The sequence below is a fragment of the Saccopteryx bilineata genome, chromosome 7 (genome assembly GCF_036850765.1).
Source record: "Saccopteryx bilineata isolate mSacBil1 chromosome 7, mSacBil1_pri_phased_curated, whole genome shotgun sequence".
Taxonomy (NCBI): domain Eukaryota; kingdom Metazoa; phylum Chordata; class Mammalia; order Chiroptera; family Emballonuridae; genus Saccopteryx; species Saccopteryx bilineata.
In genome coordinates this window covers 76,212,101-76,356,279 of record NC_089496.1, presented here as the reverse complement: position 1 = coordinate 76,356,279, position 144,179 = coordinate 76,212,101, and the positions used below count along the sequence as shown (strand labels likewise).

Genomic DNA, 144,179 nt, shown 5'->3' with positions numbered 1-144,179 from the left:
CAACAAAATACTGATGATTGATGCTTCTCATCTCTCTTCGATCCTGTCTGTCTGTCCCTATGACTCTGTCTCTGTAAAATAATAATAATAATAATAATAATAATAATAATGAAAAAGAAAAGAAACCCTTCAAAGCTGCATGAGAGACGAATAGAACCAATGGATGAAGTCTTCTGGGGACAATCTGACACCAGCAGGAAGAGTGAAGAAACCAACTATAGGAGAAGTTTGTACCTGGGTGAAAAGATCCTGGGATAATACCAAGATTGAGATCGTTGTCAAGTCATTTAAGAAGTGTGGCATTTCACATGTCATAGATGAAACTGAGGACGAGGCAATAAATGAAGACAATGATTCGTCATCAGACACAGATGAGGACAAGCTAATGAATGGGAGTTTTGACAGTGATGAGGAGTTGTATGAATTTTATAATGAATAAAACGAGTTCAATAACTTTATTTAATACTTTTTTTCCCAAAATTTTGGGCCCCAAAATTAAGGTGCATCTTATACATGGGAGCATCTTATACGTGGGCAAATACAATACATGATATTTTCGGCATATTAAGTGTTTACAGAGTGTATACTATAGTGCCATTTTTGCACAATTTTTTGGAGTTAACAATTGCCTCCATTTTTTATTTGCTTAGATTTTTCTCAAGCCATTACAAATCCTTTCTCTGATTTAGCTTTGTATTATCAGCCCTGTTCCTCTCCTCTTTTAGTGACTTTTTTTTTTTCTGAAATTCTCTGGAAGAACTCAGAAAAACATAACCAAAATTAAATGATAGGTTTTGGGGGAAATTTATGTCTTTGAGCAATTTCTTCTTGCTGCCCCCTAGACCGGCTGCACTGCAGGCCCGCTGCGCTGCTGTGGTTGATGATCGTCATCATCCTGGGCGCACCCACATCTCCAGTCCCTTCTCCTCTGCTGCCTGCATCCCACCTTGTTCTCTTGCTTTGTGTTCTCCTTCATTTTATTCTATTATTATTTTTTCTTCTCTTCCAAGTGAGAGGAGACACAGACTCCCACATGCACCCCGACCTGGATCCACCCAACAACCCCTGTCTGGGGCCTGGGGCTGATGCTCTCAACTGAACTATGTTCTAGTGCCTGAGGCAGAGGCTCCACAGAGCCATCCTCAGCACCCAGGGCCGATGTGCTCTAACCCAGTGGTCCGCAACCTTTTTTGGGCCACGGACTGGTTTAATGTCAGAAAATATTTTCACGGACTGGCCTTTAGTGTGGGACGGATAAATGTACCAGGTGACTGAGACAAACATCAAGAGTGAGTCTTAGACGGATGTAACAGAGGGAATCTGGTCATTTTTTAAAAATAAAACATCGCCCTGGCCGGTTGGCTCAGCGGTAGAGCGTCGGCCTAGTGTGCGGAGGACCCGGGTTCGATTCCCGGCCAGGGCACACAGGAGAAGCGCCCATTTGCTTCTCCACCCCTCCGCCGCACCTTCCTCTCTGTCTCTCTCTTCCCCTCCCGCAGCCAAGGCTCCATTGGAGCAAAGATGGCCCGGGCGCTGGGGATGGCTCTGTGGCCTCTGCCCCAGGCACTAGAGTGGCTCTGGTCGCAACATGGCGACACCCAGGAGGGTCGCAACATGGCGATGCCCAGGATGGGCAGAGCATCGCCCCCTGGTGGGCAGAGCGTCGCCCCCTGGTGGGCGTGCCGGGTGGATCCCGGTCGGGCGCATGCGGGAGTCTGTCTGACTGTCTCTCCCTGTTTCCAGCTTCAGAAAAATGCAAAAAAAATAAAAAATAAAAAAAAAATAAAACATCGTTCAGACTTAAATATAAATAAAATAGAAATAATGTAAGTTATTTATTCTTTCTCTGCGGACTGGTACCAAATGGCCCACGAACCGGTACTGGTCCGCAGCCCCGGGGGTTGGGGACCACTGCTCTAACCAATTGAGCCATGGCTACAGTATGGGGGGAGAGTGAGAGAGAGAGAGAGAGAGAGAGAGAGAGAGAGAGAGAGAGAGAGAGAGAGAAAGAGAGAAGGAGGAGAGGGAGGGCTAGAAAAGCAAATGGTTGCTTTTTCTGTGGGCCCTAACCATGAATCAAACCTGGGACATCCACACACCGGGCCAATGCTCTACCACTGAGCCAACAAACCAGGCCCATTTCCTTAATTTTAGTGGAGTACATTCTCCAGTAGTTTCTTGAGAGGAAAAAAAAAGGAGTACAAAAAAATAAAATCCTTGAGCCTGATTAGGAGTGGCACAGTGAATAGAGCCTCCACCTGGATGCTGAGGTCCCAGGATCGAAACCCCAAGGTGTCTAGCTAGAGCATAGGGTCCCTGGCTTGAGTGTGGGATCATTGACACAATCTCAGGGTCACTGGAGTGAAGTCTAAGGTTGCTGGCTTGAGCAAGGGGTCACTGGCTGGGCTTGAGACCCAGGTCAAGGCATGTATGAGAAGCAATAAACAACTAAAGTGAAGCAACTATATATTGATGCTTCTCCTCTCTCTCTTCTGTATCTCTCTCTCTTTCATCAAAAAATAAATAAATAATAAAAATAAATAAAATCTAGCCCTGGCTGGTTGGCTCAGTGGATGGAGCGTTGGCCCAGCATGCAGACATTCCAGGTTCTATCCCCAGTCAGGGCACACATGAGAAGTGACCATTGCCTGACCTGTGGTGGTGCAGTGGATAAAGCGTCAACCTGGAAACACTGAGGTTGCCGGTTCAAAACCCTGGCTTGCCTGGTCAAGGCACATATGGGAGTTGATGCTTCCTGCTCCTCCCCCCCCCCTCTCTATCTCTCCCCCTCTTCTCTAAAATGAATTAAAAAATTAAAAAAAAAAAAAAAAAAAAGATGAAAAAAAAAAGAAAAAAAGAAGTGACCATTGGCTTCTCTTCCCCTCCCTCTCCCCTTCTCTCTTTCTTCCCTTCCTGCAGCCAGTGGCTCAATTGGTTCCAGCGTGGGCCCTGGGCACTGAGGATGGCTTGGTTGGTTGAGTGTGGTCCCAGAAGGGGTTGCTGGGTGGGTCCCCATCAGGGTGAATGCGGGAGTCTGTCTCACTATCTCCCCTCCTCTCAATTAAAAAATAAACAAATAGGCCCTGGCCAGTTGGCTCAGTGGTAGAGCGTCGGCCTGGTGTGTGGAAGTCTCTGGTTCGATTCCCAGCCAGGGCACACAGGAGAAGCGCCCATCTGCTTCTCCACCCCTCCCCCTCTCCTTCCTCTCTGTCTCTCTCTTCCCCTCCCGCAGCTGAGGCTCCATTGGAGCAAAGGATGGCCCCAGGCGGGGATGACTCTGTGGCCTCTGCCCCAGGCGCTAGAGTGGCTCTGGTCGCGGCAGAGCGACGCCCCGAATGGGCAGAGCATCGCCCCCTGGTGGGCGTGCCGGGTGGATCCCGGTCGGGCGCATGCGGGAGTCTGTCTGACTGCCTCCCCGTTTCCAGCTTCAGAAAAATACAAATAAATAAATAAATAAAAAATAAACAAATAAATAAGATTCTTGAGACTATTTGTGCACATATTTTTATTTTACCCTCAGACTTGGTTGACAGTTTGGCTGAGAATGGCTGCCATAGGAAACCCTTTTCGCTTAGGTATTTGACTCATCACTTCTTTTTTTTCTCACTTCCAGTGCTGCTGTTGGGAAGGTGGCTCACATTCTGTTTCCCTTTCCTTTGTAGGTATCCTGGGTTTTTAAGAACTGTTATTAATTTTTTACCCCCTACTGCCATTCTCTGCATACTTAGTGTTCTGATACATTACAATGATGTGCCTTGATGTGGGGTTTTTGCTGTTCATTGTGCTGAGCAATGTGTGTGTGTTCAGAAACTGGACACTCCTATCCTTTCGTTCTGGGAAATTGTCCTCTCACTTTGAAATTTTCACTTTTTTTTTTTTTTTTTATAGAGGCAGAGATAGATAGGGACAGACAGATAGGAATAGAGAGAGATGAGAAGCATCAATCATCAGTTTCTTGTTGCGCATTGCAACTTCTTAGTTGTTCATTGATTGCTTTCTCACATGTGCCTTGACCGCGGGCCTTCAGCAGACCGAGTAACCCCCTGCTGGAGCCAGTGACCTTGGGTCCAAGCTGGTGAGCTCTTTCCTCAAGCCAGATGAGCCCGTGCTCAAGCTGATGACCTCGGGGTCTCGAACCTGGGTCCTTCCGCATCCCAGTCCGATGCTCTATCCACTGTGCCACCACCTGGTCAGGCGAAATTTTCACTTTTCTTGTTCTTTCCAGAAATTCTGTGAGCTGATGGGTCTTCTAGATATCTCTTCTAATTTTTTTTAAATTTATTCATTTTAGAGAGGAGAGAGAGAGGGAGAGAGAAAGACAGAGAGAGGAGAGAGAGACAGAAGGAGGGAGGAGCTGGAAGCATCAACTCCCATATGTGCCTTGACCAGGCAAGCCCAGGGTTTCGAACCGGTGACCTCAGCATTTCCAGGTCGACGCTTTATCCACTGTGCCACCACAGGTCAGGCGATATCTCTTCTAATTTAATTATCTTTTCTCTCTTATTTTCTATTGCTTCGTCTTTTTTTGTCCTTCTATTTCCTGATAAATTTTCTTTTAACTTGATCCTCCAACCCTACTGTTGAACTTTTATTTCTGCTATTATTTATTTCTATATTTATTTTGGGGGGTGGGGGTGGAGTGAGAAGCATCAAATCATAGCTGCTTCTCATATGTGCCTTGGTCACATATGAGGATTTTAAACTGGCGACCTCAGCATTCCACTGTGCCACCAGAAGTCAGGTATATTTCTGCTATTATATTTTTAATTTGTAAATGTTCTTTCCTGATTTTTGAGTGTTTCTTTTTTAATAGCATCCTGTACTTATTCCATGGATGTGCTTTAAGTATAGGTTATTTCTGTTTTTACATTTTCTTTTATCCCTTACATTATCTCTGTTTAGTCTGAGTTTTTGGGGGAGCTTTTTGTGGGTTTTTTTAATAGAGACAGGCCCTGGCCGGTTGGCTCAGCGGTAGAGCGTCGGCCTAGCGTGCGGAGGACCCGGGTTCGATTCCCGGCCAGGGCACACAGGAGAAGCGCCCATTTGCTTCTCCACCCCTCCGCCGCGCTTTCCTCTCTGTCTCTCTCTTCCCCTCCCGCAGCCAAGGCTCCATTGGAGCAGAGATGGCCCGGGCGCTGGGGATGGCTCTGTGGCCTCTGCCTCAGGCGCTAGAGTGGCTCTGGTCGCAATATGGCGATGCCCAGGATGGGCAGAGCATCGCCCCCTGGTGGGCAGAGCGTCGCCCCTGGTGGGCGTGCCGGGTGGATCCCGGTCGGGCGCATGCGGGAGTCTGTCTGACTGTCTCTCCCCGTTTCCAGCTTCAGAAAAATGAAAAAATGAAAAGAAAAAAAAAAAAAAGAGACAGAGAGAGAGTCAGAGAGAGGGATAGATAGGGACAGACAGCAGACAGGAAAGGAGAGAGATGAGAAGTATTAATCATTAGTTTTTCATTGTGACACCTTAATTGTTCATTGATTGCTTTCTCATATGTGCCTTGACCATGGGCCTTCAGCAGACTAAGTAACCCCTTGCTTGAGCCAGCGAACTTGAGTCCAAGCTGGTGAGCTTTTGCTCAAACCAGATGAGCCCACACTCAAGCTGGCGACCTTGGGGTCTCGAACCTGGGTCTTCTGCATCCCAGTCTGATGCTCTATCCACTGCACCACCGCCTGGTCAGGCCGAGTTTGTTTTTTTAGTTTGCTCATTTTGGTCTCCATCTAGAAGCTTTCCTCAAATCTCTGGTGATCCTTGACTCTCCATTCATACTGAAGACAGAAACACTAAATATGTATAGATTCCTTATTTCTTTCTTTTTTTTTCATTTATTTGAGAGAGAGCAAGGGAGAGAGAGAGAAGCATCAATTAATTGTTCCACTGAGTTGTGCATTTGTTGATTGCTTCTCATATGTGTCCTGACTGAGGCTCGAACCAGCGACCTTGGATTGAGCCAGTGCCCTCAGGATCAAGCTGGCCTCTGGGGTCAAGCTAGTGACCTTGGTGCTCCAGGACCATGCTCTATCCACTGTGCCACCAGCCAGGGTGATTCCTTGTTGCTGGAAATAAAAATGTTTACACACACACACACACACACACACACACACACACACACACACACACACAAGCAGAGATTGCTAGTTGTCTCCCAATATTCATTCTGCCTTCTCTCAGTTACTAAAAATAACCCTGGCTTTTAGCTGGCCACATCAGGCTTCTTCGTTAACTTTATCAATGGTAGGTCTCATCATTTCAGGTTGGGGTTTTACCCTTCTTACAAGCTAGGACATTAGCCCATCAATGTTTCAAAGATGCTGGCAAGAGGCATGAGGTTCCTGGGTCAGAGACACCAGAACAACAAGCAGCATGAGCACCATTTTTGTATCAATTTCCCTTGCCCAGCAAGTCCCACAGGGATGATACAGATAGTTACCTATACATGCAGTGGGTTCTGTTACAGGAGAGGAAAGAAACTGCTCTTTGTCCCAGAAGAAGGCATTAACTCATCCCTCAAAGTTTCTCATTGCAAACACAACTGTGAGAAATGTCACAGTAAAGAGTAATCATAGGCCCTGGCTGTGGTAGAGTGTTGATCTGGTGTGTGGAAGTCCTGGCTTCAATACCCAGTCAGGGCACACAGGAGAAGCAACCATTTGCTTTTCCTCCCCTCCTCCTCCCCCTTCTTTCTCTTCTCTTCCTACAGCCATAACTCAATTGATTTGTGCATGTTGGCCCTGGGTGCTAAGGATGGCTCTGTGAAACCTCCACCTCAGGTGCTAAAAATAGCTCAGTTGCAAATATTGGCCCCACATGGGCAGAGCATTGGCCCTAGACAGGAGTTGCCAGGTGAATCCCAGTCAGGCACATGTGAGAGTTTGTCTACCTCCCTCCTCTCACTTAAATTTAAAAAAAAAAATGATCATAGCTTTGTATTTGTGGCATAACTAACCAGAATGTCCAAGCATGATCAGGGCCCATAGAGAGTTGCCTCTCCCAACACATCTGAGGGTGCATCCTTTTGAGGGTCCTGGCTTGGATTCCAGGCTTAACTCCCAGGGTCCTGTAAGTCCAGCATCCCCTCCCCTTTACCAAGTGGGCATTAAAAACAGAAACTCTGTCACAGCCAAGAGGAGCCTAAGGTGACGTGATGACTAAATGCAATGTGGGCCTGACCTGTGGTGGCGCAGTGGATAAAGCGCTGACCTGGAAATGCTGAGGTCGCGGGTTCGAAACCCTGGGCTTGCCTGGTCAAGGCACATATGGGAGTTGATGCTTCCAGCTCCTCCCTCTGTCTCTCTCCTCTCTAAAAATGAATAAAGAAAATAAAGAAAAAATTAAATGCAATGTGGTATCCTAGAACAGATAAAGGATAATAGGTAAAAACTGGGAAACCCTAATAAAGTATGAATTTTGGTTAATTAAAATTATTTTTTGATGCTCTTAAATTACTAGGATAAATAACCACACATTTACGATCTGATTTTTAATCACTTGAAGATTTTCTTTTCTTGTGAGTTCAACTATGCATTACATAGTTTTCTAGCATTTCTAAGTGTTTTGCTGTATTCCATTATCTTTGTCTAGAACCTTGTTTGAAATCAGGTGCTTGTTTAAAATTTAAATTTCTGCCCTGGCCGGTTGGCTCAGCGGTAGAGCGTCGGCCTAGTGTGCGGAGGACCCGGGTTCGATTCCGGCCAGGGCACACAGGAGAAGCGCCCATTTGCTTCTCCACCCCTCCGCCGCGCTTTCCTCTCTGTCTCTCTCTTCCCCTTCCGCAGCCAAGGCTCCATTGGAGCAAAGATGGCCGGGGCGCTGGGGATGGCTCTGTGGCCTCTGCCCCAGGCGCTAGAGTGGCTCTGGTCGCAACATGGCGATGCCCAGGATGGGCAGAGCATCGCCCCCTGGTGGGCAGAGCGTCGCCCCTGGTGGGCGTGCCGGGTGGATCCCGGTCAGGCGCATGCGGGAGTCTGTCTGACTGTCTCTCCCTGTTTCCAGCTTCAGAAAAATGAAAAATAAATAAATAAATAAATTCCTGCCCTGGCCGGTTGGCTCAGTGGTAGAGCGTCGGCCTGGCATGCAGGAGTCCCGGGTTCGATTCCCGGCCAGGGCACACAGGAGAAGTGCCCATCTGCTTCTCCACCCCTCCCCCTCTCCTTCCTCTTTGTCTCTCTCTTCCCCTCCTGTAGCCAAGGCTCCATTGGAGCAAAGATGGCCCAGGCGCTGAGGTTGGCTCTGTGGCCTCTGCCTCAGGCGCTAGAATGGCTCTGGTCACAACAGAGTGATGCCCCAGATGGGCAGAGCATCGCCCCCTGGTGGGCATGCTGGGTGGATCCCGGTCGGGCCCATGCAGGAGTCTGTCTGACTGCCTCCCCGTTTCCAGTTTCAGAAAAAAAATACAAAAAAAAAAAAGAAATCTACACTTGAAACCTATATGATCTTATTAATCAGTGTCACCCTAAGAAATTTTATGTTTTAAAAAAGAATGGGATAATTGAATGTGTCAAAGAATTAATATAGCCTGTAATTTTCACATTGAAAGCTTTCAACCTCTCGGTGTAGCAAACACTCCCTCCACTCTTGTACTGCAGAGACCAGAAAGGCACACGCCACACTCCCTGGGCTCTCTCACACATGGGTTGGCAACAGGACCAGTTTAGTTCCTGACACATAAGGGAAAGCCTATTGGAAAGCTTCTAGGAAAAGTGGTTTTCAGATAAAAGGGACACATTCAGCTGCAGTTAGTCCCTTTCTACTTCTTTATACTTTGAGTACAGATGTGATGCCTGGAGCTACGGAGCCATCTTGAAACCATGAGAAGAGAAAGCAAGAAAACAAAGTCAGTATTCAGAAAGACAGACATTGTTGAGTAGCTAAACCAAGACTGCAATTGTATTTCCTCTAGATTTTGGTGAAATAAATTTGTTTAAACCACTGGAAGTCAGTTTTCCATTTTTTTTTAAATGTTTATTTTATTGATTTGAGAAAGAGAGAGAGAGAGGCAGGAGCATCTGCCTGTATGTGCCCTGACTGGGGGTCAAACCACCAAACTCTGAGCTTTGAGATGATCTTCCAACCACCCAAGCTATCCAGCCAGGGCCGGTTTTCCATTTCTTGCAGCCAAAATCATTCTTGATGCACTCAAAGATCCTTTTTTTCTTAAAATAAATAAATGCAGAAACTTTTAATTTTATATAAGTTCAAACGTACAGAAAAGTTGCTCTAAAGAATTCCCATAGCTGCCTGACCAGTGGTGGCACAGTGGATAGACTGCAGACCTGGGTTGCTGAGGTCCCAGGTTTGAAACCCTGAGGTCGCCCGCTTGAGCGCGGGCTCATCCGGTTTGAGACGAGGTCGCCTGCTTGAGTGCGGGATCATCGACATGATCCCATGTTCGTTGGCTTGAGCCCAAAGGTCACTGGCTCGAAGGCCAAAGTCACTGGCTTGAGCCCAAGGTTGCTGGCTTGAGCAAGAGGTAATTGGCTCTGCTGGAGGCCCCTGGTTAAGGCATGTATGAGAAGAAATTAAAGTGCCACAACTATGAGTTGATGCTACTCATCTCCCTTCCTGTTTGTCTTGCTATCTATCTCGCTGATTAAACAAAAATAAAAACAAAAACAAAAATTCCCATAGCCTCTTTACTGGATTCTCCAAATGTTAACATTTTATTGCACTTGCTTTATCATTTCTCTAAATATATATGTTCATTTTTCTAAATTATTTGAGAGTAAGTTGGTACGATGCCCCCTTTATCTCTAAATACCTGTGTTTATTTAATAAAAACAAGGATATCATCTTTTTTATTTAAGTAAGAGGAGGCGAGATAGTGAAACAGACTCTCCTGCCTGACCTGTGGTGGCGCAGTGGATAAAGCGCCGACCTGGAAATGCTGAGGTCGCCGGTTCGAAACCCTGGGCTTGCCTGGTCAAGGCACATATGGGAGTTGATGCTTCCAGCTCCTCACCCCTCCTCTCTCTCTCCCTCTCTATCTCTCTCACTCCCTCTCTCTCTCCTCTCTAAAAATGAATAAATAAAATAAAATAAAATAAAAGTGAAACAGACTCCCACGTGCGCCCTGACCAGGGTCCACCTGGCAACCTTGGTCTAGTTACCTATGATAGAATCACCCGAGCTATGCTCAGGGCACAGGCAACTCTTGAACCACTGGAGCCACTGGCTGGGATGAGAAAAAGAGGGAGAGAAAGTGTGTGTAGGGGAGCAGATAGTTGCTTCTCCTGTGTGCCCTGACTGGAACTCAAACTTGGGACATCTATCCGCCAGGCCAGTGGTCGGCAAACCGCGGCTTATGAGCCACATGCAGCTCTTTGGCCCCTTGAGTGTGGCTCTTCCACAGAATACCATGTGCAGGCTCAAAGGCCAGCTTAGAGTACCCTAATTAAGTTAATAACAATGTACCTACCTATATAGTTTAAGTTTTAAAAATTTGGCTCTCAAAAGAAATTTCAATCATTGTACTGTTGATATTTGGCTCTGTTGACTAATGAGTTTGCTGACTACTGCGCCAGGCCAATGTTCTAACCACTTAGCAAACCAGCCAGGGCCCAAGGATATACTCTTATACAACCACAGTATAATTATCAAAATCAGAAAATTAATGTTGATAAAGTACTATCATCTCACATACAGATGGTATTAACACTTTTTACCAAATGTTTCAATAATATTGCTTATGGCAAAAGGAAATCTAAGATCACTCACTATATTCAGTTGTCATATCTCTTCAGTATCCTTTAATCTGGAAGAGTTCAATTTTTATTTCTCTTTCATGACTGAAAAGTCATTTTGCAAAATGTCCCTTGATTAGGGTTTATCTTGTGTGTTCTCGCGGTTAGTTTCAGATTTTGCATTCTGGGCAGGAATGGCCCAGGAGCAGTACTGGGTTCTTCTCAGTTTATCAGTCAGAAGGCCTGTGATGCCGAGTTGTTTTATTACTGATGTTAAGCTGGACCATTTGGTTATGGTGATGTTGAGAGAGCAGGTTTCTCACTGTAAAGTTTGTACTTTTTTTTCTGTTTCATTTTGCAATCAATAAGAGTCTTCAAGAGAGAGGCTTTGAGACATTATAACTATCTTGTTTCTCAGCAAGCCCCCACTCACTAGTTCCAGCTCCCACTGATGGCTCTGCTTGTCCTTTTCCTACTTGTTTCTATCAGAGTGGGATCACGAATTCTTATTTTATCCAATAGGTTATAATCGGTTACTGTTATTATTTTTCACACTTAAATAATCCCAGATTTGATTTTCAAGCTGGCTTTGTGTCCTTTTAATATCTCCCCATTCATTTTTTGGTAGATAAATAAATATTTTTTACTACTGGACACAAGATGATCTAAGCTCATCTCAGACTTTTCTGCCCAGCCCCAGAACCAGCCTGTTCTCTAAGCACTTCTGGTTTTTAGTGCAAAGGGGTGGTTGAACACTGGTTCTCTTTATACAGTGTGTCCGTAAAGTCATGGTGCACTTTTGACCAGTCACAGGAAAGCAACAAAAGACAATAGAAATGTGAAATCTGCACCAAATAAAAGGAAAACCCTTCCAGTTTCTGTAGGATGATGTGGCAGCATGTGTGCATGTGCAGATGATGACATAATACCGTGTATACAGCGGAGCAGCCCACGGCCATGCCAGTCAAGATGTGGACGGTACAGAGGAAAGTTCAGTGTGTTCTTTGGCTCGCTAAATTCGAATCTGTGACCAAAGTGCAACGTGAATATCAGTGCGTTTATAACGAAGCACCACCACATAGGAATAACATTACTCGGTGGGATAAGCAGTTGAAGGAAACTGGCAGTTTGGTGGAGAAACCCTGTTCTGGTAGGCCATCAGTCAGTAACAAGTCTGTAGAGGCTATACGGGATAGCTACCTAAGGAGCCCTAAAAAATCTGTACATGAGCCCACATCAAACTGCACTGAATAGGTATGAAAGTGGGAGAGTTTTCCTTTTATTTGGTGCAGATTTCACATTTCTATCGTCTTTTGTTGCTTTCAAAAGTGCACCATGACTTTATGGACACACTGTATTTGGAAGCTAGTTCTTTCTGGTTTGGCTTTTTATGAGAAGAGCTACCCTTTAATTCCTATCTCATCTTTTCTGTTTCTTTTCAATGTCTACCTCCAAATCTCTATCCTTTTGTGCCTACAGGAATTCGGGAATGTGTTTCCTCAGATAAAGGCCAGTGGTTATGAGTGAGTATACCAAGTGGACTTTTCTTACATGTCCATGTCAAAATTATTTCCTAGACAATTAAGGGCAAAACAGAGAATAAGTATCTGCATTTTTATTTTTGCTTTTTTCCCCCTAAATAATATTTACTAGTTATGAAAAGCTTGAACTCAAGTTCTAGTCTATGCTCTTTCTTCAACATTTGGGAGCATGCTCCATAGAACATGAGTTTTTCCTGACCAGGCAGTGTCGCAGTGAATAGAGCGTCGGACTAGGATGCAGAGGACCCAGGTTTGAAACCCCGAGGTCACAGGCTTGAGTGCGGGTTCACCAGCTTGAGCGCGGGGTCGTGGGCTTGAGCATGGGATCATAGACATGATCCCATGTTCGCTGTCTTGAACCCAAAGGTCACTGGCCTGAGCCCAAGGTCACTGGCTTGAGCAAGGGGTCACTCGCTCTGCTGTAGTCCCCCAGTCAAGGCATATATGAAAAAGCAATCAATGAACAACTAAGTAGCCAGGACAAAGAATTGATGCTTCTCATTTCTCTCCCTTCCTGTCCCTATATGTCCCTTTCTCTGTTTCTGTCACACACACACACACACACACACACACACAACATGAGTTTCACAGATGCTAACAGGAGCGTCCTAAAAAGTAAGAGGGCTGGTATTGCAGTCAAGTACACTAGGTGAGAGCTAGGTAATGCATAGTTTAGCAGATTTTGTCTGTAGGACTTTGCAAAGCGAATACACTGGTGTGTGTCATGACTTGCAAGTAGAGTGATAGACTACAGCACATCTCAATCCTTCTTGTTCACAGACTTCTTCCAAGGAGCACTCGCTGACCCATTGTTCCACTGTGTTCCACTGTCCCCCCAACACCCAGTAAATCAACTCTATTTCCTAATAAATATCTCTAGCATTTACTCCCTCTTTCTATCCTAACAACTACTATCCAATTCAGGCCACCAAACTCTAACTGAGAACTTAATTGGTCCCCTTGTGAATCCCCAATTCAGGCCACCAAACTCTCACTAACTGAGAACTTAATTGGTCCCCTTAGCAGCAAACAGATAGCACACTCAAACGGGTAATTTGATGAAAGGTTAATAAAGAGACAAGGCAGAGTTGGGAGGGATAATGCAGTACCCCTGGGGCTAAGGAATCGTTAGTACGGGGCCTGGAGGGACTGCTTACTGCCATATGGGGAGGGTGGTTGTTTGGGAAGAGTTGCCCGACTGGAGCTCTGGCCTTTAGTAGAAAGAGGCAGCCAATTCAGTGACCTGGATGAGTAAATCCTACCTCACCTTCTTTCAGAACTTGTCTCCTTGTTGTGCCCATCATTGCCCAAACCCAATCAGATGCTGCAGGATCACAGTGATGCAGTTCATGGGGCCAGCTTCGCGGGGCAAAGAAGAGAGTGGAGGGTGGAGTGGACCTGGAGGGACGAGTAGAGTATATCTAGGACAACCTGCCTTGAGTGTCACCTACTCATCCAGTTCAACCCTCAAATTTCTAAAGCTTAAATCAGGCCATTTCTTGCTCATCTTTTTAAAATCCAACCATTGCTCCCTATTAGTCTTGGAATAAAATAAATTGTTTTGTAATAGCTCATGAGAGCTGATTGTTAGGATCTCTTCTCAACTCTCCATTCAGTGACAAGTGACATCAAGTTTGAAATCAGCTATGGGGAAGTATTTACACTGGAATTGACAAATACTAATTTGGGAATTTTTTTTTCTTTCATAGAGTTGCATATATGAAGAAAAAAGCATTTCATATTTTATTTAAAAACTTGTTTCCAGGCCCTGGCTGGTTGGTTCAGTGGTAGAGTGTTGGCCTGGCATGTAGATGTGCCAGGTTCGATTCCTGGACAGGGCACACAGTAGAAGGGACCATCTGCTTCTCTACCCCTCTCTCTGCTCTCTCTCTCTTCTCCTCCCACAGACATGGCTCGATTGGTTCAAGTGCATTGGCCTTGGGCATTGAGGATGGCTCTGTGTAGCCTCTGCCTCAGGCACTAAAAATAGCTTGGTTATGGCCCTGGCCGGTTGGCTCAGTGGTAGAGCGTCGGCCTGGCGTGCAGAGGTCCCGGGGTCGATTCCCGGCCAGGGCACACAGGAGAAGCGCCCATCTGCTTCTCCACCCCTCCCCCTCTCCTTCCTTTCTGTCTCTCTCTTCCCCTCCCGCAGCGAGGCTCCATTGGAGCAAAGATGGCCCGGGCGCTGGGGATGGCTCCTTGGTCTCTGCCCCAGGCGCTAGAGTGGCTCTGGTCACAACAGAGCGACGCCCCAGAGGGGCAGAGCGTCGCCCCCTGGTGGGCGTGCCGGGTGGATCCCGGTGGTGCGCATGCGGGAGTCTGACTGTCTCTCCCCATTTCCAGCTTCAGAAAAAAAAAAATAGCTTGGTTATGAGCATTGGCTCCAGATGAGTAGAGCATCAGCCCCAGACAGAGGTTGCTGGGTGGATGTTGGTCAAGGCACATGCAGGAGTCTGTCTCTCTATTTCCCCTCCTCTCACTTGGAAAAAAAGAAGAAAACAACAACAACAACAAAAACTTGTTCTCTGATTCCTTTCAGTTCAGAACTCCAGAGAAATGGCTATGGAGTGGGGTCCTGAGGTGAATGTGGACAGCAGTGAGTCAAAACTGAGCAAAAATGAGCTAAAAAGATGCCTGAAAGCTGAGTAAAAAGTGGGGAAAAAAGCCCTGGCCGGTTGGCTCAGCGGTAGAGCGTCGGCCTAGCGTGTGGAGGACCCGGGTTCGATTCCCGGCCAGGGCACACAGGAGAAGCGCCCATTTGCTTCTTCACCCCTCCGCCGCGCTTTCCTCTCTGTCTCTCTCTTCCCCTCCCGCAGCCAAGGCTCCATTGGAGCAAAGATGGCCCGAGCGCTGGGGATGGCTCTGTGGCCTCTGCCTCAGGCGCTAGAGTGGCTCTGGTCGCAACATGGTGACGCCCAGGATGGGCAGAGCATCGCCCCCTGGTGGGCAGAGCGTCGCCCCTGGTGGGCGTGCCGGGTGGATCCCGGTCGGGCGCATGCGGGAGTCTGTCTGACTGTCTCTCCCTGTTTCCAGCTTCAGAAAAATGAAAAGAAAAAAAAAAGTGGGGAAAAAAGCCAAGCAGGAGTTCAGTGAGAAAGAACTAAGCCAGGCCAATGCTGCTGCCACCCAGCACCCCACACTCTGCTGATAAGGCTGTGGTGCCAGGGGGAGCCCTGGACCTGAGCCAACACTGCAGAACCCACGGTCCAGCAGTCCTCCAACTAAAGGTCAATGGGGAAGACCATACCCACCCAAGCTCCCTGCAGACGTCTTGTTCACTCCCTTCATCCAAGAATACAGTCATCTGCATCCTGGGGAACCTGAGTGACATTACCTTAAGGTGGCAGGTCGGATCCATGCCAAGAGTTTCTGGGGGAAAGCTCATCTTCTAGGAGCTTCAAGGAGAGAGGGTCAAGTTGCAAGTTGTGGCTAATTCCAGGAATTATAAATCATAAGAATTTATTTGTATCAATAACAAATTGGAATTCAGGGGAATTTTGGAAAAACCAAGAAGGGTGAGCTGAGTGTCATTCCCTATGAGATCATATAGCTGTCTCCTTTCTTGCAATATTTTGCCTCATCTTCACTTTGGCCTCAAAGACAAGGAAACATATCATCAGAGATACTTGGACTTGATTCTGAATGACCTTGTGAGGCAGAAATTTATCCACTCTAAGATTATTACATATATAAGAAGTTACTTGGACGAGTTGGGATTCCTAGAGATTGAAACTCCCATAAACATTATCCCAGGGGGAGCTGTGGCCAAGCCTTTTACCACCTACCACAATAAGCTGGACATGAGTTTATATATGAGAACTGCTCTAGAACTCTACCATGAGAGATGCTGGTGGTTGGTGGCATTGACCGGGTTCACGTAATTGGAAACCAGTCCTGGAATGAAGGAATTGATTTGACTCACAATCCTGAGTTCATCACCTGTGAGCTTTACACAGCCTACGCAAACCCTCACAATCTCATGGAAATCACAAAGGTGATTTCAGGGATGGTGAAGCACATTAAACGTGGTTACAAGGTCACCTACCATTCAGAGATTGACTTCATCTGACCCTTCTGGAAAATGAACATGGTAGAAGAGTCTGGGAAAGCCCTGCGGGTGAAGCCGCCAGAAACTACTCTTGGAAAATGAAGAAACTCTCAAAATTTTTGATAATATCTGTGTGGCAAAAGCTGTTGAATGCCCTCTACCGCGGACTATGGCCAGGCTCCTTGATAAGCTTGTGGGGAGTTCTTGGAAATGACATGCATCAATTCTACATTCATCTGTGATCATCTGCAGATAATGAGCCCTTTGGCAAAATGGCACCGCTCTGAAGAGGGTATGACTGAGTACTCTGAGCTTTTTGTCATGAAGAAGGAAATGTCTGAATGACTGGGTTGAATGACCCCATGAGGCCATGGTAGCTTTCCAAAGAACAGGCCGAGGCCAAGGCCGCTGGGTGATGATGAGGCCATGTTCACAGACAAAAACTTCTGCATTGCCCTGGCATATGGGGTGCCACCCACCGCTGGCTGGGGGATAGGCACCAACAGTCACCATGTTTCTCACAGACTCTGATAACATAGAGGAGTACTGCAGTTTCCTTCCATGAAACCTGAAGATGAAAAGGAAAATGTAGCAATTGTTGATACACTGGAAAGCCCAACAGCTGGCACTGCCTAGAAAATAATAATTACAAGCCACATAACTCAAGGTATCTTTGTACTTCTGCAAAAGATCAAGGACTGCAAGGCAATCCTTGTAGGTTGCTATCCATTTGACTATCACAGTTCCGTCATCAGAAAGAGAAAAGGAATTAAGAATTCCTCTTTTACCTGTGTTACCAAATAAATCATTTGTCTCTTAAAATAGTAAAAATAAATAAAAAACAAATAAATAAAAATAAAAATGTGTTTTCTTGTGAACTCAGGAAATGTTTTCTTGAAAAAACACAAACAAATAAACAACCATTTCCATTGAAAAGCTTAGAAAACAATGACCAACCTATTCCTGATGAGCACCCCTGGCATCCAAACCATGTTCTCTAAACATCGTTTCCCACTAAAAGTAGTCAGGGCTCCTTGGAGAAATGGTTGATTCTAGGTCTTGAGTGAGAAATGCAACAAGATGAGACTGAAACATCATACACTAAAGAGCAAGGAAGCTACCAAATCTACTAGGGTCATGTCCAATGACTCAACAGTCACTGTGAAAGTACTTCTATTATTCCAAAAGGGAAAATTTGAGCATTAAAACCTAGGAGTCATATGATTTAAAACAACCACCACTTGACCAGGTGGTGGTGCAGTGGATAGAGCACTGGCCTGGGATGCTGAGGTCCCAGATTCGAAACCTCAAGGTCATTGGGTTGAGTGTGGGGTCATAGACAGGACCCCGTGGTTGCTGGCTTGAGCCTAAAGGTCGCTAGCTTGAGCAAGGGGTCACTGGTTCGGCCCCCTCAGTCAAGGTATGTATGAGAAAGCAAACAAGGAACAATTAAGGTGCCGCAACTATGAGTTGATGCTTCTCATCTCTCTCCCTTCCTGTTGGTCTTTCCCTTTCTGTCCCCCTCTATCTGCCTATAAACATCTCATTGGTCACCTTTCAAAGCTGTTAGGGAACCATCTCATTCTGAAAACAGGGAAATAAAGAGAGAGATGCATGCATCTGCCTGTGTGAATATTCTTTAAGGTAACCGAATAGTTGATGACAGGAAATTATTTTTAGAAGAATCTAACTGCTAAATGAAGGAGGAAATGATAAGACTTAGAATATCACCATTTTGTAAACCCTAATGAGATAAGAAATCTAGGCAGTCATCCGAGGCTGAATTCATGTAGTATGTGATGAAAAGCTAATGGGAAACCCAAGGGGCAACAATCAAGCTGGCAACATTTGAAGCCAACCAGTCTGCTTTACTTAATAAAAACATAAGACTAGCCCTGGCTGCAATGGTTCATTGGCTAGAAGTCATCCTGGTACCAGCAAAGTCACAGGTTCAAATTCTGGTCAGGGCACATATGAGAAGCAACCAGAGTGTACAATTAAATGGAACAGCAAGTTGATGTATTTTTCTCTCACCTCCCCCATCCCCCATCTCTCTCTTTCTCGCTCTCAAATCAAAAGGGAATTTTTTTTTAATAATTAAAAAAAAGATAAGGCCCTGATGTGATATAATAGGAATTTTGAAATATTCCTGCCAAAATTTTGGTTGAAACTAAGTCTGATCCACAAAGATGTAATAAAAAAAACCCCAGAATGTAAGTTCTACAGGATCAACATTAAACAAAATGCAAGATGAAAAAAAAGGAGAATTTATAGATTAAGGTATTTAAGAGCTCTACCTACTAAATGTAATGTGTTGACCTTGTTTTGCAACTGACTCAAACACATCATTTAAGCAATTACAAGATGACTGAGGAAATGTATACACTGACTGCATGTACAATATTTTAAAATTATTTTTTAGGTAGGATCATGATTTGAGTTTTTTTTTTTAAAAGTCCTTATCTGTAGCCTGGCCTGTGGTGGCAGAGTGGATAGATCGCTGACCTGGAACACTGAGGTTGCTGGTTCGAAATTCTGGGCTTGCCCAGTCAAGGCACCTACAAGTAATCAATGAACAACTAAAGTGAAACAACTATGAATTGATACTTCTCATTCCCCCTACCTCTTCTCTCTGTAAAAATCAATAAATAAAATCTTTAAAAAAAAAAAGTCCTTATAAGTAAAGAGTGAGATCTCTCACCTGGTACTATTGACAGTTTGACTGGATAATTTTTTTGTTGTGCATTGTAAGATATTTAGCTGTATCTCTGGCCTCTCTATCCACTAGATACCAGTAGCATCTGTTTGAGACAACAAAAAAAATATCTCCAAATCTTGCCAAATGTCTCCTGGGGGCACAACTGCTCCCTACTGAGAAACATACTTAAATATTAATGGTTGAAATACTGTATCTGGGATTTGTCAAATAACCCAAGGGGGGTATGGAGGTGGAAATCAAAGTCTGACCATGTGTGGATATCTGTTGAGACTGGGTGATGAAAACATGGGAGTTCATTATACTACTCCCTATTTATGTTAGAAGTGTTTCATACTAAAAAGTCTAAATTTTGTAGTGCCAAAGGAGCATAAAAATGTTTCTATTTTTCCAAAGCATCCTTAGCATATTGGTTAAATAAATTGTCTCTAATCATTAGGTTATAAGTATAGCCTGGCCTGTGGTGGCGCAATGGATAAAGCGTCAACTTGGAACACTAAGGTCGCAGGTTCAAAGCCCCAGGCTTGCCCCATCAAGGTACATATGAGAAGCAACTACCACTAGCTGATGCTTCCCGCTCCTCCTCCCTTTTTCCCCCTCTTCTAAATATCAATAAAAACTGTAGGAAAAAAAAAGATTATGAGTAGAAATCAATAGTAAATAATGGCTGACTCTCCTAGAACAAAACACTTCCCATTTCCATATGCTTAAATTTGTTATGAGCCCTATCTCATTCTAGCAAGTAGTAACATTTACTCGTAAGGTTTTTTTTTGTTTTTAAGATTTATTTATTGACGCCTGACCTGTGGTGGCACAGTGGGTAAAGTGTCGACCTGGAACACTGAGGTCGCCGGTTCAAAACCCTGGGCTTGCCTAGTCAAAGCACATATGGGAATTGATACTTCCTGCTCCTCCCCCTTTCTCTCTGTCTCCTCTCTCTAAAATGAATAAATGAAATCTAAAAAAAAAAGGCCCTGGCCGGTTGGCTCAGCGGTAGAGCGTGGGCCTGGCGTGTGGGGGACCCGGGTTCGATTCCCGGCAAGGGAATATAGGAGAAGCGCCCATTTGCTTCTCCACCCCCCCTCCTTCCTCTCTCTTCCCCTCCCGTAGCCAAGGCTCCATTGGAGCAAAGATGGCCCGGGCGCTGGGGATGGCTCCTTGGCCTCTGCCCCAGGCGCTAGAGTGGCTCTGGTCGCAACAGAGCGACGCCCCAGAGGGGCAGAGCATCGCCCCCTGGTGGGCAGAGCGTCGCCCCCTGGTGGGCGTGCCGGGTGGATCCCGGTAGGGCGCATGCTGGAGTCTGTCTCTCCCCGTTTCCAGCTTCAGAAAAAAAAAAAAAAAAAAAAAAAAAAAAAAAAAAAAAAATCTAAAAAAAAAAAGTTGATAAAATTAAAAAATATATACTAAGATCTTAAAAAAAAAAAAGATTTATTGACTTAAGAGAGAAAGGGGGAGAAGTGGGAAGCATTAACTTGTAGTAGTTGCTTCTCCTATGTGTCTTGACCGGGCAAGTCTGGGGTTTTGAACCGGTGACCTCAGCATTCCAGGTTGACCCTTCATTGACTGTGCCACCACAGGTCAGGTCAGGCTATCTATAAGTTTCTTTAAGCTTCATTTAAAAAACCCTTATCTCAGTAATTCTCATTTCAAATCTTACTTTTTAGAATTGTCGAGAATATATTTTATTGTCTTGATCAAATACACACTAACAATAATGGAAAATATCTTTCTGGATTGAGTTAAAACAGCCTTATGGGCACAGGAAGTAAAACAAAATTTTGTTGCACATAATTGTGACAGGATGACCAGAAATAAGAGTTATGCTTAAGATATTACATTAAGATAAAAATTCTAGCCTGACCAGGCGGTGGCGCAGTGGATAGAGCGTCAGACTGGGATGCAGAAGACCCAGGTTCAAGACCCCAAGGTCACCAGCTTGAGCGCAGGCTCATCTGGTTTGAGCAAAGTTCACCAGCTTGGACCCAAGGTTGCTGGCTTGAGCAAGGGGTCACTTGGTCTGCTGTAGCCCCATGGTCAAGGCACATATGAGAAATCAATCAATGAACAACTAAAGTGCCACAACGAAAAACTGATGATTGATACTTCTCATCTCTCTGCATTCCTGTCTGTCTATCCCTATCTATCCCTCTCTCTCTCACTCTGTCTCAAAAAAAAAAAAAAAAATTCTAGGGAAGTGGAATAGAAACATTAGTTTTAAGAGAAAAAAGATTCCAACTGATAAAGATCTTTGCTCACGTACCTTTATAAATGGAGGGGGGGGTTCATTGGATTCCTTCAAAAGAGAAGTCATTTTTATCTCGAAATCCACAGTATGTTGGGAAGTACACACTTTATAATTTAAGCATAAGAAGAATTAGATGTCAAAGTTAAAATGGTGGAGGTAGTTCTCCCAAATTCCTTTTGGGCTAACAGGGTGTAGACGTGTGAGCGGCACTGCCGTGGGGGCCCCGCCAAGCAGGGGACTCCCTGGTACTCACTGTCCACTCATCACTCCTCCATCTTCCCTTCCCTTTGTTCTGGTTTCTGTATTTAACATCGTGATGCCTCGATAAGCACCTTTCTTACTTCACTGACTTCTTTCCAGGACAATGTAGAGCACAGGTTGTTAAAATATACTGCTCACAAAAATTGGGATATTTTGGGGAGTTGTAGTTTATTTCAGGTGTAACACAACTACTAGCATCATCCCCATTTCCAAAGGACAAAACAGGCTCAGAGTAGTTAACTTCCACAATGGCCGGTGGCAGGAAAATCATGTTCTTACCGCATAGCTCTTTCTCAGAGGGGTGAGAGGTCATCACCAGCTGTTCACACAGACCATCACCTCCAAGCTTTCACCTAAGTGAACATAGGTGAATTACTCCGTTTCCATTTTTTTTTAATTTATTTATTTTTTAGAGACAGAGAATGAGTCAGAGAGAGGGATATACAGGGACAGACAGACAGGAATGGAGAGATGAGAAGCATCAATCAGTTTTTCCATTGCGCATTGCAACACCTTAGTTGTTCATTGATTGCTTTCTCATATGCGCCTTGACTGTGGGCCTTCAGCAGACCGAGTAACCCCTTGCTGGAGCCAGCAACCTTGGGTTCAAGCTGGCGGGCTTTTGCTCAAACCAGATGAGCCCTGCACTCAAGCCAGTGACATCGGGGTCTTGAACCTGGGTCCTCTGCATCCCAGTCCGATGCTCTATCCACTGCGCCACCGCCTGGTCAGGCCGGTTTCCTTTATTTCATGTTGCCACTTAACATTAAAACACTGCTGCAAGTTTAAACGTTCAGCCACTAGCCAATCAGAACTCAGTAACGCTACGTTTGTTCTCCCCACCCCCTATTACTTTTTATGTTGAGGCTACTCTAAGCCCACAACATTTAAGAAGGCTACTCACATGTTAAAAATTTTTTTGAGATAATTTGGTGATTTGGTGGCTGACTTCAGTTTGTGCCGTCAAAAGACTATAAAGGGTTGGTTTTGATTATTAGGTCTTACTCTAATCAACACTCTTTTAGCAAGAACTACTAATAATGAAACTGAGAAAAATAAACACAAACATGAACAAATGACCTTTTATTTCATACAAAGAGATACAAAGGCAATTGTGTACTGCAACAATCTGATGGGCAGTCCAAATTCTTGGAAGTAAGTTCACGGTAAATGTCATGATGGCTGGTGGAAGAGAAGGTCAAAGAAGGAGAGCGACCAGACAGAGAAGGTTACAGCTAATAAATAAAAGTACTAAGAGCTATGCAGTTCCAATGCCACGTGAGTGTGTCTGGGCCGCCTCAATGTTACTAAAACCATGATTCTATGTTTAGTCACAATCAAAATTCTTGAAGTTCATTTTGTGCTATTTTACATTAAAAGTTGTGTCAAGGGAACTATAATCCTTACAAATAATTGCTAAGTCATGTAATGTTAAAGGGTTTGTAAACTTGGCTCAGCATCTGTCCTGGATACGGCCTTGGGGCCCGACGAGATTTTGGGATGGGAGTACTGGTTGAATGCAAACGGGCTGACACTTGGGTTGGTCCCAGTTTCTGAGGCAATGCTACTTGTAATAGCATCATCTTTTAATCTGAGGAAAAAATTTACTAAAAAATCATCTTGCAAAATACAACAAAAATCAAGGTCAGGGCAGTGCGGACTCCTTCCATGGCACCTCCCACCTTCCCCCTCACCTGCCCGGAGTGTGTAAAGATTCAGATAACTTCTATTTGTGCCCACAGACCCCACTGAGCAAACAGTCTATTATGAACAACATATCTCCAGTACTTACATGTGTAATAGGGACACATCACATAATTTGTTATTAACAAAACAGTTTATTGGCTTTAAATATACATCAGTAGATTTTTAAATGTTAGTTTATCTTAAGTTTTATGTCTTATGATAAAATACTGAACCAAAATATTGGAGAAAATGGAGGCTCAGTAGCATGATTTAATAGATTTTCCTGGGTAAACAAAAAAAGGTGTTTTTTTTTTAAAGTATATGACTTTTTATCTAAGGAAAAAAACTTGCTAAAATTCAATGTTTAGAATTTTTTTTTTTTTTTTACTAAACCCAGAAACTTGAAGTTCATAAAATAAAACATAGTGTGGGCAGCAAAAAAGAAAGAAATGGAAAACAATAGATTTGAATAGCAAGTGTAATCTAAGTTGTCTGGGTTTTGTTTGTTTGAGTTTATTTAAAACAGGATTCTCTTTCTGCAACCCTGCAGATAAATCCTAATGTTTGGCTATAAGAAAGTTTTAAGATTTCAGATATACAGATAAGCCAATTTAAAAAATACCTTTTCTTATAGTACTCTAAAGGCTTTAAAGCATTATATAAATCTTTAAAATTCCTATCACCCACATTTTAAGAAATAAATCTACACTTTCATAAAGCACTCTTGAGACATAAAAGTTTTGAAAAAATTATATCCTATGCTAGGCTAACCCACTTCTTTGCCGCAGGGACCAAAGAGACCGTCTTCCTGAAGGCAGGCAATCACTGTGCATCAACACAGGCAAGCAGGCACCCCTGCCAAGAGGGGCGCCTCAGCCCATTCTAAATTTACTTAAACTGCTGAATTTTATCAACGGGACTCTCCTATCCACTGACAGGAGAGTTATACTAACAGAATTGCAAAACATAATGGTGAAATTTAAAACCATTATTGTCCTTTTCTAAAAAGGCTTCCTTTGAACACAAACAGGGACTTCTCTTAGCTCCTGCCCATAAAGGGAAGCATATTAGAGGAGGACAAATACCTTCCCATATCCTTCATTTTTACTGATGGAATGAAAATATAAAGAAACTTCACTTTTAAATGACAATAAGGGATAGATAGCCTGACCTTTTCATTGTGAGTCTTATATGTCTGTATATTATTGATGCTAACAGCTTCCCCTTTAAATCATAAGAATTCAAACCCCACCATCACTATTGCTGATTAAAACAAACACCGAAGCATACAATATAGTAATGCAACCTCTAAGACTGAAACAAAGAGATTTTTAGTAAAGTCCCCACTGTTTCCTAAGTGATAGAAGGAAATGAAGGAGTAAGAAGGGTCAGACTAAGCCTGAGATACAATTCCACTAGAAAAAAGGGCTACAAATGTCCAGTCAGAGTGAGAGGAGTTACAAAGGCGGCACGGGGAGTCTATCAGATTGAGGCACCACTTTGGGCTGGGTCTTTGCTCCCACTGGGTAAAGAAGGGCCCTGGAAAGGTAGCCATGAGGGATTCTTTCCTCTATCCTCCTGGGCTGGTGGCAAAGGACAAGTTACTTCCCGTAGAACTTCTTGTTGAGAAGGAAGATCAGAAGGTTGACATTTACTTTAGCTCTGTCAAATAGTTTCATGACTGCAACTCCTTCATATTGTAGCTGCAGCAGGTCCTGTTTGGGAAAACATTCTGACAGTTAATCGAGTCCATGGGACAAGTAAAGCAAGGACACAGTGAGGAGAGGGGGCCAGAAGGAATGATGCACCCTCGTGGGCTTGGTGCAAGTAGGCTGAGAAAGAAGTTCTTGACTACGGAACAGCCCACAGCTCAGCCACTGGAGAGTGTGGGCAAAGCTCACACTGGTCAACTGATTTTTTTGGTACATTTAGAGTTAAGAAGTCATGTGGCTTGTTATCACAATACACAAAACATGCAAAGAAAAAGTAGCATGCTCAGTTATCACACACATCCACGCTTTTTACTTTACAACTATATATCTCTAGTTTGTCTAAGTGACGATTCAACCTGGAGAAGGTGAAGGCATTTCAAACCCCAATGAACCAGACTAATCATTGAAAATAAGACAAGGTCAGTAATATTGTGAGACAACATCTACTAGAGTCTTAATTTCTACTTCACAAGAAAAAGCTTTTATATTCAAAGGCACGGGAGAAAGAAAGGAGTAAATGTTTACTAGGTGCCTACCATGTACTCGATATACTGTGTAATAACATTATGAAGTACCTTTTTAGTCGTGACAGAAATCCCAGGAGGGGTGATTATCCCAAGTTGAGAGATTGGGCTCGGGGAGTAAATGAATCGGCTGACACTGTGGACGGGGCTGGCTGGGCAGAACCAGGGTCTGACTGCAAAGCCCTGCATTTTCCACCCCACGCCACTGTCCAGAACAAATTAGGAAATCTGATGGGTCATCTCTTCCTTCAATTTTCAGAGTGGTGATACAAAAACAAAACTCAAAGGGTCTGAAAGGCCCCCAAAAGTTCAACCAATTCCATAAAATCCCAGCAGCTCCACGAAGACCAGGACTCCGGCGCATCACCTGTGCTGAACACAACACCTCATCCCTGGCAGTCAGATCTCCCGAACTGCACAAGGAGGACCACATTACATGAGGCAGCCTGGCCAGCCTGTAAGAATTTGGGGAAACTGAGGGAATAATAAGAGCTTTTTGTATAAGTACTCGAGTTAGTTATGTGCATCACAAAACTTTCTCGCATGTCAGCGAACAGGTTTGGATGGTCTACAAGTCACTGAGAAGGAAACAAAGCAATATTACGTGGTGGTAAGGGCTTTGCAGTGTGGGGGTGAGAGGAGAGTAAGTCAGCACTGTGGTACCAGAGGCTGCTCCTAACGGCTGTGGAGCAAAGAGAGGACCATTTGCGGCTTGGCTGACCCAAGGCTTCAAGGCAGTACCACAATAACAGGGAGAGGAAGGGACAGCTCCTAGTGAGAGAGCACAGCCGTGCACAAGCCCACACGCTCGTTCAGAGAAAGGCACCGGCAGAGGGGAGCAGTGCAGGCAGAGGTGGGAAACGACTCTGAAACGCTACACACATAAAGCTGCACTTTCCCTAGGAATCCTCCTAACATCCTGATAGTTTTTAATGCATAAAATATACAGACATTGCAGAATAAAACTCAGGAGTAATTATGTTAGAAAATGATTCACTGCAGCATCCATTTTTAATTTAAAATGCGATTCAGTTTACAAAGATGCAATTTATGCACATCTTGTCAGAAATGCTCCTTTAAGCACCTATACCAAATCAAAATATTTTAGAAAAAGGATGTCAAGCTACTGAGTAGGCTTATAATTTTATACTGTTGAAGACTCATACTTAAGCATTTAGTTTGAGTCCAACACATTAGCTCAATTTAGTGTCAATACTAAGTGGGAGCTTCAGGCAACTGCTTTCTGAGGATTTCTACATCTCAGAGTAGACAGACCAAATCAGACACACAGAATCCAGATACAGCGCCTTTCTCTGTGGTGTGGAGCCCAGCTCACCACCACACACGGACCACTTCCCCCAAATGGTCTCCGCACTCTCGACTGTCCGACTTGGACAAGAACATGACCACTCCAGACACAGAGCTGCAGTTCTACCTGGTGCAGACCCACCTGATAATGTAACATAAACGTCTCCATCTGAACTCCCATGAATTTGGCTTTCACTTCAAAGTCTCCAACTTCTTCTGTTGGACTGATTTCAAAGATAACATTTTTAAACCTGTTGAAACATAAAATCATAATGGTGTGATTTTTATGTCCTCATATAAAAATAGCCTGTGAAATGCAAAAAGGAGATGAACAATGTCTTCAAAAGTGACAAGGGGTACAAACTGAAGGTCCAAGGACATCTGCAGGTGAAGTGGAATGGAAATTTAAGGACCACCTGCTTGAATGTGGAGAAAATGGCACCCCATTCCTGTAGTACCCACTTTCTACGGAAAGAAGGACTGCTGAAATGTCACCAATGGCCTCTGAAGGGATGATGTCAGAGGAACTCTATTGACCTTGTACCCCTGCTGAAACCAGGATAAAAGGAGAATCCAGAGCAAACTGGGCTGGAAGGAGAAGCTGGCAGGAGTGTGTATTGGAGTACACACATGCTTAAAGACTGGAGAAAGTAAGCAAAAAAATAAAAGGGGGTCAGAATAAAAAGAACTAAGAGAACAGATTTTCTGGAGAGAGTGGGTCTACAGTTATAATGCGCTGAGTGCCACACAGATAAACTGCTATTATTGAATGTATTAATCATTAATTTTCAACATGCTACATGCCTGTAAATTTTATGGTGCCAGAAGTGTGGGAGGGTGAGCACACAATATGTGTTGTAGGATTGTGCACCTGAAACCTGTATAATTTTAACTAGTGTCGCCCAGTAAATGTTTTTTAAAAGAAGTGAAAATATGCTGTTGTCCAAGTGATCATAGTATGTCACCCCAGATTTTTAGAACTATGGAGCAACTTTATCTATTGTGAACAAAGCTGAGAAGCATGAAAGATCAAAAGAAGCACTAAGAATACATGTATTTTACTCAACAGGAAATCCTCATGGGTTATTCCTTAAAGATCTTTATTTTCTGTGATAAATAATTCTATTTTAACTGACTTAGTTTGTTATCTAGTTTCTAAGCCCATAATAGCAAATTAAAGAGAGGCAAATAATGGTAGGCACTTGAATAGTAGTGGAAAATGATGACAAAATAAGAGATAATAAATCTTATGAAACAAATCTGAAAAATATATAAAGTGCGCAACAAAAAAAACTCCAAGCCTGACCAGGAGGTGGCGCAGTGGAAAGCGCATCAACCTGGTACACAGAAGACCCAGGTTTGAAACCCTGAGGTCATCAGCTTGAGCATGGGATTGCTGGCTTGAGTGTGGGATCACAGACATGACCCCATGATCACTGGCTTGAGCCCAAAGGTTGCTGGCTTGATGCTCAAGGTCGCTGGTTTGAACACAAGGTTGCTGACTTGAGCAAGGGGTCACTGGCTCAGCTGGACCCTCCTGGTCAAGGAACATATGGAAAGAAATCAATGAACAACTAAGGTGCTGTAGCTATGAGTTGATGCTTCTCATCTCTCTCCCTTCCTGTCTGACCCTCTCTTTCTCTCTCCTTCGTTAAAAAAAAACCCCAAAAGACAAGATCCCCAAATGAAACAATGACCAGGGAAATTACAGCTAAGCCATATCTTAAACACCCACACCCACTAGAATTAAAATTTAAAATGAGGTACTTTTTTAAACTATTGAACTCAAAAATCAAAATTGTTTTATTCAATAATGGAAAGGAAACAGTGAGATAAAGCACTTTCATACACATTTTAGACACTATTGGAAAATATTTTGTTAATACATATATAAAATTTAAAGTTTTTTTAAAACTAATATGAAAAAAAGTATGGTACTTTCTCAAAAAAATAAAAAATAAAAATAGATCTACCTAATGATTAGCAATCCCATTTCTGGGTATTTATTCAGAAGAACTGAAACCAGGATCTCAAATTGATATTTACACTTCCATGTTCATTGTAGCATTATTCACAAGAGCAAAGAGTTGGATGCAACCCAAATGTCCACTGATGGATGAATGAATAAATAAATAAATAAAATGTGGTTTATACACACAAAGGAACATTATTCAGCCTTAAAAAGGAAATCTGTCACATGTAACAACATGGGTGACCTGTGAGAACACATCATGCTAAATGAAATAAGCCAGTCATAAAAAGACAAATAAGGCAGAATGGCAGCTGTCAGGAGCTGGGAAATGGGAATGAGTGGTTGTTTAATGGACACAGAGGTTCAGTTTTTGTTTTTTTGTGTTTTTTTTACAGGGACAGAGAAAGAGAGTCAGAGAGAGGGATAGATAGGGACAGACAGACAGGTATGGAGAGAGATGAGAAGCATCAATCATCAGTTTTTCTTTTCTTTTTTTTTTTTTTTTTTGTATTTTTCTGAAGCTGGAAATGGGGAGAGACAGCCAGACAGACTCCCGCATGCGCCTGACCGGGATCCACCCGGCATGCCCACCACGGGGCGACGCTCTGCCCACCAGGGGGCCATGCTCTGCCCCTCCGGGGCGTTGCTCTGTCGCGACCAGAGCCACTCTAGCGCCTGGGGCAGAGGCCAAGGAGCCATTCCCAGCGCCCGGGCCATCTTTGCTCCAATGGAGCCTCACTGCGGGAGGGGAAGAGAGAGACAGAGAGGAAGGAGAGGGGGAGGGGTGAAGAAGCAGATGGGCACTTCTCCTGTGTGCCCTGGCCGGGAATCGAACCCAGGACTTCTGCATGCCAGGCCGGGACTCTACCACTGAGCCAACCGGCCAGGGCAATCATCAGTTTTTCATTGACATCTTAGTTGTTCATTGATTGCTTTCTTATATGTGCCTTGACTATGGGCCTTCAGCAGATCGAGTAACCCCTTGCTCGAGCCAGCGACCTTGGGTCCAAGCTGGTGAGCTTTTGCTCAAACCAGATGAGCCCGTGTTCAAGCTGGCGACCTCAGGGTCTCAAACCTGGGTCCTCAGCATCCCAGTCCAACGCTCTATCCACTGTGCCACCACCTGGTCAGGCAGAGCTTCAGTTTTATAAGACCTCTTTGTTTAGAAATAGAAGAAATAGCTTCCTTTTTTTTTTTTTTTGTATTTTTCTGAGTTGGAAATACGGAGGCGTCAGACAGACTCCCATATGCGCCCGACCGGGATCCACCCGGCATGCCTACCAGGGGGCGATGCTCTGCCCATCTGGGGTGTCGCTCTGTTGCAACCAGAGCCATTTTAGCACCTGACGCAGAGGCTACAGAACCATCCTCAGCGCCCGGGCCAACTTTGCTCCAATAGAGCCTTGGCTGCGGGAGGGGAAGAGAGAGACAGAGTGGAAGGAGAGGGGGAGGGGTGGAGAAGCAGATGGGCGCTTCTCCTGTGTGCCCTGGCCAGGAATTGAACCCGGACTCCTGCATGCCAGGCTGACGCTCTACCATTGAGCCAACTGGCCAGGGCCAATAGCTTCCTTCTTTAAAGAGGAAAATTAAGATGGGATCCACACAGCAGGTGTGAAAACATCCTAATACAAATATTCCACAAACAAGGCAAAGAAATACTTCCTGTTAGCAATAAACAATTGCCTCTGAGTATTAGATCTAATTCTGCACATAAATATATATAGATAGAAAAATATAAAAATAATCATCCAGCTAAGAGAAATAAAGGCATTAAGATAAAGATGTGATAAATGCAGGAATAAGTTAAAAAAAAAATCAATGTATAAAACAAAGTAAAAAAAAAAAACAAAAAACCCTGGCTGGTTGGCTCCATGGTCGAGTGTCGGCCTGGCATGTGTATGTCCTGGGTTCGATTCCTAGTCAGGACACACAGGAAAGTGACCATCTGCTTCTTTACCCCTCCTTCTCACTTCTCTCTCTCTTTTCTCCTCCTCTCCTGCAGCCATAGCTCAAGTACAGCTAGTTGGTCCCAGGCACTCAAGATGGCTCCATGGCCTCTGCCTCATGCAGTAAAATGGCTCAGGTATCAACGGAGCAAGGGCCCCAAATGGGCAGAGCATCGCTCCCACGTTGGGCTTTCCAGGTAGATACCAGTCAGTGCGCATGCAGGAGGAGTCTGTCTCTGCCTCCCCTCCTCTCACTAAAAAAAAAAAAGAAGAAGAAGAAAAAAGAAAAAAGGGAAGAAAGGTAAAAAATACTCACTGATTCGCTTGTAGGTCCTCAATTTCCAGAAGAACTCCTTTTTCATGTAGTCTTGCTGCTGTGTATTTCAGAGAAATTTTTTTGCTTTTCTTTCCTTTCATTTCCCTAGGCTTCTTGGAGACCCTATAAAAATGATATTGTCACTTTCTATAAATATCTACTTCAATCCTGTTGATAATTCAAGGATATGAGGTCAGAAAATGAATTTCCCATACACAAGTGTAAGTAACATACCAATTCTAAAATGGCAAATAAATATTAGGACTAGCCTAAGCACAATTATCATTGCAAAACAGGGGAAAGATTAAGTTGATTTTGTCTTTAACTTAAATTACACTTGAGAACACACCATAAATTTGACAGTGTTTTAATCTTTCTATGTCCCTCACAGAACCTCAGAACATACCAGTAAGTGTTAGGGCTCCTAATGCCAGCCTGGCGAAACTGTATTGAAACCCAGGGGAGTCACTATAAGCCCCTCGACTGTGCAGAGACAAAGTATAAACATCTCTGAATAAGGACTTGTTAAGAGTTTAAGCCAGCATAGCTATTACAGAGGAAGAAGAGAAGAGCAAAGAAAAAGAAACAGATGTTAGAAGCTATTGGAACAATTGAGGCAGAAGAGTGGTAAGAAAAGTAAATAAAAGACAAATAGAGATAAATGAAAACCAGGGATTTGGGGCTCTGGCTGGTTAGCTGTTGGTTAGAGTTCTGTCCTAATACAACCAAGGTTGCATATTCAATCCCTGGACAGGGCACAGAGAAGAGTCAACCAATAAAATATAAATAAGTGAAACTACAAATCAATGGTTCTTTCCCTCTCTCTCTCTAGAAGTCAGTAAAAACCAACCAACCAACCCAGGGAATTGGGACTCATAAGGGTGGGTGGTGGTATCTCAAGCAAGGGGTCAGAGATGCTGGCAGCATTCCTATAGAAGGTAACTGAAATAGCTATCAAAATTACAACTGGACAAAACTTTTGACCCAGTAATTCTACTTCTAGGAATTTATATTTAAAAATATGCCCACATTTTTCAAAATGACTTATGTACCAGGTTATCTGCTGCAAAGTTTTTTATAATAAATAACTGGATATAATGTAAATGACCCTCAATGGAGAATTTATTGAATTAGTTGACCTACCTACCTACCTACCTACGTACACAGTGGAACCCTAAGCAGCCATTAAAAAGGAAATGACACCCCAGCTATGTCTTAGCAGGTCTAGAAGCCACGATGCTGCCATGGCAATGTGCACACTTGGCGCCTAAATCTTGGTTTCTAAATATACCATTCTTCATTAAAGGGAAGCAGGGATATTTGGAGAAAAAGCTAACTCTAAGCCTGGGGAGGGGAAAATACAAGTTGAAGCAGACACATCTTGCCCTGTAAAGTCAGGAAGTTCTCAAGAATGATGGGGACATGTCAAAAGGACACAGGAACCAGCCCAGCAAGCTGGGTAAAATGGACCTGATTTTTGAAAGAGAGAGAAAGAGAGAGACAGCTGATGTGGCAAAATGTTAAAAAAACAGGTGAATCTAGGCAAAAGGTATGTAGGTATTTATTTTTCTGTTTTTTAAATGAAAAGTTAGGAGCAAAAACTAAACTAAACTACACATAGAACCTACACTTAGTACCCCGCTCTCTGGGTTTCAGTTTCCCTCCCTATCAAACAGGCAGGCTGCTGGCTGCTGACCTGTGCCAGGGAGGCTGTACCAGACTTTCCTCAGCAGCCAGGAGAGCCGGGGACTGGGACCCTGTCCCCAGGAGGTATAGAGTGAAGCTGGAGAGCCAAAAGGTTTAATATCCCTTAACTGGTTTTGAAGCACAGCCAGGTTTCCAGACAACTAGATAACATCCATCATGACTCTTCCATTTCTAGGGCCAGGAAGATATTTTGGAAAAAGAACTGCATAGAAATAAATACCCTTGAAATCCCCCACACGTGTCCATGTGCACCATACAATAACAAATGGGACCACAAATTTATGCCAATGATTAGAGGCAAAATAAAGACCTAATGTAATAGAGGTCCAGTGTGTTTTAAGTAACTATGCCCCATGTCACTTCAGTTACCTCTAGTTTTTCCCCTGACACAGATTCCTTAGAAGAAGTACTCACTTGCCCTTGCTGGCTAGGTTATCCAGGCAGGTTTTGATGTAGCTTTTGTAGTAATCCACCTGCTCCCCGTAGAAAGTGGCCTTCGAGTTCAGAGCAGCATACGTTTGCTGCAGTTTCACCAGCTCGGCCTTCCTCCTCTGTCGGTATCTCCGCTGATTCCGAATATCCTGGGACACAATTATCAAAATGAGGACAATACTGACAGATGTTATGTGCTTCTTCAATCATTAACACTAGAATCCAGTAGCGCTTCACTCTGCCTTGCCTGACTGCCCATTCTTAACTGGCAGCAACTCATGTTCAATAATTAACAAAGACATTCAGACCCCATCCATTTCCCCCCATTTGTATTTTCTAAAGGTAGGGAAATGTTATTACTTTTAGAGACTTCCACCTTCTTAGAATTTGCTTGCAAAGCTGGTTTAAACCTCTTAAATATGTTCTCAGGAGAGGGAGAAAAATTAAAATTTCATGATCAACTCAATGTGAATTTATACTTCACAGAAATCATTAAAAAAATCTGGAATATTCCAAAGAGGCCAAAGACAAACTGAAACATGGGAAGTTCTAGTTCAGCCCTCTTCCTATAAATTTAGGCTCTGAAATAAGTCATCCAAGGGTGGGCAAGGCCCTCATGTTCAAAGAATTAGACATGATTCTTCAGAGGGAAGAACACTAATTTGCTCGTGAACTAGAGGTAGGTTGTCATTGGATCAGCTACTGTCTCTTTACAAGGTCCTGAGAGAGCTGTACAGACGTGGCCAGGTCGTCACGGACCCCAAAGTACCTTGGCAATGTCATTGATCAGCTCCTGATATCTGTTCTTTGGGTCCACGGTCCCAAGCTCCGTTAGCTTCTTCAAGCCCAACTGGATCTTTTCCTTCTTCTCCTGAAGAGTGAGGTTGCTGTCTTCCTTTACAAATTTTGACTTTTTCATCTTGTCTGGAGTTTTGGCATCACGAATAGCACGTCTCTGCATGGCTCTCTGATGTTCTGCTTCCTACACATAAGAAAAAAAGAAGTTCCAGCCCTGGACAGTGGCACAATGGGTAAAGTGCCTTCCTGGAGCACTGAGGACCCCAGCTGGATACCGACCTCACGGGGCCCAATTCAAGCCTGGTCAGGGCATATGAGAAGCAATTAATGGCATAATCAAGTGGAACAATGAGTTGATGCTTCTTACTCTCTCTCTCCCAAAAAGAAAAGACAAAAGAAGTTCCTGGTAAATTCAGTACACCAATCCAAACCCTGAATTTATGTAGCATAACTGCACCCAAATTTACATAGCTCTCAAACTGCATTCTGGAAACAGAGGGAACAAACTTAGCTGACAGCTGACAAGAGAAAGAAACTGCAGGAAGCAGAGGCAGATCTCTTTCCATCTTTTAATCATCTGGCTTCTCAGGGCTTCTCTGCTGGGCTCTTAGGTACAAGACTGGGCTCTACTGGCTACAAAATCCCTCATTTTCCCCCCTGTCACATTATGGGACACAAAACCTATTTAATTTTATGGGAAACACAGTGTTATCCCAGTGCTCAGTACATTCCTGCTAATTCTTTTTGCCACCTTGTCCAGGCTGAGTCATGTTCTGGCCTTCCCTCTGCTTTTAAACAAGCTGCAAATGCCAGTATCTTGAAAACACACACACTTTCCCTTGAGTCTTCTCTTTCCTAGTCAGTACGCAACGTTTTCCCAGTATGCCCTGGCCCGACATATAACCCAGCACTTTCTTGTTTCTTTATAACTCTCTGCCAGGGGCGTTCTGCATCTACCGCTCTCATCGCCAGTTACCACCCCCCACCCCAAATCCAGTGCCTTTTCTTAGTTGTCACCTTGTTCATCTCTGCATTTTCCTCTTGCCTTGAGTATGGGTTTGGTACCCGCAGTGACCTAGGGTTGGTTTTCTGTAATGTTCACTCTCAATAATTCAGTGGTCACCGCTGTGCTACTAGACCCTGTCACTAAGACTCCAGTGCCATATTTTGAGCTGTTTGTACTGGAGTGGCTTGTAATTCCTCCCAAATTGGAGTGTTTCCCTTCCCCTTATTGTCTTTCCCCCTAATGTCAAGGCTACTCTGCAGCACAGAAAGCAAACAGCATAGACTCTGGAGTCAGACTCTGGACCCCGATCTGGGCTCTGCCACAATGAGCATATGACCTTGAGCAGGTTCTTTAGCCTCTCAAGGTCTTAGTGTCATCCTCTGTATAAGGAAGACAGAAAGACTCACCTCTCACCCAGGGAAAGCCAAGGACTAAATGAAAGAACAGGTGAGTGCACCAAACTAGTATCAGGTTCTCAGTAAAGATGGGCCCTCCTCCCTCACTTCTAACTTCCTTGCAGGTTAAACAAGTTGTAGCTACTGCTTATGTCTCTTTTCTTGCCTCTCATACATTCTATCTATTCAGCAATCATCACAGCTTCTAAAAGCAGAGAAGTCATTTAAAACAGTGGGGGTTTTTTTTGGTATTTTTCTGAAGCTGGAAATGGGGAGGCAGACAGACTCCCACATGCGCCCGACTAGGATCCACCCGGCACGCCCACCAGGGGGCGTCGCTCTGTTGCGACCAGAGCCACTCTAGCGCCTGAGGCAGAGGCCATAGAGCCATCCACAGCGCCCGGGCCATGTTCGCTCCAATGGAGCCTCGGCTGCAGGAGGGGAAGAGAGAGACAAAGAGGAAGGAGAGGGGGATGGGTGGAGAAGCAGATGGGTGCTTCTCCTGTGTGCCCTGGCCGGGAATCGAACCCAGGACTTCTGCACGCCAGGCCGACACTCTACCACTGAACCAACCGGCCAGAGCCTAAAACAGTGGTTTTTAAACAGTCCTCTGTGCAGCCTGGAAAGAATCCCACAGGTACCACAGAGTTTCAGAAAGTGGGTTTTCAAAGGCCCCATGCCTGCTGCTATCAGAGTAACTCCAATTTTACCTACTTTATATATATATTGGGCTTCCAAGTAAATTACCACTTAATAGAAAGTATTTCTATGTTCAAACTCTGCAAATGAATGACTTGACCTACTTTTCTAATTTTATGAGAATGTGAAACAGGAGTCTTCAACATGAGGTGACTCATCCATCCCTTCCCACAAGCAGCCAGGCCTGGGACCTTAGCACACACCTAGGTGACTCAACTACCAAGTGCTCTGATGTCACTGCCAAATTAGTTAGCATTAAACGGTCCCCAAGGTTACAAAGGCTCTTTACCCCATATCTCTCTGGTGCCAAATTCCCATCCAGGTTTTGAGTTCTGCATAATTTGTTCTGGTGTTTTAGCTCTCACTCATCTTCACCCTCCGTCTTCACTCTAAGAAGCAGGTCTGGGCACATCCCACCAGCCCTTTCTGCCTGTTCTCATGCAGCCTCCTGCCTGCACTGGTGCTGCTGTCCCACAGCTTAGCCATTCTTTCTAAGTGTGGCTCAGTCCCACTTTGTTCTGATGCTTTGCTCTTCAATGGACTCCGTCTGGAACTTCTAGCATGTTTACAACCAATACTACAGTTAACTGTTAAAGGTTTCCTAATTGTTTCTGGTGTATATATCACATTTCTCCACCTACATCATGGATTTGTTGAGTTTAAGAGCCACATCCTGTACTTTTATTCTATCTACCAAGGCACTAAACAAAACTCTAACCATATAACATTCAATAAATTACTGGGTAGATGCATTGATTCTGGGTCGGGTTAAATTAAAACTCACACACACACACACACACATGTAAGTGCCAGTGAGCCTTATGCCCTAAGAACATCTGCCTCTGGATTGAGAACTAACGATTTTCTCAACAAGCGATTTTCCCACCACCATCCCCCGATCTCCCCAGGCCACCACCTCTTGCTATCTGTGTCCCCCTATCATGGGAGCATCTCTGTACCTTATTACGGTATATGTTAAATCCCTAAATTTTACCTGTTCACTGGTGGCTGGTGTTTCTAGGATTTCAGTCAAGGTCTCTCCTGGCTGGAACCGGATGACATCCACAATTAAACGTTTTGTGCTAAAGGAAATAAAGGATACATTTACATATTAGCAGATGTTCTACTTCTCAATAGACTTAAGCAGCAGTGGTCCAAACACCATCTCCCAAAGGTGCCACTGGGCAGCTGCTAATACCAGGTACTTAAGGCCTTAGATATTTTTATACAATTACAACAGAGTGGGTACTAAGGCTAAAATTTTCAAGATGTAAATTTCGCCCTGACCCAGTAGCCCAGTTGGTTAAATCACTGTCCCAATACACCAAGGTTGTAGGTTCGATCCCTGATCAGGGCATATATAAGAATCAACCAATGAATGCAAAAGAAGTGGAATAACAAATCATTGTTTCTCTCTCTCTCCCTTCTTCTCTTTGAAATCAATAAATTTAAGAAGAAAAAAAATTTTAAGCTGTAAATTTCACCTTAGCATCTTATTGGCAAATAAGACAGATAAGTCCTACGCCCAGTATAATATATGAAATGACCACAGTTATGACAGGCTTACAAAGGCCAAGATGACCATTTCAGGTATGAACAGTGGATTCATACACCAAGGCCAAGGATGGCTGGGTTACACTGATTTCATGCTTCCCACTTTCAGTACTCACTTCAGTAAGATGGTCCGGGCATCCATTTCAGCATTCTCATCCCCAGGGACATCAAACTTGTTGGTCAGTGTGAGAGACACTTCTGTCTTAGCCAGTGCCTCCTTGTTTGGGTCATTTAAATTGCCAGCACTTTCTCCTAAAGTTTTGGGAGGATAGAAATAGCCAGTATAATAAAGACAAGAGATGCTGGAGAGAAGATAAAAACACAAGTAAAAGATAATGCAAGTCTAAGGAGATAACTTGAATAATCCATCATGAGCACTGGGGCAATGGTACCTCTTACTGAGAAAATAGCCTGACCAGGCAGTGGCACAATGGATAAAGCATTGAGCTGGGATGCTGAGAAACCAGGTTCAAAACTCCAAGGTTGCCGGCTTGAGTGCTGGCTCATCCCGCTTGAGCACTGGGTTGCCGACTTGAACTTGGGATCATAGACATGACCCCATGGTCTCTGGTTTGAGCTCAAAGTCACAGGTTTGAGCAAGGGGTCACTCAGCTGGAGACCTTAGTCAGGGCACACATGAGAAAGCAATCAATGAACAACTAAGGTGCCACAACTGAGTTAATGCTTCTCATCGCTCTCACTTCCTGTCTGTCTATTACTGTCTATCTCTCTGACTAAAAAAAAAAATAAAATAAAAATAAAAAATATATATATGCTAAATGATAAATGCAAAGACTTTATAATAAAATAATTTTATAAAACGTTTGACAATCGTTTTAACACTATTATAATTCTCTTTGCTCATTTCCTTTATAGGACTTACAACTTCTAATTACATTATTATGTATACACGCACATTGAAAATGACCTCCTCCACTGGCCATCAGTTCCTCATGGGCAGGGATCATGTTTATTTTCTTCCCTAATGTATATTCAGAGCATGAACAGTGTAGACATAGAGGAGGTGCCAATTACAACACTTCTCTGTTAAAAGTCCCCCCCTTATTTCTGGGCAGGTACGTCAGAACTTTACCTATCAGGGACTCGATGGTGGGCACCTCGCCAAGGTCATCCAGCAGCTCATGGATCGGATCATTGTGCTCCGGGGCAATGGCATCCTGGTGATCTAGCAGAAGCTGCATTGAACACCGAGAGATCAACTCCATTCACGCACTCAGCCCGTTAGCCCCTATCCCCACCCACACTCCCACACAGAACAACAGGAGGTTAGAAAACAGAGCTCCTTCAAAGAACTGACAAGCCAATCCTCAGCAAACCTACCCAAATCAGCAATACATAAAGCATCACACTTGGCCTCTGAGGGATGACTTATCATGTGTGGAGAGAAAGCACTGGTACTCTCTCAACCTTACGGGCACAGGGGATTTAAATATGTCCTGTGTAAGAGAGAACAAGGAAGCCCACAGACGTCCATATCCAAAGTCATCGATGTGCCCTATGACCAGTTCAAACTGTCATACTTTTCCTTAATGTCTGCAGTATACAACACCTTTAATTCAGAGAAAGTGTACCCTGTCAATGTCATTATCTTGGAGGCACTCAAGCAAAGCCTGTAAGATTCTATTATCTCAAGTGATATACTCAGAAATGACAATACCTGAAATTTCACTTACATTTTATCTATTTTCTCATTTCCTATTCTGTATATCACCAAATGGGAAAGGAATGAATTAAAAGTATTTGCGGGAAGAGGGAGCACCCAATGGAAAAAAGGCGACAGAGAGGAAAAAGTTGACATTCTATTCATGTTATAAAAATAACACAGAGTAAAAAGAAGTACAAGCCAGGGAAAAGGAAGGGACAGAAACAAGTCGTTTATCAAGCCCTTAGGCTAGCGCTCATAACAGCTGCCTGGAGCCCACGTGGGTTTCTGGTTCAGGAGGCCTGTGCTGGGCTCAGCAACTTCATGTTTAACAACCAGCCCAGAGGACTCTGCTGCAGGTGGCCAGAGGGCCACTTTGAGAAACTAGCAGAATTGTTAAGAATAACAAACAGCAAGGCAGATGTGATGTCAGTAAGATCAAAGAAAGGTGAGGTGTAACAGTAAGGAGCAGCCAGGGGAGGCAATCAAGGGCAGAGCAATGAAATTAAGTAACCAAAGAAAAAGACCTACTGTATGGGTGTTGATGATTTCCCCGATGGAAATGTAGATCACTGGCTTGGTGAGGGTCACGAGATCGGAGTACTCATCCACATTAAATTTATCCTGCAGCTCTGGGACATCGCAAGCAGTCTGAAAAAAACGCCTGGAAAGAAACATAAGAGCCAGACCCCAACAAGTGACAGAAGTGTGAGAAGTTGGCGAGAGAACAATGTGTTCAAACAGAAGCCAGTCCAGACAGGTGATTCTAGAGAAAGCTGCATGTTTACCATGCTTGACAGCCTTGAGACACCGGCTTTAAGAACTTTGCTCCCACCGAGTTTTAGTTCAACCCACAACCGCTCAAACACCCGTGTCATTAGGAGAACCAACTCTCTCTCTAACACAACACCCTGAAATTAAACAGAATGTTCAATTTACAGATATTAAAAGAACTCTCTAGCTTTTCTCTGCTTATAAAGTGGCATGTGCCAGTGACAATGCAGAACCATTATTTTTATTTTTTTTTCCTCTGGAGCTGGAGTGTGGACAGTTGTTTTTATTTGTTTTTGTTAAGTACTATCTATTCCACAGATTTTTTTTTTATATATTTTATTTATTCATTTTTTAGAGAGACAGGAGAGAGAGACAGAAAAGGGGGAAGAAGCAGAAAGCATCAACTCCCATATGTGCCCTGACCAGGCAGGCCCAGGGTTTCGAACCAGCAACCTCATCGTTCCAGGCAGATGCCCCATCCACTGTGCCACCACAGGTCAGGCTATTCCACAGATTTTTATAGCTCAAAAACCTTCTCCCGGCCCTGGCTGATGGCTCAGTAAATGGAGTGTTGGCCTGCTGTATGGACATCCCCAGGTTTGATTCCCGGTCAGGGCACACAGGAGAAGCGACCATCTGCTTCTCTCTCCCTCCCTCAACCCCTTCTCTCTCTTTTCCCTTCCCACAGCCAGTGGCTCTATTGGTGGGAAAACAGTCCCAGTCACTAAGGTTAGCTCAGTTGGTCTGAGTGCATCAGCCTCAGGCACTAAAAATAGCTCAATACTTGAGCATCAGCAGCAAATGGGTCGCTAGGTGGATCCCAGTTAGGGTGCATGCAGGGGTCTGTCTCACTGTTTCCCCTCCTCTAACCTAAAAAAACAACAAAAAACCTCTTCCAAGCTGGCTTTAGCTCAGCGGTTCCTTCGAGTCAGGTTCACTTGCAAAAAACCTCTTCCTCCCCTCTGGGAGGTCTGAGCATATCACACATGTGTCCTACACTATAGCAGCCCAGGGAAAGCTAGGTGTGGTTTTCAGTCTTGTCTTGACCCTCAGAGATTGAAACACACCCATAGAGTCTTTCAAGTCCCTTATCATTCCCCCTTACCTGAATTTCTGGTAGGACTGGGAAAGGTACTCGTTAATGATGCTTAAGTGAGCATTATCTCCCAGAAACATCTTATTGGAAGCTGCATGCTGGAGCATCTTGGCAATAGAGCCAAGATTGCGGCGCTGGTCTGTGGTAAGCTGGCCTCCAGCTGACAAGTCAATGATGTCAAAGGCATCAGGAGCAACAATGGCCGGATTCATATACCGATAGTAAAGCAAGTTACCAATAATCTGGGAACAGGTGAAAAAAAAGGTGGGTGTTAAAAGGAATCTACAAATGACTCTGTAGCAAAGAAAATGCAGTTCTGTGAGGAAAAAATAAACACTATAGACTCTCATGCACACACACTTTCTCTCAAGGCCTGAACCTGAAAGGACCCAATGTCCCATGTTTGAATGCAGAAAAAAAGAAAGCAAGGACAGAACTGAAAACCCCTGCAATGAGAATAGGTTCAGAAGGTAAAAAAGACAGACTGAAGATCTGCTACTGGGCATGTGCAGGCATCCTCTGTTCATGTGTCAGGGCAGCAAACAAAGCTTTCACCCACGTGCACTTTCCACTTTCATGTCGGTGGGCTTTCATTCTAAGAAGCTAACAAATATAGTTGAAATAAATCCTTAAACATGCTCTAATTAGCATAGTGTAATCTGCCCAACCCCCATCATCTTGATGCTGCCGACTTCAAAGGTAGACACGTTTGTGACTCTGAAATTAAAGTCACTCCACACACAACTCTTCCACGGAAGAATTCAAGGGCAGTCACAGCATTTTCCCTAGAGTAGCATTCAAAAAAATAAATTCACCTGAATAGAAAGTCTAGAATTGAGGCCTCACTGAAGGAAAGCACAGAACTAGAAGAGAGAAGAAAAAAGCATTCAGATTAAGAAAAAAATTTTTAAAAGGTAAGAGCACAGTCAAGAGTTGAATAAGAGTTACCAGCAACAGCCTTAGCAGAAACAATTGTGCTTGCTCCCATTCACCTGGCCACCAGCAGAGGGAGCAACTTTCCAGGAAAAGATAGGACTCAGAAATTCATCAAGACAGGAAAGATACACCTAACTTGTTTGATGCAGGCCATTCGAACTCTGTAGAAACTCAGAGTTTCCGCTAGTATTTATAATAATTTTCAAAATCTCACAATCAATGGCAAGCTACTGCCAGAACCTATGCTTAGGCACTTACCAAAGGTCCATGAGGAGACCTATATAGTTTTAGAACTTTTTCCTCAAAGGTCTAATGGAAGGGCAAGACGAACAGCTCTTGGAGTCTTACCTTCAGCAGCTCATCCTCACCAGCATCGGGGAACTTCTCATGTAATGAGTCCTTTAGCACTTTCGCAATGAAGCGCATCCCATAGCTGTGAGAAGGACAAAACTCGTGAGAAGGGCCAGGGAGCAGAAGGGTACTACTATGCTGGGCTTGATCTGGGTCACAGCTGACAGTACTCACGGGATTTTGTCCACAGAACTGATGATGGCTGAGAGGAACTTATCTGTCACAGCCCGCATGTTCCGGATGGAGTTGTCCAGCCGTGTCTTGACCTCTTCATGAATGAGAGCCTGCTCAGGAGTCACATCGTAGGGGAGTTTGCTGGGAAAGCAGAAATGACCCCCAGTAACGTTAGACCAAAAGCCAGGGACTACCTGAGGCAGAACCAAGTCTTTCATAAGAGAAAGGCCCAGAGAGATTAGCAACTTGCTCATGTTCACTGAGCTGGCAAATAGTGGGGCCAGATTTTGAACTCGAGTTTTCAATTCTGAATTGGGTGCCTTGAATTATGTGCCAGGCACCATGATAGGTACTTGGGATAAAAGGAATATGAGATGTGACAGTTTCTTGAGTATTATGTCTGGTAAGAGAGACACACAAACATGTTGATTTAAAACATACTGTGCTGTAAGAAGTTGACCACAATGCTGCCAGAAGGAGCTTCAACTCAGATTGGGGGAATCAAGGAAGGCTTCCAGAAGGAAGGCACATTTGAACTCAGGAAAAGGAAGAAGGGTCATCTAGGAAGGAAGATCAAATGCAAAGAGAAGAGGAGAAATGAGGGTGGGAAGGTACATAAGCCCGGTCGCCCAGGGTCCTATATATAACACTAAGAAGTCTGGACTTCCCCGGAGCCAGGGATAGCCATTAAAAGACAGCAGATTTGGGGAAGATTGCTCTGGCTCACTCTGAGGAATGAATTAAAGAAGTCCAGTCACAAAAAGAGACAGGAACTCAAGAAGTGATGAAGCATGAACAAGCATGTAGCAGGGGGAACCAAGTGACAGAATTGAGAGACATGAAGGAGACACAATCAATGGGACTTGTGACCCTCTGTGCATTGATGAGGGAGGTGACAGTTATAAACAGCCGGATGAGCTGACCAGATCCCTCAAGGAGAGGGCACTGAGTGAGAAAAAACTGTCAGTAGACATGCCAGCACCTGGCCTCGGCACCATCAGGAAGGAAACGGGATGGGAGGGAGTGGAAAGTCAAAAGTGAAAGGCGGGGCCAGGTTCTGGTACTTTTAGTGAGGTCAAAAGGTGGCATGATTATCAATGATTTTCTTGGATTATCTGGGTGGTCTAAATTTAATCAGGTGTCCTAACAGAAGAGAGGTAGACACACAGAAGAGGAAATAATGTGATGATGGAGGCAGAGACTGGAGTGATTCAGCCACAAGTCAATGAATTTTCCTCTAGAACCTCTAGAGCAGTGGTCCCCAACCTTTTTTGGGCCACGGACCAGTTTAATGTCAGAAAATATTTTCACGGACCAGCCTGTAGAGTGGGACAGATAAATGTACCACGTGACCGAGGCAAGCGTCAAGAATGAGTCTTAGACAGATGTAACAGAGGGAATCTGGTCATTTTTAAAAAATAAAACATCATTCAGACTTAAATATAAATAAAATGGAAATAATATAATTTATTTATTCTTTCTCTGCGGACCGGTACCAAATGGCCCACGGACCGGTACTGGTCCGCAGTCCGGGGGCTGGGGACCATTGTTCTAGAGGGAGCACAGGCCTGCCTTGGTTTTAGCCCATTGATACCGACTCTGGACTTCTGGTTTCCAGAACTGTGAGAGAATAAATTTCTGTTGTTTTAAGCCCCAAAGTGCACGGTAATTTGTTACAGGAGCAACAGGAAACTGATAAAAACAGAGATACAAGTCCATTCATCACATTGTGGCTGGATTATAAACATAGGTAGACTATGAACACAAGAATTCAGCAAAAATCAACAAAAAACAAAGTCTTGCTATGAAAAAAAAAAAGTGCACTGAACTAATCAACAGTGTGCTTAGTGACATGGACAATTTTCAGTCATTGGTCCATGGACCACACTATGAGCGGCAAGGATATGGAGAGCTACTCCTCTTGAGCTCCAGGGAACTTCACACATGATCTGAGTCCAGAACAAGAAGAAACCTCCACAGACTCAACTGCCTACACAGCCATTCTTCACCCTCTCCGTGTCACCCAAGCTGGATAACACCAGAAATATTCTGGCTCTCTGAACTGTTTTTTCCTACATTCCCCATATTCTACTGACGCACTTTTACTTCACGTGTGTTAATGCTGGTGGCGAACCATAGCCTGGCCCAGAATCTCCTGAATATTGTGAATTTAGTTAATCCAACTCTCAGTATCCCATACCATCTTCTCTCTGCTTTAACAAGACACTGATCACACTCAGACCTGTTTGAGTCTTCCAATCCAATGCATCTCTGGTTCTCAGTGTCCGTTCAGGTCCTCCTAGGCCCTCCTCACCTCCCTCCATCACAGAGCACGCAGGCAGGAAGAGTCTGTACCTCACTCTGAGCAAGGTGGGCCCCATCTTCTCCTGTAGGTCTCAGCTCAATGAAACTTTCCTTCATAACAGGCTCTCTCTAACTAATCTCTGGGTTAGCTCCCTCTCATAGTCTCCACTTTAGTTCCCTGCATGAGCTTCATAAAATGACCCTCAATTTGTAACTATGCTTTGTTTATGTGCACTTTTCCTCACACTTTTTTTTCATTAAATTTTTTAAGTTATTGTGTTAACAGAGATTCAAGTGTCCCACTTAATATAACCCCCTCAATTCCCAACAATGTGTGCACCTGCTTTTTTGTCACTCCCACCCAACCAACTATAAAGAGGGCATGGAGCATGTCTGTTTCATTTATTACTGTTATGTGCATCTAATACAATGCCTGGCACACAGTAAGCACTCAATAAACATTTGCTAAGTGAACACTACCAGGTCAACAATTTAAAAAAGGTTTTTAAGGAAAAACAATATTGAACACTTATTAGTTTGTAAATGAAAGGTCAACTGCTAAAAAAGAAAGAGAAAATAATAAAAACAGGACAGAAAAGGGCATTTCAGTTACCATACCTTGCCTCTCCTGTCTGAGACTCCATCTGATTAACCCACGATTTGTAAATATCCACGGGGTCAGTTTTGATGTTGAGAGACTTGTCATCCATAATCTCCTTCACGACTGGGGCCAAGATCTGTCGCAGGGCATTTTGACCCCGAGCACCACGGTTGAAACTTACAACCATCTTAATAACTGTAGGATTTCCTGTTACAATCTCTTGAATCTGGTCTACTTTTGACCTATAAAACATCAGAAACAAATTCAGTTTAAACTAATCACAGAATCTATGGGCTTACAGATCCTTCCTCCTTAATGATTCCATCTCCTGGACACAGAAATAGCTGCAAGTAAGGATGTACAGTACTTGTTCTTTCTCTAAAGCACTTGCCAACGCTCATCTGAACAGAGAACACTGTTCTGCTGCTGCAAACTCAACCATGAGAGTACGATCAGGTGCTTTATTAGGTCAAAATGTGGAATCTCGGTGTTTGGATCAGCTTCTTAAAAATTATATTTTAAAAGAGAAATTTCCTAAAGTTAATTTAGCAAGTTTATTATTTTATCGCCTCCCCAGAAGCAACACTATGTTAGTAATTTCACAAGTAGATGCTTCTTTCACACAAATCACAGTATTAACTGAGATCATGCGGGAGACAGTAAGCCCCACTCCCCATGCTGAGCGCCTATGATGGCGGGGGGCCTCCATACTTGATCTCCTCCTGCAGTGCTGTCTTAAAGAGCCGCAGCAGCAGGTACTCTTCCCGTTGGTTGGATGCGTAGTTGTAGAGGGTGAAGATCACAGAGTCCATGAACTTGGTGGACTTGTTTTGGGGCATCTGAAAAATCAGCTTGGCCAGGTAGGTGGGGTTGGTCTGAAATAAAAGCAAGGGGTAGCTCATTACTGGAAAATGGAAAGGCTACAGAAAATACTCACTTTTTTAAACTTGAAGGATTAGAATGTATGTAAGTAAATAAATAAAGAAAATGTAAATAAAGAAACAATTTTGCTCAGTGGGGAAATCATAAATAGTTCCACAAAGTTCTATGGGTAAGGTTTTCTTATGAGAAGTAAATTAGCTAAATTTTCAATACCAGGAACCACTCACCTGCAATAAATAAAACAGGTGTTGATAAGCTTCCAACTTCTCTCTCTTCTCCTTGCTCAGAGCCTTGAGACCTCCCTTCTGTTTATTTAGCATCATCATATCAGACAACTGTTCCTTATTTTTTTTGGTAAGTTTTTTACTGTGGGAAACCACATCCTGTAAACAAAAACCAACACATCAATCAAAAGGCTTTTGAAGATGAAAAGCCTGCACATTAGAAAGGCCTCTCACTGTACTGACAGACTCTATCAGGTACGATGCATCACTACACTGTATCCTGTTTTCTGAACACGAACCAAATAGTCCTACTTCCACCTTTCAGTAAAGAACCTGACCCATAAAAATGTCCATAGATTCAGGAAACCAACTCCTAGAAATCTGCTGAAAAACAAACCTTTAAATACAATAAAAGCTACATATACATTAATTGCATTGTTAGTTGTAATAATAAAATAGCCTGACCAGGAGGTAGTGCAGTGGATAGAGTGTCGGCCTGGGACACAAAGGCCCCAGGTTCGAAACCCCAAGGTTGCTGGCTTGAGCGTGGGGTCACCAGCGCACCACAGCACTGCCACCCCATCAAGGCACATCTGAGAAAGCAATCAATGAACAACTAAGGTGCCACAACTATGAGTTGATGCTTTTCATCTCTCTCCCCTCCTGCCTGCCTGTCTCTATCTGTCCCTCCCTGTCTGTCACTAAAAAAAAAAATAAAGAAAAAAAATCTTGTCAAATAGTTCAGAAAAAAAGAGGTAAATTATAGCCTATCTTCTAATGAATTCTAATGCTGCCATGAAAGATATTTATGACTACTTTTCATATATAAAACATTTTATACTCTAACATTAAGTAAAAGTGTAGGATACAAAATGATTGTGGTGTGCTGGAATTATGGGATAATTTTTATCTTCTTTTTTCTATTTTAAATTTTGATATTAAATAACAGTATTTCATTTCATATATAACTTTAGAAATTTATGGCATTTGCTGAAAAGAACGCCAGCCCCCACTCTCCCCACGAATCAGCAAAGGTGAGGCAGGGAACCTAAGCAGGACGATGTGCCCCATGCCTCACACCCACCTGGCTCTGGCACATACCTGCAGTGTAATTTTATTTTTAACTAGCAGTCCAATTTTGATATCCATGAGATTGAGGTCATTCTCCAGCTGCTGGTTGGAACGAATGAGGGTAATGACCTCTTCCCGCATCTTCATAAGATCCAGCTCCTCCTGAAAATCCTGGTCACTCTGGTCGAGCAGGTGGACAAACTTCCGGACCACAATCATCGGAGGATCCTCAGCATTAACTGACATAAAGAAAGCACGTGTCAGACAAAGAGTCAAGTTACCAGGAAAAGTTCTAAGTCTCGAGAAATGTCAGTATTGTCTTGAGGAAACAGCTCTATTCACACGTTTATTTTTGAGACGTGCAAAGACAACCACCAGGCACAGTCTCTCAGTCATGCTAATGCAGTGTTGTGACAAAAGCTAACATGGCAGGAACAGGACACGTAGCAACAGGTTAGCAAAAGGGGTTAAAATCACAAGCAGTGCCCGACCCCCAAGCCTTGCCTGCAGGACAGAAAAGAGATCCGCGGAGAATACCCAGAACCTGATGGCCTCAACTCCTTCTCCGCTGAGCCACATTACTCACTGAGAGTCTTGTAGTCATCACGAGCTTTGTTTGCCCGAATAAAAGCCTGGATTTTGATAATGTCATTTATCTAAGGAACAAAGAAGAAATTCCTTTGGTTATCTGTCCACCAAAAATCTAGCAAATCTGATTCTGCTTCGCCTATGCTACTCAAGGGCACTTACGTGGTCTCGGAAATACTGTAGGCGATCTCTATAGCGCTTTCTAGCTCGATGCATCCTCGCCAGGGACTGAATCTGTGGGAAAAGGACCCCGGAAATTACAAAAGTCCCTCCTCTTTTTTTTTTTTTTTTTTTTTGTATTTTTTTTTTCTGAAGCTGGAAACAGGGAGAGACAGTCAGACAGACTCCCACATGTGCCCCACCGGGATCCACCCGGCACGCCCACCAGGGGCAACGCTCTGCCCACCAGGGGGCGATGCTCTGCCCCTCCAGGGCATCGCTCTCCCCAGCGCCCGGGCCATCTTTGCTCCAATGGAGCCTTGGCTACGGGAGGGGAAGAGAGAGACAGAGAGGAAAGGGGGGGGGGATGGAAAAGCAAATGGGCGCTTCTCCTATGTGCCCTGGCCGGGAATCGAACCTGGGTCCCCCACACGCCAGGCCGACGCTCTACCGCTGAGCCAACCGGCCAGGGCCCAAAAGCCCCTCCTCTTAACACAGGTCAGACTTGCACTCCACACTGCCCCTGCGCGGGCTGCCGTACCTTCACAACTTCATCTTTATGCGAGCGCAGGTACGCTAAACGGTCTTGATAGGCCTTCTTCTGCTTGTATCCTCTCCACTGCGACTGGAACCATCAAACATTACAGTCGATATTATTTCCCAAGGATCAGAGGAAGTTAAAAATAATCTCTTTTTGATTATCCAAGTGCAATCCATGACAAAGCTTTAAAGAAGACCACATCTTCCAGGGACAGAGGGATGTGGTCAGGGGCTGTCCTGCCCCCAGAGAGCACCCTGGCTAAATTCCACTTTCCTGGTGTCAGCCTTTTAAAAGTATCTCCACACAGATTTTTTTTTATTGGTTCCTTACAATAAATCAGGCGAGGAAGATAACCTTGGAGAGGGGTACCACTCACTACCTGACATGGCGGAACTGGAATTCCTCACTCAGATTTCTTCCTGTGACATGTGCTACCCTGTCAGAGAAGCTGCGGCAGGGCTGACAACTCACCACTAAATACCACATGAAGCATACCCTGATTACACTGGCAGCAGAGAGGAAACATTTGTCAGAAGCACAATAAGACTAAAAGGTCAGAAGGAAAAAACCCAGACACTTGATCACAAGAGCTGACTGTTTACTAGCCCTGCTCTAGGCGCCTGCCTGCTGTCTGTGGACTAGGCTCTGCAATACCTGAATGCAGGTGATGGCAGGAATCTGTTTCTTCAGGAAATTCATCCTGGATCGGAATTCCCGCCGGACGAGGTACCCACGGCAGCAAGCCTGCAGCTTGGTGATCAAGCCTTCGTTGGCGAGCCAAAGCTGCTCTCTGTTGTACGCGGCCGTCACCCCAGAGATGGAGCTCTGAAAAAGCATGTGGTCACATGGGAAGACATACATAGGTGAGAAGGGACACAAATTTTAACACAGTACTGGCCACAGTGCACAAGCTAATGCTTCCTGCCTTCTCAGTCCGTACCAGATCTCTGAGCAACGAGAATGATTTCAGAGATGCTCTCATACCCCAAAAAGCCAGAGATAAATACTTGGTCTTCTTTTATCTCAAATGTACCCACTCATCTGCCCAACACTGACTGTGCCAGGAACTGGGCTTGGGTCATTGTTTACAAGAAGAGAGAGTAACAGGTGCCAACAAAGTCTGAGTACCAAGTCCCAGAAACCCTTAGAACAACACAAAGGAAGACATTGCAGGGAAATGGCCAGACTGCATTTGAATGTATGGGTTATATTCTAACACAGTACAGCCTGGACTCTGCAGAATAGTCAGAAAAGAGGTTGAAATGTAAACTGGAAGAGATTACCAACAGTTGCATGCAATAAGTTAAAGCAACTTTTCATTTTTCTTTTCTAGATCACCCAAGTTTTCTTTAATAGGCACACTATTTATCTGACTCAATTCTACAACCCCAGTGTTTCCTAACCTAATTTAAACCTTAGTCACTCTCCCAACCACTAGAAAAATAATTATTCTAAAACAGTTCATTATGTAGCCTTAATTTTAGTCTAGGGCTCTGACCACATGCCCTCACCCTCCTAACTAATATTGGCCCTAACACTTTCTCTCAGCTTCTTACGTGAAGAAACATGACCTACCTGGATCTCCTCCCGGGAAAGCTGCACTGAATTTTGCATAAAGCCTGGGGGTTCATCCCATCCTCCTTTCTGAGTCTCCAAATTGTGGTAATAATAATATCCACCTTTCACCCAGTGCTTCACCCACTTGCTGTTGTTATCTCCTGGCAGACAACAGAGGAGAGATTAGAAAGACCCAGAGCCACACTCTCCACACTCACATGTCTCATAGGACAGGATGATTCTGATCAGGTCAACAATCTAAATAAAGAGATTCCAAAAATCTGTTCAAGAATCAGCCTGGCGTGCAGAAGTCCTGAGTTCGATCCCTGGTCAGGGCACACTTGAGAAGCTACCATCTGCTTCTCTTCCCCTCTCTCTCCTCCTTCTCTCTCTCTTCCCCTACCACAGCCAGTGGCTTGATTGGTTTCAGAATCAGCCCTGGGCACTGAAGATGGCTCAGGTGGTCTGAGCATTGGCATAAGATGGGGGTAGCCAGGTGGATCCCGGTCAGGGTACATGCAGTTGTCTGTCTATCTTCTCCCCTCTCGCTTAAAACAAAATGAAACAAAACACCTACCAAGTGCAACTGTGGGATGAACTTTCATTAGTTTTGTTACTTCCAATTACCCGGTCAAGGCACATATGAGAAGCAACTACTATGAGTTGATGTTTCCTGCTCCTACCTCACCTCTCTCTCTAAAATCAATAGATAAAAATCTTAAAAAAAAAAAAAAGCCATTGAGCCTGACCAGGTGGTGGTGCAGTAGATGGAGTGTCTGACTGGGATGCAGAGGATCCAGGTTAGAAACCCCGAGGTCGCTGGTTTGAGCGCAGGCTCATCTGGTTTGAGCATAGCTTACCAGCTTGAACCCAAGGTTGCTGGCTTGAGCAAGGGGTCACTCGGTCTGCTGTAGCCCCCCAGTCAAGGCACATATGAGAAAGCAATCAATAAACAACTAAGGTGCAAGGTGCTTCAATGAAGAACTGATGCTTCTTATCTCTCTCCCTTCCTGTCTGTCTGTCCCTAGCTGTCCCTCTCTGTTTCTCTGTCACACACACACACACACAGGCCATAGAAAGGTATGAAAATCTTTTATCTTTATTGCCCTCCTTTTGCAGATAAACTACTTTCATTTATGTATAGGATTAGATATTACAGGAGCTATGGACAGCCAATACAAGATGAACAAACACTTTGACTTTCCTGCATTTTTAATATAGTCTCCCACACAAGGAAAAACAATATTTTCAAAAAGAGGGATAGTATTATCTCCTTAGGGCACTTAAAATGAGCCTAAATACTGTACTTTTACATACGTGTCTCTGCCTACAGACTATCCCTTTCCTCTGCCTTCCGTTCCTTCATATATTCAAGTTCTTAGCTTCAGGGCACATATTTACTTCCCTGTAACTCACCTGCTGCCAGCTTTTTCTTCTTGGCTTCAGCAAGGTCACTCTGGTAAGTTTCACAACACTCAGGGATGACTCCATACAAACCCACATCGGGGGAACGAAGGGCACTCAGCGTTTTGCCAACATCGCTACCCTCCACAGCCTCATTAATGGCAAAGATTCCTAAGGCAACTGTTATGGAAGAGAATTGTTACCAGGACAGTTTAGAAAGTAGCTAAATTCATACACTAGTTCACCTTACTATGCCTATTGGCAAACTGTTCCCCCATGTGTGCCACCTTGGTCAAGCTGAAATATGAAGAACATGATATAAAGTATCTCGCCACTCTGCCCAACATCAAAATAGAAATGAAACTGCTGATACATACACTTCTGGGCTTCCTGGGTGTCTTTGTTAGACTGCCAGATTCCACCTTGAATTTCATCCAACCACAACACAGCTGACTCATCCTGGGTTTCCTACACACCATGAAAAGCAAAATAATATTAAGAGCCATTAAATCAGGGCAGATATGATCAAGGTGGCTTCCGAGACTCAATTAGACATGGAGGAAGTTTCAAACACAAGACATACATGGAACAGTCAACTGAAAGAAGCCGTGCATCAAAAACTGGTGAAAGGTTACAAGACAAATGCTTCAGATAAAGTGTTAAATATACAAAGATGAATTTGAGTGGTTCAGGAGGTCAAGAGCAGCTAAAAGGGGCAAAAGGACCAGACTGGGAAGGAACTCAAGGAAATTTCTGCCTAATCACTGGCTGACCACTAGCTAACCAAACAGAGACTTTAGTGCACACACGACAAAGAAAACCGACTTAACAGAAATAAAAGACACTAAACATGTAATGACAATAACAAACAGGGACAACAATACACCTTAAGGGCGGAATACAATCTGATGTTAGTCGCCCTGTTATTTTCATAAAATGTCCAATTTTCAAAAATTACAAGACATGCATAGAAACAAGACAGCATGTTCCAAATAAGGAAAAAAGCAGACAACAGAAATTGTCCAAATTGAATGTGGTAGACACAGACTTACATCAACTATTTTATTTATTTAAAAAAATTTTATTGCCTGACCAGGTGGTGGCGCAGTGGATAGAGTGTTGGAATGGGATGTGGAAGGCCCAGGTATGAAACCCCGAGGTCGCTGGCTTGAATGCAGGCTCATCTGGCTTTATCACGGGCTCACCAGCTTAAGCAAGGGGTCACTGGCTTGAGCACGGGATCATAGACATGACCCCATGGTCACTGGCTTGAACAAGTGGTTACTTGCTCTGCTGTAGCTCTCCCTCCCCCCTGGTCAAGGCACATATGAGAAGCAATCAATGAACTAAGGAGCTGCAACAAAGACTTGATGCTTCTCATCTCTCTCCCTTTCTACCTGTCTGTCCCTATCTGTCCCTCTCTCTGACTCTCTCTGTCAAAAAAAGAAAAAAAATTTTTTTATTGGTTTTAGAGAGAGAGGTAGGGGGAGAGAGAAAGGACGGGGAAAAGAGAGAGACAGAAACATGAATCTTTTCCTGTATGTGCCCTGACTGGGGATTGAACTGTCAACCTCTGTGCTTCAGGACAACACTCTAACCAACTGAGTTATCTGGTTAGCGCATATCACGTATTTTAAATATGTTCAAAGAAATAAAGGAAACCATGTCTAAAGAACTAAAGGATATAAGAGCAAGTTCATATCAAGTAGACAATTATCAGCAAAGAGATAAAAATTATTTTTAAAAAAAAAATAAGAATAAGCCTGACCAGGTGTTGGTGCAGTGGATAGAGCGTTGGACTGGGATGCAGAGGACCAAGGTTCGAGACCCCGAGGTCGCCAGCTTGAGCGCGGGCTCATCAGGTTTGAGCAAGGCTCACCAGCTTGGACCCAAGGTCGCTGGCTTGAGCAAGGGGTCACTCAGTCTGCTGAAGGCCCACAGTCAAGGCACATATGAAAAAGCAATCAATGAACAACTAAGGTGTTGCAACGAAAAAAACTAATGATTGATGCTTCTCATCTCTCTCTGTTCCTGTCTGTCTGTCCCTATCTATCCCTCTCTCTCTGACTCTCTGTCTCTGTTAAAAAAAAAAAAAAAAAAGAATAAGAAATTTGAATGGTAAAGTACAATAACTAAAATTTAAAAAATTCCTAGAGGGATTCAGCAGATTTGAGCCAACTGAAGAAAGAATCAGCAAAACTGAAGATAAGTCAACTGAAATCATCCAGTCTGAGGAACTGTAAGGAAAAAGACTAAAGAAAAATGAGCAAAGCCTCAGAGACCTGAGGACACCACAAATATCATCAATATATGCATAATGGAGTTCCCAGAAGAAGAAAAAGAGGCTGAATGAATACTTCAAGAAAATCTGAATAGACCTGCAACAAATATACGATGGAATAATAAGCATTGCATATCCTATGGAAGGAGAAGTCAGACCCCCTACCCCTCCTCCACTGAGGAGAAAGAAGCAAGGAAGAATGTAGGGGGAAAGGAGCCTGCAGGGGAATAACTGCTTCCGATAATTCTCTGAAAAGGTGCATGGGGCAACTTGCTACACAGAGGAAGCAAGATACAACTTACCTGAAAACCCCTTCCTCCTCTTCTCTTAAAAGTTCTTAAGACCTTAATTTACAAATTCCAACACTTATTCTCTGACCTCCCCTAAACTCACCCTCCCATCCTAGAGTCATGTGAGTGACGTATACCTCTAGACCAGTGGTAGTCAACCTGGTCCCTACGCCCACTAGTGGGCGTTCCAGCTTTCATCGTGGGCGGTAGCGGAGCAACCAAAGTATAAATAAAAAGATAGATTTAACTATAGTAAGTTGTTTTATAAAGATTTACTCTGCCAAACAACGAAAATCCGACATATAGTACTTGGTAAGTAATTATTATTATATGTTTTAACTTGCTGTAACTCTGCTTTATAAATTTTATAAAGTAAAGTTACTTCCTTACTTTATAAATCACCATTACTGTGGAACCAGTGGGTGGCAGGTATAAAAAGGTTGACTAACCCTGCTCTAGACAAAGGGATCACGAGCCCCTTGCATGAAAACCTGTATTCTGTGAAAGGTATATAAGATGTAAGAAATCTAACTTCAGGGAGCATGTGTTTGGTTGCCTCTTTTGGGGTCATGCAGCTCCGCGGGCTAAATAAATCCTACTTCCCCCAGTCAAGTTGTCTGGGTATTTTTGTCCTCCTTTGATTCCTGCAATAATCCTACAAAAAAAGCAAGACTAAAAATACAGAACCACATGGCTTCACTGGTGAATTCTACCAAATGTTTAAAGAAGGATTAATGCCAGTCCTTTACAAACTCTTCTAAAACATAGAAGAGGAAGGAAAACTTCCCAAGTCATTCTGTGAGGCCAGTATTTACCCTGAAACCAAACCAGATGCAAAGATTCCATAGGAGAACTACAGATCAAATTTAAATTAAGATTTTTTGCTTGCTAAATTTGGAACTCAGATGATTATTTTTTCAACCATTTTCAAGATGGCTCAGAGAAACTTAGCAGCTAAGCTGAGGTAAAAAAAGGCAATTGCATCTAATGTGAATAGTCCACCCCGCTGGGGCTGGCAGCCCTAAGCAAATTTTCCTCTAACTCCCCTCACTTCCTCTGCCGTTGATTAATTCTAAAAAGTTATTCCACAGCAAAAGGAAATGCTTCAGACTCTAGTCACATCCTCTAACAGTTTAACTCCCATGACCCAACCAAAGGAGCAGTGAATGAGAGTTGGTACAAGTTATAGCCTCAATCTACTTTCCTTTTTTAGACATGAACCTGGCCTAGTTTATTTTCCCAAAGCCCACTCCTCTGTCAATCAAACATAAGATTCCCGCTGGACTTATATAGCAGCAAAAATAAACATTACCACTGTGGACCTACACAGAATCATACAGCCAGGACCCCAGTTAGAGAGTCTCAATCAACAGAATCAGAGTATAAATCTGAGAAATCTGTATTTTTAAAAGGACTTTTCAAGTGTTCTAATGATCAGCCAAGTTTGGGAAGCATTGATCTAATTGATCCAAAACTGATTATCAGAGACACAGACTTCCACTGGTAGCTTCACATAGCTAACTTCTTCTCACCTGCATAAGGGAAATCAGTTGATTCCTTTGTCTCAATTTCCTGGCTACAGAATAGACGTTGTGATTCAACCCTCACCACAAGATCAAATGACATTTTGCATATTAATGTAGCTCTTATATGAAACCTGATACTTGCTATATTTACATGATCAGAACATGATAATGTCAACTACTCTGATGACAATGGAATCAAAGGAGATTTATTGACATTATAATATTACCCACAACTCCTCCACCCCTAACCGTGGGTATCGGTGTACAATACAAAAGCTCTAATTAATCAACCACCTTAGTCTGTTTTTCTACCTTTGGATTCCCAGAAAGAACCTGACCCCCTGGATTAAGAATTTCTTTCCGTTTTTCCACTTGCTACAAGAACTTCACTATTGGGATCTCCTAAGTCAAAAAAAAAAAGAAAAGAAAGAAAGAAAGAAAGAAAGAAAGAAAGAAAGAAAGAAAGAAAGAAAGAAAGAAAGAAAGAAAAGCAAAGCTGTGGTCCTCCCTATCTAATTGCTGTTAATTGGGAAGAACTTAAAAGGAAATTAATCACAATTAGAAAAACAGAGGTAATTATGCTTTCATCACACAACTAATATCTGAGGTCCTACAACATACAAACTAACTTTCTATTCATCAACAGCAAAAACAGGTATGAATCTTGTCCATTTATTTTCTCAACAAACAAGCTGAGAGGCAAGATAAATTTTTAAAAGACAGGTTTGTGTTACAATTACTGTGGAAAATGTTTATATTCATAGCAGCATTATCCCCATAGCCATAAAGTGGAAACAATCTGTATGTCCATCAACTCATAAACAGAGTAATATTCCACACAATGGAATATTCTTCAACAATAAAAGAACTGAAGCACTAACACACACTACAACTTGAATAAACCAAGCTAAGCTAAGGAAGCCAGTCACAAAGAACCACATACTTTGTTATTCTATTTATATGAAATGTCCAGAACAGGCAAAGAAAGCAGCCTAATGGCTGCCTAGGGCTGGAGAGACTGAGGGAAACGAGAAGTGATGACTATGGGTACCAGTTTCCTTCTGGCGGTAATGATACTGTTCAAAACTGACTGGGTGAAGGTTGCACAATTCTGTGAATACACTAAAAACTACTGAATTGTATATCCTGAAATGGTGAGTTGTGCGGTATGTGAATTATATTTCAATAAACCTGTTATAAAAAAAAATTTGGGCCCTGGCCGGTTGGCTCAGCAGTAGAACGTCAGCCTGGCGTGCGGGGGATCCGGGTTCGATTCCCGGCCAGGGCACATAGGAGAAGCGCCCATTTGCTTCTCCACCCTCCCCCTCCTTCCTCTCTGTCTCTCTCTTCCCCTCCCGCAGCCAAGGCTCCATTGGAGCAAAGATGGCCCGGGTGCTGGGGATGGCTCCTTGGCCTCTGCCCTAGGCACTAGAGTGGCTCTGGTCGCGGCAGAGCGACGCCCCGGAGGGGCAGAGCATCACCCCCTGGTGGGCAGAGCTTCGCCCCTGGTGGGCGTGCAGGGTGGATCCCGGTCGGGCGTATGTGGGAGTCTGTCTGTCTCTCCCCGTTTCCAGCTTTAGAAAAATACAAAAAAAAAAAAAAAAAAAAAAAAAAAAAAAAAAAAATTGGCGTGCTCGCTTTGGCAGCACATATACTAAAAAAAATTTGGCCCTGGCCATACAGCTCAGTTAGAGCATCCTCCTGCAGTGCAGAGGTTGCCAGTTCGATCCACAGTCAGGGCACATTCAGGAACAGATCAATGTTCCTGTCTCTCTCTCTCTCTCTTGCTAAAATCAATAAATAAAAATAAAAAATCATGGGCCCTGGCTGCCGGTTGGCTCAATGGTAGAGTCACAGCCCAGTGTCTGGATGTCCTGGGTTCAATTCTGGTCAGGGCACACAGAAGAAGCAACCATTTGCTTCTCTACCCCGCTTCCTCTCCCTTCTCTTCCCACAGCCCTGGCTCAACTGATTCAAGCACATTGGCTCCAGGTGCTGAGGATGGCTTTGTGGAGCCTCCATCTCAGGTGCTAAAAATAGCTTGGTTGCAAGCATGGTGCCAGATGGGCAGAGCACTGGCCCCAGACAGGGGTTGCTGGGTTGATCCCAGTCAGGCACATGCAGGAATCTATCTCCCCTGCTCTCACTTGAAAAGGAAGAAAAAAGAATTTGTGGCATTATCTACTAGAGCTTATATGTATTACATTATATTACACATCTGTATTCCCTATGACACATAAATTTTCCTTCTAAATAAATGTATATCTATTAGCAATGTATACATACTAACCAAAAGACATGCACTAGAATATTGACAGAAGCACTATCTGCAATAGTCAAAAGACTGGGAAACAACCAACAATTCACCAATAATAGAATATATAATCACACAATGGAATAGTACACAACAATGATAATAAATAAACTATTGGTGCATGCAACCATGTGGACCAATTTCATTAATATTATGCTGGGCAGAAGAAGCCAGACACAGAAGAGGACATAATATACGATCTCACAATTCAAAAAGAGGCAGAATCAGGATCCTGATTACTGACAGATGGTAAAGGGGTTTATAAGGATGGTAGGGGATATGAGGAGGGTTGCTAACACTTTTTATAATCTGTGTACCATTATACAGGTATGCTCATTTTTTAAAATTTATACAACTGTATACTTACATGACATCCATTTTTTAGATCTTGCATTTCAATACAGAATTTACTTAAAGACATAGAGACGTGTCTACAACAGTAACAACAGAAAAACCCCAATGTGTAAAACAACAGAGCTTCCAGAGGCAGAGTCTGTGTCCCTCACACCTTGTATCCCTCCAGAGCCTGAACCTGAGGCTGCCCAGGAAGAGTCACTGAGTGACTCCCTCTATCTTGGGGCTTGGAGAGATGAAGTTCTCTGAACAGAAATGAACTGTTTTGATGCTGCTCACCTGGGCTTTCTCCCTCTTTGCTCGGATCAGCGTGTCTTGGTAATGCTGGGCCACTTCTGCCAGGACGCCCTCCAGTTTGGCTGCAGGAATCTGGAGGGCCTGCAGTGTCTTTTGGGCATCGCCTTCATCCAGGGCTTCATTAATTAAACCGATGGCTAAAATCCCTAAAGGTGAAGAAACAATGGTCATTTCTTTAAGAAACTCTAGAAACAGGTCAATCTTTAAACAGTAGTTACCTAACTCATTATTATTGCAGGAAAAAAGGTGAGGCTTAGGGATCTCTCTTCCAAGATCATACAGCAAACAAATGGCAGACGGAAGATCCAAGCCCAGGGCTCCCTGCTATAATGCAAGGCTCTTCCCACTAAGTCAGCTGAATATCTCTCACAGGAAATACAAATTAAACTAGAAGCATTCACTCCCATGGTATCTTTCTTTTTTATCTGTACTCCTATAATATCTTAGTCAGCTGTGCTACTTTTGTGAGCACTCTGTTATATAATAAAAACTTTGGCTGGTCTTTGTCCCTAGTTCCTGGAAAAGAACCTCTAAATCCTTAGAATTTCCCAAGAGACAGGAATAACTTTGTTATTCATGGTGGTCCCTGGAATCACACCTGAGTTCATGCCAACTAGGTGACTTTGGTGAACCCGCAGGTAATTTCAGGACAGGGGCCATGCTGAAAAGACCAACCATGTGATTAGAAGACTAGGACTCTGAGCCATGTGATATATTAGCCCAGTCTCCCTATCTCCAGGGAGGGGAGGTGGTCTGGAAATTAAGTTCAATTACATGGCCAGTGATATAATCAATCATTGTATGTAATGAAGCCCCAGTAAAAACTCTGGATACCCAAAGCTCAGGTGATCGCCCTATAGCTCTCTGTTTTTTGCTGGTTCCGATTGGAATCCCTTATAATAAAACTATAATCCTAAGTATAGCATTTCTGTTGAGTTTTGTGAGTCAGTCCAAAAAATTACTGAACTTGAGTGGGTAGAGGAAGCACCTGAATTTATACAAAAAATTGTTCAGAAATGTGGTGACCCGAGAACTCCAGACTTATACTGACGTCTGAAGTGGCAAGTCTCGTGGAGGACTGTGCCCTCAACCCAAGCAATGTGACCTAACTCCAGAGAGTTAAGTGTCAGAACTACTGGTTGTAACAGCATTTTAAAATAACAGATTGGCCTGGCCTGTGTATAGAGCATTAACCTGGAATGCTGAGGTCGCTGGTTCAAAACCCTGGTCTTGCCAGGTCAAGGTACATACGACAAGCAACTAGCATGCAGTGAACAACTTAAGTGAAACAACTATACTTTTCTCTCCCCCATCCCTCTCTCCTCTCTCTATAAAATCAATAAATATAGTCTTCAAAAATAACAGATCAGGCCCTGGCCGGTTGGCTCAGTGGTAGAGCGTTGGCCTGGCATGCGGGGGACCCGAGTTCGATTCCCGGCCAGGGCACATAGGAGAAGCGCCCATTTGCTTCTCCACCCCCCCCCTCCTTCCTCTCTGTCTCTCTCTTCCCCTCCCGCAGCCAAGGCTCCATTGGAGCAAAGATGGCCCGGGCGCTGGGGATGGCTCCTTGGCCTCTGCCCCAGGCGCTAGAGTGGCTCTGGTCGCGGCAGAGTGACCCCCCCACCCCGAGGGGCAGATCATCGCCCCTGGTGGGCGTGCCAGGTGGATCCCGGTCAGGCGCATGTGGAAGTCTGTCTGACTGTCTCTCCCCTTTTCCAGCTTCAGAAAAATACAAAAAAAAAAAAGAAAAAAAAACCCCAAACAGATCGTGTTCAATTCATCTCCTGAAAGTTTTAGTCTTTATTACCTACATACCTAATTAGAGCAGTTGCCTGGTGCTTTAAAAATAATATGCAACCTTAGATTTTTTTTTATTAATTTTTTTATTTATTAATTTTTAGAGAGGAGAGAGGGAGCGAGAGAGAGAGAAGGGGGAGGAGCTGGAAGCATCAACTCCCATATGTGCCTTGACCAGGCAAACCCAGGGTTTCGAACCAGCGACCTCAGCATTTCCAGGTCGACGCTTTATCCACTGTGCCACCACAGGTCAGGCCCAACCTTAGATTTTTGAGTCATATGTATATATATTTCAATTTTTAAAAACCTTTCCAGAAACCAAACCAAACCAAACAAAAAAACCCTTCCAGGAGCAGTGTTTAGAACAAGCTCATGGACTAACACCACTTTCACTGTGACACACGGGGGGTGGGGGGTGGGAGGTGGGAGGTGGGAGTGGAATACTTACGCTCGTGTTCCTCCTGCACCACCAGGTTCACGTGGTCCACACAAGCCTGGATGTCATTCCATGTAACGAAGTCATTATTCTCTGAATGTGCCTGAGTTTTCAGCTTCATCAGCTCATCGAGATACCTGTCCCAGTCCCCAGACAAAAAAAGACAATGAAGTGCAACATAAGAAAAGGAACCACCTGACCGAGTGGTGGTGCAGTGGATAGAGCGTCGGACTGGGATGTGGAGGAACCAGGTTCGAGACCCCGAGGTTGCCAGCTTGAGCGCGAATTCATCTGGTTTGAGCAAAGCTCACCAGCTTGGACCCAAGGTCGCTGGCTCAAGCAAGGGATTACTTGGTCTGCTGAAGACCCACAGTCAAGGCACATATGAGAAAGCAATTAATGAACAACTACGGTGTCACGACAAAAAACTAAGGATTGATGCTTCTCATCTCTCTCCGTTCCCGTCTGTCTGTCCCTATCTATCCCTCTCTCTGACTCTGTCTCTGTAGAAAAAAAAAAGAAAAGGAACCTTCAGGGTTATTGTGGGTGACAGGCATGAGAAGACCAGAAGCAAAGTATCCAAAGAACACTGATAGTTAAGGTCCTCTAACAGTTTGATACATTCTAGAGGCCAGCTTTGAGACTGAGGAGTTACCTTAAACAAAATGTGAAAATGTAAGGCTATCTTCTATTCTTAACAGACTCTAAGTTCCGGGCAAGACCAACTCTAGAATCAGAAAGAGGCAGCAGCTCAAGTACTTTCCTCTACAGACAAAATAAAAACAAGGCCATCCACCAGCTAGGAAATGTAGAATGAATGACATCAATAAATCATTCAGCAGCTCTTACTAAAAGTACTGATTTCGGCAAGGATTATCAGTTGGGGTTAAAAATATTAAGTCAATGAATTGTTAATAAGGAACTGGACATTTTGATAGAGCAAAAGGGTACAAAAAGGAAGTACGGTCTGGTGAGGAATAAACACAGATATCCTTTGGAGGGATAAGCTGTCTCCCTAATTCAAGGATTAATCTTAGTATTATTAATGGCAAGATAGTAGATTTCAGGAGTCTTGACGTGAGGAAATATGCAATATACGTCACCAAAAATGTTCAACTGAATCTTGACAGTCCTTTAGACCTAATTCCTAATTTATAGGAATAGGACAAGTATCAGAAATCAAGCAGAACCAGAATGGGACATTTTATAGGACAATTGTCCCCGTCTCTTTAACAAATCAGTATCATGGAAAAAAAGAGACAATTTTGGATTAAGATACCTAAGGGACACACAGGACAGATGTAAGATACGGTTCTAGACTGAATACTGGTTTGAACAAACCCACTGAAGCCAGTCTTGAAACAAGTGAGGAAGTATGAAGATGGATTAGATTTAAAGAATATATTATAAAGAAGTATTACAAGCCCTGGCCGGTTGGCTCAGCGATAGAGTGTCAGCCTGGTGTGTGGAAGTCCCAGGTTAGATTCCTGGTCAGGGCACACAGAAGAAGAGCCCATCTGCTTCTCCACCCCTCCCCCTCTCCTTTCTCTCTGTCTCTCTCTTCCCCTCCTGCAGCCAAGGCTCCATTGGAGCAAAGTTGGCCCAGGCGCTGAGGATGGCTCCATGGCCTCTACCTCAGGCACTATGGCTCTGGCCACAGCGGAGCAATGCTCCATCACCCCCTGGGGGCATGCCGAGTGGATCCCAGCCAGGCACATGTGGGAGTTGTCTGACTGCCTCCCCACTTCTAACTTTGGAAAAATACAAAAGAAAAAAAAAAGTGTTACAGCTTTTGTCAGAGTAAAAGGTATTATTTTGACTATATAACACACATCCTCTTTGTTTTAGATAAGTATACCTATATATTTAGAAGTGAAACATCAGGATATCTGTCAATTTACTATAAATCCTTCAAGATAAAAAAGTATAAAATGAATCAAAATAGAAAAAAAGAATGACCACATAAGTCACAGTGCCTGTGAAGAAAACAGGGATGACACATGAAAGAGGTAACAGCCATCAAAGGAGTCAATGCAGCATGCGGGCACCCACCTCTGACAGTTCTCCTCCTCAATGTTGGTCAGGCCTGTGACTGAACTGCTCAACTGCTTCCACACTGTATTCATGTCTCCCGATTCCAGAGCCCTGTTGATGAGGGCCACGGACGACAACATCTCCACTGCGACAGAGAGCTCAGGATGCGTGAGGCTATGCTGGACAGAGAAGGCGAGGGCGACAGTGAGGAGACACTCGGGAACACCAATGAGATTAGAAATGTAATAAAAACATAAGGAGTCTAAGTTTCTGGTTAAAAACTTGATGCACTCACTACACCACGAAGTGGGTATTAAATTCCCTCCCAGCGCATTCTGCCCAGAAACAGGACATGTCCTGGTTACTTACTTCAGGACTCTGTTGCTGCAGGGTAGCCAGCTCTTTCTGATAAAGATCAGCAGCAAATGGATACACCTGGGGTAGCTGGGCTTCAGGATTCATTAGTTCCAGAACAGTCTTCTCAGCGACACCCTTCTGGATGGCCGCATTGATCGCTGCAACTGCTGCCAGCCCTGGCAGAAAACAGGGTCAGAAACACAGTTGGCTAAGAGAGCCCTGAGGGGAAGAAGATGCCAACTGTCACAGAACAAAGTTACAGTCTGGATGAACTGTGAGCCGTGCCACCTGAAGTGGAACTCTGGTCTTTTTTTTTTTTCTTTTTTTTTTCATTTTTCTGAAGCTGGAAACAGGGAGAGACAGTCAGACAGACTCCCGCATGCGCCCAACCGGGATCCACCCGGCACGTCCACCAGGGGCGATGCTCTGCCCACCAGGGGGCGATGCTCTGCCCATCCTGGGCGTCGCCATGTTGCGACCAGAGCCACTCTAGCGCCTGAGGTAGAGGCCACAGAGCCATCCCCAGCGCCCGGGCCATCTTTGCTCCCATGGAGCCTTGGCTGCGGGAGGGGAAGAGAGAGACAGAGAGGAAAGCGCGGCGGAGGGGTGGAGAAGCAAATGGGCGCTTCTCCTGTGTGCCCTGGCCGGGAATCGAACCCGGGTCCTCCGCACGCTAGGCCGACGCTCTACCGCTGAGCCAACCGGCCAGGGCAGGAACTCTGGTCTTTAGAAAGCTGTCTCCTTTGTGTGAGGGTGGATGGTGCGCCACGCAAACTATATTGCAATAAGGCATCCTCCTGTCTCCTCCCCCATGCTTTCTTTCTACTCCAAATCATCCACAGTCACCATACTATCCCCCTAAATGCCTTGTCCCTTCCCTGTAGCTGGTAAGTAAAGCATCAGCCTCTTCAGCTGTGTTTGGAGCTTTCCACCATCTCCCTGAGCCTTTACCTTCCACAACCCAGCGCAAAGCATCTACAAAAACTTTCCTCTACCCATTGTCCCTTCAATATACCTTTTACCTCAGCTCACACTTCCTTACCCGTTGCCCCCATATTGGGAACATCCTTCCCTCTCCTCTTTCACCGTCCAAATCTTACCTATCAATCCCTGAAGTCTCGCCTGCTCTAGATGTTCCCTAACCAGCTGAAGGGAGCCACACCGACAAAGGAACCCTACCAAAGGCGCTTGGAGACGGATTACAGCTAGGAGGCTCAGGGTGTCATGAGGGGTAACAGGCTCCAACCTCAGATCCCCAGTGACATGGAGCCACTCCCCCAGTATTTCAGGACACTCTGCGGGGGAGGGGGGGGCTCTTACTTCTCTGATACTGCTGGGCAGCACAGTTGGCAGCGTCCACTGCAGCCTGTAGCTCCTCCTTCTGCAGGGGATCCGCCTGACCACCCTGAGAAAAACAAGAACGTTTACGCCAAGATTACAGTACTGCTGCCTCTGCTTCCAGACCTCAGGTTTTCCCACCTCCACAGCAGTCACTAGGGACAGAAAGCTTCAGGGACAAGTGTGGCCAAAGTGGCAGCCCTGGCCTAGTCTGGGGTAGAGTGACTTTCTGGACACCAGTGCATTTAGAGAAGTGTTTTGTGAGAAACATCAAAATGCCCTGGATAAAATGGGTACAGAATCACTAGCACACTTATGCTAATCTGGCCACGGTACGCTGGGAATTCGCAAAACGCATATGTGCCCTTATTTAGACAAAAAAGAAAGCCCCTCATATTTGTTCTGAGAAAGTCCACCAAATTCAATCCCATAGTCTGCTCCTGCTGCACAGTGGGCGCCTCCCCAGTGGTGGCCACAGGACACCAGGGAGGTATGGTTTTTAAAGTGGAAATAACTGAAGTGAGAAAGTAAAAAAACTCAGATTTTCCCCAGTGGCTTTTAGTTGTGGGAGTAAGCGAAAGGCTTTAGAGGAAGGGGGGTTAGATTGGGAGACAGGGTTATTATCATAAAAGAGAATTTACAATTCTAAAACCAAAGAGGGCTGAAGACAATGTGTACTTTACCTGAGGATATTTTAAAAGCCCAACTTATATGCAGAAGGAAAAGTTATACTAGAGAAAAAAGGCCTCGTAAGTCTCTAAAGTGACAGCACGGATTCAGATGGCTGTGCATAAACCTGTGCAGGCTGGCCCCTGAGTCTTTTCACCTGTCTCTTCTGCTGTCGGTCACTCAGAAGCTGCTTGAGGTACCAGTCGCTGTTCTGCTGCTGCAGGCCCCGCAGACCCAGCGCCGGGGACTGCAGAACCCTGAACAAGGCCAGGGCAGCTCCCTGGTCCAAAGCCAGGTCTATGTTTGCTAGCGCCGAAAACGCTGAGGAGGAAGAAGGCAAGCACTGTTAACAGTATAGCACAGGATAGCTTCCCCCCACAAACCAACCTCGTGTCAGATTAGGGAAAGAGCATTCAGGGACCCTTTCTTCTGGACTACCGCAGAGGCATAAGATTTGGGGATTGAAAAAGAACCTTAAAGCCAGTCACCAGGGCTCCATATGCCAGTATGGGTAGCAAAGTAAGAGGTACCAATCTAGATTAATATATGCCTAAATTCCTTCTAAAATGCCAAATTGTCTAAAACTTCCAAACAGGAGAATGTGTCTCCCACAGAAATTTATAACTCTTTGGACAATTCAGTTTCAAAAATATTGTTAGGGAGGATGAGGTGGGGCAACTGAACACATGGTGGGGCAAAAATAGGTTTAGAGTTGAGAGTACATGAAACACAGAGTTTATTCTTGTATTACTACTTATTAATTATTGTATTATTTGGCACATGAACAACCATAAACCTACCTTTGCCCCACCCTGTATACAGTGACGGAAGGACACTAGGTGGTGAGCACACAATGGAATATACAGATGCCATATTATAAAGTTGTACAACTAAAACTTACCTATTGTTATTAACCAATTATTACCCTAATAAATTTATTCATAAAATTTTTAAATTCACCTTAGAGCAGATACTTGAATATATCTAATCCCCATTGCCCTGTGACAATCCACTCCAGACTCCAGACCCTTAGTGCCCTCCATCTTTGTTTTTTCTTCTTTTCCAGCTTAGAAGAGGGGAGATAAAGAGAGAGACTCCTGGAAACCCTCTTCTGGGGCTGATCCTCTGCACATCTGGGGCCTTGCTACCAACCAAGCTATTTTTAGCACCTGAGGTGAAGGCTCCATGGAGCCATCCTCAGTGCCCAGGGCCAATTCGTTCAAACCAATTGAGCCATGGCTGGAGGAGGAGGAGAAGAGAGAGAGAGAGAGAGAGAGAGAGAGAGAGAGAGAGAGAGAGAGAAAAGGGGGAGGGATGGAAAAGCAGATGGTTGCTTGACCAGGAATCGAACCTGGGACATCCACACACTGGACTGATGCTCTACCACTGATCCAACTAACCAGAGCTTTTTAAATATTTTATTTATATATTGCCTGACCTGGTGGGCATCGAACTGGGATGTAAAGGACCCGAGTTCTAAACCCCAAGGTCGCTGGCTTTGGTGTGGGCTCATCAGGCTTGACCACGGGCTCACCAGCTTGAGCGTTGGGTCGCTGGCTTGAGCATGGGATCATAGACATGACCCCATGGTCGCTGGCTTAAGCCCAAAGGTTGCTGGCTTGAAGCCCAAGGTCGCTGGCTTGAGCAAGGGGTCACTTGGTCTGCTGTAGCCCTCTGGTCAAGGCACATATGAGAAAGCAATCACTGAACAACTAAGGTGCTGCAACGAAGAATTGATGCTTCTCATCTCTCTCCCTTCCTATCTGTCTGTCTCTCTCTTTGACTTTCTCTGTCTCTGTCAAAAGAAAAGAAAAATATTTTATTTATTGATTTTAGAGAGAGGAGAGAGAGGGACAGGAAAAGCAGGGAAAGGAGCAGGAAGTATCAACTCATAATAGTAGCTGCTTCTCGTATGTGTCTTGGCCACCAGGCAAGTTTGGGGGAATTTGAACTGGCGACCCCAGCTCTCTATGTCGATGTTTTATGCACTGCACCACTGCAGACCAGGCCCACAATCATTTCTCACATAACAGCATTCAGAACCTCTTCTTCATTAGTCTGGCATGTCAACACAGCCCAGCCAGAGCAGTCAGTGTGACACCAAGATGGTCTGACCTTGTGGGATGGAAGGGACTGTCTATACCCTCTTGACACTCCCTGCTTTTGGCCCAGTATTTGAGGTCACACAGGTCTCTAATACAATATCTGACAATCAAAACCCAAGCGTGCCTTCATCTAAAAAAAATAATAAAGACACCTTCCTTACTACAGTGTTACTAAGATTAGATAAAATCATATGCATAAAGTCACTTTGTAAATTTTAAAATAAATAAGGTATTAGGTTAAAAGTCAGAATAAAGTATTTTCTGATATCAGAAATAATGAGGGTATTATTTTAAATTTCCCAAATTTTAGAAGAGAAAATGGAGTTCTCCCTCCAATGCCCCACACAGAAATAAACAACTAATTTTATCATCAAAGTAGCAAAACAAATCAATAACACTAAAAATAAAAAAATTTACATTTGCCTGACCAGGCGGTGGCGCAGAGGATGGAGTGTCGGACTGGGATGCGAAGGACCCAGGTTCGAGACCCCGAGGTCGCCAGCTTGAGCGCGGGCTCATCTGGTTTGAACAAAAAGCCCACCAGCTTAAACCCAAGGTTGCTGGCTCCAGCAAGGAGCTACTCGGTTTGCTGAAGGCCCGCAGTCAAGGCACATATGAGAAAGCAATCAATGAACAACTAAGGTGTTGCAACGCGCAATGAAAAACTAATGATTGATGCTTCTCATCTCTCTCCGTTCCTGTCTGTCTGTCCCTGTCTATCCCTCTCTCTGACTCACTCTCTGTCTCTGTAAAAAATAAAATAAACTTAACAACAACAAAAAAATTTACATTTGACTACTTCCCAATTTCAAATGTCTTCATTAGTAAAAAAGCAAAATAAATTAATATAAGGTATTAGAAAGAAAACAAAACAGTCTAATGGAAAATTAAGCCTCAAATACACTAGAGCAGCGGTTCTCAACCTGTGGGTTGCGACCCCTGCGGGGGTCTAACGACCAAAACACAGGGGTCGCCTAAAGCCATCAGAAAATACATATTTATTATACAATACATTTTTCGCCTAAAGCCATCGGAAAATACATATTTATTATACATTTTTCACCTAAAGCCATTGGAAAATACATATTTATTATACAATACATTTTTAAATAAAATATGTATTTCCGATGGCTTTAGGCGACCCCTGTGTTTTGGTCGTTCGACCCCCGCCGGGGTCGCGACCCACAGGTTGGGAACCGCTGCACTAGAGGGTCATGAGGAAGAGCAGAACTAAAATAAAAACAAGAGGTAACAGGACTAAAAGGTTAAACATTCCCATGGCTCTGTGGTCTCACTGTAGACCCCTGAGACTGCTCACTTCTTCCCAACAATTATGCTTGCAATTCAGCTAACTGATCACCACACCAAGCTGGTGGCCCCTTGAGCCATGGTTGCAGGTCTATGAGGCTCTTAGCCAACTAACCATCCATTCCTTTAACTTTTTAGCTGAGCACCACTGTATGCTGCACATGTAGCTGTGGAGCTTTTGTAGTAGTTGGGATGGGAAATAAACAAAAATCAACATAGGTAACAACCAGGCTTCCCCTAGATAGGCAATGCAGAAACTCAGAATATTTACAAAAGGATCTAGTCAATTATGCTTTCACTGGAAACAGAAACTTCTTACTTAATTATGCAAATACGCAAATAAACACTAATATTTACATCGCAAACATGATAAAGTTTAAAACATTATTTAAACAATTTTTCCCACTAAGCTTTAATTATCTCATTCCAATTTCCCCTATTCTGCTCAATAAAAATATAAAATCTCTTTCTTATTTTTAAATGCAGCTTTCTTCTGGGGCAGTGTTAACTGCTTCATGCTGGTTCTCACGCCCCAGGGGAAAGATCTTATCTATAATTACAGTAAAATAATCCCTGGAACCTAATTTAACCTCTCTATATCTTTCTAGCAAATGTACAACTTCCTCATGCCTCAGAATTTCTTCTCAATGAGTAAAAGAATGTTCCTCTATGGAGAACTCTGCCTCATCTGTGCCTTTCTGTCATCTTATCTACTGGTAAGAATCCCAGTGAACGTTCAGACAAACCTCCAAGGAGAAGTCATCATTCCTTTCTCTATTCTGACTGCACCTCATACACCTTTAGCGCCTTGTTCTAACCAACTTGCCCTGAAATTCCTTACTGTGCTAAAATCTATTTGAGGAATATTTTATTATCTTGCTTCTCTGATCACATATGAAGAATATGAATTGAACACTTTAAAAAAATCCTGGAGCAAAAGAAAGTATTTTATACAGCAGGAAACGTACTGACCTTTCTTCTCACACAGACAACTATATATAAAAGGACACCCAGGCCCTGGCTGGTTGGCTCAATGGTAGAGAGTCAGCTGGGCATATGGACATCCCAGGTTTGATTCCTGGTCAGGGCACACAGGAGAAGTGACCATCTACTTCTCTACCCTTTCCCCTCCTCCTTTTCTCTCTCTCTCTTCCTCTCCTGCAGCCATGGCTGGAATGGTTCAAGCAAAGTTGGCCTTGGGCGCTGAGGATGGATGGCTCCATGGCCTCGCCTCAGGCACTTAAATAGCTTGGTTGCTGAGCAACGAAGCAGTGGTCCCAGATGGGCAGAGCATCACCTGGTAGCGGGCTCACAGGGTGGATCCCAGTCAAAGCACATGCGGGAGACTGTCTTTCTGCCTCCCCACCTCTCACTTGATTAAAAAAAAAGAAAGAAAGAAAAAAAAAAAAGAAGGCAAGAGGCCAAATCCCAGGTCTGTACCACTCCAGAGCCACTTACTGAGTTATGAACAAAAGAATGAAAATAGGAGATAATTAGGCAAACGAGTTTCTACAGTTATATGCAAAAAACACCATATGAAGAACTGCACTGGGCTGGGTCCTTCCCACATTAGGGCTGGCAAGTCAGAAGGACCCATGCAGGCCCTTTAGCAGAAGAGGGACAAAATGAAAATGATACTTTCAAGAAATTAATTTCTTAAAAGTATGCAACACATGTACACAAAAATCAGTATGACAAGTGAAATCTCATTTTTGTTTAAATATATGTCTTAAAAGGATTACTCATAAAAAAATCAATAGTGGTTATTTCTAAGTGATAGGGGTCTGGTTTTTTATTTTTTACCTCTAGATAAACTGTACTGGTTGTTAACAGAAAAACAAAGCTATTATATTACTTTAAAAATTGAAAAAATAAAATTCCTGTTCAGATTTTTAAGGTATGTAATGCAGGGTGAAGAGTGAAACAGCCAGAAAGCTCAGCCCAGAACCACAGCAGTGGAACAGATGGAGGATCCAGGACCTGGCCGAGAACAACAGTAGCTAACAGAGACATGAATACAAAACACAGTCATAAGCAATAGTTACTATGCAATTCCACTAACATCCACAATAAATAAATAATTTCACCGGTCCAAGAACTGAGCAACAGTCACAATCTCTGTTATCCCCTTAGATGCCTGACTCAGGGGCATACTTACTGTTGACTTTGTTTATATTGCCTTGAATTTCAGCTTGAGTGAGCAGCTCCTCATAGACGTCCCTCTCTCTCTCAGAGTTTTCTGTCTGAAGACATGTTAGAAGTGGGGTCAGATTAGCTCAAGTCTCTAAGAAGATGACAGAAATACACCTGAGCTCCTCTCCCCCCATAACAGAACCAAGAGCAAGTAATGGTGTGGCTTCAAATCCTTAGTAAAGAACAAAGTGGGTGCCACTTGGCTAGAACTAAAACATAAAAAGCTGGTCTGCTTGTTAAGGAGCAGCCCAGGGTTCTGCCAGTGCCGGGCAGAGAAGGGAGCGCCATGAGCCTTGTCCTTGCACTTGGGCGCAAGCGGCGCAGCTTCAGACTAAGCCGAGCAGGCACATCCAGGGACCAGTTCTCAGAGCCACCGTCAGTTTGCACAAAATTTAAGAAGAAAGTAGAAGTCAAAGTGGAATCTAATGCCAAAAGACTACATCCTGTGTAATTCCATTTCATTTCTATGAATTTCTCAAAAGTGTACACTGCAGGAACAAAAACACTGGTAGTTGACTGGGGTCAGGGGTGAGGAGTGGGGGACAGACTGGCGGTGAAGGCGAGCCTGGGAACTTTTGGGGAGGTGGTTACATAAACACATACATTTGTTAAAACTCTTCAAACTATACACTTAAAATGGATGAATTTTACTTGATGCAAATTGTCCCTCAATAAAACTAATTTTTAAGATGAAGTCAAACCAAACAAGAAACTAGAACATAAATCAATTAGAAAAAGATGTTATATTTTTACCCTGTTTTTAGCATTTGTCATTTTGTCTTGCTTGGCCCGGTAGAGTACATCCTGGTAAGTGGGAGCCAAGGGTTCTTCAAGGTTTACAAGCATGGCATTAGGGTTTTTCAAAGCTGCAAATGTGTCTGCTGGAATTCTACGGTCCACAGCTTCATTAATAGCGATAACGGCAGCATGTACTAAAATTGAAAACATATAAAGGACGTATGTGACACATACAAACCACTCTGCAACAGGCTACTACGGAGAGGGGCGTGTTTTCATAGCCAAATAACGACTGGGGTTGGAGGAGTGGCTCCCTGGGTCTGGTAATCCTAGTGATTCCTTAGACTACACAAAGCCACAACTTTGATCCACATCTGGGATGCTGAATTTGGAAACTCACAGGGAAATATTCAAAAGAGAACCTTGCAAGGAGAATTTGTTATAGAAATGCTAACCCTTAGTCATCATGTAAATACCATAAAAAATAAGCAAATCAAAGAGGTGCTGATACGTAGAACTCACTTTCTACGTTATTATAATCAATTATCTTATTTTCAAATAACAATAGCACAAAAGACTACAGCAGTATTTAAAACTAAGTCTATTGAATTAAGCTAGCAAAATTCCTAATGTCCAAGATCATCATGATAGTATTAATTACTGAAAGTAGGGATGTCCTGGGTTCAATTCCCAGTCAGGACACACAGAAGAAGTGACCATTTGCTTCTCCACCCCCCTACCGCCCCACCCCTGCTTTCTCTTCTCCTCCTTCAACCATGGCTCGATTGGAGCACATCAGCCCCAGGCGCTGAGAATGGCTCCATGGAGCCTCTGCCTCAGGTGCTAAAAATAGCTCAGTTGCTAGCATGCCCCCAAATGGGCAGAGCATCAGCCCCAGATGGGGGTTGCTGGATGATCTTGGTCGGGGCACATGTAGGAGTCTATCTCTCTATCTCCTGTCCTCTCATTTGGAAAAGAAGGGGGAAAAAAGTGGTAGCAACAATCCCATTTGAACCCACAAAATTTCTCTTACATGCGGCTTCATCCACTGAGAGTTCATTAGCCAGGATGCCCCCGATCTTGCTGAAGGCTGGCATCTGGATCCCATACTTCTCCAGTTCAATCTTCATGTTGTTAATTTCTTCTTCTACAGGGAAGAAGGGAGATGCAGTCAAGCAAGTTAAGTTACCTTCCCATAACTCAGAGGAGGAAACAGTCCTCAACTACAGAAATGGGGTGAAATGGCATCTACCCCTTAGGGTTGTTAAAAGGATTTAATGAGATAATATAGAGAAAGCACTTAACACAGTCCCTGGTACATAACATGTGCTCAGTAAATGTTAACTATTAATACTATTATCAAGAACATCAAAAATAACTGCTGCTATGGCATTTCCCGCAGCGAACCTATAAATGGAGCAGCATCAAAGGAAGCTCAGTTAGAAGTGAATTACAAGCAGTTTGTTATCTCCGTCTCTCCAACCCAAACCACTAGCTACTAACCAATTTCATCTCTAAGGCGGGAAGCCAAATGATAAAGAAAACAACATGTAAGGCCAGGCCTTTGCCCCAGGTATGGTGAACAACTTCTCTGGAAGAAAACTATCGTAGATAAAAGTTTTATTAAACTCCCAGGTCTGTAAAATAATCACCAGTTTGAAAGGTCTGTCTTAACCCTCATTCAATATCAAATCAATGCTGTCCTTTTTCTACCCAAGCCCCCATCTGTTCAAGCAGCTGACTAAAGCAAATACTTAAAGTAAGCTAAATAAATACACTTTAAAATTAAATAGGCTAGGAGTATGAATTTGGGGGGACACTAAAATCTATGTAAATACAATAAATTAATTTAAAAAATTAAATAGGCTAAAATTTTAAATTACCCAAATAACCTAACATTTTAAAAATTATAAAATTGTCACCTTTCCTCATTCCATACCCCACCCTTGCCCATAGTAGTTGCTTGCTGGAAGGCAAAGGGAAAGACTGTCCTAAAGTTTGTTTCACAGACATGAGTGTTCAGTGTTATATGTTAATGTTATATACATTAATATTATTCCCAATTTAGATATAAAAAAACTAGGACTCACTAATCATACCCATGTCATAACTGAGAGAATAGTGCCTGAAATTCCAAGTTTAGTGTTCCTCCTACCACACCAAAGAAGAAAATTACTTATGCTACTTTCATCTCTGTTGCCAGAGTATTTTCAAAGCCCTACGTCATTAAGATTGGTTTTGTTGACTCTCCAGGCTATTTCCACATATATCAAATATATCCTGCTAGGTTTGTAACTCCTTACCAGTGAAGTCAACCTTTCCATACAGGTCTTGAATCTGAGGAGCCAGGCCTAGCTTGAACAGGTACAAACTAGAAGACAGAAATGCACAGAAGATTTAGACCTCTCAGCCATGCCTGGCGGCTGCTGCTGCTCAGAGGGAAAAACTGGCATGGAACAGAAACACTGAACACAGAGACTCCCAGTACACTACCACATTCCCCTTTGTAGTTACAATACTATACCCAGAGCCTCTTTCTGGTTTTACATAACTTTGTCCTAAAAAGTCACATAATGTAATACAAAAAGCGCCAAGCTAGGAACCAGCAGACACAAGTTCAATCCAAGTTCCAGTACAAATCCAGTGTGTGATTAAGTGTTAAGATAAATTGTTAGTATAATTAATGTAAATGAAGAACCTTCACTTCTGCTTAGCTTCCTATGATCAACGTTTGAAGTAACAAGATATTTTTTAAAAGTCTCATGAAAATGATGCAGATAGAAACCTTAATTAAACTGAATTTATATTACTGAATATGTTCCACCTCAATTCTAAATTATTTTTTCTCCAAGAAGTTCTTCCTCTTTTATTCCTACTTTAAAATAGGAAAGTGGCCGCCACACTCTAAAAAAGGTCAAGAATGTTGCTTTCACAGCCTTAAGAAGAGTGAGTCAGCTTTTAATGTCTCTCAATGGTAAATTAAAGGTGTTATATGACTAGCGTTGGCGAAAAGTAGAGAAGGTAAAACCCGGGCACCATCTTTCTTTTCTCATTTTAATTATTAGAAATATTTTAAGGAGATGCTGAAACTATGAATGAAATCATAATGGCCACTTATATTCTCTTGCCCAAAATCAAAAGCACTTAATCTCAAAGCCAGAATTTAAAAATCCTATCTGTTAACACCACTCCCCAGTCCTTGTTCCTGCTCTCCCGTTTACAAATAAGCTGTTAGGTACCTATGCTGGTTAGCCTACAATGGAGCTCAGATTTCTTTACTTTTGTCCTACAAAAGTGGTACTTCAAAGCAATGGGGAGAAAGAAGCTGGTAGCCTATCTGGATTCCATGGATCTCTGCTGACAGCAGAATAAACTAGAAGTCACTATGCTAATCTCAGAGATTATTAATATGAGCTCTGAAACACCAACACAGCAGTTGATTAGGAAACAGAATCTAGTACAGGTCCATGATCCCACTTCTAAAATCTTTGGGTCAGATAAGAATTTAAGATTTCTCAGATGTTAGGTTTTTACAATGCATAAAGTATTATAAAACACCCCTGGCAAGCCCTGAGGCAGCCCCCTTAAACAAATACATTACCTTTCTTCAGAGAAATATACACATAAATCATTCCGAGTAGATAAATATTCCAGATAACCTCAATTAATTCTGATCAGATTTTTTCCAACAAATCAGTTTGAACCAAACTTAAACTAAGTTTTCAGAGCTTTTAGATTTCTTTTTGAATTTAGGATAAAGATTTGTGGGTCTATTTAATCCCAAAGGGACATTGAAATAAAGTATATAATATATTTGGAAGAATGGACAATTGGAGTCTTATCTGAGAGTAGAATGTAATCAACAAAAGTAATTCGGCCTGGCTAAAGTTCAGTGGCTATCTCTGGAATAATTCCAGGCAAAAAGGAGCCTGTGTTCACCCAGCACAGCACAGTGAAGTGAGGAACCTGCCTTGAACAGGTTGTGTTTCATAGTAAAGAGGCTCCAAGAAGGGAAACACATTTCCTACACATTACCAAGTGTTCACCCCTCAGGAAAAACACTATTAGGGGAGGAAAGAAATCAGATCACCAAGCAGAAAACACTGTTCTGTATGTACTTTCTAAGCACAAACTGCATATTCAAGAGAAATGGAGAATAGCACACTTCCTCCCTTTCTCATTCTGACTCATTAGAAAGGCACGGTTAACTCTGAAGACCAGGCTGCCCTGCAGAGAGTAGTGGCTACAAGTCTCACAGAGAGAAATTCTGCTAACTCAGCCTCTGTGCCTGCCAAGTTCAGATACTGGGACAGCCTTTGCAAGGTTATCGACACAGACAGACAGACCTCTTGTAACATGAATTTAATCAAAATTAATCTGATTTTGGCTCAGACACATACATTTCAAATTGCTACAGTCTGAAAATTCCCCTTGATATCACCCATTGCTGAACATTTTTTAAAGAATTCTCATGTCACCATTCTTTGTCCAACACTATGCTATGTGCCCTGCAGGGGAAAAAATGTATTCTGTCCCTAAAATGCTAAAAATGTAACAGGGATAAAAGATTAAATAGCCTGACCAGGCAGTGGCGCAGTGGACAGAGCGTCGGACTGGGATGCGGAAGGACCCAGGTTCGAGACCCAGGGGTTGCCAGCTTGAGCGCGGGCTCATCTGGCTTAAGCAAAAAAAAAAAAAGCTCACTAGCATGGACCCAAGGTCACTGGCTCAAGCGGGAGATTACTCAGTCTGCTGAAGGCCCGCAGTCATGGCACATATGAGAAAGCAATCAAACAACTACGGTGTCGCAACGAAAAACTGATGATTGATGCTTCTCATCTCTCTCCATTCCTGTCTGTCTGTCCCTGTCTATCTCTGTCCCTGTAAAAATAAATAAATAAATAAATAAATAAATAAATAAAATAAAAAATGTAAAAAAAAAAAGATTAAATATATGGAAGAAACAATATATAACTAAAAAACCAAGGCTAAGAAACAAATAAGAAACCATAGGAGCTCAGACAAAGGCACGAGCAGTTCACAAAACTTCTCTTAAACAGTGGGAATGAAGCTAAGACTTTACTGGCTAAGCCAAGACAAAAATAAAAATCATCTGATAAAGGGAAAGTAATTGCCCTTTTACATTTATTTATAGGGCAGAAAATATCCCCTTGAGCTAGAGGAAGGGCAGGAAGACTTGTTATAATGTATGATTTTGACACACATTTATTGTTTACTTACTAAAGGCTAGGCAGCTAAGTGCTAAAGACACAATGAATGCATGAATAAGTGAAAAAACACATCAGTCCCTCTCTCTCTCAAATCAATAAATAAAACTTTAACAAAATTTTAATGAGCCTGACTGGTTGTGGCACAGTGGATAGAGTGTCAACCTATCCACACTGAGGTCCCAGGTTTGAAACTCCGAGGCCACTGGCTTGAGCACCAGGTTGCCAGCTTGAGCGTGGGATCATCAACATGAACCGATGGTAGCAGGCTTCAGCAAGGGGTCACTGGTTCGGGTGGAGACCCCCGGTCAAGGCACATAAGAGAAGCAATCAATGAACAACTAAACTGACACAACTACTAGTTGATGCTTCTAATCTCTCTCCCTTCCTGTCTCTCTCTCTCTCAAAAACAATTTTTTTAATGAAAGAATAAAGGAAATACATAGTTATTACCCCCAAGGAGAACAAATAACCATAGTACAATCTAACACTACACTTGAAGTAACAGGTTTCTACAAAAAGAGGAACACAAAGATATGAAGTAGCTAATTCTGCCTGAAAGATACCAAATTTAAAAAAAGTATCAGTGAAGAGGTGCATACTGAGGTGTCAGATCTGGGAAAGGGCATTCAGGCAAAGGAAACAGCACAGCCAAAGGCCAAAGGCACCTGCAGGGCATGTGTGCTGAGAATACTAGAGCAGCTACAGAGGAGGGAATGGCCAGCGGGGAGACTGGAAGGAGCCAGAGAAACATAGTTTATGAAGGGTCTGATATAAGTAGGGCTGTTTTGGAAAGAGAGCTCTGGTGATATAGCATGGCAGATGCACCAGAAGGAAGAGAGCCTAAGGATGGAAACTTCTAGAAAGGAGGTTAATGCATGAGCCCACAGAAGAGACTCCCTAGTCTTCAGTTAATATTCGTTCACGGGTTTCACATTAGTTCCAGTGATATCAAGGATCTAGCACGTTTGATCACACTGAAGGTAATAGGCTTCTTCTGGGTCAATATTATATATACATTCGTTTAAATATAATTCACATAAAGCACACACAGGATGCTATAGAATATGAGCAGGACAAGCAAGAAATCTCACACTCATGCCCACCACCTTCTCCTGTAGTGCCGGGGCCACCAAGCAAACACAGACCACTAGGAAACAGTACCTACTCCCATCCACCCTAACCCCTCTGTATATAGTACATTGCCTCTTCCTTCCAACTTTGTACTCTGTTGATTCTAAGAACCGAAAACTCAAAATGAAGTCATTTTCTAAATTTACTATAAAATTGTGGGAAAAAATTTACTTTCAGTTCCTATTTATTTGTGTTGGCATTAAATGAAATTTATTTAATGAAGAAATGGCGCCTGACCAGGTGGTGGTGCAGAGGATAGAGCGTCGGACTGGGAGCAGAGGACCCAGGTTCTGGACCCCAAGGTCACCAGCTTGAGCGCAGGCTCATTTGGTTTGAGCAAAGCTCACCAGCTTAGACCCAAGGTCGCTGGCTTAAGCAAGGGGTCACTCGGTCTGCTGAAGGCCCGCAGTCAAGGCACATATGAGAAAGCAATCAATGAACAACCAAGGTGTCGCAATGCGCAATGAGAAACTAATGATCGACGCTTCTCATCTCTCCGTTCCTGTCTGTCTGTCTGTCCCTGTCTATCCCTCTCTCTGACTCTCTCTCTGTCTCTGTAAAAAAAAAAAAGAAAGAAAGAAATGGTTTGGTGAGGACTTAAATAACTAAATAAATTAGAAATCAACCATTTGATATTTACTGGTATTACCTAAAGACGCTGATAAAATGATTGTACTACTAAAGAGTATTAAGACATAGTTTATTTTGTCACTCAACTTATCAGCTACAAAGTGGTAAACAAAAGTTTTCAATTAAGAGATTTTAATTAAAAAGAAAGGGACTGTATCCCAAGTGAAATGCACAGTTCACAGAAACACTAGACCAATAATGAAAGATTATAACATGTTTTTGATAGATACGTGAATTCCAAACTGCCCTCTTGCTGTTCTGCTTATCCGTCAGACCTCACCCTTACTGGACTATTGCCCCTGAGACAGAGGAATTCCAAAAAGCTGAGAAGACGCCCCAAGGAGGGGCTCCGGACACACCAGGACTTTTGATTCAACACCCACATGCTCCAAGCCCCCAAGGAGGAGCATTCTGGACATACCAAGACTTTTGCCTCAGTACCCCCTCAGGCTCTCCCAAACACTATATAACTTGCCCCTAGTCTGTAACTGGTACTCTTCTCCCCGGGCCCCGCAGGGTCCTTTCTTCCTTTCAATAAAGCCTGTTACTCTGGTCTTTCGGACTCCCATGGATTCCAACAGTTTTCACAGCAGAATTATCTTCCACAATGGGGATAAAGAAACCTTTTGTCCCTACCCTCTGGAAAAACACAGCTGTCTCACCATTTTGTTAAGATAACAGGATCTTACTCTATTTGAAAATTCTGAAACTAATGCAAAATCCTTTTTCATTATACCATGGACAAAAAGCTCCACAGTCAATTCAGCTGTTATTCCTAAACTGCCCTTTTTAATTGAGATATAATTAACACACATTAGTAGTCTCTGATGTACAACATAATCATTATATATATAATATCGAAATGATCACAATAAGCCTAGTTAACATCTATCACCAAAAATAGTTATAATTTTTTTTCCCTTGTGATGAAAACTTTTAAGATCTATTTTCTTAGCAACTTCCAAATACATAACAATGCTATTAACTATGGTCACTATACTGCCCACTATATCCCCAGGCCTTATTTATTTATTTAATAACTGGAGGTCGGCACCTTGTGCCGACTTCCCCCACTTCCCCCACCCCTCAACCCAGCTCTGGCAACCACCAATCTGTCTTCAGTATTTACATACACTGCTTATTTTTATTTACCAAGAAAATCGGGTTACCTGAGTGCATGGATACAATAGATACATCTCGGCATGTTCTTTCGGTCATAGATATCTGTAGTTTCTGGATAAAAAATCTAAGGAGAAATAAAAGTAGAGTAAGGTATCCATCCACTGGATTTCTTTTGATCATTCACCAATCACTAATATTAATAAAACACTGAACAGTTAGAAAACATTGTTGGTATTCAGCAAATAACTTCATCAGGGTAAAAAGACATTTCATTGTAATACAAGGAATAAAATGCCATGTACAGAATGAAAAACACTACCTGAATAAGCCTTTTTGGTCAACCCACTGAATCTCCCTCAGTATGTGAAAGTGACTTTTGTACTGCAGACTCAGACACAGACAGATCAAACCCAAGTTCTAGTCCAGTTTAAAGCACTGGCTTTGAAGGATTACAATCTTCCTGGTTATTACCTTCTATGCCTAGACTGAGGAGTAATTCAACAAGAAACATTTACCAAGTACTTCAATCTATATAAACCACTTCATGTAGACAATGGAAAAACCACAAAATGTTAAAGTGTTAAGAGGCTTAGGGGAAGTAGAAAGATATGCAGAGGAAGCAGCTAGAATTGAGGATGTGTATGTATGGGGCTGTGAGAGATTGGTAGTTTCCCTTGGTAGCACTTAGCACAGTTAATCAGTTACTTGCATTATCATCTGTCTGACTCCTCCCACAGACTGTAGGACACATGAAGGCAGGGACGGACCAGGTCTATGCTGTTCATGGTACACCTTCAATGTCAAGCCCAGAGCCAAGGTCAAAAAAGGAGCTCTATATTTGATGAATTTATGAATGAGGTAGAAAAGGAATAGAGTAAGTTTAGACTGGGAATAGCCTTGAATTTCAGAACTTACTCTCATGGTAATGAGGTGGCATACAACTCCAGCTGTAATTTGGGGTGGGGGGGAATATAAACGGATGGGAGAGTGAAAGACTCCATTAGGAGGTGATTAGAAGAATTCTGGCACGTCAGCAGGAGAGCCCTACAGCACTCTGCATCCATCACAGCACTTAACACATTGTGTCCAGTTCTTTGCTTTTATGCTCTTCCCACAGAATCATGGCTCTCCACAAGGAAGAAATCCCCCCTCAAGAAATGGTATGTATCCAAATCATCTTTTAAAATAGTATTTCCAATTCTCCATGCTCACTTCCCAAGATCGAGGTGTCCTCTCCTAAAAGGTGAGAATCACTGTGAGCCAGCCTCCCCAAAAACAATACAGAACATGTTTTAGAAAGTAACAGAAAAATAAGATTGGGAAGGTAGGTAGGATGGCATCAGATTATGAGAAAGTCAGACAAGTTTAAACTCGATATGCAGGCCACACAGAAGTCCTAGCTTTGGAGCCAAGAATTAAAAATAGAGCCTCAGAGCCTCGGGAAGATGTGACTGGAGACAGGACACAGGATATATTGCACAGCGGGGAGGTGGAAGCTAAGGAGGCAGACTGGCAGGCTGTTTCAACAGATAAAAGAGACAACTCAAATAAGTGAAGAAGGCTTGGGGAATAACTGCATTTAGGAAGCCAAGGTAACGCCAAGGTTTTGAGACTGGATAATGAGGAAAACGATCACAAGGTTCCATTTATTACAGAGAAGGGGAAAAGGCAGATTTAGTTTGAGATATGAGAAATTGTAGGTGCTAGAAAGCTATTCAAGTAGAAATGTCCAAATGAAACTTTTATCACAGAGTCTTCAAAATAATTGAAACTATGAGAATGAGAGAACATAGCTAAAATAAGAATTGTATTATAAGAAATGTCCACCACTAGGATATGGAAAATAGAATAGTTGCAGAAAACAGAGGACTAGTTGGGCAGATTAAAAACAATTTTAAAAAATCAGACTCAAAATCATTAAATACTTCACAGAGGACATGGCCAATAGTACCAATTATAATAAACAGTCAAAAGGCTAAGAACCAAAAAATTATCACAATAAGTTTCTATAATCAACCTATATGTACCATACAGAAAGACTAGGGAAGAAATCCCAATAAATAATGTATATGACTATCGATCACAGTGGTCCCTCATCTGTCGTGGGGGTTAGGTTCCAGAACCCCCCATGATAGATGAAAATCCGCAAAGTAGCAACCTTGTATTTATTTTATTATTTATAGCTATATTAAGGTTTTATAAACCCTCCTCACACTCTTATAAACCTTTCCCATACTGTTATTAACCTTTCCCTCACTTATTTTGCTTATTTTACTGCAGAAATAATTAAAATATTAAGTATATAAAAATATCTATAGGCCCTGGCCAGTTGGCTCAGTGGTAGAGCATCGGCCTGGCGTGTGGAAGTCCCGGCTTTGATTCCTAGCCAAGGCACACAGGATAAGTGCCCATCTGCTTCTCCACCCCGGTGGGGCACATGTGGGAGTCTGTCTGCCTGCCTCCCCGTTTCTCACTACAAAATAAAAAACAAAACCTATATACCAAAAAATCCCGCAATATAGCAAAAAATATGCAATACAAAACTAGATATATACAATTTAAAAATCCGCAATACAGTGAGACCAAGAAAAGTGAACCGTGGTATGGCAAGAGATGACTGTATATATCATACATTATATTATAGCCAACAATAGATTTTTAGGCTACATTATTCAACAATTTCCTGGACCTAGCTGTACCTGTGGTGCGCAGTGGTAAAGCATCGACCTGGAATGCTAAGGTCACTGGTTTAAAATCCTGTGCTTGGCCCTGGCAGGTTGGCTCAGCAGTAGAGCGTCAGCCTGGCGTGCGGGGGACCCGGGTTCAATTCCCGGCCAGGGCACATAGGAGAAGCGCCCATTTGCTTCTCCACACCCCCCTCCTTCCTCTCTGTCTCTCTCTTCCCCACCCGCAGCCAAGGCTCCATTGGAGCAAAGATGGCCCGGGCGCTGGGGATGGCTCCTTGGCCTCTGCCCCAGTCGCTTGAGTGGCTCTGGTCGCGGCAGAGTGACGCCCCCTGGTGGGCAAAGCGTTGCCCCTGGTGGGCGAGCCAGGTGGATCCCAGTCGGGCGCATGCGGGAGTCTGTCTGTCTCTCCCCGTTTCCAGCTTCAGAAAAATACAAAAAAAAAAAAAATACAAAAAAAAAAAATCCTGTGCTTGCCTACTCAAAGCACATATGGGAAGCAACTAAAAGTTAATGCTCTCCACCCCTCTCTAAAATGAATAAAATCTTTAAAAAAGAAAATCTTCTGGACCTAAATTGTGTAGGGTGAACATTTCAAAACTGACAGCCGCCCTGGTCGGTTGGCTCAGTGGTAGAGTGTCAGCTCTGCCGTGTGTGGATGTCCTGGGTTCAATTTCTGGTCAGGGCACACAGGAGAAGCCACCACCTGCTTCTCCACCCCTCCCCCTTCACCTTCTCTCATGTTCTCTCCTCCCACAGCCATGCCTCAATTTGTGTGTGAGAGTTGGCCTTGGGCGCTGAGGATAGCTCCGTGGCCTCTGCTTCAGGCACTAGTAAAATGGAGCCCTAGATGGGTAAAGCATCACCCCCTAGTGGGCTTGCAGGGTGGATCTGAGTTGGGGTGCATGCAGGAATCTCTCTGCCTCCACTCTTCTCAGTAAAACTAAAAAAAAAATTTTTTTTAACTGATAGCTATAAAAACCCTATTGTCCCTAAAAGTCTTTGGGAAGTCTATGTATTGCAATTGGTAGTCCAGGACAAGGCACTACTTTTAGTAAACCAAAAAGGTAATAGAACATAATCATTTTTAAAAAAAAAGCCTTTTATGATAACAATACTACTAGCATTAGCAAATATTAACAATGCTCTTAGTACCATTCTAAAGAGGTTAAATTGTCATTGCCCAATGGACAAACCACATAAAAAACAGGAACAAGAAGTTACAGGTGCACAGAAAGGTCAAGCAGGTGTCAGAAGTTGACGTTTTGCATTTCCTGGCAATTGTGGGCCTAATTATCAAACATACCAGGGCAAGGAAGAAAACTTCAACACTCTGCTTTGAAAAAAAGAGGACAAAAGCTTGTCTTCTGCAAAGACTCAGGTCTGGATTTAACTCAGTTCAACAGACAGAAATGCAACAATGAGCTCAGCACTGTGGTTTTCGCCAATTCCTAATACTCCACATCTTTTTTCTTCATCTTTTTTGGTTACAAAAATTTAGAGTCTATAGAAAAGTATAAAGAAATAAAGAAAAAAACGCCCCAAAATGAAAACTGTGTTTCCTTACAGATTTTTCCCAAGAATACTCTATTTTTTCACAAAAAGTGATCTCATCTCAGCCAGAACACAAAGTCTTTATGACTTTAACCTATTACGGTTTTTTTCCACTTAACATCACAGATAACTTCCTTTTGTCAACAGAGGGTGATATTATCTTTTTTTTTTAATTTATGGATTGATTTAAGAGAGAGAAGGGAGAGAGAGAAAGAAAGACAGAAACATCAATCTATTCTTGTATGTGCATTGACCAGGGATCAAACCCATAACTTTTGCATATCAAAGCAACACTCTAACCAATTGAGCTATCTGGCCAGGGTGATATCATCTTTTCTTTTTTCTTCTTCTTTTTTTTCTTTCCATGACCTGCTGTCTATGACAGCTCTGATATTATCTTTAACGGCTGCACTGGTATCTGACTGGCTGTAAACAATTAATACCCCAGTGAAGGAACGTGAGGTTTGCTATCAATTTTTTCTACCATAAGCAAGGCTGAAAATCCTTACATATACATCTCTTTGTACTTGTCTGATTTTGGTGGAGAGATAAATTCCTGGAAGTGGAATTCTTAGGTCAAAGGGACGGGGGGGAGGGAGGGGGGAAGATGTCCATGCCTGTAAGTGATAATACAGCACAGCCTTTACAGGTTCAAGGGAGGACTTGGTAGCTAGAAATGGCAATTTCACTAAGAGCAGCACTAAATAAACTCCTGAGCAAAACACTCCCATTATCAACAAACTCATTAAACAGCATTAAATATGATGGTTTTTTGTATATCAACTATACCTAAAAGCCGTTAAAAAAAAACTAGCCATCACCAAAACTGCATATTAAGAGTAAGTGTCATTACATTGTTTCTATAATTTGAAATATAAAATGACCCTTCAGGCCAGGCCAGGTAGCTCAGTTAGTTAGAGCGTCATCACAATACCTCAAGGTTGCAGGTTTAATCCCAGGTCAGGGCACATTCAACCAGTGAATGCATAAATAAGTGGGGCAACAAATCAGTGGTTCTCTCTCTCTCTTTCCCTCTCCCTTCTTCTCTTTCTCAATCAATCAATAAATAAAATAAAATGACCCTTCATACTCCCTATAAATTTGGTTCTTGTAAAGCTAGAAGATGACATTTCTAAAATATTTCCTTATATTTCCTAAAGTCAAATTTTGATGTAACAAGTTTGTGAATAACTTTTAGAAACCATTGAATTGTATATTTTAAAATGGTGAATTTTGGCCCTGGCCAGTTGGCTCAGTGGTAGAGCATCAACCTGGCGTATGGAAGTCCCGGGTTCAATTCCCGACCAGGGCACACAAGAGAAGCATCCATCTGCTGCTCCAGCCTTCACCCTCTCCTTCTTCTCTCTCTCTCTTTTTCCCTCCTGCAGCCAAGGCTCCATTGGAGCAACGTTGGCCCAGGAGCTGAGGATGGCTCCATGGCCTCTGCCTCAGGTGCTATAATGGCTCCGGTTGCAATAGAGCATCGCCCCTTGGTGGGCTTGCCGGTCAGGCACATGAGGGAGTCTGTCTCTCTGCCTTCCCACTTCTCACTTCAGAAAAATACAAAAGAAAAAAGTGAATTTCATGGTATGTGAATTTTATGTAAGTCTACAATTTGATATTGTAAAAGTAAATGAGATCACAGTAATTTCTCTAGGCTGAGATGAAGCAGAGATGAGAGAAAAGAAAGAGATCTTAAGTACTTTTAAAAAAATCAACAGAGTCAATTGAAAATAAAGAATACTTTTAACAGGCAAAATGAGAACTCTTAGGCCAAAACAGTCTGATCTAAGCCAGAACTCTGACCCTCATGTTAATTACCTTAGGCAAGCCGATGTCGTCCATGGCATTCAACCACTGAATCACATTATCAGTGTGTCGAAAGTGGAGGCCAGTTGCCTAGAACAAATAAAAGACTATTAGGCACTGTTGGTAACAGTGATGCAAATACTAAATAAAAACTCTCTTGCAAAAGTTTTTTGTGAGACTTTACAAGGCCCCTTAAATTCAAGGTCTACCTATAATAGTTTTATGTTCACATTCTGATCCCCAAAACCCAGATCCTCATCTCTGCTCCTCTCACTTAACAACTATCTAGGCCCTGGACGGTTAGCTCAGTTGGTTAAAAGTGTTGTTCCAGCCCTGGCCGGTTGGCTCAGTGGTAGAGTGTCGGCCTGGCGTGAAGGAGTCCAGGGTTCAGTTCCCAGCCAGGGCACATAGGAGAAGTGCCCATCTGCTTCTCCACCCCTCCCCCTCTCCTTCCTCTCTGTCTCTCTGTTCCCCTCCTGCAGCCGAGGCTCCATTGGAGCAAAAGATGGCCCGGGCGCTGAGGATGGCTCCCTTGGCCTCTGCCCCAGGCGCTAGAGTGGCTCTGGTCCCGACAGAGCGACGCCCCAGAGGGGCAGAGCATCGCCCCCTGGTGGGCATCCTGGGTGGATCCCAGTCAGGCGCATGCGGGAGTCTGTCTGACTGCCTCCCTGTTTCTAGCTTCAAAAAAATACAAAAACAAACAAACAAACAAACAAAAAAAAGTGTTGTTCCAAAACAATAAGGTTGCAGGTTCGATCCCCAGTCAGGGCTCACACATGAAGCAACCAAAAAATGCATGATTGAGTGGAATAACAAATGCTTCCCTTCCTCCTCCCCTCTTCTCTCTGTCTCTCTAAAAAAATAAAAAAATAAAAATTAAGCCCTGGCTAGACAGCTCATTTGGTTGGAGCGTCATCCCAGAGCACAGAGGTTGCCGGGTTCAATTCCCCGGTCAGAGCACATACAAAAAAAGAGAACTGTTTTCCTGTCTCTAGTGTGTGCAACAGAACATGGTCTTTCGAATTCAATTATCTTGGATTCAGTTTCTTGTTGGCCCTCTATTAGTGACACTGGCCCTTCATTCCTTTGAGTCCGAGTTTCCCATCTATAACACCTACTTTACACATTTGTTATAAAAGTTAAATAAGAAAATGTACATAAAGACCTAAGTGTGGTGTCTGGCAGAAGATATAAAGTGACAGGTACTATTAAATATATTTAAATATCAGGGTTTTTGTGCTACACACGCAAATATTCCCCTCTAAAGCTCTATGTCTGTTATTTTTCAGAAAAATTTAGTCTCAAGAGGGGTAGGGCTATTGTTTTCATTATCGCTACAGTCTCTACTCTTCCTTAATGTCCAACCATTCTGTCATACGGTTTATAGACTGTCAACCAAACAGCTCCTGAGCTGTCTTCAGAATAACCACTTATTAAAACTCAATATGTAAATATCTGCTTTTTGATTAAGAAAAATTTGTACTCGAGACTTTAATTTGGCTTAGGGTCTATATCGTCCTTTTTTTTCCTTTGATTTCAAACATAAACATAAAAATCTCTTTTGATTGTATCTTCAACCTTAGCTCATTCTGAGTTCTGGCCAAATTCTTCCAGTCAACCCCTCCTACATCTTCTCTTGTTTTGCAATCGTCCACTAGCTTTTACATGCATCCTTTTTTCAAATAAGAGCTCACAGAAAAGCTCTGCACAGAAGTGGAACAGACAGCAGAATTTGGTCCTCATCAACTTAACCGAGCAGTCTTCTTTTTCAGGGCCCTGGGCCACAAGAATCAGTCCTGTCACTTAACTTAATTTTCTAAAATTGGATCGCTTTCCCATTTTACCTGAACTGTAATATCACAGGGTGACCTTTCTTTCCTAAAGTTGCCATTGCTTTCAATAGCCAGCAAATCTCAGTGTTTGGTTAAAATCAGATTTAAAGTAGTTCCCCTAGTTACTTCCTCTACGAAATAAAAAAATTCATCAAGGACCATGATGATACCCACCATCATAAGAAACTTACCAGAAATACAGACAGCTAAAGTTCTTGACTACCATATCTTGACTTTACACTATTTTCCCCATTCTGCTAGGTATTTTATTTTGTTGGAACAAACACAAACATATTTTTCAATAACTCTTCCACAGGTTAAAGACACTAACCGTCTCTCTCAAATTTACGGATATTTAAGCACCAAGCAGTACCTACCCTGTATCTGGTCTGCTCTCGGTCATAGATTTTCTTCAGGGACACCACTTTGGGAGAGAAGAAGTTTCCTAGTTTGGCAAGGTAGACCCCATTCCGAAGCCCTTCCTCCAGTTCTGTGGTGGGAGGCAGATCTTCCCCGAGACACGCTTCCATCCATCTACACAAAGGGAGAGAGGACTTGAGAAAAGGCAGGGAAGGTCTGAATCAGTCCTTAGAAAATTCAAGCGTAATTTCCATTCTCTTTGGAGAGGTTTAAAAAGAACATAAGCAACACAATTTCATACACATCCTAGCCCTGGCCCAGTCAGATCTCAGAGGCAGGGAACTTAGACAAAGTCCTGAGCATAAATGCCACCTTCTTCTCCTCCCTGCTTTCCTCTCCTGCTGCAACAGAGCCAGCTGACTGCCCAGTACTGATGTCCCATGAACCTCGGATCCTTCCCCTCAGTCCTTAGGTTACTCCTTAAGAACGCCTAAGAAAAACAATCTGTAACTAAAGGCAACATCCAAACTGTTCAGAAATTTAAGTTTATTGCTGAAGTTTTCTTCTGGTTTTAGAATGGAGAACCCACATTGAGTTTCTAAGTTCAAGGTTTTATGGTTGTTCTGGCTTACCAAAATAGTCAATTATCTCAGTTAAAATACTGAGGTTAACTCTAATGGAAGCGGTAAAAATAAATTCTTTTTTATTTTATAGAACTATTTTTTGTTTTTTAAAGATTTTATTTATTGATTTTACAGAGAGAGGAGAAAGAGAGGGGGAAGAAATGAGAAGTATCAACTCATAGTTAATTCACTTTAGTTGTTCATTGATTGCTTGTCCCTTGACCAGGCAAGCCCAGGGTTTCTTTTCTTTAATGTTTATTTTTACTGATTTTAGTGAGAGAAGAAGAAGAGGAGAGAGAAAGAGAGACAGGAACTATCAGTTTCTATATGTGCCCTGACTAGGGATCAAACCGACAACCTCTGTGCTTAGAGATAATGCTCTAACCCCAGTGGTCGTCAAACTCATTAGTCAACAGAAACAAATATCAACAGTACGATTGAAATTTATTTTGCGAGCCAAATTTTTTAAACTTAAACTATATAGGTAGGTTCATTGTTATTAACTTAATTAGGGTACTCTAAGCTGGACTTTGCGCCCGCACGTGGTATTTTGTGGAAGAGCCACACTCAAGAGGCCAAAGAGCTGCATGTGGCTCGTGAGCCGCGGTTTGCCGACCACTGCTCTAACCAACTGAGCTATCCAGCCAGGGCTAGCCCAGGGTTTCGAACCAGGCGACCTCAGGGTTCCAGGTCGACACTCTATCCATTGCGCCACCATAGGCCAGGCATGGTTTTTTATTGTTTGTTTTTGTTTTAAGATTTTATTTATTGATTTTACAGGGGTGAAGGGGTGAGAAGTATCAACTCATAGTTGCATCTATTCACTGAGCAAACTGGCCAGGGTCTATATAATTCTTTTTTTAAAGGCATCATTTTTAAAATTATTATTATTATATTTTAAATTTTAGTGAGGAGACAGACAGAGAGAGAGAATGGGGGAGAAACAGGAAGCATCAACTCCCATATGTGCCTGACTGGACAAGTCTGAGGTTTTAAACCGGCGACCTCAGTGTACCAGGTTGACGCTTTTCCCACTATGCCACCACAGGTCAGGCTATATAATTTTTTATATTAATAAAGTGGCTTGGAGGATATACAACAGAGGTACGCTTCCTTCCCCTCCTCTTCCCCCACAGGCCTGCATCTCCTAAGCTCTAAGGGACCCCAGGAGACTTGCAACCAGGGGAGCAGTGGGCAGTGGCAGCTCCTCCTGAGCTCCCCCACTGAACCTGTCTCCAAGGCCCCCTTTCCTCTGACTTCCCAGTGAGCCAAAGCAGTCCTGCCCGGGCTCTCCTATTGCATCTTCCATCCTAAACCCTTCCTTGTTTCGCTATCCCCAGCTTGAATAAACATACTCAAAAAAAAAAAAAGAAAGAAAAAAGATACACAATTGAGCTTGAATGTATCATTCTTTTATAAATTGTTACTCTTATAACTCAGAATAAAACTTCTTGTATTAATTTTATCTTTTCAAACTGAGATTACTGCTCAGAATCTTTGAAAAATAATAAAAAGCAATAATTTTCCAGTTTTATTTAAGTTCTATAGCATAGTTCAGTGGTTCTCAAACTTTTGGAAGTCAGGAAGCATTTAAAATCCTATCAAATAACTGTAGGCGCACTATATACAAATTTCTGAGAAATATTATAGTAAGTCAAACATTAAAGAAAAAATATGAAGTCCAAGTGTGCTTTTATGGTAATTAAATGAAATAAATACAACAAAATTAAATTTATTCTGACATTAAAAAACATTTTTATGTTACATATTTTGAGTTATGCTTTTTAGAATTCGTAAAAAAGAGGGGTTAAACATAAAAAAAAAAACAAGGAAGGCCCTGGCCGGTTGGCTCAGTGGTAGAGCGTCGGCCTGGTGTGCGGGAGTCCTGGGTTCAATGCCCGGCCAGGGCACACAGGAGAGGTGCCCATCTGCTTCTCCACCCCTCCCCCTCTCCTTCCTCTCTGTCTCTCTCTTCCCCTCCCGCAGCCAGGGCTCCACTGAAGCAAAGTTGGCCCGGGCGCTGAGGATGGCTCCATGGCCTCTCCCTCCGGCGCTAGAATGGCTCTGGTTGCAACAAAGCAACGCCCCAGATGGGCAGAGCATCGCCCCTGGTGGGCGTGCTGGGTGGATCCCGGTTGGGAGCATGTGGGAGTCTGACTGACTCCCTGTTTCCAACTTCAGAAAAATACAAAAAATACAAAAAAAAAAGTTATCTTTTTATATATATATAGATACATTCTTAGTAAGATTTGGTAATTTGGCAGGTCCCAGCGCCAATGTGTTAAGTTTTTTCATTCTTGTGTTTATGAGAAACATGAGCCTGATGTGTCCTAGCGATTTCTTCAATGTTTGGGCATATATCTGAAAGGCAAACTCTCATTTCTTTGTCAAAACATTGAAGAATTCCTCTCTTTTTACTCTTAATAGTGTTGAGGGTAGAAAATCCTAATTCACATAAGTAGGATGTTGAAAATTGTAGTAAAATGTTCAAAGCTTTTTTAGATATTGCCACATATTCTTCTTTCATAGAGATCCAAAAGGCTTCAAGAGACAATTCCTTATGTTTAATCATCAATCCAAAACCCCCCACCATACATATCATCTTAACTTTACACCAAACAAAGGATAGAAGAAACTTGCCTCCAGTCTTTCTGGGGAACATGGGGGGTAGTATAAACAATCCAGCACCACAGCTTAACAGCCTTTTGCAACCTAATCAGGCAAGTGAGGTGGGGAGTTCGGCAGACTGTCATCTTATAGCCAATTCCCTACACCTCTGTCCCCCAAAATTCTAAACTCCAAAAACCCTGTTGGGGCCCTGGCCGGTTGGCTCAGCGGTAGAGCGTCGGCCTGGCGTGCGGGGGACCCGGGTTCGATTCCCAGCCAGGGCACATAGGAGAAGCACCCATTTGCTTCTCCACCCCCCCCTCCTTCCTCTCTGTCTCTCTCTTCCCCTCCCGCAGCTAAGGCTCCATTGCAGCAAAGATGGCCCAGGCACTGGGGATGGCTCCTTGGCCTCTGCCCCAGGCGCTAGAGTGGCTCTGGTCGCGGCAGAGCGACGCCCCGGAGGGGCAGAGCATTGCCCCCTGGTGGGCAGAGCGTCGCCCCTGGTGGGCATGCCGGGTGGATCCCGGTCGGGTGCATGCGGGAGTCCATCTGACTGTCTCTCCCTGTTCCCAGCTTCAGAAAAATACAAAAAAAAAAAAAATAAATAAATAAATAAATAAATAAATAAAAAACCCTGTTGGTTTTTGGTCCCCAACAGGCACATATTTCTCTGGAATACCATAGGGCGCACCTGGAAATCTTCTAGGGCACACCAATGCGTCCTGGCGCACACTTTGAGAACCAATGGCATAGTCACTCAACCTCATTTTCAAATCTATTCTACTTTTAAAGCAGTTAGCATTACTGTCTGACACATAGTAGACTCTTAAATAAATATTGCCTGGATCCTGGCTGGGTGGCTCAGTGGATAGAGTGTTGTCCTGGCACACTGAGAGGTTGGGGGTTCAATCCCCCATCAGGGCATATATGAGAAGCAACCAGTGAGTACACAACTAAATAAAACAACTAAGTAGAACAATGAGCTGATGCCTCTCTTGCTCTTCCTTTCTCTCTCTTCCCTTCCCCTCCCTCTTTCCCTTCTCTCTTGCTCTCTTTCTCAAATCAATGGAAAGATTAAAAAAAAAAAAAAAACAACTGCCTGGATACATGAATGGACCAGACTATTTTCTGGTTATTTCCTCAACTCAATGATAATAAATAAAAGTTTCTCCACTGACTCTTCTTTCAGGTATAACTTAAATATTGTATCAGGGTAAGGGAGAACCCACAGGAGAATAAATAAATTCTCCAGAAGAGACACCATAGTAACTACATTTGATAGCAATTTGTAACAGTTACAAAACCCAAACTATACTAGTGGAGGAGCCTAAAGACTAGAGGGCATTGTGGGAAAGGATGTAGGTCACTGGTAAGGAAAATGATTGTAGCTTTGGGACAAATCTCATATAATCATCCCTCCAGTATTTTACTGCTAAAAGGACACAGCAAACAGCTCCTGGCAACGCCAGCTCTCAGGGGACAGTCTAAGTTGTGATCTCATTAACAGGGACAAACCTAGAACAACTTTAGTGTAAACCAGCAACAGCTCTTTACCATGTAATGGTATGACGAAAAATTATTTTTCTTTTCAAAACGAGGTGAGCACACAGGGAACACAATAAATAAATGGCACATTAAGTGCTTCTGTCTTGAATCAGAGCCAGTTACCAAAGTTGTTCAGGCTTTCCTCTCCTCTGGGATTACTAAATTAATATAAAAATAAAAGGAGGGACCACACACTATCTCCCACAACCCTCCATCTTTGCATTCCCTAGTTTAAGTGCTCTAAAAACAGTCCTGATTAACAGCTACACTAGGAAGTTTTCTATGGGTAACTAGAACACCTTACACATCACACAAGTGTCAGGCCAGAATAAGAAAAGACAATTGTGATTTGGTGAAAGGGATAAACAGAGTCAGCTAGAATAAAGACAGGAGTGTTACCATCAAAAAGACAAGCAGACTGCCTGACCAGGCAGTGGAGCAGTGGATAGAGCCTCGGACTGGAATGTGGAAGACCCAGGTTCGAGACCCCAAGGTCCCCAGTTTGAGCACGAGCTCATCTGGTTTGAGCAAGGCTCACCAGCTTGAGCCTAAGGTCACTGGCTCGAGCAAGGGGTCACTCGGTCTGCTATAGCCCTCTGGTCAAGGCACATATGAGAAATTAATCAATGAACAACTAAGGAACCGCAACGAAGAATTGATGTTTCTTATCTCTCTCCCTTCCCATCTGACCCTATCTGTCCCTCTCTCTGTCTCTCCCACAAGAAAAAAAAAAAAAAGGACAAGCAGACTGACCAGGTGGTGGCACAGTGGATAGAGTGTTGGACTAGGATGCAGAGGACCCAGGTTCGAAACTCCAAGGTCGTGAGCTTGAGTGCGGGCTCATCCAGCTTGAGCGTGGACTCATCTGGCTTGAGCCCAAAGGTTATTGGCTTGAAACCCAAGGTTGCTAGATTGAACCAAGGTCACTGGCTTGAGGGAGGCGTCACTCACTCTGCTGTAGGCCCCCAGTTAAGGCACAATGAGAAAGCAATCACTGAACAACTAAAGAGCCACAAAAAAATTGATGCTTCTCATCTCTCTCCCTTCCTGTCTGTCTATCCCTATCTATCCCTCCCTCTCTGTCATTTTTTTTTTTTTTTTTTGTATTTTTCTGAAGCTGGAAATGGGGAGAGACAGTCAGACAGACTCCTGCATGCGCCCGACCGGGATCCACCCGGCACGCCCACCAGGGGCGATGCTCTGCCCCTCCGGGGTGTCGCTCTGTTGCGACCAGAGCCACTCTAGCGCCTGGAGCAGAGGCCAAGGAGCCATCCCCAGTGCCCGGGCCATCTTTGCTCCAATGGAGCCTCGGCTGCGGGATGGGAAGAGAGAGACAGAGAGGAAGGAGAGGGGGAGGGGTGGAGAAGCAGATGGGCGCCTCTCCTGTGTGCCCTGGCCAGGAATCGAACCCGGGACTTCTGCACGCCAGGCTGACGCTCTACCACTGAGCCAACCGGCCAGGGCCCCTTCCTCTCTGTCATTTAAAAAAAAAAAAGGCAGTAACAAGCACTGGGAAGAATGCAGAGAAAAGAGAACCATTGTGCACTATTGGTGGAAATGTAATTGGTGCAGCTACTTTGAAGGCAATATGAAGGTTCCTCAAAAATTAGAACTGCCCTGGCTGGGTAGCTCAGTTGGTTAGAGCACAGAGGTTGTGGGTTTGATCCTGGTCAGGGCACATACAGGAACAGATTGGAGTTCCTGTCTCCCTTTCTTCCTCTCTCTCCAAAATCCATAAAATAAACATTAAAAAAAATTTTAGAACTGCCATATGATCCAGCCATTCCACTTCTGGGTATAGAGCCAAAGGAAATGAAACAAAATCTGGATATCAAACACAGATCTGAACTCCCACGTTCATTGCAGCATTCTTCACAATAGCCAAGATATGGAAACAACCTAACTGACCACCACATATGAATGGATAAAGAAGACATGGTATATGTGTGTATAATTAAATATTATTCAGCCATGAGACAGAAGAAAATCCTGCCATTTGTGACAACAATGGATGGAATCTGAGGGTATTATTCTAAGTGAAATAAGGCAGAGAAGGACAAACACTGCATGGTATCACTTATATGTGGAATCTTTTTTGTTTTTTAAGTGAGAAGAGGGGAGATAGAGAGATAGACTCCCGTATGAACCCAGACCAGGATCCACCAGGCAACCTGAATCTGGGGCCAATGCTCAAATCAAAGTGAGCAACTGGCTGCAAGAGGGAAAGAGGGAGAGAAGGGGAAGAGGGAGGGGAAGAGAAGCAGATGGTCACTTCTCCTGTGTGCCCCAACCAGAAACCTGAGACATCCACACACCAGGCCAATGCTCTATCCACTGAGCAAACCAGCCAGAGCCTATAATGTAGAATCCTAAAACAAAAACCCTCATTGAAACAGTAGAAAAATGGTTCTAGGAGTAGGAGAAAGAGGGAGAGGTTGGTAAAAGCGTACAAACCTCAACTATCTAAAACATGGTAACTATAGTTGATAACAGTATATTATATAATTAAAATTTGCTAAGAGAGTAGAACATAAAGGTTCTCATCAAAATAAATTAATGTGAGTGATATATGTATTAATTAACTAGATGGTCTGTTCACAATACACATGTATAATAAACCACAACAATGTACAGTACACTTAAAATATCTTACAATTTTGTATGTTAATAATACCTTAATAAAACTGAAATAAAAAATAAAATAATCTAGCCCTGGCTGGTTAGCTAAATTGGTTAGAGTATCATCCTGATATGCCAAGGTTGCCGGTTCAATCCCCAGGCAGGGCACATACAAGAATCAACCAATGAATGCATAAATAAGTGAAACAAATCAGTGTTTCTCATTCTTTCTCTCTCTCTAATATCAATATATTAAAGAATTTTAAGTAAAATAAAATAATCTATGCACAAAAGAAAAATCATTGGCCAACAAAACTTTCTACCAATTTTCATATTTAATGCCATCTTAACAATATTTATAGAATCTCATGGTTGGAAAGCTCATAAACTAGCTCCTTCACTATCGTCTCACCTCCCACTCCCTCTCACACTTGAATGCCTGAATGCTCTCAAAACATCTCAGACTATGACCCAGGCTCAGCACTGCCACTGCTGAAAGGTCAAGTGCAAAGGAAATGGCGGGTGGTGAAGATGGTCAAGTCAGCAGGCTGGATTGTGCAAGGCTTGCCTGTAAGGTGGTGAAACCATTCTTTCATCCTAATCATTGGGACACTGAGGGATTTTAAAAGGGGATGATCTGAGCAGACAAGTGTTTCAGAAAATCACTCTGACAGCAATGTGGGGTTTTCATATTTTTCTTCAAAGTGCAAATGTTTCTGCAAGTATAAATGTTTGAACAAATAAGTCAGTTAAAAAAAAAATGTTCTGGCCCTGACCGGTTAGCTCAATGGTAGAGCGCTGGTCTGGCCTGTGGATGTTCTGGGTTTGATTCCCGGTCAGGGCACACAGGAGAAGCGACCATCTCCTTCTCTACCCCTTCCCAACCCTCTCTCTCTCTCTCTCTCTTTCTTTCTCCCTCCTTTCCTCCCTCCCTCTGCCACAGCCATGGTTCAACTGGTTCAAGTGAGTTTGCCTCAGGCACTGAGGAAGGCTTTGTGGCCTTGGTGCCTGAGGCACTAAAAAAAAAAATGGCTCGGTTGCTGAGCAACAGCGCCAGATGGGCAGAGCATTGCTCCCTAGTGGACTTGCCAAGTGAATCCTGGCTGGGGCACATGCAGGAGTCTGTCTCTCTGCCTCCCCTGCTCTCAATCATATTAAAAAAAAAAGTTTTAGCCTGACCTGGTGGTGGCGCAGTGGATAGAGCGTCGGACTGGGATGCGGAAGGACCCAGGTTTGAGACCCCGAGGTCGCCAGCTTGAGTGCGGGCTCATCTGGTTTGAGCAAGGCTCACCAGCTTGGACCCAAGGTCGCTGGCTCCAGCAAGGGGTTGCTCAGCCTGCTGAAGGCCCGCAGTCAAGGCACATATGAGAAAGCAATCAATGAACTAAGGTGTTGCAACGCGCAATGAAAAACTAATGATTGGCCCTGGCCGGTTGGCTCAGCGGTAGAGCGTCGGCCTAGCGTGCGGAGGACCCGGGTTCGATTCCCGGCCAGGGCACATAGGAGAAGCGCCCATTTGCTTCTCCACCCCTCCGCCGCGCTTTCCTCACTGTCTCTCTCTTCCCCTCCCGCAGCCAAGGCTCCATTGGAGCAAAGATGGCCCAGGCGCTGGGCATGGCTCTGTGGCCTCTGCCTCAGGCGCTAGAGTGGCTCTGGTCGCAATATGGCGACGCCCAGGATGGGCAGAGCATCGCCCCCTGGGGGGCAGAGCACCGCCCCTGGTGGGCGTGCCGGGTGGATCCCGGTGGGGCGCATGCGGGAGTCTGTCTGACTGTCTCTCCCTGTTTCCAGCTTCAGAAAAATGAAAAAAAAAAAATAAAATAAAATAAAATAAAAAATAAAAAAGAAAAACTAATGATTGATGCTTCTCATCTCTGTTACTGTCTGTCTGTCCCTGTCTATCCCTCTCTCTGACTCACTCTGTCTCTGTAAAAAATAAATAATAAATAAATAAAAAATTAAAAAAAAGAATATGTTAAAAAAAAAAAAGTTTTGAGAACATCATGCCACGTGGTAATGTGACATCAGGACTCAGCCATGACCACAACAAAACTCTTATATTTTTTACAGTATTTCTCATAAAACTTGAAAAAAATCTTAGTCCTTCATCTCACAGCAAGGGATAGAAACTTTAAACATTTTATCCTCCTCAAGGGTTCATTTTCAATTTAAGTAACATAAAAATATAATCTCTAATACCCCACAGCAAATATTAAGCTAAATACTTTGCAAGGATTAATTCACTTGATAGTTGCAAAAACTCCATAAGGTAAACAGTATTATTTTTCTTTTTGTGTGTGTGTGACAGAGAGAGGGACAGACAGACAGGAAGGAAGGGAGAGAGATAAAAAGCATCAATTCTTTGTTGCGGCACCTTAGTCTCCTTAGCTGTTCATTGATTGCTTTCTCATATGTGCCTTGACCGTGGGGCTACAGCAGACCGAGTAACCCCTTGCTCAAGCCAGCAACCTTGGGTCCAAGCTGGTGAGCTTCTTTTTTTTCTCAAACCAGATGAGCCCAAGCTCAAGCTGGCGACTTTGGGGTCTCGAACTGGGTCCTCTGCCTCCCAGTCCAACGCTCTATCCACTGAGCCACCGCCTGGTCAGGCCATTGATTGCTTTCTCATATGTGCCTTAACCAGGGGGCAGTAGCAGAGCAAGTGACCCCTTGCTCAAGCCAGCAACCTTTCAACTCAAGCCGGCGACCATGGGGTCATGTCTATGATCTCATGCTCAAGCCAGCGATCCCATGCTTAAGCTGGATGAGCCCACTCTCAAGCCAGTGACTTCGGAGTTTCAAACCTGGGTCCTCTGAGTCCCAGTCCAATGCTCTATCCACTGTGCCATCACCTGATCAGGCGTATTATTTTTCTTATTCTACAGAAAAGAAAACCATGGCTCCTAAAAGTAAAGTCATTTGTCCAAAATGACCAAGCTTGGCAGTGGCTGAGCTTTCTCTTGAATCCAAGTTGGTGTGATTCTAAAGCCAAACTCCACTCCAATGTATTGCCTCCTTCAAAAATGACAGCTACCACTTACTGAACATTCACTTAAAAGGCTCAAGTTCTGCCTGACCAGGCAGTGGCGCAGTGGATTGAGCGTTAAGGATGCCGAGGACCTAGGTTCGAGACCCCAAGGTCGCCAGCTTGAGCGTGGGCTCATCTGGTTTGAGCAAAAGCTTACCAGGTTGGACCCAAGGTCGCTGGCTCCAGCAAGGGGTTACTCAGTCTGCTGAAGGCCAGCAGTCAAGGCACATATGAGAAAGCAATCAATGAACAACTAAGGTGTCACAATGCACAACAAAAATCTAATGATTGATGCTTCTCATCTCTCCCTCTCTGTCTGTCTGTCCCTGTTTATCCCTCTCTCTGACTCTCTCTCTGTCTCTGTAAAAAAAAAAAAAAAAAGGGCTCAAGTTCTGGCCTGACTAGGTGGTGGCACAGTGGATAGAGGATCGAACTGGGATGTGGAGGACCCAGGTTTGAAACCCCGAGGTCGCCGGCTTGAGCATGGGCTCATCTGCTTTGACCAAAGCTCACCAGCTTGAACCCAAGGTCACTCATTGGCTTGAGCAAGAGGTCATTTGGTCTACTGTAGCCTCCCAGTCAAGACAGATATGAGAAAGCAATCAATGAACAACTAAAGTGCTGCAACAAAGAAACTGATGCTTCTCATCCCTCTCCCTTTCCGTCTGTCTGTCCCTATCGTTCCTCTCTCTGTCTCTCTCTCTGTCACAAAAATAAATAAAATAAAGGCTCAAGTTCTGAAGCTGGACTTCCTGAAGCATTCCACACCACAGTACAAGGCCATTCACAATCCTACTCTATCAAGCATCAAGAGACAGGCATATTAAATATTGTACACTGGTGAAGTGAACACAATTAGTGTGAAAAATTAGTGCTTAAATAACAGCCTGTCTTCATATAATTACATAATTCTCATAAATAATTCTTAAGTAACTTCCATATTTAGATTATGTTTATAAAACTTTGTTTTACACATATTTTAAATCAAGCCTTGGCCAGTTGGCTCAGTGATAGAGCGTTGGCCCAGCATGTAGATGTCCTGGGTTCGATTCTGGGTCAGGGCACACGTGAGAAGCAACTATCTGCTTTACCACCCCCCTTCCCTCTCTCTCTCTTTCTCTCTTTTCCTACTACAGCCATGGCTTGATTGATTCAAGCACATCAGCTCAGGGCACTGAGGATGGCTCCATTTCAGGCGCTAAAAATTGCTCATTGTGAGCATGGCCCTAGATGGGCAGAGCATCGGTCCCTGATAGGGGTTGCCAGGTAGATCTCTATTTCCCCTCCTATCACTTGGAAAAAGAAGAAAAAAATCACTTTTCAAAAACAAATCTACTCTGACAGCTATCATATCCATTCAGGAGACATTGTTAATGAACCACTCTGCATAATATTTATAAAATGTACTGAATACATGATCCCACCTTTAAAGGGATCCATACTGCCTGACCTGTGGTGGCGCAGTGGATAAAGCGTCGACCTGGAATGCTGAGGTCGCCGGTTCAAAACCCTGGGCTTGCCTGGTCAAGGCACATATGGGTCTTGATGCTTCCTGTTCCTCCCCTCTTCTCTCTCTCTCTCTCTCTCTCTCTACTCCTTCTCTCCTCTCTAAAATGAATAAATAAAATCTTTTTTAAAAATAAATAAAGGGAGGCCCTGGCCAGTTGGCTCAGCAGTAGAGCGTCAGCCTGGCGTGCGGGGGACCTGGGTTCGATTCCCGGCCAGGGCACATAGGAGAAGCGCCCATTTGCTTCTCCACCCCCCTCCCCTCCTTCCTCTCTGTCTCTCTCTTCCCCTCCTGCAGCCAAGGCTCCATTGGAGCAAAGATGGCCCGGGCACTGGGGATGGCTCCTTGGCCTCTGCCCCAGGCGCTAGAGTGGCTCTAGTCGCAGCAGAGCGACGCCCCGGAGGGGCAGAGCATCGCCCCCTGGTGGGCAGAGCATCGCCCCTGGTGGGCGTGCCAGGTGGATCCCGGTCGGGCGCATGTGGGAGTCTGTCTGACTGTCTCTCCCCGTTTCCAGCTTCAGAAAATAAATAAATAAATAAATAAATAAATAAATAAATAAATAAATAAATAAAGGATCCATCCTCCTCTTGGAAAGGAGATGCTTAACCAGCTAGCTACAATAGGAGATGACATCTGAACTAGGCTTGTAAGATAAATTATATTTAGAAGTAAAAAGGGGGGAAAGGAGCCTGACCAAGTGGTGGCACAGTGGATAGAGCGTCAGACTGGGACACAAAGAATCCAGGTTCAAAACCCTGAGGTCGCCAGCTTGAGCGCGGGCTCATCTGGTTTGAGCAAGGGGTCTATCGGTCTGCTGTAGCCCCGTGGGTCAAGGCACATATGAGAAAGCAATCAATGAACAACTAAGGTGGCATAATGAAGAACTGATGCTTCCCATCTCTCTCTTTTCCTACCTGTCTGTCCCTATCTGTCCCTCTCTCTGCCACAAAAAAAAAAAATAGTGGGAAAAGGAGACATTTAAGATAAAGGAAACAGCATAAACAAAGGCCAAAAAGGCATAGAACAAATGGCCTACTTAGAGAAGGACAAATCATTGTGCTGGAGCACTAAGTGGAGATGTGTCTGGAACACAGCATTTAATCTGCAGGCAATGGGAACCATGAAAGTTTTCAAACAGAAGAACGGCTTGGCCAACTGTACTTTCACTTTAAAAATTAATTTAATTAAATAATATAATCTAAAAAAATTTTTAAAGAGAAGCTTGATCAGATCTGAGACCTAGAACAGTAACTAGGACAACAACATGGAAGATAGATTCAAGAAAGAAGTATTAGGCAACTATTCAGGAATCCAGGTGAGAGACAAGGTCTTTAATTAGGGCAATGATGGAAACAGAAAGGAAAATGATGACTAATTACAGAGGAAGAGCCTGAGGATCTGTTAGATAGCTGTGACTGGGGATTAGAAGGGCAGTGGAGAAGACAAGGCTTGACAGACAACTGGAAAAGAACAAAACAGCAAAGTTAGTTTCTGGCCTCAAACTTTGCTACTGACATTAAACATCGAATGGATTCGAGCCGGATCAGGCGGTGCAGTGAACAGTGTTGGCCTGAGATGTTGAGGACCCAGGTTCTAAACCCTGATATCGCTGGCTTGAAGCCCAAGGGCACTGGTTCAACTGGAGCCCCTGCTCAAGGCACATATGAGAAACAACTACTATGAGTTGATGCTTCCCACTCCTCTCTCTCTCCTCCCTCTAAAAGTCAATAAAGAAAATATTTTTTAAAAAGTAGCTTTATAAAAAACAGTTAAACTTCTATAAGCAATTAAAAAAATAAAAAGATAAACTGGAGGGAAATTTTATAACATATAACAAGGAACCAATGACCTCCTATACTCTTTAGAGCATACATATATACATTTTAAATGCTTGAATAAAATAACAAATATTTTCCTAGAAAATAATGGAACCACAAAAAAAATCAATTCACGAAAGAATATAAATGGTCAGTAATTACAGGAAAAAAATTCTTAAACTTACTACTAATCAAAGAAATGCTAATTATAGTAACAATAACCCCGATTTCAGCTATCAGACTAGCAAAGATAAAAATGAATGATAGCAACTGCTGTCTGGTATGTGGGAAATCACACATTCTCACACTGTTCCAGCAGAAAGTCTGGCAGCATGTACCCTCTATAGTAAACTTGCAGAAACTTCTATAAAAGGAAAAAGGTTGTTTTATTTTTAAACGATGATTTGGTGACTTGTGGCATGGATGACTAAATAAATGATGATGCCATTAAACCAGGCAGGGCCACCAGGAGCAGCAGATCAGAATAATGAAGTCATGCCTGAAACATGTTCAGGTTGAAACATCAAGGGGACTCTTGGGTGGTGACATCTGCAGGCAACTGGAAATACATACACGTCTGAATAATTCAGGAGAGACCAGGACGGAAAGCCACATTTGAAAAATGGTACCATGAGAATAGATAAGTTCACCATTGTACAGAAATAAAAACGGTCAATGACTGTTCCTCAGAAAACAACATTTCTGAGGCAAATAATACAGAGAAAACATAGTCACTACAAAAACATGAGAACCATGAGAGCAATCACATGACAGCAATCAGAAGGAAAATTTCCGGAAGCTGGATGAGGTCACCAACTTCCAATGCTGAAGAAAAGGGGTGACAGAAAGAAAAGGATATGGCAAATAAGAAAGAATGTCATCTGTGACCCCAATAAGGGAGTCTCAGCAGAGTGAGGCAGGAGTCAGATTATTAGCACTAGAAAAGCAATTATAAGTAGGGAACTAGAGACAGCAAATATAGATGTTTTTTCAACATCTATATTTGAAAAGAAGGAAAGAAAGGGTTAGCCTCAGGAGGTAGCATATCCACGGAAGGAGTGTTTGTTTGTCTTAGCGTGTGTCTGCCTCTCTCTTTCTCGTATGACTGAAGAAGAGGCACTAATTTGCAGCCTGTAGGAAAACAAGTGAAGAAGAAACTAAAGACAGGAAATAAAGAACAAATGAACGCAAGGTTCTGTAGCTGGCTATAGAAAGAAGTATGCCCACTTCTTCCTTGAGAAAAAGAGGGAAGGAAATGAGAATGAGCAAGAATGACATTTCTCTAACTAACCTCTCTGAGCTTTAGTTTTCTGTCTGTAAAACAGGCTTAGGAATGGCACTTATTCTCATAAGATTATTGTTAAGATTAACTGAGCTAATTAATGTACACAAGCACCAGCAGGCTCTAAAAAAAATGGCAGCTATGTATTTGTGTATGTATTTGTATGTGTTTGAGATAGCTAGGTCCCAGAAATTAAACCTACAGCTAGAGTCTAACACCCACTAACTTGCGTAACAATACCTGCCTGCCTTGTCTTACTGATAACATTTGTCGAAGGGAGTAGATATTTGGCCCTACCCTTCCACCACTCAGCAAGGCAAATGACTTATTTGGAGAACTCCACTGTGGTAAGCCTGAAACAAGCCCAGACCAAGAGCATAGTAGAAAAGAATCAGAGAGTGTGAATTAGGGGTCTGTGAAGAGGAAACCAGTTGAACAAGTTCTGCAGAGCACATGACTTCAGCGGTTTCCCAGCTCGGTGCAATACAGAAGAGGAACCTACCAATGCCGGAACTGACTACTCCAAACCACTGACATTCAGTTCCTCCAGGAACAGCCACTCTGCGACCACACCCAGCTCGCAGAGCAAATGCCCCCAAATGCCAGGGTTACTCACTGCTAAAAAACCCCCAAAGTTGGGCCATGTTTCCTTGCAATTAGGATTCTACTAAGTCATAATACATCTGAGCACCATCTAGGCACTGGAAACAGCATAGCAATTTTAACAGAGTGTGGAAGAACAGGTCTTGAGAGACAGGAATGTAGAATATTCAATAAAGCATTCCTTGCCATATGAAGAGGAAGGGGAGTTAGGGCTGGCCTCCCTAAAAAAGAATGGCATAGAGGTCTTGAAGGACAAGGTGTGTGAGTGTGTGTGTGTGTGTAGGGTGTGTTGGGTGTGTAAGTGTGAGTGTGTGTGTGTGTGTTGGTGGGGGTCTTGAAGGACAGTGTGTGTGTGCATGTGTTGATGGGGGAGAACATGTCTGGCCAAGGGGGGAGAATGTGCAGAGCCTTTGAAGGATCTGAAGCAGGAATGAAATGATCAAATCTAATTCAAACAACCACTCTAGCAGTCTGGGTCAGGAGAACAGACCAGTAAGAGCTGAGGAAGCACTAACTGCTGTGATCCAGGCAAGAAATGATATAGGCTTCTTTTCTAAGCCATCAAGTAAAATGAGAAATCTTGATAGTATCAATAGAAGTTTTAAAAGAAACTTCTAAGTATAAAGTAAACCAATCTTAACAGTTACAAGAATAAGTGAGAAACAGAAGGAAAACATTTTTCTTCTTAATAACTTATTTAAGTTCTGTGTTTCTTGATATCTAATGCAGACCCATCCCTGAGCAAATCACTGCACTTTTGAATCAGAGAAAGTATATCAAATCTACTCACCAAAATTAAATGTCTAATTATTATCATATTTCAAAAGAGTCCACTGGGGTGATGGAAACTAGACTATGATGACAATTGTACCACTCAGTAAATTTACTAAAAATCATTAAGTTGTGTATTAAAAATGGGAGAATTTTGCCTGACCTGTGGTGGCACAGTGGATAAAGCACTGACCTGGAATGCTGAGGTTGCTGGTTTGAAACCCCAGGCTTGCCCGGTCAAGGCACATATGAGAAGCAGTCAATGAACAACTACATCTAGCTCTCTCTTTCTTTCTCTAAAATAAACAAATAAAATCTTTAAAAAAAAATGGGAGAATTTTATGGCAAGGAAATTATACTACAGTGACGTTTTCTAAAAGTCCCTGGACTGAGAAGGTTCACTACTTGCTCCCAGACCCTGCCTTCAGATGCAGGACCTGATGAAACATTACCCTGCTTATCAATCCAGCCACCTCTATTTTAACACATATCATGAAACAGAAAAAGTCCTTTTAACCTTCAAGGACAAAAAAATCTTCAGGCTGAAATACAGGTACTTCTTTGCAAAAGCAATTCTCTGAGTCACTGCCCACTGGCAGCTGCTAGAGCTCCTGGGAACAAGGAGAACCTGTAGAGCAAGTGTCATGTCAAAAATTGAATGTTCAGATCTAGTACTTGGTAAGAACATACCAGGAGGAGAAATTAACTCATTAAAGACAAAGTCCTTGCCCTCTAAGGCTCACAGTATGTTAGGGAAGAGAAAAGTATAAGGCACTTATGTTGTAAAAAGCTATAATAGGGGGGAAAAAAAGCTATAATAAAGATACACTGCGGGGGGTGGGGAGGCTATAGAAACAAGAAGAGCATCTGACACCTGCAGTAAGGCTGAGTGTCTAGGTAAGCTAACTAAAGGAGGTGCGACCTGAATTTATTTTTTTAGCGAGATAATAATTTACACAGGTCAAAATTCACAAAGTATAAAAAGCTACCTAGTTAAAAGGAAGGACATCTCATGAAATGAAATAGGCAAGAGTGTCATATGCTGCTGAGATTAAGAAAGAAAGTACTGAAAACTTTCCAATGGATATAGCAATTAAGTCACGGGTGAACTCAGCAAGAGAGACTTCAGTGGGGCAAAGGAGGATGCACAGATCACACCCACGCAAGTCAAGGTGAAGAAGTAAGGGCATAGGGAGTACAGACAAGTTTTCCTTGAAGGAAAAAAGGGACAATAATCACAGTGAGGTCTACTAACTAAGGGAGAAGATCTTGAATGGATTAACATGTTTATGTATTAAGGAGAGAATTTCGGAGAAAATGCAAATTATAGTTAAGAAATTAATCCCAGAATAGGGACCCTAGGAGACAAGAAAAGACAGGATCCAGACCACAGAGAGAAGGCTGAGTTTTAGCAAGACAGATACTTCTACCATTGCTACAGGGAAGGAGGTCAAGATGACGTGTGAAATGGGATAAATTTGTTAGGGACAGAAAAATTGAGAATTTGTAAGAGAAAAATAGAGGTCATCAAGCCATACTATGGGAAGCCAGGGATGGATATGCCTACTCAAAATCAAGATTCGGTTACAAGTTTTGATGAGCCTAACCCAGGCGTGGCCAACAGTTTTTGCCCCCAGGCCAGATTAGAAAGAAAACTTTTTTCACGGGCCTGACAAAATATTAAAATTAAAAAACGTTAAATACAAAAATGATTCATTTAAGTAAACAAAATTTTATTATATAACTTGTTTATGAATAAATGTAAATAATTTAGTACAACAAATTAACAAAAAAACTAATGTGATGTGTTGAGGCGCTTTGCATCACCTATTTTTTTAATATCTGGCTCTATACTTGTAGTAGCTATTCTTTTTAAAAAAATTTTTTTTACAGAGTCAGAGAGAGGGGGGATAGATAGGGACAGACAGACAGAAACGAAGAGAGATGAGAAGCATCAATCATTAGTTTTTTTTCATTGTGACACCTTAGTTGTTCATTGATTGCTTTCTCATATGTGCCTTGACCATGGGGCTACAGCAGACCGAGTAACCCCTTGCTCAAGTCAGTGACCTTGGGTCCAAGCTAGTGAGCTTTGCTCAAACCAGATGAGCCCGCACTCAAGCTGGCGACCTCGGGGTCTCGAACCTGGGTCCTCCGCATCCCAGTCTGAAGCTCTATCCACTGCGCCACCACCTGGTCAGGCAGTAGTAACTATTCTTAACACAGCCTCCAAATGTAAATCATTCAATCTTGATCTTGTTGTACTTTTATTTAGATTCATTAAAGAAAAAGTTTGTTCATAAATATAAGTTGAACTGAAGATTACTGAAGATATTGTAGTTTATGTATAATGATTTAAAAGTACCACTTATTTCCACAGTGCGTCATGAGGAGAATATTAAAAATTTAATCGTGGGCCGCATAAACTTATTACATGGGCTGGATCCGGCCCACAGGCCATATGTTGGCCATGCCTGGCCTAACCCATCTCTGACCATTCAAATGTTATTTTCAAAACTCACCTCTTCCATGATCTACAATTGGGAAAAATCCCTTCTTCCTCCAAACTTTCTCCCATGGCACTTTTTTTTTTTTTTTAAATGTTATTGATTGATTTTTTTATTTTATTTTATTTATTGATTTTTTTAGAGAGAGAGAGAGAAGGGGGAGGAGCAGGAAGCATCAACTCCCATATGTGCCTTGACCAGGCAAGCCCAAGGTTTCGAACCGGCGACCTCAGTGTTCCAGGTCGACGCTTTATTCCACTGCGCCACCACAGGTCAGGCTCCCATGGCACTTTGTAGCTCTCTACCTCTTAATACAATTATTTAAATACGTAAGGGTGGGATCCGTTTCTGATTTACCTTTGAAGCATGGTGTTCTACAAATAACCGTTGAATGACACAAACTGCTCCTGGTCTCCATGATTACAAAATAAAAGGAAAAGAAATTCCCCTAAGCGCTCAGCACCACAATACTGAAAGTCTCTTCACCACCACAACCGCCACATTCCCTCCCCACACTTTTTACCAATTCAACTGAACAATGTTTCTGGTCATCCATATACTTTGTGGAAAGCACTGTGGAAGGAGGTGGAGTTGGATACCAAGAAACAGAAAAGGCCAGTCTCAACCACAAAAGAACTCAAAATAATAAGACAACTATCTGTGTAGTAAGGCTTTTCCTTCTCTCCCAAACCATTTCAGCTTATCTTGCCAAACTCAGCCATAAAATAATCTTTCTTCATCTAAACTCTCACACATTAACTCCATCAGTTCCTTTGCAACCATATATTGCCTTATGACATTAGTTAGGCCTCTCATCCTTCAATGTTGAGTAACTTTTCAAATGGTTATACAGTCTGCCCAATCAGTCTGTAAGCCCCCCAGGGGCAGGACTGGGCTACACATGCACATCTTCTCTGCTTCCCCAGAAGGTCCTGAACAATGAAGAAGCTCAAAACTGGTTTTTACCTGTTGTAGTCCATTGAAAGTGTTTTCTCTAATTTTTTTAGCGATGTCAGAAGAAAAAAAAAATGAGCAATAAAATATTATCAAGCCATTCAAAATAAAAATACCTTTTAGGGACAACATAGGAAATGAAAACTAAAATCATTTTAAGTAACAAAAAAAAAAATTAAGTATTGTACTTAGGTTAGCACATAATCTCCCATTTACTTTTATACAGTCTATGCTTGAAAATTTCCAACAGGGGATTTTTCCAAAGCAGATTCTATAGAAATTTTTAAAGAAATGTCTTATGGTTATAAAAATTCTTCATATTAAGTGGATTTCCATTGCCTAGTTCTGTTCCTCTGATACCACACATGATAAATTGAAACCTGCTTCCATTTTCCAAAGATTTTTTAATAATATCACAACGTTAACAGTTGAAAGAATTCCTATACAGGATGACAGCTGAACTGAGTGTCTATGTTTCTACATTCCCTCTAAATCTTGTTTCCCATATTATATAATCACAGTCGTTTCAATTATTCCTCATACATCAGAATTTTTTTTTTTTTTTTCATTTTTCTGAAGCTGGAGACAGTCAGACAGACTTCCGCATGCGCCCGACCGGGATCCACCCGGCACGCCCACCATGGGGCGACGCTCTGCCCACCAGGGGGCGATGCTCTGCCCATCCTGGGCGTCGCCATGTTGCGACCAGAGCCACTCTAGCACCTGGGGCAGCGGCCAAGGAGCCATCCCCAGTGCCCGGGCCATCTTTGCTCCAATGGAGTCTTGGCTGCGGGAGGGGAAGAGAGAGACAGAGAGGAAAGCGCGGCGGAGGGGTGGAGAAGCAAATGGGCGCCTCTCCCGTGTGCCCTGGCCGGGAATCGAACCCGGGTCCTCCGCACGCTAGGCCAACGCTCTACCGCTGAGCCAACTGGCCAGGGCTACATCAGAATTTATAGACCCTTTATTATCCTAGTCATGCTCATCCAACGTGCTCTAGTTCTGGAGCAATAACCAACTCAACTAGGGGACCAACACCCACTGGTGGAGAGTGGTTCTGCAGGTTCTATGTTGAAAAGGATTCCGACCGACCAGCAAGTAGGTGCTGTGGGTGTGAAAGCATCCCACCACCTATCTATCATCTTTGCTCTAGATTAGCCAGGTCCCTCTTAAAGCATGGCCTCCAACTGAACACAACTTCAGGTAGCCTCTGATCAGCGCAGAGGACAACAAAACCATCTCTTCCTCTGCTGCATTCTCCACAATTCTATTTTTTTAATTGACTGATTTGAGAGTGAGCAAAAGAGAGAAACATCAATCTGTTCCTGTATGTGCCCTGACTGGGATCGAACCCATGGCATATCAGGACGATGGTCTAGCTATCCAGCCAGGGCTCACACATTTTTTCTCCTTGCTTTTTTTTTTTTTTTTTTTTGAGATAGAGAGGCAGGGGGAAAGAACATGGAGCTGTTCCTGTACAGCTAACAGGGGAATCAAACTGGCAACATCCACGCTCCCATATGATGCTCCAACCAACCAAGCTATTCAGCCAGGGCTTAATTTCTTTCTTTTTTTTTCTTTTTTAATTTTCAGAGAGACATAGAGAGGAAGGAAGAGAGAGGGCAGAGGGAAGGGACGCATTCATTCCACTCAGTCCTGCACCCATTGGCTTCCCGTGTGTGCCCTGATGGGGGATCAAACTCCCAACTTTGTTGTTTTGGGACAATGCTCTTAACCCACTGAGCTAACCAGCAAGGGCTCATATTTCCATTAATGGGTTAATAAACATCTCAGACTTGTTTCACTTTCTTTCATTTTCCCACTAATGCTACTTCTCTATATATTGTCCTTAGACACTCCATGTTTTGAACCCCAATGTAGAACATCACATTTATCACTATTAGATTTAAGGTATTTTGAAAGCAGAACTTGTCACACAGTATAACCATCCTTTGAGCAACAAGTGAAGCTCAAGTTTGATCAATACATCATTGATGCATTCTTAAGTCCTAATAAAAATGTTTTATATAGAACATGTCTTGCCTTAAAAAGCTTTTTTTGAATTAAAAACTTAGCAACTTCCTTTTCTATTGAGATAACATGCATATAATATAAATTTACCATTTTTAACCATTTTGAAGTATGAATTTCAGTGGTTTTTAGTATATTCACAATGTTGTACAACCACCACAACCATCTAATTCCAGAAAATTTTCACCACCCAGAAAGAAACCTCATACCCATTCAGCAGTCACTCTCCATTTATTTATTTATTTTAAAGATTGTATTTATTCATTTTAGAGGGGAGGGGGTGGAGAGAGAGAAAGAGAGAGAGAGAGAGAGAGAGAAGAGGGGAGGAGCTTAAAGTATCAACTCCCATATGTGCCTTGACCGGGCAAGTCCAGGGTTTTGAACCGGCAACCTCAGCATTTCCAGGTTGACACTTTATCCACTGTGCCACCACTGGTCAGGCAGTCACTCTCCATTTAGCAGCTCTTTTTTGTATATGGTTTGTTCAGCTGGCAACAAATGTTAATTATATCGTAATCTAGTCCACATTTATCCCACCTGTCTGAAAAAGTATCACAAGACATACTTTCAAAGGCCTTACTGAAATCTAGCCATTAGTGTGTTTCTCTAATTCACTAATCTGGTGACCCTGTCCAAAAGGAAATGATGTTAATATAAGAAGGCAATCTCAGGAAGGCCTGGCTGACCCCTAGACATCCCTTCTTTCCTAAGTGCCCATAAGCCATCCATTTGATAATATGCTATGAAATTTTGCCAGAGACTATTTACTAGTTCACTAGACTAGAATCTATGATTATCTTCTTTTCCTTTTAAATAATTAGTACATTTGTACTCTCCTGGTTTTAAAAAACATACTCCTATTCTTCACGATGCCTTTAAGATCCTGCAACAGTTCAGCAATTATACCTATCCAATTAGTACAATAATTTAAATTTAAGCTTTGTAAGCCAAGAACATGAGAATTCAATGAAGAATGGAAAGAAACTATAGACAAAACATAAAACAGGCGCCCTGGCCGGTTGGTTCAGTGGTAGAGCGTTGGCCTGGCGTGCAGGAGTCCCGGGTTCGATTCCCGGCCAGGGCACACAGGAGAAGTGCCCATCTGCTTCTCCACCTCCCCCCTCTCTCCTTCCTCTCTGTCTTTCTCTTCCCCTCCCACAGCCAAGGCTCCACTGGAGCAAAGTTTGCCCGGGCACTGAGGATGGCTCTGTGGCCTCTGCCTCAGGAACTAGAATGGCTCTGATTGCGGCAGAGCGACACCCCAAGATGGGCAGAGCATCGCCCCCTGGTGGGCATGCCAGGTGGATCCCGGTCGGGCGCATGTGGGAGTCTGTCTGACTGCCTCCCTGTTTCCAGCTTCAAAAAAATACAAAAAACCCCCCCAAAAAAACCCATAAAACAGGCCTTGGCTCAGTGGTAGAACATCAGCCCAGTGTATGGATGTCCCAGATTTGATTCCTGGTCAGGGCACACAGGAGAAGCACCCATCTGCTTCTCCACCCCTCTTCTTCTCATTTCTCTGTCTATCTCTCTCTCTCTCTTTCCCTTCTGCAGCCCTGGCTCAATTGGAGCGAGTTGGCCCCAGGCACTAAGGATGGTTTCATGGCCTCTGCCTCAGGCACTAAGAAGAGATCAGTTGCTGAGCAACAGAACAACACCCCAGATGGGCAGAGCATCGCCCCCAAGTGGACTTGCTGGGTGGACCACAGTCGGCTGCATGCAGGAGCCTGTCTCTGCCTAACCTCCTCTCATTAAACTAAAGAAAAACAAAACATAAAACAGTGGAGAACTGAACATGAACATGCCCCAAATTCTTACTTGAAATAGTCCTTCAAATCCACTATTCTGACAGAGAACAGTGTTTCCCAAACTAGCGTAACCTGGAACACCAGTGCTGAGACAGATGATCTGTGAGAAATGACTCAGACAGGAAATGAGGGTTGAGTAGTACTGCTTCTTGAAGACTCTGAACTTACTGCCTATGGTAAAGAATCTAAACAACCTACCAGTTAAACAATCTGTTTAACTTAGTTTAATCCAGTATTTTTGAAACTTATTTGACCACTAAACCTTTTCTTCCTAATGTCAGTCACTCATTAATAGAATACACCTCAAAAATAGTAAACAATCTACTAATATTTCTACTAATATTAGTAGAAAGTCAGCTAGCCACACGGTTTTCAAATCCCAAACTACACCCTCCTTTAACACAGAGTAAAGTACAGTATGTTAGTTTGACAACTCTGTTAATCTCTTCACAGTATATATGTCAAAACAGTTAATCCAAAACCTGTTCTCTCAATGCTGACTTCATCATATACTATTAATCTCTGTAACATCACAAAAGCACTCTGGAAAGTTCTAGCCAATTTCTCTAAAAGGAAATTTAAGCCATATGTTTAAAAAAAACTCTACAATTAAAGATGTCTTGTTCTGAAAAAAATTAAGGTCTCAATTCACACAGTATGGCAAACTCCAGGGTACATTCATAAGATAGCCATTACTAATGTTCAACAGTTAAGATATTACCCAAATAACATACAGGAAAAAAATAATAAAGCAGGATCTCTACCTCACTCTTCCCACTAACATAAATTCTAAATGGATCAAAAGGTCAAATGTTGCCTGACTGGTGGTGGCACAGTGGATACAGCATGGACCTAGCACACTGAGGTCCCAGGTTCGAAACCCCTAGGTTGCCAGCTTGAGCATGGGGTTGCCAGCTTGAGCATGGGATCATCAATGATGCCAGTATTGCTGGCTGGAGCCCAAAGGTCGCTGGCTTGAAGCCCAAGGTTGCTGGCTTGAGCAAGGGGTCACTGGGTTGGCTTGAGCCCCCCCAGTCAAGACATGTAGAAGAAGCAATCAATGAACAATAAAGTGACACAACTGTGAGTTGATGTTTCTCATCTTTCTCCCTTCCTGTCTCTGTCTCTCTCTGGAAAAAAAAAAAGTAAAATGTTAAAACTCTATATACTAAATACATTAGAAGAAGGGAATGTTTCTGTATAATCTCAGTATAGATAAGAACTCTCTAAAAGTAACAAAAAATAAAAAGTGTTTTAAAATTCTGAAGTAGCCTGACCTGTGGTGGCGCAGTGGATAAAGCGTCGACCTGGAAATGCTGAGGTCGCCGGTTTGAAACCCTGGGCTTGCCTGGTCAAGGCACATTGGGGAGTTGATGCTTCCAGCTCCTCCCCCCTGTCTCTCTCTCCTCTCTGTCTCTCTCTCTCTCCTCTCTAAAATGAATAACTAAATAAAGAATAAAATTCTGAAGTATTTTAAACAGTATGACATCCAAAGGGTCAAACAGTATGACTTCCTGGATACATAAAGACCTCTTATAAATCAGTAAAAAAAGATCAATAACCCATGGAAAAATAAGCAAAGATTTCTTCTAAAACCATTGATGGGAAAAGAAACAGGTGGCTTTTAATTGTATGTAAAGTTGCTCAGCTTTAAAAGATGACACTACAATGAAATACTATTTTCACCTATGAAATTTGCAATTATTTTTAAAAAACTGATGCCCTAGGCCCTGGCTGGTTGGCTTAGTGGTAGAATGTTGGCCTGGTATGTAGAAGTCCCAGGTTTGATTCCCTGATCAGGGCACACAGGAGAAGTGACCATCTGCTTCTCCACCTCTCCCTTTCTCCCTTCCCCGCAGCCCTGGCTCGATTGGATCGAGTGCATCGGCCCCCAGGTGCTGAGAATGGCTCCGTGGAGCTTTTGCCCCAGCCACTAAAAATAGCTTGGTTATGAGCATGGCCCCAGATAAGGGTTGCCTGGTAGATCCCAGCCAGGAAGCATGTGGGATTCTCTCTATCTCCCCTCCTCTCACTTGGAAAAATAATTTTAAAAAAGTAAATAAAAGCCCTGGCCGGTTGGCTCAGCGGTAGAGCGTCGGCCTAGTGTGCGGAGGACCCGAGTTCGATTCCCGGCCAGGGCACACAGGAGAAGCACCCATTTGCTTCTCCACCCCTCCGCCGCGCTTTCCTCTCTGTCTCTCTCTTCCCCTCCCGCAGCCAAGGCTCCATTGGAGCAAAGATGGCCCGGGCGCTGGGGATGGCTCTGTGGCCTCTGCCTCAGGCGCTAGAGTGGCTCTGGTCGCAATATGGCGACGCTCAGGATGGGCAGAGCATCGCCCCCTGGTGGGCAGAGCGTCGCCCCATGGTGGGCGTGCCGGGTGGATCCTGGTCGGGCGCATGCGGGAGTCTGTCTAACTGTCTCTCCCCGTTTCCAGCTTCAGAAAAATGATTAAAAAATAAATAAATAAATAAAAAATAATAAAAACTGATACTCCAGGTTGACAAAATTATGGAGAAAGCAACCTTCATATATTATTGAGGAATGTCAACTAGTACAACCTCCACAGAAGGCAAATTGACAATATCAAAACTAAATGGACATATTCCCTTTGATTCAGAAAATTCCACTTTTAAAAATTTATTCTGTAAGAACACTCCCAAGTGCAAGTACAAAGTTGCTAACTACAGCACTATATATAATATATAGTAAAGCTGGGGGGTGGAAGGTGGGGTATTCACTGAGAGGTTAAATCCATACACTGGAAAACTATGCAACCGTGAAGAACTAAATGAGGCACTCTGATGTATTTATGATGAATGAGTTATAAGATGAAGGCAGAATGTATAGCGCGCTAACAGTTCTAAACATGGAAATCAAAGTAACTTGCCTGTCCCGGCTTAGCCTATCTCTGGCAGGACATATGAGCTTACAAGGGTCCCACCAGGGGAAAACTGGGTGGCTGGGAAACAGGACTAGAGACTAGGGCGACAGACATTTTTCATAGTAGTATATCCTATTATAGCTTCTGAATTAAGTATCAGGTCCATATATCTATTTTTAAATGTTTTTTTTTTTAAAGTTTTCACTTTAAAATAATTAACATTAAATCTGCCTAAAAATATTTTTGTGGGAATGCTCAAGTTTTGTTTTTTTGTTTGTTTGTTTGTTTTTTTACTGAGACAGAGAGAGAGTCAGAGAAAGGGACAGACAGACAGGAACGGAGAAAGATGAGAAGCATCAATCATCAGTTTTTTGTTGCGACAACTAGCTGTTCATTGATTGCTTTCTCATATGTGCCATGACTGTGGGTCTTCAGCAGACCAAGTAACCCCTTGCTTAAGCCAGCGACCTTGGGTCCAAGCTGGTGAGCTTTGCTCAAGCCAGATAAGCCCGCGCTCAAGCTGGTGACCTCGGGGTCTCAAACCTGGGTCCTCCGCATCCCAGTCCGACGCTCTATCCCAGTGGTTCTCAACCTTTCTAATGCCGTGACCCCGCAATACAGTTCCTCATGTTGCGGTGACCCCAAACCAAAAAATAATTTTGGTGGCTACTTCATAACTGTAATTTTGCTACAGTTATGATTCGGAATGTAAATACCTGATATGCATTATGTATTTTCCGATGGCTTTAGGCGACCCCGCTGGGGTCGCGACCCACAGGTTGAGAACCGCTGCTCTATCCACTGCGCACCACCTGGTCAGGCGGAATGTTCAAGTTTTTCAAGGAAAATCCCCAAAGTCAAGCAAATATCAAGCACTACCTTTTCAAATTATTAATGATTAAGAAGCACTGTCCAAACTGATATAATATTATCCTCAAGGTAGAAAAATAGTCATCCAAGTAGTAACTTCTGTATCCTTTAAGTGGTTTTAAAGGTCATCAGTGATGCTATTCCTAGTAAAATGATCTATACTGTGATACTTTCCACTTAAATTTTATTTTTAAATCATTTTCTATCTTTTTTTATTCATTTTTTTAGAGAGGAGAGGGAGAGACAGAGAGAGAGAGGAGAGACAGAGAGAGAGAAGGGGGGGGAGGAGCTGGAAGCATCAACTCCCATATGTGCCTTGACCAGGCAAGCCCAGGGTTTCAAACCGGCGACCTCAGCATTTCCAGGTCGACGCTTTATCCACTGTGCCACCACAGGTCAGGCCTCATTTTCTATCTTTAATGATCTTTTTTTTTTTTCTTTCTCATTTTTTTAATGGAATGCTTCATGAATTTGCGTGTCATCCTTGCACAGGGGCTGTGCTAAATATCTCTGTAATTGTTCCAATTTTAGTGTACATGCTGCTGAAGCAAGCACAGTTTCTTCTTTATTTTCCAATTTTTCCTTTTCTGATTTTGCCCCATTCCCTCTCTCTATTACTTCAGTTTCTTCTGCTTCAGTTTTCAGAAACACTAATTAATCCCATCAGGAAAATACCTTTCAGTTTGACTGATTGCCAGGTTGATTTTAGAGAGAGGAAGGGAGAATGAGACAGAAACATCAATCTGTTCCTGTATGTACCTGATCAGGGATCAAACCTGTAACATTTGCATATTGGGACGATGCTCTAACCAACCAAGCTATCTGTCCAGGGCTACTTTTAGTTTCTTATGCTTCTAATTAATGATCCCTAGCAACAGACTGATACTTTCTACTTTATGGATAAATACCTATCAAAATAGCAGTATTTCTGTCTACTGTAGATAGTCTCATAATTTTTCTGAAAACCAGAGTTCTCTCAGTCCCCAAACATCTGTGTTAACAGAAGCCAAGCCCTGGGCTGGCAGCTGCCTTTCCAATGCTCCCTTCTGCTTTCTGTTATGATTTTCAATGAGTCAACAGGAAGGTATTCTGAGTAAAGAAATAGAGGCCTTTAGACAGGCCTTTCTTCCACCCACAATACCAAAAAATACAGTTCTTACCAAATGATCCAAGGCAATTTCCAATCCAATTTGCCACTCCTGTCTGCATGAGGTCATTATTAAAATAAAAAAAGAAAACCTGCACACAAACAAGCAATTGGAAAGAAGGAAAGTCTTTCTAAAGTGAATCAAAAGAAAATACCAGGTTATGGAAAAAAAAAACCAAACCTAATCGGGAACTCTCTGTCCTCCCCAGGGTCACTGATAACCTCTACTTCATTCACTTCCACTTCAGAGAGACTGTTTCGGTGAATGGGAGTCAGGTCAAAAAAGTTAAACACACACATTTATCACAGGCCAATTATCATGTTTCTAGACACCTATAAAAATCACTTAACCATGGAGGTGCAGTAAACAGAGCATCAACCTGGGACGCTGAGGACTCAGATTCAAAACCCTGAGGTCGCTGGCTCGACCATGAGCTCACCAGCTTGAGCACAGGATTGCGTGCTTAAGCATGAAATCACAGACATGACTCCATGGTCGCTGGCTTGAGCCCAATGTCACTGGCTTGAGCAAGGGGGTCAGTAGATCAACTGGAACCCCCCAACCAAGGCACATATGAAAACAATAAATGAACTAAAGTGACACAACTATGAGTTGATGCTTCTCATCTCTCTCCTACCTCTCTCTCTCCCTTCCTGTCTCCCTCTTTCCCTTTCACCAAAAAAAAATAAAATAAAATAAAATAAATTACTTGACTCTGCCTGAGCAGTCGGCCCGACCAGTGGTGACACAGAGGATAGACTGTTGACCTAGGATGCTAAGGTGCCGAGTTCAAAACCCCGAGGTCACCAGCTTGACTGAGGGCCAGTCCAGCTTGAGCGTGGGATCATCAACATTATCCCATGGTTCCTGACTTGAAGCCCAAGGTCACTAGCTTGAGCCCAAGACTTGAGCAAGGGGTCACTGGCTCAGGTTAAGCCCCATGGTCAATGTACATATGAGAAGTAACCAATGAACAACTAAAGTGACACAACTATGAGTTGATGCTTCTCATCTCTCCCTTCCTGTCTCTCTCTCAAATCATAAAAAAAAAAGAAAGAAAATCACTTAACTCAGATTTTAAGCTTACTGTATTTCTTATAGGCACAGATGCACAGACCTTTCACTAATCAACAAACACTGAGCAACTATAGATGAGTCTATCACTGCCTTCAGCTCTGCAGTGAATAAAAAAACTCAAAATGGATAAAAGACTTAAATGTAAGTCAAGAAACCATAAGCATCTTAGAAAAAAAACTGGCAGTAACAGGCAGTAAGCTCTCCAACATCTCTCGCAGCAACATACAGTGTGTCCCTAAAATGGTGCACTTTTGACCAGTCACAGGAAAAGCAACAAAAGACGATAGAAATGTAAAATCTGCACCAAATTAAAAGGAAAACTCTCCCAGTTTCATACCTGTTCAGTGCAGTTCAATGTGGACTCACGCACAGATTTTTTAGGGCTCCTTAGGTAGCTATCCCGTATAGCCTCTACAGACTTGTCACTGACTGATGGCCTACCAGAACGGGGTTTCTCCACCAAACTGCCGGTTTCCTTCAACTGCTTATCCCACCGAGTAATGTTATTCCTATGTGGTGGCACTTCGTTATAAACGCACCGATATTCACGTTGCACTTTGGTCACGAATTTGAATTTAGCAAGCCACAGAACACATTGAACTTTCCTCTGTACCATCCACATTTTGAGTGGCATGGCCGTGGGCTGCTCTGCTGTATACACGGTGTTACGTCATCATCTGCGCATGCGCACATGCTGCCACATCATCCTACAGAAACTGGGAGGGTTTTCCTTTTACTTGGTGCAGATTTCACATTTCTATCATCTTTTGTTGCTTTCCTGTGACCGGTCAAAAGTGCACCATGACTTCACGGACACACTGTATTTGCTGACTTATCTCACCGGCAAGTGCAATGAAGGAAAGGATGAACAAATGGGACTATATCAAACTACAAAGTTTTTGCACAGCTAAAGACAATATGAACAAAATAAAAAGACAAACCACACAATGGGAGAACATACTCAACAATATGTCTGATAAGGGGTTAATAACCAAAATTTATAAAGAACTTATAAAACTCAACACCAGGAAGATAAACAATCCAATCAAAAAGTGGGCAAAAGAAATAGACACTTCACCAAAGAGGACATACAGATGGCCAATAGGCAGATGAAAAAATGTTCAACATCATTAATCATTAGAGAAATGCAAATTAAAACCACAATGAGATATCACCTCACACCAGTCAGAATGGCGCTCATTAACAAAACAACACATAATAAGTGCTGGCCAGGATATGGAGAAAAGGGAACCCTCCTGCACTGCTGGTGGGAATGCAGACTGGTGCAGCCAATGTAGAAAACAGTATGGCGTTTCCTCAAAAAATTAAAAATAGAACTGCCTTTTGACCCAGCCATCTTACTTTTAGGAATATATCCTAAGAACACTAAATCACTGATTCAAAAGAAGAAATGCACTCCCCATGCTTATGGCAGCATTGTTTACAATTGCCAAGATCTGGAAACAGCCCAAGTGTCCATCAGTGGACAAGTGGATTAAAAAACTCTGGTATATATACACAATGGAATACTATGGGGCCATGAAAAAGAAGGAAATCTTATCTTTTGCAACAACATGGATAGACCTGGAAACTATTATGTTAAGTGAAATAAGCCAGGCAGAGAAAGACAAATACCATATGACCTCACTCATTTGAGGAATCCAATGAACAATGTGAACTGAGGAGAATAGAGGCAGAGGCGGGATCAAAGGGACCAGAGAGAAAGCAGACAAAGGGAAAGTAAATGAGAGGATGGGATCAGAGTAGGGAAAGAGATTGGTGAAATTATATATACATAACAGCGTTATAGAGAGCAGGACAGCAAATTATGGAGGGAAGGGGGGAAGGCATTGGGGGAGGGGGGTAAGGGGGATGTTGAGAGGAACATGGGAGTCGGGGGGATGTATTCGGTGGGACACTTGAATCTATGTAAACACAATAAATTTAAATCAATTAAAGAAAAGTGAAAAAAAAAGTCTGAGACAGAGTCCAACAATATAATGTAGTTAGACACAAAAACACATGAAAATCAGAGACTTGCCCTCATACAGTCAGAGTGGCAGGTGAAAGACGGTCAGTACCTGTAGAGGGTGACAGCAGTAGGAGCTGGTGTCACATAGACCTGGGCTTGATTTCACATGACCTGAGACAAGGGATTCTAACTCACTTTTCACTCCTTTAAATAAAAATAATGCCTATTCACAGTAATGTTGTATGTAAATTACTACATCATCATTCTGCTTAATCACTGGTAATTACGGCTGCTGTCAGTATTATTTTTAGAAGCAGGAGTACTGCAGTAGCAACCTGACCCGGGGAAGCAGAGCAAGAGGGCTTTAGAGTCCGCGCCAAACCTGAAATCTGGATCAACCACTTACTACATGGGCAAGTCAACCTCTCTGAGTTTTGTTTTCTTATCTGCTAAATGTAGATAAGAATAAGCACCTTCTGGGTCTTCAAGAATAACTAATTAGACAATACATGTAAAACGTAAGTGCACAATAAATGGTACTGATGAGGAGGAGGAGGAGGATGGAGAGGAGGAGGAAGACACTGACATTGAGGCAAATGGCAGGGTTGGGTTTTCGAGTTTTTGAGCTTTTTTTTTTTTGGCTTTCTTGTAGCTGTGTTGGGAAGGTACTTAAAGTATTAAGATTTCTAAAATAAAATGACTTATTGAAAAATAATTAATTTGTAAGCAAACTTTTTTTAAATGTTTATTAATTTTATTTTTTTAATGTTTATTAATTTTAGAGGGAGAAGGGGGGAGAGAGAAAGAAAGAGAGAGGGAGAGAGACAGGAACATTGATCTGTTGCTGTGTGTGCCCTAACCGGGGATTAAACCGGCAACCTCTAAGCTTTGAGATATTGTTCTAACCAACTGAACATCTGGCCAGGTCACAAAACTTTTTTTTTTTTTCCTGAAGTTAGAAGCGGGGAGGCCCTGGCCGGTTGACTCAGCGGTAGAGCGTCGGCCTGGCATGCGGGGGACCTGGGTTCGATTCCCGGCCAGGGCACATAGGAGAGGCACCCATCTGCTTCTCCACCCCCCCCCTCCTTCCTCTCTGTCTCTCTCTTCCCCTCCCTCAGCCAAGGCTCCATCGGAGCAAAGATGGCCCGGGCGCTGGGGATGGCTCCTTGGTCTCTGCCCCAGGCGCTAGAGTGGCTCTGGTCGTGGACGCCCCGGAGGGGCAGAGCGTAGCCCTTGGTGGGCGTGCCGGGTGGATCCCGGTCCAGCGCATGCGGGAGTCTGTCTGACTGTCTCTCCCGTTTCCAGCTTCAGAAAAATACAAAAAAAGAAAACAAAAAAATAACAAAAAAAATAAATAAAAATAAAAAAAATTCAAGCTTTAGCAAGTAAAATCTCTTTAAAATAAACCATTAACCAGATGTTTCATTTATATGTATAGGAGGAGTCTTTGATTCACATACTCTAAAAGCACAGGTATCAATCAGATTACTAGGAGCTCTTCCAGAAGAAAAATCAAGAAGCAGAATCCTGATTTGTTGAACCTCTGCATAAGTGGCACTTTATTCAGCTTGCTCAAAGATATAGTCTCTAGGCAACCAAGTCCCACATTAAACAAACAGCCCAGTAATATGAATCACTTCCGGATAGTCTCGCTTTGCCTACCAACACTGTTTTACACAAATACTTCCTGTGAACTGGTTTATTTAGCAGCCTCAATTGAGAGCAACCAGGAGTCCATCAAAATACTACATGACTTAAAAATGTTCAAAACAGTTCCTGTTACCAACAGGTATCCCCAAATTGCTTACCTGTAAAGCAGAAGGAATTTTACAGAAATCAGAGACAGGTCACTATATAAGGCCAGAAAATTAAGTTCCTAGAACATGCCAACTTAGGCCCTAAAATATATTTTGTACTGTATTTTCATTTACAAAATTGTTACTCTGACCTCTAAGAACAGAAGAAATATATGCCAAATTAGGTCAAATTAATCGTCCACTTCGCCTAATCAGACTTTCCCAACTTTGGTGGACAATTCATACACGTAAGCTGGCCAGTTAACACTGGTTTCCTGTGGTCACATCCACTCCAAGACTTATTAAAAATAGCCTGACCAGGCGGTGGCGCAGTGGATAGAGCGTCGGACTGGGATGCTGAGGACCCAGGTTCGAGACCCCGAGGTTGCCAGCTTGAGCGTGGGCTCATCTGGTTTGAGCAAAAGCTCACCAGCTTGAACCCAAGGTTGCTGGCTCCAGCAAGGAGTTACTCAGTCTGCTGAAGGCCCGCGGTCAAGGCACATATGAGAAAGCAATCAATGAACAACTAAGGTGTCACAATGTGCAACGAAAAACTAATGATTGATGCTTCTCATCTCTCCGTTCCTGTCTGTCTGTCCCTGTCTATCCCTCTCTCTGACTCTCTCTCTGTAAAAAAAAAAAAAAAAAAGAACTAATCAGAGACCATTTATTTACTCAACTGTCAAAAAAGTAGGGAGAGAAAATGAGTTAACAGTCAAAATGAAAATTGCAATAAGACAAAGCAACTAGCATTAACAGAACCAATGAAAAAATTAAGATAGTAGAAAATCAAGTCAGAAAAGCAGTTGTATATACGGAACCTAGAATGCTGATTTAACTAAGATAAACGAACGAAATGAAGAGCAGCCATACAGCAGACAGCAGATCCAACCTAATAATAGGCACCCCAAGACAGAACTAACTGATGAATCAGAACTAATTCATTATTCAAGGTATAACAATTTCCTAGAGCTAAAATAAACAGAAAAGACACTATAATTCAAGAGAGTCTCATAGTATGGGCAGAATTACTAAGCCAACATCAACTCTAATATATTCCTTGGGGAAACCTCAAGAAACAAGAATTTTACAAGTTTCAAATCATAAAAAAGTGTAAAAAGAAATTACTTGTTATGGAGTGAAATCAAGCTAGCTTCTTATGTTATTTCTCAATAAGTATAAGAAAATGAAGTCATGCATATTTTCTTAAGAAAAATGAAATATAGTTCACCATAACAGAATAAAAAGTCTGGAAGTAGAACTATATGCATATAGTTTAACAGCTGAGAAAGCAGATAGCAATTGCTAATAGTAGTAATAAAATTTTTTTTGTTTTTAGTGAGAGGAGGGGAGACAGAGAGACAGACTCCGGCATGTGCCCCAACTGGTATCCATCTGGCAACCCTGTCTGAGACCAATGCTCTGCCCATCTGGGCCATACTCAGCAACTGAGCTATTTTTAGTGCCTGAGGTGGAGGCTCCACAGAGCCACCCATCTTCAGCACCAAGGGCCAAGTTACTGGAACCAATTGAGCCATGGCTGCAGGGTTGAGTTGGGGGGAAGAACGAGAGAGAGAAGGACATGGTCGCTTCTGCTGTGTGCCCTGACTAGAAATTGAACCTGGGACATCCACCTGCTGGGCCAGTGCTCTACCACTAAGCCAACCAGTCAGGGCCATACAATTATTTTTTTTTTTTTTTTTTCATTTTTCTGAAGCTGGAAACAGGGAGAGACAGTCAGACAGACTCCCGCATGCGCCCGACCGGGATCCACCCGGCACGCCCACCAGGGGCGACGCTCTGCCCACCAGGGGGCGACGCTCTGCCCATCCTGGGCGTCGCCATGTTGCGACCAGAGCCACTCTAGCGCCTGAGGTAGAGGCCACAGAGCCATCCCCAGCGCCCGGGCCATCTTTGCTCCAATGGAGCCTTGGCTGCGGGAGGGGAAGAGAGAGACAGAGAGGAAAGCGCGGCGGAGGGGTGGAGAAGCAAATGGGCGCTTCTCCTGTGTGCCCTGGCCGGGAATCGAACCCGGGTCCTCCGCACGCTAGGCTGACGCTCTACCGCTGAGCCAACCGGCCAGGGCCCATACAATTATTTTTAAATGATACAATAATTTAGAAACAACCATGAGAGTTAAAGACTTTAAAAAAATTAAGTCACTTAGTTATGAAAAGGTAACTATGAAATTTCAAATTTTAGCAAGGCTTTACAGAAATTAATATCTAGACAGTGAATTGACAAAAGAAATTATAAATAGAAAGATTAACATGTAAATGCCATAAAATTTTAAACTGTAAGTGAATAAAAACCCAAAAAATTAAGGGAAAATATTTGTAGCATAATGATTGAATATTTGTATAGACAGTAAATCTAGTTAGTATGCATCCCATATGTGGTTACAAAGAAATATATTTTTTCTTGTGATAAGGGCTTTTGGGATATACTCTCTTAGCAACTTTCAAATATGCAATACAGTATTAACTGTAGGACATCTGTATTGTAAGAGCGCTCACAAAAGTTAATACCATGACCCCAGAAGACAGAGAACCATCCATGATTTGCATACTAAAATAAATTGCTAAACAAATATATGAGAAAACAGTTAACTTTTCCAGCAAACAAAGCAATATAACATTAAACTGGAATAAACAGTAAATACTATGTACCCACTGAAAATAGTCATTAAGATGACACTATACCCCTGACCTATGGTGGCGCAGTGGATAAAGCCTTGACTTGGAATGCTGAGGTTATCAGTTCAAAACCCTGGCTTGCCCCGTCAAGGCACATATTACAGGCAGCTACTACAAGTTGATGCTTCCCACTCCTGCCCCCTTCTCTCTCTCTGCTAACTCTGAAATCCATAAAATATATTTTTAAAAATAATACTATACCAATCTTTAAAATCGAAATTTGTGATTACAACAATCTAAAATTTATGTACTTAGACAGTTTTTCCCTTGACTTAACTCCTTTTTTATTATAAAACCCATGATCGTTGTAAAAATCATTTTAAATCTACAGAAAGGCATTAAATAAACAGGAACAGTCCTCTCACACCGTCCACGCCAATTCCACTTCCTAGAGGTAGCCTCTGATTCCTGCTGGGTTTCCTTTTTAAGACAAAAGCTTATGTCTGAAGTGAAAAAACTAGGGCCAGCTTTAGGACATTGAAAGTACCCAGAATATTCCCCAGAAAACTTTATTAACACCTCATCATGTTTAGACACTGTGACAGGCACATAACCCTCACAACAACTCCTAAAACGCATGGTATATTCATTCTGCAAAGGACAAATTTAGGCTCACTCCCTGAGGTAAAGCAACTTGGAAAACCAGACTCAGAACTCTCACCTGCCAAAACTGAAAGTCCTCATTCTTTTCACTTCGCATAATGTTGAAGTTCAAGATTTTCAAAGACATTTTAATCACTTTTTCAAGTCCTGTTTTACTTAATTATAAGTATTATGAGTTACAGTTATATGACTTTTCTTAGATAGCTGACTGCCTAATATTTACCAGATTACTCTGCACATTTCTTTATTTTATTTATTTATTTATTTATTTTGTATTTTTTCTGAAGCTGGAAACGGGGAGAGACAATCAGACAGACTCCCGCATGCGCCCAACCGGGATCCACCCGGCACGCCCACCAGGGGGCGACGCTCTGCCGCGACCAGAGCCACTCTAGCGCCTGAGGCAGAGGCCAAGGAGCCATCTCCAGCCCCGGGGCCATCTTTGCTCCAATGGAGCCTCAGCTGTGGGAGGGGAAGAGAGAGACAGAGAGGAAGGAGAGGGGGAGGGGTGGAGAAGCAGATGGGCGCTTCTCCTGTGTGCCCTGGCTGGGAATCGAACTCGGGACTTCTGCACGCCAGGCTGACGCTCTACCACTGAGCCAATCGGCCAGGGCACTCTGCACATTTCTTAATTGTAAATTTTGCTATCTCAGCCACACAGTTAAATAAAAAGCTTTTGATGGCCACAATAGGAACTCATTTCCTCCCATTTATAACACTGGAAGATACAATGTGGAAAGTGCTTTTAGTTTGAAACACTTTGTAACAAATACACTTTTTCTCTCTCTTTTTTTTTTTTTCTGAAGCTGGAAACAGGGAAGCAGTCAGACAGACTCCCGCATGCGCCTAACCGGGATCCACCTGGCATGCCCACCAGGGGGCGATGATCTGCCCATCCGGGGTGTCGCTATGTTGCGACCAGAGCCACTCTAGCGCCTGAGGCAGAGGCCATAGAGCCATCCCTAGCGCAGGGGCCACCTTTGCTCCAGTGGAGCCTTGGCTGCGGAAGGGGAAGAGAGAGACAGAGAGGAAGGAGAGAGGGAGGGGTGGAGAGGCAGATGGGCGCTTCTCCTGTGTGCCCTGGCAGGGAATCGAACCTGGGTCTTCCGCACGCCAGGCCAACGCTCTACCACTGAGCCAACCAGCCAGGGCCTGTAACAAATACGCAATTCATTTATTACCATGGAACCTAAGGCAGCTGTACTAAGTTTCAGAAGAGAGAATAGCTGTTCATCTATGTCAGCATTTTAAGAGTTAAGAATAAACCCCACCCCTGACTTCCTCCCTTGATAATTATGAATACACAAATGCACCCAGCTGGGTGTCCCAACATGTCACTAAGTAGCCATGTGCTATGCAGCCCCTTAATCACACTGGGTCTCCGGAGGAGATTAAACTAGTTTTCTCATCTGTAAAAGAAGAGCTTGAGTCACCTCCTAAAAAGGACCCCCTCCCTCAATCTTTAAGTGATATTCCTCTGCTGTAAAATTCCAGAGCTGGTGGCAAGCTATTCTTCCTAGTCACCTCACCTATCCCTTTCATTTTCTTGCCTCTTCATGTCTTTAACTTCTGTTTTCAGGATCAGAGAGGGCCAGCCTGGATCTTTCCAGATGTTACTAGAATTCTGGTCCCACTTAGAGAGGATCTGCAGAGCCCATCCCAGAAAGGGTTTGATGCCAACAAAAAAGATATATACACAAAAGAGAGTGTGTTTCTCAAGACCTGATTTCTCTCCAAGATACTTTCTCTCAACTCCTCTAATTACAGAAGGTAAAGTGTCTCTATTTAGGGCTAAGCTCCTGTTAACACCATGTAGTTTCTGACAATCTCTAACCAGCCATAGCCCTTACTTTCCCTTCTATAAGGAGAGGAGATGGGGGGGTTTAAGCTTTAAGCTGGGGTATAGAAACTGAGCAGGAGGAAGGTGGCCAATGACTGGTAGAAAAGGCATATCAGCAAGCCTCTGAAGGAAGGAATCCTAACCCTAACTGGGAGACTGCTTAACCTTCTTCCTGTGACCTTCAACCTAACTGAATTTAATCCCGTTCCAGTATTACTCATAGTAGTCTCCTTACCTTCTGGCTGCCCTGCCTAGTGTGTTTCCTTCCTTGTTTTTTTTTTTTGTGTGTGTGTTTTTTTTATTGATCTATTTTTCCTGATCTATAACTTCCTCCTGTGCAACACCTGAATACCTACTATACACCTCACATATTTAAATCTCACCTCCTTCACTTGCATAAAAATGCTATTCATCTCTACTGCTCCTTAGCCAAAACAAATGTAAAGCCCAATTAGAATAGGCAAAAGGATAAAAATAAACCCACAATTAAGCATAAATATGTAATTTAAGATGTCTCTCTTTATAAAGTCCTTGATCTGCTCTGTAGCCCTTAGCCACAAGCCCTATATCCTTAGATATTTCATTAGAACTTAAGTTCCTCACTGACGCTCCTCTCCAAACAATAAAGAAAAGTAGAAACTCTATATTTTCTATTTCCCACCATTCTCAGTACATACTTTTATGGATTCACTCCTAAATTTTCCCAGTTAACTTTTTGGGGAAACACAACCACAACACACTCTCATTTCTCTACACACACTTACTTACTTGCACTGTCTCCACATATTCATATTCACTCTGCACACTCTCCTCTTTCCACTAAAGAGCTCTGTTACAGGTACCCGAGAAAACGGAGTACCCTAGGATACACAATGGGGCCACTGTACTATAAGGTGGAGCTCTAGTGGGCGGAGTAGCATTCTTATAAATAGAACTAAAGAGGGGAACCTTTCCTCCCTTGGAACTCTCTGATCTCTCTTCCTGGCCTTGGAGCCGGTGTAAATTCCAAACCTTGGGGCTCCTCCAACTTGGGAGGGGTGCAGGTTACGAAGGAAACAGGATGGGGCCAATCCAAAAGGCAAAATGGGCTTGTGCTAGAGGGGAAAGAGGGCCTTGAGCAGCACAGAGGTACAGCCCAGCTCTCCAGGGTAGGAGACAACTGGAGCTGAATCCCCACGCTCATGAGGAAGAGCATGTGATCTGTCTGTGGTGCACCTCACCCAACTTTTCAGAGGTGGCAGCAGCTATAGTAGGTGGCTGACAAGGATCCAGTCCTCTTTTCTCAGCATGACATTCTGGGCTTCTTTTCCTAGCCCTAATTAGCTGGAAAATCTAAATAGGTGCTTCTAAAGTTGATTTTCTAATCAAAGCTTTAAAAAAAATAAATAAATCACCATATCCAGATGCTACATGATGGCCTCCATAAAATAGACCAAGCACATTTCCACGATGCCAGGCCAGGGGGTAAAGCATACCAGGGCAAATATGCCACTATTATGCCCTCCCTCATAACCAAAGCATAAAAAATAAAGACTATCACAAATGTCTCAATGCTTTAGGTACCTCCTAAGTATGCAAAAACACCCTACTAAAAAACATCTCATGGGATCATGGCCCCCTGGACAGGTTCTAAAGGAAATGGGCTATCACCTAGCCTGTGGTGGCGCAGTAGACAAAGCACTGACCTGGAATGTTGAGGTCGCTGGTTCAAAACCCAGGGCTTGCCTGCTCAAGAAACATACAGGAGTTGATGCTTCCTGCCCCTCCTCAAAATGAAAAAATAAAATCTAAAAATAATAATAATAATAAAGGAAATGGGCTACCTTCCTATCTGGAAAAAACACCTGACAAATGCCTTGCTAGCACAGCAACTGAAAAAAAAAATGTGACAATAAAAACATTATTCAATTCAAGCTATTATATCACAGCATAAGGCAGACTTCTAAAAATGTTTAAAATTTTGTTTCTCAACTAGGGGAACCATCTGAACTAGCAGCATTTACAGTATACTGCACCTTCCAGTTCAGATCTACTGAAAGAGAATCTCTGTGATAAGGCCTGGATATCTATTTTTCTGAAGTTGCCTAGGTGATTCTAATGCACATGCCTGGTTAAGAACCAACCACTATAGTCCTGCTCAGGTAGCTCAGTTAGAGCATTATCCCAATGCACCAAGGTTGTGGGTTCAATCCTAGTCAGAGCATATATAAGAATCAACCAATGGGCCCTGGCTGGTTGGCTCAGTGGCAGGGCATTGGCCTGGAGTGTGGAAGTCACAGGTTCAATTCCTGGTCAGGGCACACAGGAGAAGCAGCCATCAGCCCCCACCCCCCTCCCGCAGCCATGGCTTGAATGCCTTGAGCAAAGTTGGCCCCAGGCACTGAGGATGGCTCCATGGCCTCTCTCAGGTGCTAAAATAGCTTGGTTGCCAAGTAACAGAGCATCTCCCCAGTAGAAAGCTTGCCAGGTGGATCCTAGTCGGGGTGCAGACAGGAGTCTGTCTCTCTGCTTCCCCACCTCTCATTTAATTAAAAAAAAAAAAAATCAACCAATGGCCTGACCAGGCAGTGGCACAGCAGATAGAGTGTCAGCCTGGGACACTGAGGACCCAGGTTCAAAACCCCGAGGTCACTGGCTTGAGAATGGGCTCATCCAGCTTGAGCACAGGCTCACTAGCTTGAGCACAGCGTTGCCAGCTTGAGCATGGGATCACAGACATGATCCCATGGTCGCTGGCTCGAGCAAGGAGTCATTGGCTCAGCTGGAACCCCCTGGTCAAGGCACATATGAGAAAGCAATCAATGAACAACTAAAGTGCCACAACAAAGAATTGATGCTTCTCATCTCTCTCCCTTCCTATCTGTCTGTTCCTTTCTGTCTCTCATGCAAATAAATAAATAAATAGATAAAAAGAATCACTCTATAAAACAGAGGTCTCCAAACTTTTTACACAGGGGGCCAATTCACTGTCCCTCAGACCGTTGGAGGGCTGGACTATAAAAAAAAACTATGAACAAATCCCTATGCACACTGCACATATCTTATTTTAAAGTAAAAAAAAACAAAACGAGAACAAATACAATATTTAAAATAAAGAACAAATAAATTTAAATCAACAAACTGACCAGTATTTCAATGGGAACTATGCTCCTCTCACTGACCACCAATGAAAGAGGTGCACCTTCTGGATAAATGGCCTCAGGGGGCCACATGCGGCCTGCGGGCCGTAATTTGGGGACCCCTGCTATAAAATAACAATTATTTTTCAATCATGAAAACTATAAGTTGGCCCTGGCCAGGTGGCTCAGTAGATAGAGTGTGCTACTCTAGTAGATAGGTCCTAGTGCACTGAAGTTGCTGGTTCAATTCCAGATCAGGGCACATATGAGAAGCAACCAATGAGTACACAACTACATGCAACAGCTGAGTGGAACGAGCTGATGCTTCTTTTTCTCTCTCTCTTTCCCCCATCACCTTTCTCTCTCCCTTCTCTTCTCTCTACCCCGCTCTCTGATCAATGAAAAAATTAAAAGGAAAAAAATTTTTTTATAAAAAGGAAAACTACAGGTATACCATGAAAACTCTAGCCTCAGTTTCCTCACTGAAATAAGATGTTGAATTAGATTAGTGGTGGCAAGGGGGTGTCAGTCAAGACAGCCTCTAGAACAAGGTAATTTTACTGTAGAAACCCAATATTAAAACAAAAGCAGCCCTGGGTGGATAGCTTGATTGGTTGGAGCATCCTTCCGAGGCACAGAGGTTGCCGGTTCAATCCCAGGTCAGGGCACCTATAGGAGCAGATCAATGTTCCAGTCTCTCTCTTCCGTCCTCTCTCACTAAAACCAATATATATACATGTAGATATATATATCTACATGGAACATATCTACATGTATATATATATTTTTTTTCTTTTAAAGCAGAACTGCTTTGGATGGGGAAAGAAGGGTAAGCTGAGTTTCTTCCTGCTCACCCCTAGATCATCTCAACAAAGTCACCAAGCTTCAGAGAGCACAAACTGGTCTCAGACCAGCTGCAGCTTCCAAATTCTTTCACCTTCCAAAACCAGATCTAGTCTACAACTAGAAGAGCAGAAGACTTCAAAGTCTTGCTCAAGGGGCTTTTATAAACTTTGTATAAGAACCAACCCCTCTCCCTGGGTGGTTGGTTCAGTGGATAAGAGCATTGGCCTGGTATATGGATGTCCCAGGTTCGATTCCCAATCAGGGCACATAGGAAAAGCAAACATCTGCTCCTCTCCCCTCTTTCTCCCTCTTCTTCCAAAGCTAGTGGCTCAACTGATTTGAGTGTCAGCCCCAGGTGCTGAGGATAGCTCATCGGTCCCAGCATCGGCCTCAGGCACTAAAAATAGCTCAGTTGATTCAAGCATAAGCCACACACAGGGGTTGCTGGATGATCCCAGTCAGGGTGCATGCGGGAATCTGTCTCACTCTTTCCCCTCCTCTCACTTAAAAAACAACAACAAGCCTGACCTGTGGTGGTGCAGTGGATAAAGTGTCAACCTGGAAATGCTGAGGTCGCCGGTTCGAAACCCTGGGCTTGCCTGGTCAAGGCACATATGGGAGTTGATGCTTCCTGCTCCTCCCCCCTTCTCTCTCTCTCTCTCTCCTCTCTCTCTCTCTCCCTCTCTCTCTCCTTTCTAAAAAAAAAAAACAACAAAAAACTTCTTTTTGCACTGTCTAGGTAGCTCAGTTGGTTAGCGGTGGTCGGCAAACTCATTAGTCAACAGAGCCAAATATCAACAGTACAATGATAGAAATTTATTTTGAGAGCCAAATGTTTTAAACTTAAAACTATATAGATAGGTACATTCCTTATCGAGTTAGCGCCCGCATGTGGTATTTTGTGGAAGAGCCACACTCAAGAGGTCAAAAAGCTGCATGTGGCTCGCAAGCCGCAGTTTGCCGACCAAGGGGTTAGCATTGTCCCTTTATGACACTGTTGCAGGTTCGATCCCCAGTCAGGGTACATACAAGAATCAACCAATAAATGCATATAAGTAAGTGGAACAACAAATTGATGTTTCTCCCTTCCTTTCTCTCTAAAATCAATAAATAAATTTTAAAAAGAACCAACCCCAGCCTAACCAGGCGGTGGTGCAGTGGATAGCGCGCCAGACTGGGATGCGGAGTACCCAGGTTCGAGACCCCGAGGTCGCAAGCTTGAGCGCAGGCTCATCTGGTTTGAGCAAGGCTCACCAGCTTGAGCCCAAGGTCGCTGGCTCGAGCAAGGGGTCACTCGGTCTGCTGTAGCCCCCCAGTCAAGGCACATGAGAAATCAATCAATGAACAACTAAGGAGCCGCAACAAAGAATTGATGTTTCTTGTCTCTCTCCCTTCCTGTCTGTCTGTCCCTCTCTCTGACTCTCTGTCTCTGCCAAAAAAAAAAAAAAAAAAGAACTAACTCCTTTTCTAACAATATAGTCATCTGCTGTCTAATCTTCCACTAAAAAACACAATTCTCTCCATCTAAATCATTACTAATCCCACCCCACTCCTCCCCCAGTCTCCTGGAAGGGCGTCCAGCTCAGAAAAATGTCTGGGTTCAAGAGGACACACCAGCCTGACCAGGCGGTGACGCAGTGGATAGAGCGTTGGACTGGGATGCAGAGGACCCAGGTTCAAGACCTGGAGGTCGCCAGCTTGAGTGCGGGCTCATCTGGTTTGAGCAAAGCTCTCCAGCTTGGACCCCAGGTCGCTGGCTCCAGCAAGGGGTTACTCGGTCTGCTGTAGCCCCACAGTCAAGACACACATGAGAAAGCAATCAATGAATTACTAAGGTGTCGCAACGAAAAACTATTGATGCTTCTCATCTCTCTCCGTTTCTGTCTGTCTGTCCCCATCTACCCTTCTCTTTGACTCTCTCTGTCTCTGTTAAAAAAAAAAAAAAAAAAAAAAAAAGAGGACACACCAAACACATGTAGTGGGCAGGAAGAAAGGGAATGGGACCAGGGGCAGGAAGAAAGGGAATGGGACCAGGAAAGGGCACAAAGGAAACTCTACCACGTCTTTTTGAGAGTAAAGGGAAAGATCTGAAGGGCTAACATTTGTTCCTTCTGAAATACTGTACATGGATGTTTGTTGTATTGTTCTTGGACTTTTCTGTAGCATTTCAGTATCTTCAGAATTAAAAATAAAAACAACTTGTTTCTCAGTAACATGTATAACATCCATGATTGTATGCTCTCTCTCCCTCCCAGGAACAAGGCTGCATGTTTCTCTTCTCCCTCTTCTTTCCCATCCCACTGTTCTTCCCCCACAGGCCTGCATCTCCTAAACTCTAAGGGTCCCCAGAGACTTGCAACCAGGGGAGCAGTGGGCAGTGACAGTTTGTCCCAGGTCAACCCCTTGAACCTGTCTCCAAGGCCCCCTTTCTCTGACTTCCTAGAGAGCCAATGTAGCCTCATCTAGGCTTTCCTCTGTTGCTTTATCTATCCTAAACCCTTCCTTGTTTCACTGTCCTCAGCTTTAATAAATGCATTGTCAAAATCAAAAACAAAACAAAAAATCCACGATTTTTATTAGACTGTGATCACAAATACTTTCCATTATTCCTTGTTAGCCTTCTCTACCAAAGTTCATTTATAAGACACCTGACCTGTAATTACATCTATCTACCCTGGGACCTTCAAAGGAATACAGCACCGTAACAAAAGAAATAAACTACAGAGAGCAAACCGATACGCTAAGAGTAAGACCACAAGTTCTTGGAGCATCTGAAAAGGAAAAGAGCAGCTGTACGTTCACTTCACAAAGAACGCAGAGCATAGTGCCTTTGGTAAGCAGTCCTTGACTACTGCCAAATGGATGAACCTACCCATAGCGCTACCAAGAAGGAATCTAATTCATATATAAGTCAAAACCAGTAAAGACCCGATGAAACATTAAAGCCAAGAACTTCAAACTCTAAAAATGCTCCTTCTCCCCCACAGGTGGTAGTACCCCAAATATGCACTGTAGGCATAAAACACAGCAACACAAATCTGGATATTTTTCAGTATACAAAAATGCCCATCACTGTTTCATGAATCAAGTGCCATCAAGGTTACCTGCTCTCATGAATAAATACCCTACCTACACCTATTCCTTCAAAGCACCCGCCTCCCTCAGGCGCATCTACAACATACTCCAAAAGATCTTTATCTGTATTCACACGTATCAGCTCCCTTCTCCCAATCTTCTTTCCAGCCAGCCAACCTTTACCTCTTTGCTTCTTCCAAATGACAAAGGTATTCATAAGCCACATTCTGCCGTCTCCTTTCATCCATCTCCTCTGCTGTGAGTCTCTCATTATCCAGGACAGCTAAAAGATGAAAGAATGCAAACAAAAGACTCTGTAACCTTTCTGAGAGATAAAGGAATGCCACATCATCAAATTCCTGCTTGTCACGTAGAGTCAGGGTAACCTGCAGATGTGTGGATAGCCAGGACCACAATGACTTTCCTAAAATAAGAACTATGGGGTTTCAACCATACCCACCTTACTACTTTTTTTAAAAATGTACAGTAACATGAGCCTGACCAGGTGGTGGCGCAGTGGATAGAGCATCGGACTGGGATGCGGAAGGACCCAGGTTCGAGACCCCGAGGTCGCCAGCTTGAGTGCGGGCTCATCTGGCATGAGCAAAGAGCTCACCAGCTTGGACCCAAGGTCGCTGGCTCCAGCAGGGGGTTACTTGGTCTGCTGAAGGCCCACGGTCAAGGCACATGTGAGAAAGCAATCAATGAACAACTAAGAAGTCGCAACACGCAAAGAGAAACTGATGATTGATGCTTCTCATCTCTCTCCATTCCTGTCTGTCTGTCCCTGTCTATCTCTGCCTCTGTAAAAAAAAAAAAAAAAAATGTACAGTAACATGAACATGTACTATATTTTAGCTTAACTTGAAAATTAATGACTTGAGATTTGGGGCCAAAACTGTCCTAGTCCATTGGCCAGACTCTTTCTAAATACAGAGTTGATCATGTTGTTTCTTTCCCTTTTTATTAATAACCAAAGCCAACAGTCCAGTCATTGAGAACAACGTGGCAGTACCTGGGCTAAGCATTTTACATGCATACTCTCATTGAAGCCCCATAACAATCCTGCTATCAATCCCATTTTACAGATGAGGAAACTGAGGCAGGTTGATCTTAGCCCCACAGCTAATAACTAGCAGAGCCCAGATTCAAACCTAGGCAGTCTGTAGCAAAAGTCTACGAGCTTAGCCTGACCAGTGGTGGCACAGTGGATAGCGTTGATTTGGGACACTGAGGTTCCTAGTTCAAAACTCCAAGGTTGCCAGCTTGAGTGCAGGGTTGTTGGCTTAAGTGTGGGATCACTGACACATATGTTCCCGAGGTCCTTGGCTTGAAGCCTACAATCACTGGCATGAATCCAAAGGTCGCTAGCCTGAGCAAGGAGTCACTGACTCTACTTGAGGCCCTAGTCAAGACACATACAAGAAGCAATCAATGAACAACTAAAGTGAAGCAACTACAGGTTGATGCTTATCACTCTCACTCCTCCCTCTCTCTCCCTTCCTGACTCTCTCTCTAAAAAAAAAAAGAAAGAAAAAAAAAAAAAAGCCTGGGAGTTTAAATTGGAAGTAATCTTCCTCTGCAAGGGTGCCCAGGGTAGAAAATAAATTCCTAACTCCTTGGGATGGCATTCAAGGTCTTTGCCAATTTAGCTCAAATTACTTTTGGAAACTCTCCTGCCTCTCAGTACCCTTCCTCCCACCACTGTGCACTCCCACTCCACACCACAATTTCCAGTGTCCTCCTACTGTTCATACCTTACTTAGTTCATGCTCTGTCCTCTTCAAGTCACATCTCTTGCCCCACCCTGCCCAAACTTGACAGCATACTGCAAGGCTCTGTTCAAACGTCCCTACCTGTGGCCCCCTCATTCCAAGCCCGTCAGCATCCACGCTCATTTACACTGAGTTAGTTCACTTATCTCCTATCTTTATTATACCTTATTATCATTGGGCTGTACACCTGTCTCTGATTAAAACGTTCTTTGAAGGCAGGGCCTGGTCTTACCTTTCATTTCACAAAAGTGACAATATCTCACATATAACTGTTGATGAGTGAAATTACCCTAAAAATATAACATTACTCTCAATATAAAATAAGATCGAGACTCCAAAGGAATTCCCTTTGGCCAGTGGTAATTATCCCGCCGGCGGCTGAATGACGTCCCAGGGACGACTACACAAAATGAGGAAGTCAGGGTTTTTTTGTTTTTTGGGGTTTTTTACTTTTGAAATCCTGACGAGGGAATTAAGCCGGAGAAGGGTGAAGTGACTTGCCCAGGGCCGCACCTCTCGGCTCGCCCCGGCCTGGCAGCCCGGACCCAGGGTCTCCCCCGCGGCAGCACGAGGGCGGCAGCGCCCACGGAGAGCGAGCAGAACCCCGGTCTGCGGTCCCGGGAACGCCCTGCACGATCCTCCTGCCACCTCACCCTAGGCCGTCCCCCTCAATCTCGGTCGGGCTGGGCGGCGGGCGGCGCTGGGTGTGGCCCTCCAGCCGCAGCGCCCCGGCGAAAGCGTGGAGGCCGCCAGGTCCCACCACCACCTGGGAGACCGAGGGGCGCAGTCGGGGGTCCTCGCTGCCCGCAGCCCCTCCCGCCCACCGCCCCGGCTCTTCCGGGTCCGCGCGGCCCACAGCTGCCCTGCCCCACCGTCCCGCCAAGCCCCCGGGAAAACGGCGCCTGGGAGGCAGAGAGCTCGGTCCCAAAACCCCCGCGCCCCGCAGCCCCGCAGCCCCGCACTCACAGCCATAGTGCGGCCGGGACACGCCCAGTCCGTCAACCTCGTCCGTGGCGGACATGGCGGCCGAGCGCAGGTCTCTGGAGAGGAAGCGGTGAGACCTTGGAGGCGCGGGTGCCGGTGGCTGCAGCTCCTGCAGAGTGCGCGGGCTGTCTCGGTCCCTGTGGCCCCGCCCCGTGCCGCCGGCCCTGCCCGGCGGCCCCGCCCCAGCGGCCCCACCCTGCCGCGCCGTAGGGAGCGGTCCGAAGTAGGCGGAGCCCGAGCAAGCCTATCCCGCCCGGGCTCCGCCTCTGGACCCCGCCCCGCGCCTTCCAGACGCCTATGGGAGGTGGAAGAAAGGAGGCGGAGCTCGCCCGCCAGTCAGGCTCCCGAACAGCTCCGCTCCGCAAGGAAGGCCCGCCCACGCCCTGGAGCCTTAGTCTTTCCCGCCAGCACCTCAACTGCACATCCGACAAAAAAGGCTGCCATTGTCGGTAGCTTGAAATAAAAAACGTGGGCTTCATCCTTTCTCCTGCCTTCCAAGCTAAACTCAGCACCAAAGGACTCAAGGAGGGCGTTTTTTGAAGCGGCCCAGGGTGTTCTTATTGGACGCAAGCAGATCCAAACTGCCTCTGGCCTCAGTTCCCTCCTACAGTCGCCAGCAGTTGCCAGATTTGAACTTCTCGATCCTCCTAATATTTGAGAAGTGGATGCTAAAGCAAGAGAGCTGTCTGTGTTCGTCCAAATATTCTTACCTTAGTTTTCGTGCCACAAATCTTTGCAAGTTCTTTTTAGTGGACTCGCCCGTTTTAGGGCTCTTCCCCTTGCACCTTGTGCTGCCCTTAAATAATTTGACGAGGCCCTGGCCGGTTGGCTCAGCGGTAGAGCGTCGGCCTGGCGTGCGGGGGACCTGGGTTCGATTCCCGGCCAGGGCACATAGGAGAAGCGCCCATTTACTTCTCCACCACCCCCCCCTTCCTCTCTGTCTCTCTCTTCCCCTCCCGCAGCCAAGGCTCCATTGGAGCAAAGATGGCCCGGGCGCTGGGGATGGCTCCTTGGCCTCTGCCCCAGGCGCTAGAGTGGCTCTGGTCGAGGCAGAGCATCGCCCCCAGGTGGGCAGAGCGTCGCCCCTGGTGGGTGTGCCGGGTGGATCCCGGTCGGGCGCATGTGGGAGTCTGTCTGACTGTCTCTCCCCGTTTCCAGCTTCAGAAAAATACAAATAAATAAATAATTTGACGAAATTCTGTCCCCAGCCTGCACACATTGTGCATTCTTTCTGAGTAACTTTTTCCACGCACACCTTAAATTACTGAAGATATATATAATATATATATACATATATACATATACCTATATAATCTCCAGACCCTCTAGAAGCCCCAATTCAATATTTTCGACTGTGTGATGGACATTTTCACCTGTGATACTTAACCCTGCAGATACTTCAAATTTAACATGTCCAACGCTGACCCTGCTCCTGCTATACTCTCTATTAATAGAAATGCTCAGTTAAGTCCAGTGAACTTTACCAATCACTTTTCAGAAACTTTTAATAATTTTTGGTCCCATTCACAAACTTAGTTAATTCAACATCATCAAACATTTAAAATCATGTGTATAGCCATTGCGGAGAGCTTGGTTGGTTTGAGTGTCATCCTGATAGGCAAAGGTTGTGGGGGTTCAATCCCAGTCAGGGCACATACAAGAACAGATCGATGTTTCTATCTCTTTCTTTCTTTATCCCTTCCTCTCTCTCTAAAACAAAAAGAAAAGAAAAATCAATCAATTTTTTAAAAAATAGAAAAAAAGTGAAAATATGCCTATAAACATACTAGATTTTCTTTTTACTTTCTTCAATAGTCTGTCTGACCTAGAACCTTTTCAAGGCTTAGTAATCCTTAAAAATCAGATAAATTTACAAATATAATGAATTTAAAGTTCTCTTAGTTGGCCCAGCTCCATGTGTAAGCTTGGTAAGATTTCAATTCAAAATCTAAAGTTCAAAACTAACTCAAATGTACATTTAAAATAAGAGTTATGGCCCTGGCCGGTTGGCTCAGCAGTAGAGCATCAGCCAGGCGTGTGGAAGTCCCTGGTTCGATTCCTGGCCAGGGCACACAGGAGAAATGCCCATCTGCTTCTCCAACCTTCCCCCTCTCCTTCCTCTTTCTCTCTCTCTCTTCTCCTCCCACAGGCAAGGTTCCACTGGAGCAAAGTTGGTCCCTGGTGTTGAGGACGGCTCCATGGTCTCTGCCTCAGATGCTAGAATGGCTCCAGCCCCAACGGAGCAAGGCACCAGATAGGCAGAGTATCGCCCCCTGGTGGGCATGCCAGTGGATCCGGGTTGGGCGCATGCGGGAGTCTGTCTGACTGCCTCCCCACTTCTAACTTTAGAAAAAGACAATAATAATAATAATAATAATAATAAAATAAGAGTTATAAGGTTGTCACTCTAATAAGCCAAATTTTGTTAAGCATTGCAAGTGCATAAAATGTGAAATATATACATTTCTTCTTAACCTCAACATATTAATCCCATAGTTTTTATTCTATTAATTCTACCTGTACTTAATTCTAAATATTCCTTTAAGTTGGAAGACACAGAGCTCCTGGTCAAGTTGCTCAGTTGGTTACAGCATCATCCCTATACACCAAGGTTGCAGGTTTTATCCCTGGTCAAGACTCATGCAAGAATCAACCAATAAATAAGTGAAACAACAAATTGATGCTTTCCTCTCTCTCTCTATTTAAAATCAATAAAGGCTGCTAAGAAAGACAGTTTCCAACCTAATATTATGTCTGTAGAGATTGCTACAGACATAAGTCCTGGAGCTGTGGACATTCAGAGACGTTCTTCTCACTGTACCAAATGCCAATTTGAGCCCTTTTCATATTATGTCATGGACTTCAAAACTCATTATCTCATCCTCTGACATACTCTTAGAAATCTGCAAGTCTTACCTACCCAGTTTATCTTTTTTTAAATTGATTTTGAGAGAGAGAGAGAGAGAGAGAGAGAAACATTGATATATTGTTGCACTTATTTATGCATTCATTGGTTGATTCTTGTATGCACCCTGCCCAGGGATCGAACCTGCAACCCTGGTATATCAGGAGATGCTCTAACTGAGCTACCCAGCCAGGGCCTACCCAGTTTATCCTTGCTTTTGTTTTATATTTCTTGACTTTTAAGATAGGTACATATGTTTTTAATTTAATTCTAACGACCTTTGTAATGTATGCTATACATACATGTAAATGTATTTTCTCTCTAATGATAAAGGTTATGAACCTAATGGGCTCTGCAATCTTTTTTTTTTTTTTTTCTCTCTTGACTTTAGAGAAAAAGGAAGGGAGAGAAAGCATGTGAGAGAGAAACATCAATTTGTTGTTCCACTTACTTATACATTCATTTGTTGATTCTTGTATGTGCCCTAACCAGAGATCAAAAACCACAACCTTGGTGTATCAGGATGACACTCTAACCAACTAAGCTACCAGGCAAGGGCTTCTTGCATTTTTCTTATTTTTAGAACTATACAATACTAACAGGTATTTAAATCAACATCCCTTTTATTATCAGATAGCTTTATCAGATGGTCACAAAATAAGTCATTCTTTATAACTATAATAACTATATGTACAGAGGTTTTACTAGACAAGTATTTTGTATTTATTTTCCTATCCAGGCCTGACCTGTGGTGGCACATGGATAAAGCGTCAACCTGGAAACACTAAGGTTGCCAGTTCAAAACCCTGGGCTTGCCTGCTCAAGGCACATATGGGAGTTGATGCTTCCTGCTCCTCCTCCCCCCTCTCTCTAATGAATAAATAAAATCTTTATTAAAAAAAAATTAAAAAAATATATTTTCCTATCCAAACCTCATACTTATCCTACACAGTAAGAACTATTATTATCTCCAATTTACAGATGAGACAATGGGGAACTAAGTAATTCAACTGAAGGCACACAGCAAGAGGCAGAGCTGGAACTCAAACCCAAGTCTGTCTAATGACAAAGCCCAGATGCCTAGCCAATAAACAATATTCAGAGAAATGCACATTAACATCATAACTAACCACTTACATCTTTTTCATGGCTGTGTAGTATTCCATTGTATATATTGTATATGTACCACAGCTTTTTAATTCACTCTTCCACTGATGGACACTTGGGCTGTTTTTAGATTCTGGCTAAACAATGCTGCAATAAACATGAGGGTGCATATCTTCTTTTGAATCAGTGATTTGGTATTCTTAAAATATAGTCCTAAAAGTGGGATAGCTGGGTCAAACCACAGTTGCATTTTTAGTTTTTTGTTTGTTTGTTTGTTTTTTCCTGTATTTTTCTGAAGCCAGAAACGGGGAGAGACAGTCAGACGGACTCCCACATGCGCCCGACCGGGATCCACTCGGCACATCCACCATGGGGCGACGCTCTGCCCACCAGGGGGCAATGCTCTGCCCCTCTGGGGCGTCGCTCTGTAGCGACCAGAGCCACACTAGCGCCTGGGGCAGAGGCCGAGGAGCCATCCCCAGCACCTGGGCCATCTTTGCTCCAATGGAGCCTCGGCTGCAGGAGGGGAAGAGAGAGACAGAGAGGAAGGAGAGGGGGAGGGGTGGAAAAGCAGATGGGTACTTCTCCTGTGTGCCCTGGCCAGGAATTGAACTCAGGACTTCTGCACGCCAGGCCAACGCTCTACCACTGAGCCAACCGGCCAGGGCCCATTTTTAGTTTTATGAGGAAACGCCACACTGTTTTTCACAGTGGCTACACAAGTGTGCATTCGCACCATCAATGCAGGAGGGTTCCCTTTTCTACACACCTTCTCCAGAACTTATTGTGTCGATTTGCTAATGAGTGCCATTCTGACAGGTATATCTCACTGTGGGGTTTTTTGTTTGGTTTTTTTTTTTGGGGGGGGGGTATTTTTCTGAAGTTGGAAACGGGGAGGCAGTCAGACAGACTCCTGCATGCGCCCGACCAGGATCCACCCGGCATGCCCACCAGGGGGCGATGCTCTGCCCATCTGGGGTGTCGCTCTGCTGCAATCAGAGCCATTCTAGCACCTGAGGCAGAGGCCACAGAGCCATCCTCGGCGCCCGGGGAAACTGTGCTCCAGTGGAGCCTTGGCTGCGGAAGGGGAAGAGAGAGACAGAGAGGAAGGAGAGGGGGAGGGGTGGAGAAGCAGATGGGTGCTTCTCCTGTGTGCCCTGGCCGAGAATCGAATCTGGGACTCCTGCATGCCAGGCCGACGCTCTACCACTGAGCAAACTGGCCAGGGCGTTTTCTTGCTTCTTAAGGTATGCCTGTAATGCTATGAACTTCCCTCTCAGAACTGTTTCTGCTGTGTCCCATAGATTTTGAGTTGTTGTATATTCATTTTTATTTATTTCAAGGAAATTTTTTATTTCTTCCTTGATCTCATTATTAACCTATTCATTATTTAATAACATGCTATTTAGCATCCAAGTGTTTGAATGTTTTTCAGTTTTTCTATTGTAGTTGATTTCTAGTTTCACGCCGTTGTGATCAGAGAAGATGCTTGATATGATTTCAATCTTCTTTAATTTATTGAGACTCGTTCTGTGTCCTAACATGTGGTCTATCCTAGAGGATGTACCAGGAGCACTTGAAAAGAATGTATATTCTGCTGCTTTAGGGTGAAAGTTTCTGAAGATATCAATTAAATCCAGTTGATCTACTGTGTCATTTAGGCTGCTCTTTCTTTGTTAATTTTCTGTCTGGGGGATCTATCCATTGATGTTAGTGGGGTATTACACTCCCCTACTATTATAATATTGCTCTCAATCTCGCCCTTTATGTCCATCAAAAATCTGCTTCATATATTTAGGTGCTCCTATATTGGGCACATAAATATTTACAATGGTTATATCTTCCTGTTGGATTGTTCCCTTTATTATTATATAGTGACCTTCTTTATCCCTTACTGTAGCCTGTGTTTTAAAGTCTATTTTGTCAGATATAAGTATTGCTACTGCAGCTTTTTTTTTTATTTCCATTTGCATGAAATGCTTTTTTCACTTTCAGTCTATGTGTATCTTTTGTTCTGAGGTGGGTTTCTTGTAGACACCATATGTACACATCCTGTTTTCTTATCCATGTAGCTATCCTACGTCTTTTTTTTTTTTTTTTTTTTTTTTCTGAAGCTGGAAATGGGGAGAGACAGTCAGACAGACTCCCGCATGCACCCGACCGGGATCCACCCGGCACGCCCACCAGGGGCGATGCTCTGCCCCCTCCGGGGGGTCGCTCTGCTGCGACCAGAGCCACTCTAGCCCCTGGGGCAGAGGCCAAGGAGCCATCCCCAGCGCCCGGGCCATCTTTGCTCCAATGGAGCCTTGGCTGTGGGAGGAGAAGAGAAGAGACAGAGAGGAAGGAGGGGGTGGGGGTGGAGAAGCAAATGGGCGCTTCTCCTATGTGCCCTGGCCGGGAATTGAACCCGGGTCCCCCGCACGCCAGGCCGATGCTCTACCGCTGAGCCAACCGGCCAGGGCCACTATCCTATGTCTTTTGATTGGAGCATTTAATTTTTTTACATTTAAGGTTATCATTGATATGTATTTATTTATTGCCATTTTATACTTTAAGTCTACAATCCTCTTTTTCTCGATTTCTTTATTTCCTTTGCTCTTTTTACAGTAGGCCCCTTAACATTTCTTGTAGTACTGGTTTGGTTGTAATGAATTCCTTGAGGTTTTTTTTTCTTTTTTGGTCTGAGAAATTTTTTATTTCTCCTTCAATTTTAAATGACAGCCTTGCTAGATAAAGTAGTCTTGGTTGTAGTTTTGTTGTTGTTGTTTTGCATCACTTTGAATATTTCTTGCCAATCCCTTCTGGCCTCAAGTGTTTCTGTTGAGAAGTTGAATGTCATCCTTATGGGAGCTCCTCTGTAGATAATTAACTGCTTTTCTCTTGCAGATTTTAGTATTCTTTCTTTGTCTCTTAACTTTGGCATTTTCATTATGATGTGTCTTGTTGTAGGCCTACTTGGATTCCTCTTTAATGGGACTCTCTGTGCTTCTTGAACTTGTATGACTTTTTCCTTCATCAACTTAGGGAAATTTTCAGCTATGAGTTCTTCAAACAAGTTTTCTATTGCCTGTTCATTCTCTTCTCCTCCAGGAACCCCTATGATGCAGATGTTGTTCCTCTTCATGTTGTCACAGAGGTCTCTTACAGTTTTCTCAGTCTTTTTGCACCTTTTTTCATTTTACTGCTCTGCTTCTGTGTGTCTGTTTATCTTGTCTTCTAAATCGATTCAATCCTCTGCTTCATCCAGCCTACTGTTGATTCCATCTAGTAAAGTCTTCATTTCTGATATTGTATTATATTTATCATTTATGACCGGTTCTTTTTATGACTTCATTGTCTTTTTTTTTTTTTTTAATTTTTCTGAAGCTGGAAACAGGGAGAGACAGTCAGACAGACTCCCGCATGCGCCCAATCGGGATCCACCCAGCACGCCCACCGGGGGCGATGCTCTGCCCACCAGGGGGCGATGCTCTGCCCCTCCGGGGCGTTGCTCTGTTGCGACCAGAGCCACTCTAGCGCCTGGGGCAGAGG

The 144,179-nt window shown here is 43.4% G+C and overlaps 1 protein-coding gene, 1 non-coding gene and 1 pseudogene across 2 annotated transcripts; 1 reads left to right on the top strand and 2 right to left on the bottom strand.

Moving 5' to 3' along the window:
• Positions 1 to 14,773: 14,773 nt before the first annotated feature.
• Positions 14,774 to 16,901, top strand: LOC136311165 (lysine--tRNA ligase pseudogene; annotated as a pseudogene).
• A 5,653-nt stretch (positions 16,902 to 22,554) lies between these two features.
• IQGAP1 (IQ motif containing GTPase activating protein 1) lies at positions 22,555 to 136,778 on the bottom strand. Its single transcript, XM_066238182.1, has 38 exons — positions 136,619 to 136,778; positions 134,061 to 134,160; positions 88,275 to 88,431; positions 86,078 to 86,155; positions 80,066 to 80,142; positions 74,208 to 74,275; positions 72,938 to 73,051; positions 71,920 to 72,098; positions 71,132 to 71,216; positions 65,718 to 65,881; positions 64,874 to 64,958; positions 63,566 to 63,729; positions 63,215 to 63,375; positions 61,175 to 61,299; positions 58,912 to 59,075; positions 52,245 to 52,335; positions 51,880 to 52,047; positions 50,482 to 50,624; positions 49,561 to 49,731; positions 48,907 to 48,990; positions 48,369 to 48,440; positions 48,205 to 48,274; positions 47,649 to 47,857; positions 46,551 to 46,706; positions 46,153 to 46,316; positions 45,459 to 45,683; positions 42,537 to 42,677; positions 42,360 to 42,444; positions 41,085 to 41,317; positions 39,737 to 39,869; positions 38,636 to 38,738; positions 37,659 to 37,794; positions 36,983 to 37,070; positions 33,860 to 34,072; positions 33,073 to 33,239; positions 30,952 to 31,074; positions 26,860 to 26,968; positions 22,555 to 24,888 (listed from the first exon to the last, which is right to left on the bottom strand). Exons 1-38 carry the CDS (start codon positions 136,671 to 136,673, stop codon positions 24,775 to 24,777), a joined length of 4,974 nt encoding a protein of 1,657 aa, XP_066094279.1. The 5' UTR covers positions 136,674 to 136,778; the 3' UTR covers positions 22,555 to 24,774.
• LOC136311353 (U6 spliceosomal RNA) lies at positions 116,153 to 116,260 on the bottom strand. Its single transcript, XR_010726753.1, has one exon. It is a non-coding gene; the product is annotated as a U6 spliceosomal RNA (small nuclear RNA).
• Positions 136,779 to 144,179: the final 7,401 nt, after the last annotated feature.

Coding starts and splice junctions, on each gene's coding strand:
- IQGAP1 (XM_066238182.1), bottom strand. CDS start 136,673: ATGTCCGCCACGGACGAGGTTGACGGACTGGGCGTGTCCCGGCCGCAC. Junction 50,625..51,879: donor GAAGAAAAAGCTGGCAGCAG/GTGAGTTACAGG, acceptor GTTGTCTGCCAG/GAGATAACAACAGCAAGTGG. Junction 34,073..36,982: donor CACCAGCCACCAGTGAACAG/GTAAAATTTAGG, acceptor TCTTATGTGTAG/GAAGCAGAACATCAGAGAGC.